This window comes from Thamnophis elegans, chromosome 2, assembly GCF_009769535.1.
Source record: "Thamnophis elegans isolate rThaEle1 chromosome 2, rThaEle1.pri, whole genome shotgun sequence".
Classification (NCBI taxonomy): domain Eukaryota; kingdom Metazoa; phylum Chordata; class Lepidosauria; order Squamata; family Colubridae; genus Thamnophis; species Thamnophis elegans.
In genome coordinates, this window is record NC_045542.1 from 91,090,712 (window position 1) to 91,233,665 (window position 142,954).

At 40.1% G+C, this 142,954-nt stretch overlaps 3 protein-coding genes across 8 annotated transcripts; 1 reads left to right on the forward strand and 2 right to left on the reverse strand.

Moving 5' to 3' along the window:
- The first annotated feature begins 28,951 nt into the window (after positions 1–28,951).
- TCOF1 (treacle ribosome biogenesis factor 1) lies at positions 28,952–76,600 on the forward strand. 4 transcript variants are annotated; one of them, XM_032209490.1, is made up of 19 exons: positions 28,952–29,228; positions 35,088–35,143; positions 35,969–36,099; positions 37,158–37,279; positions 38,836–39,181; positions 42,292–42,374; positions 43,818–44,033; positions 44,718–44,924; positions 46,600–46,806; positions 48,928–49,108; positions 51,795–51,943; positions 55,092–55,310; positions 55,770–56,058; positions 57,387–57,469; positions 61,669–61,822; positions 66,212–66,661; positions 72,153–72,223; positions 73,733–73,766; positions 76,069–76,600. In XM_032209490.1, the coding sequence occupies exons 1-18, from the start codon at positions 29,118–29,120 to the stop codon at positions 73,760–73,762; spliced, it is 3,105 nt and encodes a 1,034-aa protein (XP_032065381.1). In that variant the 5' UTR covers positions 28,952–29,117; the 3' UTR covers positions 73,763–73,766; positions 76,069–76,600. The 4 variants fall into 4 exon arrangements, with proteins under 4 accessions (XP_032065381.1, XP_032065383.1, XP_032065382.1 ...); XM_032209492.1 differs by having other exon boundaries at positions 61,705–61,822; XM_032209491.1 differs by having other exon boundaries at positions 37,167–37,279.
- A 1,326-nt stretch (positions 76,601–77,926) lies between these two features.
- Positions 77,927–105,302, reverse strand: CD74 (CD74 molecule). Of its 3 annotated transcripts, XM_032210582.1 has the most exons (10): positions 105,126–105,302; positions 99,799–99,974; positions 99,290–99,357; positions 98,421–98,483; positions 95,517–95,612; positions 95,095–95,161; positions 90,024–90,212; positions 80,558–80,635; positions 80,407–80,466; positions 77,927–79,140 (listed from the first exon to the last, which is right to left on the reverse strand). In XM_032210582.1, exons 1-9 carry the CDS (start codon positions 105,179–105,181, stop codon positions 80,420–80,422), a joined length of 840 nt encoding a protein of 279 aa, XP_032066473.1. In that variant the 5' UTR covers positions 105,182–105,302; the 3' UTR covers positions 77,927–79,140; positions 80,407–80,419. The 3 variants fall into 3 exon arrangements, with proteins under 3 accessions (XP_032066473.1, XP_032066475.1, XP_032066474.1); XM_032210584.1 differs by lacking the exon at positions 90,024–90,212; XM_032210583.1 differs by lacking the exon at positions 80,558–80,635.
- Positions 105,303–113,405: 8,103 nt separating this feature from the next.
- RPS14 (ribosomal protein S14) lies at positions 113,406–120,992 on the reverse strand. The gene is made up of 5 exons (XM_032211199.1): positions 120,893–120,992; positions 118,819–118,969; positions 118,223–118,384; positions 115,251–115,327; positions 113,406–113,531 (listed from the first exon to the last, which is right to left on the reverse strand). Exons 2-5 carry the CDS (start codon positions 118,965–118,967, stop codon positions 113,464–113,466), a joined length of 456 nt encoding a protein of 151 aa, XP_032067090.1. The 5' UTR covers positions 118,968–118,969; positions 120,893–120,992; the 3' UTR covers positions 113,406–113,463.
- Between the last annotated feature and the right edge of the window lie 21,962 nt (positions 120,993–142,954).

A 142,954-nucleotide genomic window follows, 5' to 3' on the forward strand; every position in this document is an offset into this window, starting at 1 on the left:
TTAAGAGAAGTAATGTATCAGTATTTAAATTAAAGTACAAACTTCCTTTTTTGTTGCTGAAGAGGGAACTCTTCCACTTGCCTTGGTGAATTAAACAATGATGGCAATTATTGCTAAAATATTGTGGCAGTTATATACAGTAATTATTTTTAACTATTTCAGTCTTTTTATTCTAAAGATGGAATCAGGGAATTTGGTGGTGGTCTGGTTGAAATTTGATGTGTTGTGTTAGAGAGATTTTGAAGAATAGATGAAATACCAGCAGCTGAAGAAAGACAAATCTAGCTCCAAAAAAGGAGGAATAATAGACTAGTCCATATGATACAGATAATTGGAAAGATTTTGCAGATGTTTGCATAAACAGCTTGATCTGAGTATAAGCATCTTCAAAACAATGTGTCTGCAGCATGGATTTGTCAGGAGCAAGGCCTGCCAAACTCAACTTATCTCAATTTTTTTAATTAGGTTTCCATTGATTATGGAAGTACTACAAAAAGTATCTTGATTTTAGCAAATCATGTGATGCAGCAAGATAATTAAATGTAGCCTGGATGACATGGCAATAAAGTAGATTCACATCACACTCAAGGAGAGCTCATTAGTAGAAAAAAATGGGGATGTATAGTGTTGAAAAGAAAAACCTAGAGGGGATATGACAGAACTCTTCAAATACCTGAAAGGATGGTAATTTGAAGAAGATAAAGAGGTGGTCTCTATCATCCTATAGGGCAAGGTAGTTTACAATAAATCTCTGTTTAGAGAAAGGCGGAATCTGACTGAATGAGAAGTTCAAATGCTAAAAGCTATTGAACACGTAATGAGCTCCCTTCACGGGGTGTCTTCAAGCAGTAGTAGGAAGACTTTCTGTCAGGGTTTATTTCAGCCAGATTCCCGCATTAAGCAGAGGATTGGAATTGATGTCCTCATTAATGTGTTTCAACGATATGATTCTAAAATGAGGCCAGAGATCTACAAAAAAAAAAACCACATTTGTCTGCAACAGAAACACAGGCTCTGCATTTGAATGAACCAAATTAGAGATCACTTCAAAAAATCCTGATATAATGGATATGTAATTACATTCAGTTAGATCTAAGTGGAAAATTTTTAATAATACCATGAATTCAATAGCTTAAAAAATACAAAATTGGTGATAAAGAGAATGGGAAAACAACTGGGCACTGCTGAGCTGTCTCAAAAAGTCACATATGCACCACATGTGAAACTTTATTTTCACCTAGCATTGTTTAAATTGTGTTGTTTATCATTGTTACCAGACAATATACTCTTAAGCATTCTTGGAAGAAAAAGGCCATCTGGGTTCAATTCCAAGTGGGGAGAAAGACACTGGAAACATGGAGGCAGATTGGAAAGATGGTTAAATGGTGAAGCAGAACCACCAAGCAGAGAGAGGGGGGGGAGGGAGGGAGGGGGGAGGGAGGGAGAGAGGGAGGGAGAGGGAGAGGGAGAGAGAGGGGGGTATTTTATACCCTCTCTTGGGCCTTGCCCTTGAGTTTCCAGTTCCTGTACAAGAAATGTATTCTATTGGTTGTAGTCAGACTCCCATGTGGAGTCATGTTTGTCTGAATCAAGCTTGGTGGAACCTTGGGCTGATGTCATGTCCTCAGGTGATTTCGCAATGCAGTGAGCCCTGCTGTTAGATGGGTAGATGGCTAATCCTATTATGTCCTAAGGATCATGTCTTAATCCCATCACCCTGGAGATGGAGGACTTTTGTCTTGTAGATAGGTTGGCCCAGTCTTTATGTGCACCAAATATCTGCTGTGGGCAGGGAGCTGCTTTGTCTTTAAAAGCATGTTCCTCCTTTTCTCATCCAGGGAAATACAATATTCTGCCTTTTTAATATTTCCCAGAATATTTCACTCTTCTAGGACAGGGGTGGGTGTTAACTTTCTACAGCATGTTCTTCTCTGAGCATGCACTTTTCTATTTATTTATTCAATTTCTATAACTACCCATCTCAATTACTATTTTTTCTAAATACATTGCGTTTTTCCTAATATGATTAGCATCCAATTGATGCTAGCTCTGTGTGACGGGGTTGTGTGTGAGAGCAGGCAGCAGGCTTTTTTTTCCCACAGAGGTGAGTGACCACTACTGCTCTCAATAGAAAACAGAACCCACTGAGCTACTTGAAGTCATTAGTTTTACCTCTATAGTTGTGAATTTGTATGCCTGAGTGATTCCTTCCTTCCTTCCTTCCTTCCTTCCTTTCTTTCTTTCCTTCCTTCTAAAATTGAAATGTTGCTAGAAGATGTAATTTTATGTAAAATCACAATAAATAAAATTTTACAGAGTCAAGACATTTTGCATTATTTGTGATCATTTTAGCGGGTTCAAAAAGGGATCATTTCTCTTAAAAGGCAGTAAACCCTTAGGGACAGAATTAATTCTTTATCTGTGTAAAGGAAACACTGCTGTCCCTGTAGATTTTTTTTTAAAGAAAACAATACAGAAATTATTGAAAAAAATACTTTAACATGAAGGAATTAAAATTAAATGCAAATTTAATCCTTCAATAGCAAGATTTTAAGAAAATAAATCTACCTACTCATATATATGACAGAAGTAATAAGCAAGGTCTGTATTAATTAGTTAACCATCAAAGAGAAAATAATCCAGCAATCATTTATGGTGGCGTCTCATATAATTAGCAGTCCTTTAATTTGCAGTTGCAGACAGGTAGCAAAGCCAGGGTACATCAAGTAATTGGTGGCTGGTACATTCAGCATCAGCAAACGTCACAGTCTATGCAGATTTGCCCTAAGGAGGTCATAAAATACAGCTGTAGTACTATTTTCTGTTTCTGCATGCAGTAGAATAAATGAATGCAATCAGCCATATCAATTTGCAAAAGAGCATGGAACAAAAATATCTTCCCTATGTTGGATTTTCAGTTAAACATATGCTTTTTATGTCTTCTTTAGTATAGATACAGATTTGGCGTTCAAGATGAAACATAAAATAATCCTGCAACCAACCAATGGCATTTTCAGGGTTATTAATATCTCTTGTACTAAGCCCTTACTTTTAAAAAAAGATTCTGTTGTGTTTTAATGCATAGCTCCTATTTATTTTACCTTTGTTGAACTTATTGTCAACGTCAATCCAAACCTGGCAGAAGCCATTGTCTTGTTTATCTTTGTCATACAGTGAGAGAAAAAGGGGGAAGAGGTTAGAATGCCTTACTAAACACAACACAGAGCTTTCTCCTAGGAACCAAGGTCATCTTCCCAGGTGACGGATGAAGGTGGGAAGGAGTGCCTGAGGAGCCTGCCAATTAACCTAATTGGCCAACGAGATCAGTGACACTGGGGGGAAGGGGTTATGCTGAAACCACAGGAATTATTCAGAGTTGGTTTTACCCTAAGTGTGTGCCGATATGATGTACCCAATAAATAAGTTATTTGAGGAAGACAGTGGCCTCAGAGTTCTAATTTGCTTGAGTTTGTTAGTTGAAACCTTGATACTTATTTCTTGTCTGTTTTTTTTAATCCCACTCCAATAGTTCTGCTCTCAAAGGTCTGAGCTCCAGATTCAAACCAAAATCAGGATGCCACTCACTCCAGATTCCCAACAGCTTATTAAGCCAGAATTTCAGCACACAGTGAGTTCAGTCAAAATGAAGAAAGGAATAAAGTTAGTGTTGGGAGTCTCTGCCTCCCAGTGCCCTTTACAGATCAGCTGCTCATCAGGCTCCCAGCAACCACGATCAGCTGATCATCAGCCAGCTTGCAGTCAGATGTTCATCGGCTCACCCTTGCTTGCTGCTTGCAGCAACATCTGTCGGTCTGATGGGCTTCATGATGTTCTCCCCACCACCCACGTCCTGTACTAGGGGTCCCTCCCCCAGGTATGGCAACCCTGAGTTAGCATTTGATGGTGGCACCATTTGATACTTATTCTTCTGATTATTTATTAATATTTCATATTTTAAGCCCATCTCCCTTCTTACTTTTTATAGCCACTTGATTCACCAAGTTGGATACGCAAAAAAACAAGATACCTTCAGAATTGGAAGAAATTGGATTTCTACTCAAATAAAGTTAACCTATTTTAGGTTGAGCGAACACACCAGAGCAAGAGTTTGTACATCACGCACATACAAAGGGAGGTGGAAAGTGATTTAATCAAGTATATATGTGCTTCAGGAGATACATAGTGAAGGGAGGTATTGCCTGGTACGCGGAGTCAGCACAGAGTCAAAGTTATAGAGACAAATAATAGTGTAACACAATTATTCTTGTTTCTAATACATTGAAATTCAGATCCACATACCTTGTATTATACTGTATATGCTTAACATTGACTGGAAATTATTTCAGTGCTTACGTAACTATGCAGCAGCATCTGCGCACAAAAGTTCATGTGTATCAATGCTCCAGTCAACATTCCTCTAAAAAATTTAATTTGGAGAGTGGTCCTAGTTTTTAGTTTTGTCACATATTCAAAGTGGTTTGATGTTTGTTAACTGCCCAGGATTATATTGTATAAGATGAGCAGCCATATAAATCAAATGGCAGACAGACAGATAGACAGACTGACTGACAGACAGAAAGTTAACAAAAGTATTTCTTATTCCTTTCTCTGTAAATACGTTAAGAACATGTGACATGTCCTTCGACAACACTTCAGAGAATTCAAAAGGGGGATGTGGCTGTTTTTACATAGCAGAGCTATCTATCTTAGTAGGTAGTCTTAAATCTACAAATTATTGTTACTGGTTAAAAAAGGAGTCTATTATTATACTAAACAGACATGCTAAATATCTAGCAGCCTTTTTCAAAATCTTCACTGCAGCAATGAGACAATATTTCTTTTATATGATGGCCAACATGGGCAGTCAACCTTAATGGCATCAAATTTTATTTTTATTTTTTATAAAAAGCCCTCTCAACTCAGCATTTTTTCCTAAAAATAAAGACCACATATTCCACAAAAATATACAAAATTATCAATGTTTACAGAATATGTGCATGAGGGGAAAAATGCAGAAGAAAATATATATTTACAGTATATATAATGGAATTTAGGAGAAGAAATTTAAATACAAACTGAGGTGTTTTTTTTAATAAGATATGCAATTCAGAGGTGGTATTCAGCCAGTTCGGGAGAACGGGTAGCAGAAATTTTGAGTAGTTCAGAGACCCAGCAAATAGGCTGGCCCCGCCCGCTGCCTTCCAGCCTCTCAGCTGATCTTCTTTTGCTGCCCTGAACAGGAGAACGGAGCTGGAAATCAGGTTAGTGGGGTGGGGAGAGAATGGGGATTTTGCAGTATCCTTCCCCCTGCCATGCCCACAAAGCCACGCCCACAAAGCAATGCCACACTCACAAAGCCACACCCACAGAATCGGTAGTAAAAAAAATTGAATCCCACCACTGATGCAATTATTATAAAAAAGACACCTAGCAATATTTCTGTCAGTGTGGTTATGGACCAACAGTCCTTCTGTAAAAACTAGAGAAAAGTTTGCAATCTAACCTAACAAAACCCATGAATTGAAAGTGTCCTCCAAAACACTATGATATTTTAAAGCAATAATAATTTATCATTAAGAAATCCACCCACACAGTAGAATGAAACTACAAGGCATTTTTTAGGAATTTAAGTTGCAGTGTCATGGTTAAATAAAAAGGATTTTTTAAACAAATGTAAAATAAACCAAGGCTACACATTAAGATGAAATGCCATCTAGTTTAACCAACTTTATACATGTTTGTATTCCAGCTCCCACAAAGAACCAAATGTTTTTATTCCCCTCAGTGATGATGTAAGTTTTTCCGTAGTTCTTACATAAACTGACATTTTAAACAAACTTGCTTAAAGTGCAGGTCTGGATCGGATCAGTGCCTGAGTGAGAAATTATTTGGTAACCATACTATGCTGCCTTGAATTCTGTGAAAGAAAGATGGCATGGAATAGGAACAATCAATCTGGCATCCTATCAGGCAACCCACTCACTAGGCATCCATCTTTAGGTTGCACTGAGATTTATAGGTTGCTAGCAATGATCTACTTTCATATGAACTAGAATCACTGCAAAAAAAAAAGTTTAAGCATTGAAATGAGAAGTCATACATGTCTTGCATTTAAAACTCTCTGTCTACTTCTTAGAAGTCATTTATTGTCAGTAAAATGTGTTGCTTTTTTGATTCTGCCTAAAAAGTAAAGCAGTAAATGTATATCATTCTCTGGAATATCTTGTCATTTGAAAGATATATCAAGGGCCGAGGTGGCGCAGTGGTTAAATGCAGCACTGCAGGCTACTGCTAGATCAGCAGTTCAGCGGTTCAAATCTCACCGGCTCAGGGTTGACTCAGCCTTCCATCCTTCCGAGGTGGGTAAAATGAGGACCCGGATTGTTGGGGGCAATATGCTGACTCTCTGTAAACCGCTTAGAGAGGGCTGAAAGCCCTATGAAGCGGTATATAAGTCTACTGCTATATGTTTATTCATCAAGTATGAAAACAGATTTAATCTTGAGTCTAGCTAAACATGTCGGTGTTAATGGAGTACTAAGAATCAAATCATAAATTTACCTCCATCCCTACACACACACACACACACACACAATCCCAATTTCCCCTTCCTACTCATAAACATAATTCCATTTATTCTTCCCATAGGTGGCAGCTAATTTTTAGTGCATTTCCATTTCTTTCTTCCTCCCCTCACTACACTAGTCAAGTGTTCAGATGTACTGTTTCAAGGATCCAAGAAGATGATCCTGAGGAGAAGATTATTTCTCTCTCTATCACCTTTCATGTGTTGAGGATTAACTTATTATGTTTGTACACTTATGACCGTTTCAGCATCCCCATGGTCATGTAATCAAAATTCATCTGTTTCAGATTTATGATGGTTGCAGTGTCACTTTGTGACCTTCTGACAAGCAAAGTCAATAGGCAAACCAGATTCACTTAATAACCCTGTCGCTCACTTAACAACTGTAATGATTCACTTAACAACTGGGTCTTACAATGGGGCAAAACTCACTTAACAAATGTTTCACTTAGCAACACCAATTTTGGGCTCAACTGTGGTTGTAAGTTGAGGACTACTTGTATAGGTTAAGGCCAAAAGTGGTGGTAGAAATAGCAAGCTATCGTAAAATGCTTCCAGGAAATTCCTCAAAATATCTGTACAGGTTTCTAAAACCTGGCCATTGCAATGTTCTCAAAGCACTACCCTTCCCGAAGTCAAACTGTTAATAATAGCTTGTTAACTATTACAAACCTCCCTTAAACTTTTACTTCACACTTTATTTTTTTCTAGCCCTCCTCCCTTTTCCTTTCTAATGCAATAGACGTAATGCAATTTAAGAAAGGAACCATACAAAAATGCATTTCCATGACATAACCACAACTTTATTTTCATGTCAAAACTTTTAAACTTTATAATGGTGAAAAACAGCAGAAATCTATATAAAGTCACAACTATTTAGCTATTGATGTTGGCCGACAAGATTGAGTATCATTGCCAAGCTTTATAATGAGGAACAACTTTAAAAATTAGCCCCAAGGTAAAGCTTTCATAAAAACACTTTTTAAAAGGACAATTAGTGGTAAACCGACAATAACAGTAGCGGAGAAGCAGCCTATGTTTAAATTAAATACCAGTTGAAACTAATTCTAGAATGCCAAAGTGAGTGGAGTGCATGTATATATGTGAATCTTTTTGTCTGTACGTCACAAGAATTGCAAAGTAATTAGCTTTTAATTCAGCGTATTTATAATAATACCGTTGATCTGCTTTAGGAGATGCTAGGAAATTTAGTTGCCCAAGGAGATAAACACAATGTCATCTGTCCCTAAAAATACGAATATGGCGGGGAGAAATGACAAAACAACAAATAGACCTAAAACCAGAATTGTTTCTGTTGGGAATCTTACCAGAAAATTATAATAAAGGAAATACATATTTAATTTTACGTGTTTTAACAAAAGCAAGAATTGTATATGCACAAAATTGGAAAAATGAAAATATTCCTACAGAGGAAAGTGTAATAAATAAAATATTAGAATGTGCCGAGATGGAGATATTAATGATGAAAATTAAGGATAAGGGGGAAACAGAATATTTTTTTAATATGGGAGACATTTTATCAATGGTTAGAAAATAGAAGCAGAAGTTAGAAACTTAAAATTGAAAAGAATGTTTAATTAAATAATGAAAGGTTAAATAATTTAATCAAATGTAATATTCAATTAAAGAATTAAGGATATGCAAATATTATTATTAATATGTTTGATGATAATTGTTTTAAATAGCATCATTAAATGTTGTGTTATTATTACTCAAAATCAATAACACCCAGGCAACACACTGTCGATGGGAACACTGAGTTTTTATGTATACCAGAGGAAAATGTATAAATAAAATATAAGATGTCATCTGTTCCATTTTCTTCAGAAGACAATGACTGCTGGATATGTCTGATGTCCTAGTAATAAGCTGGTCTTCTCCATCAAGCATCAGGATAACAGCCAGTATAGGGGGGGAGGGGTTGTAATCTAGTTGACCAGCATACATAGCTCTGTCTTTCCAGAGAATAAATTTGGCTGCATTAAGTGTGAGATTTTGATGCATTCTCCCACAACCTTGCTTATACTGTATTTATGTTTAATTGTTTTAACAGTTATTTAAGACTGTCTTAATCACTGGTTTTATTGTACGCCACCCAAAATCATATCTATTATAAATCAAAATAAATTTGATGGATAATTATAAATAAATAAAATTTGTGGGCACAGCCATACTTCCTGAGGTAGTTACTTCTGCCTCCTAGTAGAACATACTCATGATCTGAGCATAGTTGAGTCAAAGCTATTTTTCAGCTATTTAATTTAATAACATGTTTTATCATTTGGAAGCTCTAGAGTTAGGTTTTTATTTGCTCAAATAGTATCAGATCACATAAAGTTTTAGTCATACTTTATAGCATCTTATCCATGATGGTGCTGCTAATGCAATGGCAAGCTGGTTGCAATTACAAGTCTACGAGCAGTGTGTTTGTTCATTTAAATGATAATGAGGCCAGGCACATCTTTAATTTACAAAAATGAACAAGTCATAAAAGATGCTATAGAGCAGGATAAGCGTTTTGGGGTAATGGGCCGCACTTAGTCTTTGCTTGAGATGATGGGTACCACATTTCCAAGGGGAGGATGGGAACAGGATGAAAGGTGAGCTCAGCAAAAATAGAAACAAAGATTGACTTTTAACATAAGTAGAATTAAATTACAGCAAATGAATACGTTTGCTTTTGAAATATTTAATCATCCATAATTTATTGATCTGTCATTTTAAAAAGTTAGGAGACAATGGTAATTTTACCAGAATTTTATGGGACCATATGTATTTAATTTCATCCTGTAGGTTACTTTGCATAGGAGACATATAGGTATAAATATATAAAAATATCCACCTATGGGAAAATTATAACTATTTGTAGACCGGCTATGTAAGAGGAGAAGAATTTATCAGGGTTTTTTAAATGTCTTTTTCTCAGCATCCAGCTGGGGTGGATTCTTTATGTTCAATGTTAGATTTATTTGCTATTTGGATCATTCTTTTTCTTTTTTGCATTTTATTCTTGTTGATAAAACATATATATATATATATATATATATATATATATATATATATATATGTATATATGTATATATGTATATATGTATATATGTATATATGTATATATGTATATATGTATATATGTATATATGTATATATGTATATATGTATATATGTATATATGTATATATGTATATATGTATATATGTATATATGTATATATGTATATATGTATATATGTATATATGTATATATGTATATATGTATATATGTATATATGTATATATGTATATATGTATATATGTATATATACGCACGCACGCACGCATACATACATACATACATACATACATTAGATTTTAGGTTCAAATCCCAGTAAGGGTATGGCTAGCTGATGAGAGCTAAATAGCTTGAAATAGATCTATACTAGTCTCCCTTTATTTATTTACACACAAAAAAGTAGCCACCCATGACTTTAATGGTAATGCAAGAGAAGGGGGGGGGAATCAATTTAATAAGAAGAGCAAGGAGAACACCCAAACTACTGAAGTCAAAATAGGTAACAAGAGATGCTGTTTCTAATTCCCACTGAATATGGGAAAATTAGTTTATATATCTCATGGAACAATAGAAGAGAATATTTGTAGCTCCTAGTTGAACTATGGGGTACTTTGTTCTTTCATTTTATTTGTTTTAGATATTTCATTACCAAACTAACTAAGGTTCTACATATCTTATCTTACCTCCACCCAGAGAATATTAAAAACTCTGTATAAAGGGGAGGAACTTTTATGTTGATCTAGATATAATCCTAAGGGAAGTTCCTGAGAAATGCAGCCAAATTAGTTTGTAAATATTTAGCATTGTAAATATTTACCAAGTTAGTTTGCTAAATATTGCTAAATACCTGGCAGTGGTGTGGAAATTATGAGATTCATTTTTTTCTTTGAACAATTTACAGACAGAAAACAGAAGAAGCATAAAATTCTAAAGAACATAAAGTTCTAATATATGATTTAACACTGCAAATTTGGATAGTATCTTGATGGCATTTTCTCCTATAAACAAGTATTCTTCTCATTGAATTTATGATGGGATTATCATCTTATCCAGTGAGTTAGTGGAGTATTTACTTAGAACACAGAATGTGATGGCAAGAGGGTGGCAACATTACTTAGGTAGTGATATCTCCTTTCTATTAATTCTATTAATTCATAGACAAAATTATTTGAAACTAGGGAAGGATTCAAACCTTCCCCAAAGTTACAGGTCAGTTGCTTTTCTCTGTGTCATCTACAAATCTCTAGAAAGACTTGTGTTAAACAGGACAGCCCTAGCAATAGAATCTGTAATCCAAGTAGAACAAACTGGATTTTACTTCAGACATGGTTGTAGTGATCAAGTCCTTGTATTAACTTCCTACCTGGAGAATGGATTCCAAGGGAAAATGAAAACTGTTGCTATTTTTCTTGGCGGCCTATGGTACTGTTTGGAAAGAAAGACATCTTAAACTAACTAATGTTATACCTTGTCATAACACCATCACCTTGATTGACAATGTGTTGAATATCAGGTAATTTTAAGTTCTCTCTCTCTCTCTCTCTCTCTCTCTCTCTCACTCACTCTCACTCACACACACACACACACACACACACACACACACACACACACACACACTACACACACCAACCTCAATGCTTATCAGTCATATTGAACCTATGGTGGGAAATCTAAATGAAAGTTATGGAATGGGTCTTTATTACATTTGTGGCTAACAAAAGTCCAGCAGTGTTCAAATCACCTAACTCAGAAAGAATCCCATTGTTTTTTGTTCCCAGAGAATGCAAATAAGTTACATTTGCCAATTGGTATCTGCATTGTTGCTGCAAAGTTCCATGTAAGAAATTAATGCCCAAATAAACTAAGATGAAAATATCGACCTTCAGGCATTAAGCAGAGACACTGATTCAGTTTTCTTTACATTTTTCATTGGGGTCTGTGGACATTTTAAAATGGCATTTTCTTCTATCTCTTGGACATTTACAACCAGAAGAATGGGAGAGACTTTCCCAGTGATACTTCAGTAAAAAGCAATGCCTTTGTTCTATGCGATCACCGTGGCTTGACCTAGAAAGGTAGCACTGCTGGTTTATGGATCAAACATTCACCAGCTGTTCTCAGAAGTCCAGCCTTAGCAACCCATACCTAGACATGTTATTTAAATATATATAGCTTCTTTTTAAGAGCACAAACAACTCCAATCTCCTGAGCAACAACTGTGCTTTCTGTTTTATATCAAGCACATCAATCTGACAAATATCTGGTAAAAAAAAAAGTGCAAATAGATCTACATTGAAATGTATCAAATCATAATAGAAAAAAGCAAAATGTCTCCTTTTATTTTCTGCTCCCTATCTTTCACCCTTCTGTTCTACTGTTTCACTACTTTTACATAATGTGTTGCTATTGCTCCTTGCTTCCACTGCTTGTGTTTCCCCAAATGTGACTCTTCTGCTTTGATTTTAAAGCTCTACATCTTTTCTACTTTGTGGAAAATGAGTCACCCTCTTGCTACTTCCTGATGGATCTTAACATTACCCCAACTACCACAGGTAGCCTACACTGCTGTATTGTGATTCCTTCAAAGCCTCCTTCCTTTGTCTTGGTCCATAATACACATGTTTCTTCTTGTGGAAAGGAATGAAACTTAAGTTCCTGGCAGTAGACAGGACTGAAATACTACTGGACAACATCGCCAGGGCTCGCTGCCTTAGAAGAATGAGGAGAATCCTCAGGGGCAACTCGCACCTTGGTCAGCCCTTCTTTGTTCTCCTACCATCTGGAAGGAGATATAGAAGCATAGGCAGCCGCACAAACAGGCTGAAGAACACTTTTTAATCTGTGGGCTGTCAGGTTTGGTTTTAAGATTTTATTTGGTTTGTATGCCGCCCTATTCCCGGAAGACTCAGGGCGGCTAACAATCTGAAGGGGAGGGGGGTACAAAATAAAAATACAAACAATTTAAAATACACCAACAGTCGTAACCTCGGATGGGGCTGGAAAATTCAACAGCCCCAGGCCTGCCAGAACAGCCAGGTCTTAGTTGCTTTGCGGAAGGCCGGAATGGTGGTAAGGGTCCGGATCTCAACGGGGAGGTCATTCCAGAGGGCCGGAGCAGCCACAGAGAAGGCCCTCCCCCGGGGAGTTGCCAGCCGACATTGGCCGGCAGATGGAATTCGGAGGAGGCCTAGTCTGTGGGATCTAACAGGTCTTTGGGAGGTAATTGGCGGCTGCATTCTGGACAAGCTGAAGTCTTCGAACACTCTTCAAGGGCAGCCCTGTCAGACTCCTGAATGAAAAATAACCCTACAACAACATAGTACGATTGACTTGCAGGGCCGGCACAACATGCAATAAGTTCTCATGGTGCAATAGGACTGGGCGTTTGTTAGTGGGATACAGTGGGCTAGGGATTTTTTGTCTTTCACTGTGAAAGCTAAGGGAAGCTCAGTGTACACATGTTGTACCCCTGACAATAAAGTTTTGAATTTGAAATCCAGTTGTGGTGCTGTCCACATTTGTCCTCTCCTAAACTGACCAATCAAAGAACATTTGTATGTACAACATTATTGTTATGCCAAACTCTTTTTCTTTGGTTTTGATGTGAGCTTTGCTGTGGAGATTTCCTCAAGCAGCTTTCCCCTCTCAAAGAATGCTATACTTCCTAGATATCTGTTTCATCCTTCGATGTTTCCCATAATACTCAGCTGCTAGCTGGGCATCTGCACCTACAGACCAGTAGTAGAAGAACAGATATGTTTTTAATAGGGAAAAGACTTTGAAGTGTAGACCTGCATAAAAAATTTAAAAAATCCTGTTATTCATTTTTGAGAATAGTTAACCTGGGGAATGCTCTGCCAGCAGTTGTGTTAATGGAAAAAAAATGGGGAGGAGATTCTCAACTGAACAGTAAGCATTCTCTCCCTACATCTTTGGAACGTAGTAATTAAAATAAAACAAAACTAACTTCTCATTTCAGTTCAGATTGTGGGGAACATTTTAAATGAGGTCATTTGAGGAAAGGGGGAAGCTACTTTTTCTTCTCCTTCCTATATTCACAACAGCAGGAAAAAGGAGATCTGTGTAGATATAAATGCGATGATGAACATTATTATATCAGTGGAAGACAGGATCGATCAATGATTAGCTTAAACAAAAGGCTTTATTGAAGTAATCAAATTTCATCACTCTGCAGGTTGTGATGAGCTAAAGTTCTGGAAAGATTATGCCTGCATCTCAAGATTTTAATAGTCTCTTCTAATCAATCCAAATTCACAATACTTAGGTAAGAAAGGCTATGTCTGTTGCTCCTGGTTTTACTACTGGTTCGCTGCATACGTGTGCGAAGTTCAATGTAAATTGTTCTTCATGCATGTGCAGAACAATTTACAGTGAACTGCGCACGCAGTTCCCTGGGAATGGCAACAGTGACCAGGCAACCAGTTTAGGGGCATGGCCAGCCTGGGTCGCTGCCGATTCTGCGACCCAGGCCAAAATACCACTACTGGTTCGGCTAAACAGGGCCAAACTGGTAGTAACCCACCTCTGGTGCAAGATGCTGGGCTTGTCAGCTTCCAGCTGACAGCCCAGGTTCAAGACCCAAGTGCTGCATGACAGATGAGCTCCTGTTACTTGCCCTAGCATCTTCCATCTAGCAGTTTGAAAGCATGCAAAATGCTGGAAGATAACAGCATTACATGCGCCTCAGCATATAGTCCTGCTGTCCACATGACCATAGAAGTGTCTTTGGACAATGCTGGCTCCCTTGGCTAAGAAACGGAGATGAGCACCATTCTTTAGAGTCAGAAATGACTGGATGGGATAAACTTTACTTTACCTTTTGTATACATACATATAAATGTGCCATCACAAAAATGATTCATATCCTATCCTTCCTTTTCGACTGTGATAAAAAAAGTTAAAATAATTGGTAACTGGTTTACCTTTGAATCCTGCTTGAGTTTTGATCATAGAAGGGCTTTTCCTGCATTGGAAGAGAATTTTCCTTTTAACTTCAAGATATCATTAACAAAAATATATTTTAAAAAAAGCTTCATGACAGTATAAGTATCCCACATACAGATTTCACAAAAGTCCTTGCAACTGGATTTAATTGTGAATATTCTATGTAAACCAAGAGGTTATAATTTCACTCTATCTCTCTCAATGATCACATTTGACTGAATGAGGATGTTCATTTTTTTCAGTGAAGCTATTTTTTTTTTTAAAAAAATGCTGATTGTTCCTTCTTGGGGCAGGATAACCAATTACTGAAAGTATCATAGACCAGCTTTATGATTCTAACCTATGTTGAAAGTCTAGATGTACAACTCTTTTTCAGGCTAAGGATTTCACTTTCTTTTAAATACCGTATATTCTAGGTTTGCATTCAGAAAAATATGCAAGACCAATAGAAACACCAAATGCAATGAGTAACAATCAATGGCACTTTGATTTCAATTTAATAATATTCCTCCTCTGTTACCTTAAAATTTTCGATTCATTGAAGCTACAATTTTTGAAGGTCCCCTTGAAGCCACACTCAGGGCTGGGCAATTCTGTTATAAAATTACAGGGAATCTTGGACCCTAATTTAAAATAACCTTCTGCCTAAGACAAGGCCAAGATACTGAAAATTAAAAATATCATTGATATTGCATATATCTTCTTGAGAGAAAGAACTGTTGCCTCTAGGGTCTATTAGATAAAGACTACACAAACAGAGATGGAAGGATAGTAACTAATAGTAATTGCATGGCAGTGGTTAGTCAGAACAGTTGTGCTGGAGAAAATGGATTAAAATTCCATTTTCCTCTTCCCAATGACCACTCTTCTTATTCTGGAAAAATTACATGAATTTCAGCTAACTCAGAGAGACAATGAAGGAATAACAGAATAACAAAGTTGGAAAGTATCTTGGAGGTCTTCTAGTCCAACCCTATACCATTTCAGACAAAAGGTTGTCCAATCTCTTCTTACAAGGCGCATATGGAAGCAAATTGTTCCACTGATTAATTGTTCAAACTGTCAGGAAATGTCTCCTTAGTTCTAGGTTGTTTCTCTCCTTGTTTAGTTTCCATCCATTGCTTCTTGTCCTAACCTCAGGTGCTTGGGAGAATAGATTGACTACCCTCTTTTTTGTGGCAGCCGCTTAAATATTAGTTTGTTTGTTTGTTTGTTTGTTTATTGGATTTATATGCCGCCCTTCTCCCAAGGACTCAGGGCGGCGTACAACATTTAAAAAGACACATATTACAAAAGTTAAAAAAAAATTAGATAAGAGTATCCAAAAAACAAACCCAATTAAAATTAACAATAACATTTAAAATTCAATTAAAATTAACAATAATTAATCATTTATTTTGTTTTGTTCAGGCCAGGCTGGCTTGCTGGAAAAGCCAACTTTTTAGGGCGCATCGGAAGGACTGGAGGTCGGGGATTATTCGAAGCTCCGGGGGTAGCTCATTCCAGAGGGAAGGCGCTCCCACAGAGAAGGCTCTCCCCCTGGCGGTTGCTAGCTGACACTGTCTGGTCGACGGCACCCTGAGGGAGCCAACTCTGTGGGATCATACTGGACAGTGGGAGGCTACTGGTGGCAGTAGGTAGTCTCGCAGGTATCCTAGGCCTAAGCCATGGAGCGCTTTGAAGGTCATAATTAGTACCTTGAATCGCACCTGGAAGACAACCGGCAACCAGTGCAGGCTGCCTAAAAGGGGCGCAACATGGGAGCACTTAGGTACCCCCATAATAACCCGTGCAGCCGCATTCTGGACCAGTTGAAGCCTCCGGGTGCTCTTCAAGGGCAGCCCCATGTAGAGAGCGTTACAGTAGTCCAGGCGAGAAAGGACGAGGGCATGAGTGACTGTGCACAGAGCATCCCGATCCAGGAAGGGGCGCAACTGACGTACCAGGCGAACCTGGTTAAAGGCCCCCCTGGTCACAGCTGTCAGGTGTTCTTCTAAACTAAGCCATGTATCCAGGAGGACTCCCAGATTGCGGGCCCTCTCTGAGGGGGCTAAAATTTCTCCCCCTATCATCAAAGATGGAACAAGATACACAAATCAGGATGACAGAAACCACAGCCACTCAGTCTTGGAGGGATTGAGCTTGAGCCTGTTCCTCCCCATCCAGAACCGCATAGCCTCCAGGCATCGTGACATCACGTCGAGGGCATTGTTTGGGTGGTTTGGGGTAGGGATGAAAAGTTGGGTATCATCAGCATATTGATGATACCGTACCCCCAAACCACGGATGATCTCACCCAGTGGTTTCATATGTATGTTGAACAGGAGGGGTGAGAGAACCGACCCCTGGGGCACCCCACAAGTGATGTACCTTGGGGTCGATCCCTGCCCTCCAGTCAGTGTTCGATCAGATTCGGACCGGCTGGCCCTCCAACCACTCTCTAGACGTCTTTTCCAGTGTTTCATCTCCCGGAGCTCCTTGGTAAACCAGGGAGCTACCCGGGATCGACACCGGGTCAGAGGCTGCAAAGGCACAACACAATCCAAGGCTCCCATGGCCACCCTATCCCAGGCTTCCACTAGGGCTTCGGTCGAGTTATGAGCAAGGGATTCAGGAAAAGTCCCAAGCTCCATCAGGAACCTTTCAGGGTCCATCAGGCGCCTGGGGCAAAACCATCTAGTCGGTTCTGCCTCCCTGCGGTGAGGGGTAGCAGTATGGAAGTCAAGCCTGATGAGGAAATGATCCGACCATGACAAGGGTTGGATAGAAATATCCCCTAAATCTAGACCATTCATCCACTGCCCAGAGACAAAAATCAGGTCAAGCGTGTGTCCCCCATTATGGGTGGCATCTTGAATTAACTGAGTTAGGTCCATAGCCGTCATGGAAGCCATGAACTCCCGAGCTGACTCAGATGTCTCACCAATGGCAGGCAGATTGAAATCCCCCAGGATCATAAGCCTGGAGAAATCAACCGCCAATCCAGCTAACACATTCAGCAGCTCCGGCAGGGCCGATGAAACATAGCAGGGAGAGAGGTACGTAACAAAAAGGCCCACCTGAACTCCAAGGCCCCATTTCACAAAAAGGGACTCACATCCACCTATCTGAGGCACAGTGACCTCCTGAGGTCCGAGACTTTCCCTAATAACCACTGCTACCGCCCCCCCCCCCCGCCCCTGCCCTGGGCTCTCGGCTGATGAAACACCCAGAAGCCTGATGGGCACAATTCACTAAGGGGAACACCCCCTCATGGCCCAACCAGGTCTCTGTAATGCACGCCAGGTCCGCTATTAGAACACTGTTATGATGTCAACCCTAATCCTTTTCAAGGGAGCCTAGCCTTCTATGGTCCATGGGGTTGCAAAGAGTCGGACATGACTTAGCAACTAAACAACAACATTCTATTTCTTAGGCTAAGAAAGGGAGACTGGGATTAAGCTAATTATTAAAGAATCTACTATGAGGATTAAATGCAGTTTCACTATGTGCCTAACAGAGAACTAAGTTGAATAGTCAGAATTCAAGTTAATAAGTGGCATAAACATCTGGATGGAATCCACAGTGGATAGATGGATGTATATAGGGAAAACAATTGCTTGGCAGTTCCCTTTAAAAGCCTGAGGGAAGTCCTGGTGTGGGAATATCTCAATTTGCTGTTTTCACCCTCCCAGAGGCTCGAGGAAAGTACACACACACACACACACACACACACACACAGTAGTACAGATGAGTGACTAGGCCATGGCCACAATGACCATGCCCACAAAGCAACTTGGCAGAGAACCCCTTGCTAATATTTTTGAAGCCACTTCGAGTCTACAGGCTGATCTCTTGGTCACTGCATCTCTATCCACCAGCAAACCTGATCCACTTCCTGCTATTCCACCCCTGGGACTGAATCACTTATCTAACAATCTGAGATCTTGAAACCCCTGTACAGGGACATTTCACGCTCCTAAAAATACAGTGAACAAATAGTCTGCCTCCGGTTGAAACGACATGAATCTAAACTCTCACCTTTTGATAATTGCCCGGTGCTGTTCCTTCTGTGCCAGAGTTCCGTCATGGCAGTTTTCTTTCCTATTTATAATGATGCAAATGTTTGCTTAACTGAATAGTTCTATTTATTATTTGCCATGTTTATGAAAGCACTCAAAACGCCTTCTGTGCCTGTAACTATAAGTCAAGAAAATTCTCAGATTTGTCCATTTAAGTGGGTTCCATAACTGTAATGTCTTCCCCCCCACGCACACATATAGAATGTGCTGATGGCTATTCATTCATGAAGCTGTTCTGGGCTCAACTGGCTTTGAAATGTAGATTTGCAGAGTGCCATTTCTTTAATATGAGCTTTAGCAAAAAAGACATTTTTCACTTAACAATTTTCATGAAGACAATATATGTTTAAGTTTAAGTTTACTTTATTGTCACTGCACCTCGTATAACGAAATTAAATGCTATCTTCAGTATACATCATACCATGTTTCTCCGAAAATAAGACAGGGTCTTATTGTCTTTTGACCCCCAACATAAACAGTTGGCCTCATTTTCGAGGAAGTCTTATTATTGTTGAGGTGCAGGAAGTGGCGAGCATCGTCACCTCATGGTGCTGTTGTGTTGCAATATTTTGGGGGAGGGCTTATTTTAGCGCATGCACTCAAAAGCCCGATTGGGCTTATTATCCTGGGAGGTCTTACTTTCAGGGAAACAGAGTACATAAGAAAAGTATTTTAAAAAATAAAACAAAACACACATCTTTCACATACTACACAATTGAATTGAAAACCCTTGATACTGCATTAATATTGCACTATACAGTAGAATTCAACATAGCTACTGCTGCGGGATAGAACTGTTTTTCAGCCTATTTATCCTTGTTTTTATTGTCTTTCCTATTTGTTTTGAAAAATGAGATGCAGCAAACCTACGTATTCTCAACTCCTCAATTTCTTTTAATACACTCCCCAAAAGACATAAAATACTTCAATATTTGCTTGAGATTAGTTTAGCACTCCCCCCCCAAGCTCTAAATTGCAGCGATCTAAAATAATACATTATGAGTTTTACAACAAATCACGATAAATATTAATCACATCTATCCTGTTTAGATTAAAAATCTATAGCTCATGTAAAAATGAAGTGAAAATGTTAGCTAACAGCGATGGTGAACCTTTTTTGGCTCGCGTGCCAAAAGTGAGGGGAGCACGGGGGGCTCGTGCGCAGGCGCGCCACACCCATAATGCTATGCGCACAACCCCCGTGTGCATGCGTGCATGACCAATGCTCCCCCCCCATTTTTGGCATGCTTTTTTGTTCTCCCCAGGTTCCAGATGCTTTATAGGAGCCTGAGGAGTGCAAAAACAGCGTCCTCCGCACCCCCAAAGGCCCTCCAGAGGCTTCAGGAGATTCCCTGAAGTGACTTCCAGTTTGTTCTTAGGGTCGTTTTTTGGCCTCCTGGAAGCCCCCTGAAATCTCCGGAGGGCTAAAACCGGCCCTACGAGCAAAGCAGAAGTCCGTTCCTGAACTTCCGGTTTGTCCATAGGGCCTTTTTTCCACACGTGTGGCACGCGTGCCATAGGTTCACTATCACTGTTATATAAAGTTATAATGGAGAAAGAAAGGGAACAGTTCTTGTAAAACTCAAGTATTGTAGTGATTGTGCATCATAATGGTAGCCCAGACCAAATGAACTGATAATGTTCTATCCACTGCCTGTCTCCCATTATGCTATTATTGGAACTAGAAAAATGTAGGTATACTGTACTAAGGAAAGCAGTCAGGATATATACCGTTCTATAAGTAATTCCCATCATAGAGACTAAACAAAGAATGGGCTGTTTTCTAAGGAGACTTTCTTTTTCGTTTCATGCTTTAGCTATGGAAACAATATTATAGTACCATCTAGTGACAATTTGCAAATATTACAATACAGTAATATTCTACACACAAAGCAAATCTGACTTTGTTAATAATAAAACACCAAGTCACCATCATATATTGGAAACAAACCAAGGGTGGGTTCCTGCCGGTTCTAACTGGTTTGGTAGAAAAGGGTCCACAAATCTACCGAACCGGTTAGAACCCGTTCCTCATGGAGCGCCTACCCCACTCCCCTCGCTCTCTTCCCCCACCCATTCCGTCGATGCTGGTGGGCGGTAACTTGTGTGACCGGTCTCCTAGGACCCCCCCCCCCCAAACTTGCCTAGGAAGCATGGCTGCCAGAAAAGCATGGGGGCATTCCAGGCATCTCCCCCCAACTGGTTCCCCGCCTCCCTTCCCGGCGAAGTTTTCCAAGGTGTGGTTTCAAAAGCAGCCTCCCATCCCTTGTGCCCGGCTCCTGCTGAGCTCCAGGAAGGAGGAGAAGAGCCTTTGGGGAGTGAGGAGGAGGAGGGGGAGGAGGCACACGCGTGGGGCCATGCCGGCTGGACAACTGGCACTAAGAAAGTGCCTCACAGCTTTTGAAGGGGGGAGGGGCAAAGGAAAGTGAGAATGTGGAGTCGCCTTTCAGGGACACCAAAGTGGTGAGAAACCAGCACCACCACCAAAGTCTAAAGCTTTCAGTGGCTCCAGATAGGTGAGGTGGGGAGCAGAGACCCAGGCGGTTTCCTTCGCTCCCCTTGCAAGGGAGTAGTAGGTGTTGTTTTTGCATTCCTGCATCCACTGGACTTTGCACTCTTCTCCGCTCTCTCCTCAGCTCCTCGTGACTGCAATAGATGTCCAGAAGTGGTGGGGGCTGTCGGGTTGGAAGCCCAAGCCCCATTAGCCCCAAAAGCCGCTTCTGGACGTCTATTGAAGTAGCAAGTAGAGTGCGGAGAGGAGGCGAAGTCCAGCAGAGTAGGAACGTTCTCGGTGCTCCAGGAAGCCATGAAAGCAGCTGGGAAAGGTGCGCAGATCCAAGAAAGCTAAACCAAGCCATGCACCTCTCTCAGCCGCTTTCGCTGCTTCCCAGAGCACCGAGAATCTTCCTGCCTCCACTGGACTCCGTGCTCTCTTTGGCTTCTCCTCCATCGCTCACTCACTCTTTCGTCCGCCCAGACGGATTCTGCGCCACTTCGGCTACCTCCGGCCAGCCATACCCAGCAGCTGCAGCGACATCATCAAGAGCAAGAAGGAAGAGCCTGGCTGGGAGGGGGTCCCACCACCGCTTAGGCAGAGCACCAAGGCCCCTTCGCCTCCAAGCCACTTCGTCTTGATGATGTCGCCGCAGCTGCCGGGTGCGGCCAGATGGAGGTAGCCAGAGCAGTGCCAAGGCGGTCCAGGTGGGTGAACGAGCAAGCAAGCAATGGAGGATCAGGCAGTCTGATTCTTGTTCCCTTGCCCACTGGGCTGCCGTGGCGTGGCTCCAGCTACCTCCGTCCAGCTGCGCCTGGCAGCTGCAGCGACATCATCAAGAGTGAGAAGGAAGAGCCTGGCTGGGAGAGGACCCTACCGCCACTTAGGCAGAGCACCGAGGCCCCTTCTCCTCCAAGCCATTTTGTCTTGATGATGTTGCCACAGTACCGGTTGCAATGGGACCGGTGCAACCCACCACTGACCTGCACCTAAAGTCAGTCATGGCTAGCAGGATAAAAGCCACAGGGACATCTTTCTAGGAATCTACAAAATATTTCATATAGAAAACATTCTGTAGGCAAAACAGATAGATCATGGTGCTTCGTATCTGGACTAAAAAGAGAAATATAAGAGTTTTTCCCAACTTGGAAAGAGGATGCCTAAAAAATTCCTAGCTGTGCAATAGTTTCTTATTTTGCAAAACTTTCTTAAGGTTACAACAAAGATAAAATACAAGGAAATGGGGAAAAGGTTAAAAAGAGAAAAAGGAAGATCAGGAAGTAGCACAACTGAGGGTACATGAAAAAAGGGAAAGAAAAATATAGAAAAGAATAACTTCCAACTTTTTTGGAGGGAAACATATAAAATACAATAACCTTTTCCTCTGAAATGAACCCTTAGCATACAGTAAGTAAATAGAAATTAAAAAAATCATAGACAATTTTAATTGTCAAATTAAAATTCTATTTTAATTTCAAGCAAAAACTCCAAAAATTGTTTCAACGTAGAAACAAAGCTAGACAAAGTCATTTGTTTAATCAAAGCTGTTTTACCATATATGAAATCCCACTCCGTGAAAATTTGTGAATTTTTCCATTTCTGGCATGGGAAAGTCCTGCTGCTGAGCTTTGCAAAAGTTTCAGTTGCACCTGAACTGAAAATATATCAGCTCAGCTTATGGTCCTGATACTTCTAGAGTTACTTTCAAAGCGGAACAAAATCTTCATGGGTGAATATCTTAAATCATACCATTTGATCATCGATGGAGATTCTCAGTCATCCAGGTCATGGTTGCCCCAAAGGTGCTTTTTCAAAAGACTTTCTTGTTTTTCTTTGAAGACATTTCGCTTCTCATCCACATACCGTTTGATCCTATTGCCTAGTCATTATATTGATTGACAGCACCACTACAAAGTTTCAGGCATACTTTTTTTTTTAAATAAAGAAGAATTTGAAGTATTTTATATGATGGTGCTAAGATCTGAAAATTGTGTTCTCATGAATCATGTGCAGGAAAGGCATTTTTCTGTTAAATGGAACTATGATTCCTCTATGTGCAGTGTGCATATTCTTTGTCAGCTGTCTCAATATTACAAACCTACATAACTTTTTTAATAAACAAGGACTTCTGAAACAAAGTATTTTATAGCCCCCTCCCAAGACACATACACACATACACACACACACACACACACACACAGATATATATATTAATGTATGTACACACACACACACACACACACACACGTGTGTTGGAAACTTTGTGTGTGGTGTGTGTGTATGTATGTGTGTATATATGTATGTATGTATGTATATGTATATGTATATGCAGATACGCATAGACACACACATACACCCTGTATTTAAAGAAGCCTTCTCTGGATGTTATTAGATGCCTAAAATAGTAGCATCTTTCTTTGCCAAGATTGAACACAGTCAATATTATCCTCTAAAGTGCTAACTTTAGCACCTTCACTATCTAATTGCTCTATAGTTTGTACCTATGTATAAACTACCTGCTTGCAAAACTAACTTTATTTAGCCAGATGGTCAGATGGTCTTGTATAAGTGTTCATATATAATCAACTATTTTGAAACAAGGAAGTGCTATTAACATAGAACAATATTTACATAAAATATTGAATATTTACATGCAATGCAAATAAGGACTCAAGCTATATTTCGTTACGGAACATTTCCAAATAACAGACAGTCTACAGTACACTGCAACTCTTGAGAAACCAATGTGGTTACTTGTAAATGACTGGTTTCCTGATATCCAATAGCAATTAAGATTGAAAATTAGAAAGAGATGTTGCTTATCTATGTATAAATCTATGTGCTCTTCAGGTGAGGAGTAAAAAAAAACACATCCTGCATAATCTAATGATTGTGTGACCTGAATGTTCTCTTAGAACAGGAAAAAATTAAAATGGTATCATACATACAGAACTATTCTGCCTTCTTGGTGAACAGCTTTTACGATTTTGGCAATTCAATTCCAAAGTACTTTTCAAAATTAAAATTAAAAAACCCAAAGCATTATTTTGTTTCAAATGTGTTACAGAACAAATAATATAGAGTTTGATGATCAGAGGCAAACCCAGAAGAGGGAGGGAGAGGGGGCAAGGAGAATTAACCCTGTTCTATCCATGCTCTCTTTGTGGACTTCTCAAATAAAATGGTATATTGCAGGAACCAAATGCTGAACTAGGTAGGGGACCTTATAGTATTCCAGAGAAGTGGTTATCCAATCTTTCCTTGAAAATATCCAGAGATGGTACACTCACAACTTCTGAAAGCAATCTGTTCCACTGATTAATTGTTCTCACTGTCAAGAATTTTTTCCTTAGTTCTAGATTGGATCTCTCTTTTAATGAGCTTCCATAAATTGCTTCTTGTCCTACCCTCAGGTGCTTTGGAGAATGTGAATTACCTTTTCTCGGTGGCATTCCCTCAAGTACTGGAAGACAGCTATCTTGTCACTCCATTAGGTTAGACATCTCTAGTTCCCTTAATTGTTCATCATATGGTTTAGCATCCAGACCTCTCATGATCTTTGTTGCTCTTCCTTGCACACTTTCTAGGCTTGGTCTTAGCATCTTTCTTTATCATTGTTGCAGAAATGAGACCAAACCAGCTCTTTGTCGAAGGGAAAGGTTTATTGCTTAAGGTTCAGCAGCAATAGCTCAAGCAGAATCTGAACCCCGAAGGGCAGTTTGTTACAGGTTTTTATACTTTATCAGGCAGGATATTGATCATTCTCCTAAATACATATTCTTCCCGTATCACGTATGCCTTGTACACATTAACCCTAGTGACAGGATATCTTGATTGCCTTATGAGGATATAATCTTACCAATTTCCTGCCTAGACCTAGTTAGGCAGATAAGGTATTCAATCCCCTGTGGAATGGATAAGGCTCAGGGCATTCTTGTCCGGCTTAACTTTACATTTTATGTTAACCTTTTACTTTATCATGGTGACCAGAACTGGACACGGTATTCCATCTTGATGCTACTTCTCTGTTGATGTACAGTACTGATGAGATAGTACTCCTCGGGTACTGTCTATTCTATACTGTGTATTTTGGTTTTCTGCCTAAATACAGAATCTTACTTTTCTCCTCAAGAAGCTGCATCTTGTTGCTTAGGGCCCTATGTTCACATCTGTCAAGATCCTTTTGAATCTTGAGTCTATCTTTCAAAGTGTTAGCAATTCCCCCCCCCCCCAAGCTTGGTGTTATCTGCAGATTTAATGAGCTCTCTTTCTATCCCCTCATCTAGATAATTTATGAAGATGTTAAAGAATACTGGCCCTGAAACAGGACCCTGAAGTAGCCCAATGCATATTTCCCTCCATGTAGATGTAATTCCATTGAGGACAACATGCCAACTGTGAATCCATCTGGTGGTGGCACTATCCCACATTTTTCTATTTTACCAAGAATGGTCTACTTTGTCAAATTCATTACTGAAATCCGTGTAGATGCATGCACAGCATTACTCTAATCTGCTTTAACAAACCCATGCTGGCTCTAGTAATTGCCTTGTTCATTTCTAGATGCTCACAAATTCTCTGCTTGATTATCTTTCCCAGGATTTTACTTGGATGTTACTTTGATGCCAAGCTGATTCCTGGATCCACTTTTCCCCCCTTGTTGAAGATTGGAATCATATCAGGTCTTTTCCAATCCTCTGGCAGTTCTCTTGTGCTCCAAGAGCTCTGAAAGATTCTGGTCAGTAGATTCCGAGATCACATCTCCCAGCTCCTTCAGAACTCTGGATATAAACCATCTGATCCTGGTGATTTGAACTCATCTAAAGTAGATAGGTCTTCTCTTACCAATTTCTTGCCTATTTTGACCTGCCTTCCTGGAAATCAGATCTGATCAGATCCAATTGATTTTAATATTAATTCTTAAGAACGGATTAGTTCCTAGATTTTTTTAAAAAAATAACTCTAATTCCCATCGATGAGAGTGAATATCAAATCAAATGTTTCCCCAAACAAGTTCTTATGCATTGTTGGAAGAAATGTCCTTCTGGGTTCAGCTCCAAGTGGGGAAAAAGACACTGGAGACATGAAGGCTGCTTGGAAAGATGGTTTTAATGGTAGACAGGACCACATGGCTTGAGTCCTGAACAGAAAAGGTGATCATATGCTTCAATGTTGGTGGAGAACGGAAGGGAGAGAAGCTGAGTCCCTAGTTTTATGCCCTCTTTGGCCTTTGATCTTGAGCTTGCATTCTGATTGGTTGTCAGATTCCCATGGGCCATAGCAGGGACGTGCAGTCACTAGAGGCAGGGGAGGCGGGGCCTCACCAGTCTCCTGAGGGAAAGGAAGAATTTTAAATAATTTTTTTTAAATAATTAAAGCCAGGGTAGTTGCTACCAGATTCAAAGTCACAGCGGCTTGGTGTCTGCTCTCAGTGTTAACTATGGGAGGAGGCGAGAGAACTCGGAGCCTCTTTTGCCTAAGGAATTGTTCGCCTTTTAAAAGTTAAGGCGGAGTTAACAAGCGAACACTTTCATATGCAAAAGAGGCACTGATTCTCCCGCCTCCTGATCGGGGAGCAGCGAATCATGCCTTATGAGCTTAAGTTAGCACGCTTACGTTGGGCGGACAAGAGGAGAGTTGAGAGCTGGAAAAGGTGGATCGGACAGAGGGAGGGGGGTATTCAAATTTATTGTAATTTAATTTGTAATTTGTAATTTAATAAAAAAATTAATTTTTTATTGTGAGGTTTGTGTGTGTGTGTGTTTTTTTTCTTTCTTCACAGCGGTGGGGTCGGAGGAGGCAGGGGGGCGAGGCGGCGGAGCACGGAAGCGGCAGGGACGTTCTCGCCACTGTGTTTCAACAGGCCAGGTGTCTCGCATTTATGTCCGCCATAAACGCGAGACACCTGGCCTATTGGACACAGTGGTGGTGGGGGGAGGAATTGGCTGGGTGGGCTGGCTGGCTGGGGAGGGGAGGGGAGGCCCCTTTAAAGCCCAGCACCAAGCGGGGAGGAGGAGAGCGGTGAGTCCAGGCAGGGAGCAGGTCAGGCGGGCTGGCTGCAGGATTGTGACTGTCCGTATGAGGAGGCGGGGGTGGGGGCAAGGCGGTGGAACGCGACGGTGGCGAGAAGCATCTCAGATGGAGCCAGGACACCCGGAAGACAAGCCGGCCTTAAAGGCATGCCGAAGTGCCGGCTTGTCTTCCGGGTGTCCTGGCTCCATCTGAGATGCTTTTCGCCACCGTCGCGTTCCACCGCCTTGCCCCCGCCTCCTCCGACAAACAATCCTGATGCCCCGGCCTGCAGCCAGCCCAGCACCGAGCGGGGACGAGGAGGAGGAGGAGGAGAAGAGCGGTGAGTCCAGGCAGGGAACAGGTCAGGCGAGGGGTGGGTGGGCTGGCTGCAGGCCGAGGCAGCAGGATAGTTCATTGGAGGAGGCAGGGCGCAAGGCGGTGGAGCGCGACGGCGGCGAGAAGCAACGTCCCCGGCACTGTGTCCGACAGGCGTCTCGCGTTTAGGTCCGCCATAAATGCGAGATGCCTGCCGGACACAGTGCCGGGGATGTTGCTTCTCGCCGCTGCTGCGGTCTTGCCTCACCAACGGTAACCGTCACCGCACGTCACTGGGCCATGGAGGGGCAACTGTCTAGGCTGCGTTTTGAATCCAGGTTTGGTTGAGTTCTCAGATGCCATGTGGGGAGTTGGGTAAAGGGCCAATATTATCATGCCTTAATCCCATTACTCTGGAGCTGAAGGGGAGAACTCTTTATTATGTAAAGTGGACTAGCTCAGGCTTTAAGGGCTCATTGACAAAGGGGGATGGGCAGGAAGCTGCAGGCAGCTATTCCGTCTTTTAAAACATGTTTCTTCCTTTTCACATCCAGAGAAATATTCTGCCTTTTCAATATTTCCTAGGATATTTCATTTTTCTGGGAGAGGGCTGGGTGATACGTTCCTACAGCAGGAGGAAACAATATAATGAGGATGGGCATACATGTAGTCTCACCCACTCAAGTATTTGTTGGAGTTTGGTTCATTTACAATGTAAGTTCCCATAGCTCATTTTTATGGTACTCACAGAGATATTGAGTATACTAGTGAAATGTAGTTTTCGTGTGGTTTATGTATATTGATTCTCCCTATAACTAGCTGCATTTATTTCCACCAATCTGGTAATCAATTATATACCATTAATATGTGATTAGTTTGGTTTTCATTTTAGCAGGATGTGTAAACTCATACATTAATGTTTATTATGTGAACTTAATACTGGTGAGTTTAATATTATATTGGAGCTGATCCACTGTCAGTTGTTCCACACTTACATTACAGCATTTGTTTATTCAAATGTTCATCTGAATCTATGTTGCTAACAGTGCTGTGTGTGGCTAGTAAGATGGGCAGCATATAAATTTAATAAATAAAAGTTTTAAAATAATTTGTGCAAGCATAAAGTTATAGAAAAAAAATATTCAAACGTTAAAAATATAACATTAATATTGTAATGCAAAGTAGCAAGAGATTTATTCCAGTTAAAATTTCAGATGGGAGATAAAATATCGAGTGTTTCTCTTCCTTTTGCTCCAGAAAACAAATACCAAGTTATTTTACATCTTCCCAAATAATCCCAGTCCCGATGCTATTATTTCGATTGCTCAACACCATTGACAAGACGCGCCGAAAAGGACGCACATCGAGTAACCTTTCGCGCTCAGACTACATTTCCCAGAAGCCCGAGGACCGGTATGAGTGGAAAGAGGAAATGACGTAGCGCTGGTACATGGGCAAAGGTTAGAGGCACAGGGAGTTGGGGGCATGTGGTTAGCCCGCCGCCTGCTCTACACGCGGGGCCTGCGTTTGTAGTCATGCCTGTGGGGTAGAGGTTATTGCTTCCTACGTCTCTTTCCCTCCCCTTCACACACACGCGCGCGCGCGCGGCGAGAGCATGGCGACAACTCCGCGAGAGCAGAAAGAGCTGCTGGCTCTGATACACCAACAGCTGGTCCAGATGGGTTATATGAGCGCAGCCAAGGAGTTGCTGGAGCAGAGCGGCCAGGTAACGGCGCCGTTGGCCCACGTGGCTGGAAACATGGGGGACCGGCAGCATTGCTGCTTTGTGGAAAGGCAGCCTTTCTTGGAAGCCAGCTGCGGGGGTCAGGTTTCAAGTTGAACCGTCCCTTCCCTTCGCAAGGTTTCTCCTTTGGCCTGATAACGAGGCTTGCAAGTATCTTCTCTGGATCTTTGAAAACAGGGCACCCTGGACCTTGGGTTCGTTTATTGTGGCTTTCCCCCCTCCCCACCTTTTTTTTTAAATAATTTGGAAGCCACATGGAGGCTAAATGGAGGGATGTATGTATGTATTCATTCAAACCTAAGGCTCTCCTGTAGCTTCACTATCTGGGCTTGGAAATCATCACTAATACTTACCTGCTTTTACAGAGCTGCCTGGAAGAATTTACTCTTGTGATTAAAAACAGTCTCTCCTTTCTCTTTGGACACTTAGGGCAATGATCAGAATATGTACATTCTCTGGGTAAGGATTATATTGAAGAGGTTGGATACTTACCTCTCGTACAGATTTTAGGCACACTTACATCTTTTAAGCATTCCTGTGGCCCTGTAGCATACCTAAATAAACAGTGGTTGTTGTGGGGTGATATTATGGAATAATAAAAGTAAATTGATCTTCTAAAAGGTATAAGGCAAATTTGTACTTTACTCTAATTTTGCCTCTGAGGGATGTATTTCCAGGCATATGAATCGCCAAATGCCCTGATTCTACTGTTGGAAGAAATGTCCTTCTGGGTTTGGCTCCAAGTGGGGAAAAAGACACTGGAGACATGGAGGCTGCTTGGAAAGATGGTTTTAATGGTGGACAGGACCACATGGCTTGAGTCTTGAACAGAAAAGATGATCACATGCTTCAATGTTGGTGGAGAAGGGAAGGGAAGGGAGAGAAGCTGAGTCCCTGGTTTTATGCCCTCTCTGGCCTTTGATCTTGAGCTTGTACTCTGATTGGTTGTCAGACTCCCATGGAGCCATGCAGGGGCAACTCTCTAGGCTGCGTTTTGAATCCAGGTTTGGTTGAGTTCTCAGATGCCATGTGGGGAGTTGGGTAAAGGGCCAATATTATCATGCCTTAATCCCATCACTCTGGAGCTGAAGGGGAGAACTCTTTATTATGTAAAGTGGACTAGCTCAGGCTTTAAGGGCTCATTGACAAAGGGGGATGGGCAGGAAGCTGCAGGCAGCTATTCCGTCTTTTAAAACATGTTTCTTCCTTTTCACATCCAGAGAAATATTCTGCCTTTTCAATATTTCCTAGAATATTTCATTTTTTCTGGGAGAGGGCTGGGTGATAACTTCCTACACTACCTTACAAATACTGTCCTCCTTGAGGTTCAGAACTCACTTAGAGATGTAATACTAGCTTATGTAAAATGAACATTTCATAAAACTGCACTGTAGTGCTCATCATAAACACTTTGCTGGAAGACTCTCTTCTTCCCCTATTTTCAGTTCGGTTTCCATGTGGGAGAAGGCCATAATGGCAACTGTTGTCTAATTAAGTAGCAAATGGGTCCTCCATCTATTTGGGTATTTTGTTTATAAGTTGAGATTTATTCACTTTACTGCCATAAATCTGAGGCTGTCTCTGTTTGCAAGACAAACCATAAGGGTTGGCAAGTATGCTCTATCCTGCTATTCCCCATCACGTATGACTGAAACTGGCCATTTGCAATGCTTTCGAGAACTGAAATGAATGTCCTCTTGGATGGATTGGAAATCAATCTTGTCACAGATCTCCATATTCAATTTTCAGGATGGCATCTATTTTAATAGTAATATCAGTTAAAGAAACACATCAGAGAGAGCAAGATAGAAGTGTTAATGTGCAGGATGAACAGACCACAACCTCTTTATGGATTATAATTCATACATTTTTGCTTTTAATTGTTACTACTTGACTAATGAAACTTAAAACACTATGTTTTTCTATAAATGCTATGTCTCTGCTATGTTCTTTTTATATTCCCACTGAACATAGTTTTGTAATGATGCTCAAATGGAAAGATAAAGAGCTACATTAGAAGAGCTAAGGACTCAGGGCATTGTTATTGCTTACTATAACTTGGGCTAATATCAGGATGCTAAGAACAAGATCCATACTTAAATGTCTTGATTTTTGGGTAAGAACATGGCGGGAAACATTTATTTCTTCAGGTTTTGGAGTCCTAAATCATTTGAATATTTAAATAGCATTGCTAAAAGATTAGTGTCTGACAGGTAATGCTGGGGTACCCATGCAATTCTTTTAGGATTTGCGTTCTGCCATTTCTGAAGGACGTCTCACATAATGTAATAGCTGCCTTATTCTGCACTTTCCAAATCACCTGTCACTCATGCTTTGGTCATTTTATGGCTTGACAACTGCCATGTGCTTTACATGGGGCTGCCCTTGACCACCCAGAAGCTTCAACTAGTTCAGAATGCAAGCAGTAATGGGCATGTCTTGGTATGCCCATGTAACACTTCTGCTTTGTGGGATGCCCTGGTTGTGAGTTTGGTTCTGAATGTGTTTCAAGGTGCTGGTTTTATAGGGCCTGGTTACTTGAGGAACTTCCTGTCTCCCATAGAATTTTTCCGGAAAGCTCAAACTGGCAGGATTGGTGCACTCCAGGCTTCATTGATTAAACTATCAGGATTCTTCTCTGTAACAGAGCTTGATAGAAGTGGGCTTGACATAAAGTATCTCTCAGTTCCAAATATTAAATGCATTTAAAGCATAAAGGAAGAAAGGGATTATGGTGGGCCTCAAGCCCTGCCTCAAAATATAAAGTCTTAATAATGTAAAAATTGACTCTATATATGTGTGCACACAGCTGCAAATGCGCACATACAGCAGGCCACGGATTCTCTTTAGCCTTTTGTGAAGCCACTCTAAATTTTGTTTATAGTGAGGGTGGTTTAGGCTGCAATTTTAACTTTAGCGGGGTGATAAAGAATGGTTAGTTGCACCTGATTGAGGTAGGCATAGGAGACATTCTAGTGTTTCTTTTGAAAACGTGGTCTTTCCAATTTATATAGCTTAAATTGGTTGACAGCGTGGTATAGTAAAATACTGCTGTAATTTTAAAACCCTGTCAGCATGAGAGGTTGCTCATAGAGAATTCTGGTTAATAGTAATTTCAATAGTTTTATTGAGGTCCTCACCCTGTACGCATTTATATTTGTGTATCTTCTTGTCTATTGAAGACCTGTTGTATCTTGTCTTTATTTTGAACACTTACTGCCCAGGGTAGCATTTTCTTATCTTTATATTGTAGATGGGCTGGTCGCAGTTACCTGCTGTGCATCAGTGTCCCAACCTGCAAAAAAAGGATGTCTTAAGTGTAATGGGTCATAATTTAGTCATAATTGCTTGCTAAAGCCACTTTCTAGTAGAGTTGTCCATACTGGAAAAAAATTCAGGCTTTGTGTGAGCCAAGGTTTTAGGCTTCATGTGTGCAGTTTGATGAGTAATATCTAAAGCAGTTTTTTGAGATCATTTTTGAATTGTGCACAGTCCGGCTTTGTGGGATGAACTTAGAGAAATCAGTAAAAAATGGTGAGTGACGTCACACATTTTGCAAGCCATTGATCTCTTAAGTACTGTGTATTTTATTGAATAAGATGTAATTTACAAGATTTGCAAAGCATTTAGATTGAAGCCATGGTTACAGCAGATCTTGACCAGCAAGAAATTACTTTTGAGAAGAAATCTGAATGTTGAGATGAATTCCACTCATCAGTGGGTCCCACATCTTCTCCCTTGATGTTGGCATTGCCAACTCAGAGTTGCATGGGAGATGCGTTTATGCAAGAATAGCATTTAGCTCCTCCACAGAAGTGGGTGTTCTATGGCAAATTAAAAAAAATTGCTGTCAATTTTCTCACAGCATAATTCATGTGATCTGGTAAGGATGCTAAGATAGAGGGCCAGGGAGTTCAGAATTAGTACATAGTTTTCAGAACCTTGCAATACTCTTGGGAGTTCTTTTAATAGAAACTTTTGTTCTAATTGCAGTTAAGTGGAACAACATGAACTTGGATTCAGTTATGGGGTCTTTGACAATTTATTAGATTTTAAATTCTTTTATTGATGTTTAAAATAGTGACAAAAATGAGAAAATCAAACACAAAGATAAAAATACATTGTCAAAGAAAAAAAAAGACACATAGGAAATGCTTTTTAGAAAGTTGGACAAGATGTAAAATTCCAGGAATAGATAAGCTCCTATAGAGCGGTATAAAGCATTTATAGGTCTTTTGATGTCAAAACTTTGTCAAATATATGATAGCATTCTGTTTGAAAATGTAATAAGGATAATGCTTCTATAAAACAAATATTAGGTTTGGGGAGAAAGTACTAAATTATATAAATAAGATTGTAATAAAAGCTAAAATTTTCAGATGCTAGTATTCTTTTTTGAACTGCATATCTAATATTTGGAATTTGGAAACCAGACAACATAAATAGATTCTTCATATCCTTATTGCCAACTATTAAAGCACTAGAAAGATAAATGTATGGCCCTTTTCATTCCATGGATTTACATTTGTTACTTATGAGGATATTGCCTATAGATGTAGATTTTATATGGACAAGTATAATGGTATATAGAGTTCATTTATACATGGCTAAAAATGGTAGTGATATGTACTTGAATAATAAGTGATTTGCTAACCATGCAGAAAATTGTAACTACTGCTAAAAAACTATTATAAAATCAAGAAGAATAAAAATGCTAAAAATATTATCATTTCCTGCAATCATGAGATTAGCAGTTATCAGGAATTTGTAGAAAGATATTTATTATTGTCCTAGCTAATAGTCATCAACTATTAAATTAATTTATCAGTGCTGTTAATTTGTATTTATTGTTGCTCTACTTAACATTTATTAGTCATTTTGAGCTATCAATTAGCAATGACATTACAGTAAGCATGGTATTAGAGTCTTTGATTTTCTAAGATATGCAGGCCTTTTTCCCCTTATTTTAATTTTGTGTCAACTAAGAAAATTGAGAGTTTGGGAACCACTGAAAGAAATACATGTGTAAAATATCTTGGAATTAGTAAAATGTTCTTTAACACAAATATACTCATTTTTAAACAAAATAAAAAGAAAAGAATTTGAAGCAATTCCCATCAGCTTTCCGCAATTTAGGGTAGAATTATTTTAACTTCTACCATACCAAGAACATGAACAACAACCATATTCAAACATCTGAGGACACAAGATTGGAGAAGTTTTCATTTTCCAGGTGTATTGTATTCCAACTTCTTAAATAGGTTTGGGATTATTTAAATTGTGATTCTTAACATGGAGACAACTATTGCCTACCCCTACGTTAGAAGGATATAAAGAAGTACATTTAAACCCCGCAAATTTAATACATTTTGTTCCTAGAAAAAGGAAGATTGTTGTTGACTTTTATAAGAGCCATACATATAACCTTGTTTCATTCAGATTTTTCTAGTTGAGTCTTTGGTGGCAAATACCCTTTTACTATTGTCCTTTTAATCTGTTTCCTCCCTATTGATTGGCCTTTTCACTTGACCCATCAAACTACAGATTAGGAAGCCAACAACCATTTACAGTTTTGTTTAAAAGTAAAAGATGGGAAATGAAGATGTTCTAGTCTGAATATTAAAACTTATTAGATATTAAAGTGGCAGTGGCAATCCTCCACAACAGTTCCAGTTTCCTACATGGCCTTTGGGGAAATTACCCACCTCTATTTTAAGGTCTAACGTTCTCCTTATTAGATGAATGTTTAGAATTGTAACTTTAATCCAGAATTTTTGTACTAAAGATTCTATAATAAAATGATTTAATCGTATTGGTCCAATATTTTTTCTTCCTGTACAGAAGTCTTTGCCATCATCTCATGTTTCTTTGAAAGAGATCATCACTCAGTGGAAACAGTAAGCTTTTCTGTTTATTATTGGAGAGTGGTTAGAGATGTTTTGCCTCTTGCTATTTTATAGGTATACTTAAGTATTAAATTGTTTTTGCACTTGGTTTAACAGTCCTGATGTTGTGAATAATGTACCAGAGATCCAGTACTGAGTTTTAGACTAGTTTCAAACAACAGTGTAAGAAGAGAATTTGTTCGTTGTCAATAATTTACTCAAAAAGCTGCTTATAGTTGCAACTATATTAAGACAGATACTTAAATTAGCTTTCTTACTTCAGAATATCACTGTTTTGAGCTTTTTTGAACTATTGGTACCCGAATTATCCCTTTTACACAATAAATTAGTACAAAGCCCAGTAATCTCCTGGGGCACTGAATTACAATAGAAGTATGAATATAAAACTATGATGCATTTAGCTGCGCCATTTTGTCGTTTGTTCACTTGTATATGATATGGCTTAAACATTTACATGAGTGTAGAAATACTTCAAGAAAATCCTAGGACCATGTTCTTGCAGCTTAGATTATTACTGGACTTAATTAAGTTTTGCATTGTAATTTTATGGTCATGCATAGGATGTCTATAGCTCTAATTATATTTTTAACATTAAATTTAAGGTTTGCTGGCCTTATATTTTCTTGAGAAAATGATCAAACTGTATCAAGTCAGATCAAGTTTGTGTGTGTGTGTGTGTGTGTGTAAGGCAAAGAAATGCCAGCTTTTATTTCTGCCACAATAAGTGCTTCTGAAGAGGGGCACACAATTGAATACATTTTGAAAATCTTAGCAAGCCTTATTAACTCCAGCATCCTTATAAAATCTGTTTAACAGGACTTACTCACAAATTCCAAAACAAAAGACCATAGAAACCAAGAGAGGCACTCCAGGAAAGCTCAGAATTCCTGACCCCAAGAGCAGCTCTGAGAGCTCAGAGGAGGAAGAAGCAACACAAACCATAAAAAGTAAGAACCAGTGGGAATGAACCATTCAGACAAGTATTCAAATGATTGACTTTGAGAATATAGGTGCATGAAAAGGGGAGATATACATGCCTAAATCTTAAAACCTGCTGATTTATGATTTCTTAGTGGAGAACAAAGAAAGTTGGAAGGCTGGGACATTAATGGCATGGGTATCGTTTAAGAACATTGTACCTCATTCCCTATAAGCTCCAAAAATGGTTAAAAAGTGTGAAATAAGCCCCTACCCATATTAATGGAATACAGAAGGAAATGAGATTGGGAACAAGAGGGAAATTTTAGGATTTATATATTGCATATATAATGCATTTATATATTATTCTGGCAACATTACAAGTTCACAATATTTGGAATACTACTTTACCACACCTTAGTTCTATATAGTGTTAGCATTCCAGATTAATTAGAATTGTGATTTGACACTTTAGGTATTTAAAATTCAAATTGCATCTATGACTTTTTTTAACCTTATCTATAGAACTTACCTTTGAACAACATGTTTTAATCATTGTCTAAAAGCTTCCATTGTTAAGGTACAGGTTTGGCAATTTATAAAGCAACATATTTTTAATTTTGGAGATCAGCAATTCTAGTTAATCTTTTTCTTGCAATACTTGGTTGAAAGTCGGTTGTATTTCTTTACAACTTCCCATATCTGAAATAAAACTCAGAATTCAAGAATAAAAAATAATTAACTTTGAGAAGATTTAAATCAGGACAACCTCAGTACACTTTCATGTATTATTGCTATTTGACATAGCTTGTGCAGAGTAGCTTATATTGGGTCTGTGTCCATTTGCACTAGCATAGACAAAATCATTTCAACCAGATGCTTAAAAGAAACTTTTAATCAGCATATTTTATTTCCTACCTATCACTTAGTGGTCATTTATCCTTCGATAGAAAAGGTAGAGAGCAGAGCCCTCTTCAGTGGTTCAGTTTGGCATCTCCTTTTCTAGAATCTTTTCCATTCTAGTTGGTTGTAATATAAGTTGAAAAAAATTACATTCAGTTTTTCAAAATGTTGTGCTTTTATATGGGTGTGCCAGCTAATCTGCGTGGGAATAACAGCACCAAGCCAACAGTAGCTAAAGAAAAGAGTAGCAGCGAAGATTCATCTTCAGATTCATCTTCAGAAGAGGAAGCAGTTGCCAAGAAGACTGTAAGCAAAAAGACTTTGATCATTGCTATTCTGCTGGAAAATATTTGGAGTGTATCTAGGATGGTTGATTAGGACTGTACCCAGGTGTCTGTTATTTTAAAAATTATCATCATCTTCATTTAACGATCCCATAATCCCTTACGGGGTGGAGTCTGGGCAAATGAACATAGCAGAGTGTTTTAATGGCTGGATGCTCTTCCTATCGCCAATGCGGAGTTTTGTTCAGAAGATATATTCTCAGTGTGTCCAAAGAGAGAAATATCCGCCTCTGCCTAGGATGAAACTCATAGCCTCCTGAGTGTGAGATGAGAGCTCCACCTCTGGGCCCTGCACCACTCATTATTTTAAACATTATGTCCTAGAAAATATTTAAAATCTGCAGTCAGATGCAAGTGACTGTCTTGACTAAAAACTTACCTGCATTTCAAAAACAGAGTCCATAGGTTGTATTGTCACCGCTGGTTTTTTGTTTTTTTTTACAGATAAATTCCTCAGTAGCAAACTATATTGTTTATCTTAGTGTTAACTAAGAGAAAAAAGTAAACATGTAAATTTACTTGGGAAAAGTTGCCTTCAATATTGCTTCAAAATGATGTCTTTAATTCAGTTCTATAACATATCAAAACATACCAAAGACACATACACAGAGGAAAAAAGTTCATAATTTTAAAGTATACCATTGACTAGGTGTCTTCAGCCATTGCAAGGTTTAAGGTATAGAATTTGTTTCTTAATTCCCCCACTTAAGTGGGAGGGATGAAACAGCCTCCTCTGGTAACCACAAAGGGAATGCTTGTATTGGCCAGATCCCACTTTTATACCCCTGAACTAGGGTCAACCTCTGTAGAGATTCTCAGTCATCCAGGTCATGGTTGTCCCAAATGTGCTTTTGTCAGGAGGCCACTGGACTTTCTTGTTTTTTCTTTGAGGAAGTTTTGCTTCCCATCCAAGAAGCTTCTTCAGCTTTAACCGGATAGTGGGGAGTGGAAGGATTTATATTCCTTGCAGACAGCTGGTCATTTGCATCCTTTTAGAGGGTCGTTGAAGCACTTGGAGGTTTATCTGTATCCTCAGAGTCACCTGAGTAGTGCTCCTGATTCCTTTAATCTGCATTTTTTTTTCTCGGAGAAATATAAATCCTTCCATTCCCAAAGCACCTTTGGGATGGGGTCAAGCTCATTTTAGCATACCGAAAATCTCTATCACTATTGATGGGAAAGCACTCATTACACAAGCCACTAAGTCTGCTGGTGACAAGCTGTCTCCCCCAGCGCTTGACTGCCACACCCTGTTTCAGGTAGCCGCTTTGTGCTCTGTTGAGGTTATCATTCCTGAATGGGAGAAGAAGAGATGTGTTAATCAATTTAGAACTGGAAGTGAGGAGTGTGAGGTCAGCCCCAAGTACATATTAAGCAGGCAATTGTTGTTATGAAATCTGTGGGGAACCTTGAGTCAGAAAGTTTCTTTGAACGTAGGATATGCTGAAGTATCTATAAAAATGCTTTGACAAATATCATGGAATGCCTTTCTTTTCTAACCAACTTTTTTTCTTGTAGGAGAAAACCCCTGTGGCTGGAAAAAAACCTGAATTACTGAAATTGGCTGTTCAAAATACTAATTCTGTCCCAGGAAAGGGGGTGACTGTTGCTGCTGCCCAAGCAAAAGGAGAGCAGAACAAATCTGTTTCAAATAGGGCCTTGCCTCCTGCTGCGAGAAAAGCAGGGCCAAATAAAGCCCTTTCTAGTAAAGCAGGGACTCCTTCACAGTCCTTGATTTCAGGAGGACAAAAAACAACACAGACCACAAAGACAGCAGAGAGCTCTGAAAGCAGCAGCAGCACCTCATCTGAGAGTGAGGAAGAAACAACTTTGACCACAGTAAAAGTCCCACCTTCCAAACCAAGTAAGTATATGGCTTAAGATGCTTGTTGCTGTGTTGCATAGATAGCTCTCTAAATTTACAGAAGGGTCTTTATTATCCTACCGATAACAGTGAAGAGCTGCTACAGTAGTTTTACGTCTCTCCCTCACTTAGGTAATCTCAAAGTTCTTACTCAAAGCCGAAAGAACATTCTCCAGTGTGCTGAGGAGAATCCAAGGAATGAGTTACCTCTGCCTTCCTGCTCATTAGACTGAGTCAATCAGGTCTTTGTAGTCCGGGTCCCACCAAAAATCCTCCAGTCTTTCCAGTGAAATATGTCCCTAGCCACAGCCAAGGGATGCACATTCAAGGAGCCAAACCATCTCACAATCACTACAGGCGCCAGTTGTTCTGCTGGGGAGCTTATGTGCAGACCCAGATGGCACAAGGCCCGTGGTCACAGGAGCACTTGCGAGACTGGCTAGAGCTCAAAGCAACCCACTTAGACCTACGACAGTTCCAGACCATCATCTCTGTCCACCACGTACTTATCCTAACTGACAACATAGCCACCAGGGCCCATATCAACCGCCAAGGGGGCATCCACTCCGTGTCCCTCATGTGAGAAGCCAGGCACTGGGCGGAACAGCATCTTCTACCCTTGCAAGCAGAACATATCTCAGGAACATCCAATGTACAGGTGGACTGGGTCAGCCGAGCCACAGTCGACCATGCAGAATGGCGCCTGCACCCCGACTTGTTCAGGACATGACAGTGTTCGGCTCTCCAGTCTTGGACCTGTTCATCACCCCATCAAACAGTTAGCTACCCAAGTTTTATGCCCAGTTCACGACACCAGGGGTGGAAGAGGTCAACACACTCCGCATTCCATGGCCCCGGGGGCTGCTATACACCTTTCCTCTGATTCCCCTCATCCCAGGGGTATTCAGGAAAGTACTGGCGGAGACAGTGGAGATCCTACAGTTGGCTCCCCATTGGCCCAGAAAGCCATGGTTTGCCGATCTAGTCAACCTGTTGGAGGTCCAGACCCTGGAGGATCCTACCAGACAAAATCTCCCTCAGTCATGGAATTCTCCTCCACCCAGACCCACAATGGCTCCAACTAACCATTTGGCATTTGAGCAGAGGGCTCTGAGGCTGGACAATTTCTTTGGCTGGGTGATACAGACCATTCAAGCCTCTAGGAGCAACCAACAGGATTTACAATTCCACCTGGAAAAAGTTCTGTGCCTGGTGCTCCAAAACATCTATTGATCTCCTCTCAGCATTGGTGGCCCGAATCCTGGACTTCCTACAGATTGGGCTAGACTTGGGCCTATCACCCAATACGATAGACAGACAAATGGCTGCCTGTTTTATCTTGTGGGGAATTAAAGAATTAACCTCAGGATGGAACGAAGGTCCAAGCACAGAATAAATGTGTTGGGATGAAAAACGCATAGATCCTTCCTTATTGAGAGGGCTGCTAGCTCGGAGATGCGTCTCGCCAAGGAGAAAGGAGACCTTGCAGGTGAGAGAACGAAGGCTGGCGGAGTGCAAAGATTTAAAGAGAGAGAGAGAGAGACTGGAAGACAGTAGGCAGTTTCCAGGTGGGATATCGGGGTACCCTCAGAGGCTTTAAGTTACTTGCACATCTGATAAAGCTGTGCACAATAGAGTGCCTGATTTTATCGGATTTCTGCCCTGGTCCGACCCATGCCCTAGAGAGGGAAATGGCATACCTTGGCCATCAGGAGAGCTCTCAGCATCTATATCAAGAAGAGAGCTTCCTTTCAAAGATCGGAGTCCCTGTTTGTGTCATTTCAACCCTCCACATTGAGTAACAAAGTCACTGCATCAACAGTAGGCCATTGGATACGAGTATGCATCACCAAATAATAGGAACTTCAGGCTCTTCTGTTATCTTGGTGAGTGACAGTCCACTCTACTAGAAGCAGAGCTACTACAGCATCATGGGTCACACAGGCCTCCATTGAGATATGCAGAGCAGCGACATGGTCTTCTTCAACACCGTTTATATGGCATTATAAGCTTATAAGCTGAAGCGGCTTGCGGCAGACAAGTTCTCCAGAAGGTGTACATAGACTCGGGAACTCTGGACCAGAGTGCTGCCCATCCTTAGGACGTGCCGGCTTTGGTATGTCCCATTCCTTGGATTCTCCTCAGCACACTGGAGAAGGGGAGTTTCTCTTACCTGACATGCTCCTCGGTGTGCTAAGAGAATCCAACCTCACCCTGGCAGCCATTGGACCAGAGTCCACAGGTGGTCAAGTCAAGCATCATGTTCAAGTCAATCATCACGCCTTTGTTGAAAACTGGGGAAGTAGACATGCGAGGCGTGACTACAAATACTTGATTGACTCAGTCTAATGAGCAGGAAGGCAGAGTTAACCCATTCCTTGGATTTTCTTTCTCAGCACACTGAGCAGGAGCGTGTCAGGTAAAATTCTAAATTCACTGTCAAAGAGAACATTCCTATTGCCAGATACGAAAGCATCTTAAGATACCCTTGCCCAAACTATCTTTCAGAAAGGCTTGATGGGCTTACTGTAATTTTTGAAAATTCCAGAGAGAGAGTCTACCTTAAATGACCTATAGGATGGGTGTTTATCTCTATACTGAGCTGGCAAAAATAAGTTTCTTAGATGCCAATCCGAATGCTCTCTATAAAGACTGCACTTCAAGAAAAACAGATGTTAGAGTTTTTCTACAAATTTGGGACTCAAACAATTTTTGAGCCAAAACGAAGCTTGTCATGATATAATTGTGTGACGTCTAACATGTAATGATTGTGTTCTGAATATACAAGGATTGAAGGGTATCTTTGCAGTGTCACAGAAACATGATTTTTATTTTATTTTATTTGCATCCACATCTTTCCCAGAGATAGCATACCTGTTATAATGCAAGAACCTTAGATGCTGAATCTACTTCGGGTTACTGTATTTGGTGATAGTAGGAATGGCCTCACTTCAAAATTTCTACTAATATTTTTAAACTTGATATGTGGAGCAACAAAGATGACTATAGGCTAAAGGGATATCTTATAATTTAGTATTGGTAGCTATAAATGCTAAATATTTTTAAAAAGTGATCTCTTTTGGCATCAAATCTTCTTTTCTATATTTTAGCTTTAAAGAGGGCGAGGAGCACAAGCAAAGGCTCGAGTGATGATTCTGACTCTGAGGACGAGACAAAAGCACCAACAGTCCAGGTAACTAGTTAACAGTTTTCTAAATTAGTGGAAGGGTGTGTCCTTTTTGTCTGTGCCTGCAAGCTATCTAAATAATTCCCTCACTTGACAAAGGCAGAGCAGGGAAAGTCCCTTTGAGAAAAAATACCCTTTGCTTCTCCCCATTTGGCTATTTCCAAAGGGGAGGATATATTAAGGAAAATTTATAGGATTCGTACTTCAGCTCCATAGCATCAACCTCCAGACACTGCTCATTTGTTTAATGAGCGTTTCTGTCTCCAGAAGATGCTCAAAGAAGACATTACAAATCCAATGAAATAGAGATGGGGAAATAGATTGGTCCTCTAATGACCAGTAAACACTGTAGTGTTAATTAAAATATGCACTCAAGTTTGACGGGGTTCTAAATTGAATGAACCTTTCCCCATTATTTGAATCTCTTGCCACATCACTACATTTTTGTCTTAAGAAAACCTGAGATGTTGGAATGGCGTTTTCCAACCTCTGCTCTTGTGCCAGACACTAGCTTTTAAGGCTATCAGGACATTCTTATGCTTGGATACTTTTAGAGGGATTGTTTGTCCCATTTCTCCCATGTGCATTTTTTTTAATCAACAGCAACTTTGTCTCCAGTGCTAAAGTCTGAATTTGCACATGAGGAGTTTGTTCCAAGAATGGGGAAGGGAATAATTATAAGCTATTCTCCTACTTCTGTGGAGGGGGAAAGTAGACCCCAGGATGGTTATGAGAATATGAAATTGAAATTGTGAGCAGAATATAATTCCTATTCCAATAATGGGAGAGCAGGCAAACTAGCATTGATTATTATAGTCAAATTTAGCATCCCATTTTGAAGAGAAATTCCTCTGTGGTGTGGTTTTGTTTGACCGAGGAGGAAATAGGATTGATTTATCTCTCTAACTCTGACATGTGAGTCCTGGGCAGGTTCAGATTTCCTTTTCTACCTCCCGCCCCAATCATAATTATTTTTACATTTTCCTTTTCCCTCACTCCAGGCTCCAAATTGCTTTTCTCAAGAGGCTCTCTCCCTAAGGTGACCCTCTTCTTCATTTCCTGCTCCTAGTGGGAAATAAAGAAAACTTCTCTTGCCCGAAGAGGTTCCAAGAAATGCAAGAGAAAACCATACCAATCTTTTGCTTCCTTTGTCCTAAACCTCCATAAGCAACTTTCCTGGGTTTTGTCAATACCAAAGAATAACACTGGAATATGAGTGGATATATTGTCCTCTATTTTATCTTCTTCAAGTTAGAACAATAGATCAGACTTGATAGAATGAATTTACTCAATGGATCAAATATGGTTCAGATATTAACTGGTTTTATCCTTCTCCTGTCCCAACTTGACTATTCCAATGCATTAGCTAGAGTATGCATCTTTAGTAGCCAATACCTAGGTTGTTCACCCTGCAATACAAGGAACATTTTTTTTTATCTTTCCTTCTAGATTAAAACAGCTGTGAAAAATTCCCCAATCACTAGTCCACTGCTGAGCAAGTCACCAGTCACTCCTGGCACTTGTGCAAGAAATACTGTAAAGGTAACCGCAGCAAAGCCAGCCAGTGCAAAATCTGGAAATGCAAACGGAAGCCCAGAATCAACAGACACTTCAGAAACTGACTCATCAGCTAGTGAGACTAAAGCACCTGCTTCAGCATCACAGGTGAGATGCATTGGTAAAGTTGGTCAAGACACTGATTTCACCATCTGAAGCTAATAGGTAGAAAATGTAGTAAAGGAAAACAGCTTGAAACTGGTCCAAGAAAGTCTCTGGAAATCTGCTATATAGGAATTATTGAGCAAATACTATCTCATTGCCAACTATTCCTGTGGAATCTAAAGAGCTGTGAGAACTGATTTATAATTTGGAGAGATAAGAATGTCATTGTGACAACTAGGGTCTCACTTGGATATGATAGATTGAAATTGGAATATAAAGTAACCAAGTGTGTAGTTAACATAATCTTCTGTAAATTTCACCAGATTTTAAGATTACAGGCAATGCCCTCAAAGATAATCTTTTTCACTTGCTGTTGAACAAAGATTTCACCCTTTTAGCTGTTTTCAGGCTGCGAATTTACCAGATTATCTTTTACACATAGAGCATGTGTATTCTGCAGGTATATATTTACACAAACAAGTTATATTTTTATTTAAATTTTTATATTGCTCTGTGTTGAAAAATAAAATTCAGGGAAAAGAAGTTGATCTAGCTTTCAGAACAATTTAACTTGCTTCCCAAGATCTATTACACCAGGATGTCTTAGTCACGTTCAGGAACTCTGACTTTATACCATTTCTCTAATCTCTTAACAATAGTTAAAATTATCCCCCCAAAAATCTTCAGGCCTCCAAAGCACCAGGGAAAAATGCAGCATCAAGTCCATCAAAGAAGGCAGTTTCTGCTTCTATTCCATCAAAATCCACTCCGAAGGCCACTGCAACCCACTTATCAAAACCACAGCCTCCTTCAAAAGAAGCCGAGAGCTCAGGCAGTAGTGAATCATCATCTGAGAGTGACAGTGAGACTCCGCCAGTTCCCATAAGTCAGAAGGTTGGTGCTCTTCAAAACTCTACTGTGTTTCCCGGAAAATAAGACAAGACAAGATATTGATTTGGTCTTATTATCGGGGGGGGGGGGGTATTGTTTTGGGGTTGCCAGGTGGCTGCTCTCTTGCAAGTGGGCGCCCAAAGAGCCAGGCACAGCCTCAAGGACAAATGGCTGTGTTGCGCTGTCGCAGCAGCGCAATATACCAGCCACGAGGTGACCCACGCTCTTGAACAGCCACCCGGCAACCCCCCTTTCCAGCTGGGCAGAGCACCACTCACGGACCCAGTGATATCCCAAAGGTGCTAAGCCGCGTGGTGCTCTGCCCTCCCCCAGCTCCCGCGGCTTGACGCATTAGGGATACCCTTCGATCAGTGCCTAAGCTGGAAAGGGAGGTTGTACGAGCGCCTGTTCCGTCCCCAGCTGGTGTGCCTCCCAACCTCACCATGTCCTGGCCCAACTCTCCCTGCAGAGTGGCAACTTCCGAAAGACTCAGCATCCTACCTCCGTGCTTTGGAAGCTGCAGAAAAAGCCATGCGGCGATGGGTGGCAGCGGAGATGCTCTGCCTCTGCAGGGAGAGTTAGGCAAGGGCATCGTGAGGCTGGGAGGTACATGAGCAAGGAGTGGAAAAGCTGCTTGCGCAACCCCCCCTCTCCAGCCAGGTAGAGCCCCATTCACTGACCTAGGGACATTCCGAAAGCGCCAAGCCGCGGGAGCCGGAGGGTGGCGAACAGACGCTCACGCAGCTTGGCGATACCCCTAGGTCAGTGAATGGCGCTGTGCCTGGTTGGAAAGGGTGGTTGCCGGGCGGCTGCTCATGAGTATGGTCATCAAATGGCTGCTGTGTAGTACTGCTGTGACAGTGCAACACGACCCTGAGGCTATGCCCGGCTCTTCGGGAACCCACTCGCAAGAGAGCAACTGCCCAGCAACCCCCCTCTCCAGTTGGGCACAGTACCGCTCACTGACCTAGCAGTATCCCGAAAGCACCAAGCAACGCGAGCCTTTGCCCGCCCCCCCAACCCTGTTCCTATGGCTTGACGCCTTCGGGATATCTAGGTCGATGAGTGGCGCTCTGCCTGGCTGGAAGGGGGGGTTGTCCAGGGGGCTTATTTTTGGGGGAGGGCTTACATTTTTGCCTGCCCGAAAAATGTGGCATGGCCTTATTATCAGGACATGTTGTATTTTCGGGGAAACACTGTCGGAACTGTGGTCTTTGTTTTTTCATGAACCAGCCATTTGTAAGATGATTTGCTTATTTTTAATAAGACATTTACTGTCCTCCAGGGTAGCATTTCTGGATATGAATGCTAAACAGGTAATACAGGATCACTTTTAAATACCAGTTCTGTTTGGTACCCTTTACTATGCATGTACAGTATATATAGTATAATTCTATTCTTACCCTGGAACTGCTTGAAGCATTTGGAAAATTCTGTAGGTATATACACACAAAATAGTTATATTTTTTTCTTTGTTTAAATTGTCATAGCGCTCTGTACTTACAAATAAAGTTCAGGGGAACGAAATTGATGTAGTTTCAGAACAGTTTAACCTATTTCCCAAGCCTTTGTTCTGATTTATTACACCAGAATGTCTTACTCAAGTTCATGAACTCTGATTTATACCATTTTTCTAAACCTAACCATAATTAAAATTATCCCCCCAAAAAATCTTCAGGCCTCCACAGCACCAGGGAAAAATGCAGCATCAAGTCCATCAAAGAAGGCAGTTTCTGCTTCTATTCCATCAAAATCCACTCCGAAGGCCCCTGCAACCCGCTTATCAAAACCACCGCCTCCTTCAAAAAAAGCCGAGAGCTCAGGCAGCAGCGAATCATCATCTGAGAGTGACAGTGAGACTCCGCCAGTTCCCATAAGTCAGAAGGTTGGTGTTTTTCCTCTAGCAATGGTGGTCTTTGTTTTTGCATGAGCCAGCCATTTGTAAGATGATTTGCTTATTTTTAATAAGATATTTACAGCCTGCCAGGGAGCTTCTTTGGATGGTGTAAAAAAAAACATGAAGATTAACCTGCTAAAATATACTAACAAGTCAAAAATGTTATAATTCAGATAAAATGGTCATCCCATCTTTCCACAATTAGACATCGGAATCATCAGGTTTTGAATGATTTCCTAAAAAGATAAAAAAGGGGTGAAGACAACTTTGGGAGTGCATATTCCATAAAGTATGACAAAAAATGACAGCCTTCTGGGCCATAGCCTTTTAGCTCTCATGTTAGTGATCTTAAGCTGGCTTCCTCTAGAGCAGAGGTGAGGAACGATGGCCCTTTAATAACTTGGAATTCTGGGAGTTGAAGCCCACAAGTCATAAAGGTTCCATCGTTCTCCACCTCTGCTCTAGATGATCAGACAGAATAATTTCACACACGATGGTCCTTTCTTTGCCAATGTATGTACTTCACCTCTTAAAGCAATATAATTAATTCTAGCATCTCGGAAGCCTAGTATACGGTACACTTATTATCTGCCACATCTTCCATCTATAAAATTTGGTCTCTGCCTCTTGCTGCAACTTTTTGACTTTTCCCTCCATCGAGATAAGTCCGTCATTCTCCATAGCACTGCTTTTGTAGACTTCTCAGTAGAAGGTGAATGGATATGTTCCTTTCCGAATGTTTCACATCCGTCTCCTTTGGTTGCTCCATTCTGAGCGCCATGGGATTTGGCAGAGCCAGGTCTTCAAATTCTTTTGACAAGCCAGGAGAAAATACGTATTATGAATGAAAGATTTGCATAAAAGCAGGCACGGTTGTCATCCAACATATCCGTTCAGTTAGCACAGTTAGGATAGTTACATTGATTTTGCAAAAAATAGGCCAAAAATGACAAAATTGTGCGTATCACTTGACTAGTAATAAACCCAAACATCCAAATTATTGGACTTACAAAGAGGGAAGAAAGAAAGAAATATATCCATTTACATAACTCCTTTCCCCTTTTTAGAGTACAGGCCTTTTCTCGCCAGCGATTGTCAAGTGTGTTTGCACCACATTTTACACTGTCTTACTATATTCATTGTTGTCACACAGAGGAATAAGAAAGAAAGAACTGCTGTTAGAGACCTAGCAGCCTCAGCATTGCCCTGTTTAACAGATGAAAGCTGCTCAGAAAATGATTTCTTTTCTTGCCTCATTTTTTGTTGTTCTCCCCAGAGTTCTTAAAAATACAGCAGACCAGATGCTGAGTTTCTTGAAAAGACAGCTTTGATTTAGCTTCCTTTGTGGGGCTTTGAAGTCTGGTGTAATTCAGGCAACTATAGCTTGTATCACTCACCACTGTGTGGCTTCCTTTTAGAGCAATTGAATGGCTGGCTGTCTTTTGTAAAAGTAGTGCTTTATCCTTCTTCTTCTTTCCAAAATAAACTCAATTGCAAATACATCTCCATGGGGCTGTAATGTTTATACCAGTGACATGATCCACTTTTAAGAGCAAGACCAAAGAATTTCAAATCATGTATTTGTTGTGTGTCATTCAAGAAGCAGTTAATCTGACAAATTAACCAATTTAAATATTAATCATTCATTTGTTTGTTTATTAAATTTATTGGCTGCCCATATTACCACAAAGTAACTCTGGGCAGCTTACAATCTTTACAAAATAAAAACTATGCAAAGCTAAAAGATATTCATAAAATACTGTGAAATGTATTTTATTGTAAATAAAATGTTACGCACAAAAAATCTGATATTTAAAGATATTTAAGAAGCTTGGCAGGCAGATTAAGTTTTTGTATCTGTTTCAGGCTATACAGGTAATCCTCGGGTTACAACTCTTAATTGGGACCAGAATTTCTATCACTAAGTGAAGCTGTTGTTAAGCAAAGCATCATACTTAGCCACAGCAATCCCAGTTGTGATCATTGCTGTTTTTAATGGTGGGAATACATCATTTTGATTCTGTTGGAAATTGAAGAAGGAAGGAAAGATATATGAGAAATCATTGAGTTTTACATGTATGTATGTCTGTTTTCTCCCTCATGGTGCAGAGATTGTCAACTCCAAGCGCTTCTGTGAGGACCAAACAAAATCAGGCCAATCAGCCTGGGGTCCTACCCAAAGCTTCACCAGGTGCTTTGAAGGAGAAGGAAGCACAGAATGAAAGCAGTAGTTCCTCTGACAGTGAGGATGAATCTGACGTTACACCAAGCAAATTGCCAGCACTATCTAGTAAGAAGGCTCCAGCCTTTTTGACGCTCAGGAGGAAAAAAAAATTCTATTTTCAATGGCTCTACTAATTTCTTTGCTTAGCAGCTTGACAAAGGACACAAATAACAAGGGATGCACAAAACACATTCCAAAGTATCAGCACTGATGCCAGTTATTTCAAAACTGACATGAGAGATGTGTTAGCATCTTCAATTTTGCCTTCAGCCTATAATTTCAGCGTGTCTCACCAATTAGCTGATGCTCCCTTTATTTTGAAGGAAATTGGATGTTCTCCTTTGTGGTGTTGCCAATCCCAGATTAATTTCTGAATGGTGAATTTTTTTCTAAAGATGAAAGAAAACCAGTACTAAACTGATTCATGATTCTGTATTATTCACAACTGAAAGCAGTTGATATATTTTAATATGACTAATTTTAATGGTTCCTTTTCTTATGAAGAAGCCCTAGCAAGGCCAAACATGGCTGTTTTGTGATTTAAACCATCACATTCTTTCAGTAAATAATGATGTCAGATAATGGAGCATGGAGGATCTTGTTAATTGAATAGTAGTATAAATAAGAATCTGCTAAGTGTCTATGTTATTTTTGGCTTATTTTCCTCCATCATCTGTAGGCAGTATTTTCATGTGTTAGAGTGAAAGGGTATAGATTTTTTTCAGCTGCATTAAAGATAAGTTTCCACTTTTATTTGCAACTTTCCCTACCTTATTGTACATAGATTTTGTACAAAATGTCCCTTTGTTAATATAAACTCCTTCAGAAATATTTTCAACTTTTAACTGTTCTCATTATTACTTCTCTGTGCAAATTCTTCTTATAAACCTGTACCCTATTTTACAAACATCTGAAAACTCATCCTTTCTCAAATGTATCTCAGAAATAGTTTATTGTGTGGTTTTGCCTATAGAGAGATTAGCAAATTGTGTTCAGTGTTTCTATCAGTGCTACAGCAGTTGATAGATCTCATAAATTTGTTCTTGCAGAAATCTATGAAAAATATGTTACAGCTGTAACGAGTGTTCAGTTGTTAATAACAATGAGAGATGATGTCACATGGTGATTTAAAACGATTGATATTCTTTAGAATATTTTTTTGAACAAATCTGATTTTCCTGGAGTTTAAAGTCTATCATCTCTTCACCAGTTCCTTGGTATAGTAGGTTTGGCACACAGCTTTAGAACTCTAGCAGTTTTTAGTGGTGTGTATTTTGAAATTTTAAACTAAAGGCATCTTCCTGAAGTTAGATTTTATTATTATTATAGTGCTATGTACTTACAGCCCAAAACTGAGCCCCAAATTTCCGCTTCTGAGCAAGGCAGTTGTAAAATGTATCCCATTTTTTACAACCTTTTTGCTGCAGTTGTTAAATGAATCATTGCCGTTGTTAAGTGAATCAGACTGTTCATCAAATTTGGCTTCTCCGGTTGACTGCTTGTTGGAAGCCCATTGAGAAATTAAAAGGGATGATCATGTGACCCTGATACCCATACACCTTTCATAAGTAAATGCCAGTTGCCAAGCACTGAAATGTTGATTATGTAACCATGGAGATGCTGCAACGGTGTAAATGCGAAGTCCTTACTTCAGTGCCATCTGAATGGTCACTAAACGAATGGTTGTAAGTCTAGGACCACCTCAATTTGTTTATAGAAAAACTTGCAGTATCCATAGTTAGCCCCGCTGTTACAGTGACTGGCTTCACAGTGAGGAAAATACCTTGTCGGTCATAAGCAGGTAACTGCTAGTGAGATCTATTAAATTTCAATGCTGTAAATTGAAATTGCACCCAGTTCTCCTAGTCTTTTTGTTCCAAAGCTGCCTTGGGGAAAAAATCAGCATGACTGGTTTTCTTTTTTTCGGTATCAGGAAATTGTGGATAGTTTCACAAAATAACTTTTTGAAGAACACAGTGGCTGTTTCTAAGATGTGTTTGGTTTTTGGGCATAAGGCAAAGGGGAGAGACTCTTCAACATTGAGTCTTCCCTCCATCCCATTAACCTTTTTTCTGATACAGGTAATCCTTGACTTACAAACTGTTCATTAGTGACAGTTTGAAGTTACAACAGCACTGAGAAAAGTGACTTAAGACCATTTTTCACACTTGCAACCATTGTAATATCCCCATAGTTACATGATCAAAATTCGGATGCATGGTAACTGGCTTGTGTTTATGACCATTGCAGTATCCCAGGGTCATGTGAACACCTTTTGTAACCTTCTGACAGAAAGTCAATGGGGAAGCCAGCTTCACTTAACGACTTTGTTACTAACTTAGCAACGGCTGTGATTCACTTAACAACTGTGGCAAGAAAGATCATAAAATAAGGCAAAATTCGCTTAACAAATGTGTTACTTAGCAACACAAATTTGTGGTGGTAAAGCCGAGGATCACCTTCACATATTTAAACATATTTCTAAGCTGCCTGTGATATAAAAATGTATTTCAAAAAGGAAGTTCATAATATGCCAACTAAATGCAGATATCAGAATGTATCTCGTTTTGAAATCATATTGGTTGAGCTGCTTCATCAAACATTTTAAGAAAACCACTGAGAATCGATGCATCTTCGGGGTTCTTGGCGAAAGTCAGGAAAGACGAAGAAGGAAGTGAGGCTGTGTGTTCTAATTGTACAGTCTTTTGGAACTGGCCGAGCTATCACTTTTCTGTCTCTTGATTGCTTTCAGCCCCCAAAGCAACTCCTGCAGCTCAAAGTGTATGTACAGTGAAGCCTCAGCCTCCAAAGGGACCACATCAGAAAGCCGAGCAGAGTGAAGATAGCAGTGAAGATTCAAGTGATGACTCTGACTCAGAGGAAGATGGAGCAGCCACTCAGGTAACCATAGAGAAGTCTCTGGAAGGGGAAACACTGTACGCTACCATTATTATTTTTTTACAAAACCCAATGGAGGGGGTTGGGGTTTTTGGTTTTCTTAGACTGTGAACGTTCTAGCATTGTTTGTAATTGGTTGTTTTATCAGTAAGGAGGAGAAAAGGGGCTTGAAAGGGGGCTTCTACTTCAGGAACAAAGCTGTGAATGAATAAAGACACAGATAGAGTATTTGGTTAATTTTATCATTGCATCATCGTTCAATCCCTAATATGAGTTCTTGAGCAGAACTGCCAATTGCTGCAGTTGTTCTCAAAATAAGAAATGGGGTGAGGACTAGAATAAAATCATTGCAGGAAAATTGCTTAGAGAGTTCTTGATGGTTGATTGGGGGAGAGGTTAATATGCTATTTGATCTGGCTGTTGGAATGAGAGAGAGAACAGTGCTTTGTTACTTAGAAAACATGTCTATTTAAAAAAAATATGTTGGATATGTAAATTTATATATTGTTGCCCCATGTGATGAATATGAAGGGTACATGGGAGTGCACACACAAAAATCTGATGTTTAGAATTGATCAGGAGAAGTAAATTTGAAAGACTATTTTGGGTGATGATTTAAAAAAGAGAGGCAGGACATTGTAGTAGAAGTATAACATTAGACTGTAAAAACAACCCGGTGCACTTTTACTTTGAAATGAGCCCCATTGAGTTTAATGAGGGTGCCATCTGGGGAAAGCAAATGCAGTTGGTGACTAATTGCTACTGATTGTGAATACCTTAAAAAATAGGAAATGGATGGTTGACAAAACTCTCAGTTGCATGGAGTTCAGGAAGAAGCTATAGGTTTGTAGTCTGAGAATCTCTTCTTTCTCTGTTTTGACACACTAAGATGACTGTATGTACTCAGGGCCAAAAACTGACATTTATTAGGTTTTTGCTTTGGGTTTTTGAAAGGGACGTGGGTCTGAAATACGTCACGCAAATTCTATTCCATCACTTGAATTTACTTTTGTAATTCTGACTCTGTGAAGATTTGGAAAGTCTCAGTAAAGGGGATATGGGCAGCTGGAACTATTTGTATACAATTAGATATGCTCTAAATCAGTGGTTCCCAAAGTGGTTGGTACCACCCCCTGGGGGGCAGTGGGATGACTTAGGGGGCGCTAAGAGGCAAGTGGGGTGGCAAGGGGCGCTGAGAGGCAAGGGAGGTGGCAGAGGAGTGCTGGAGGTGGCCCCCTCGCAGGGCACAATTCTGCCTGGGGCTCTGTTGGCCGCCAGTCAGCTGAGCACTTTCAGCAGGGGTGAAATTCAGCCAGTTCTGAACAGTGGGACAAATTATGGGCAGTTCGGAGAATAGTAAAATGCACCACTGACTGGCTCCGCCCTCACCTCCTGCCCCTCCCACTCACTCGCCTGCCTAGAGGCACAGGTGCTGCTGCTGCTGCTCCCTGGTTCCCTTGCTTATCTCAACCACGCAGCCCAGCAGATCTCTGCCCGATGAGTCTTCCTTTGCTTCTATTCTAGCTACCTCCCCCACGCCCCAGCCAAGGTATCTATTCTTTTCCCAAGCTATTTCCCTCCATCTGGGCTCTCCCTTGCACAGCTGAGCCTAGCATTCAGTTTAAAATCCAGGGCAGGGGAGGGGGGCAACAGAGCAGCCAGGAGGAGGGAGAAACGTTTTTCTTTTTTGCCAAGCTTTTTTTTTTTTCACAAGGTCCCTTCCAACTCTGCTATTGTATTCTTGTAAGTCCTATTCTGTTGTGCATTTCTTGTCCGCTTGCTCCTTTATTGGCTGATCTTAAAAGGTGGAAGCTGTCCACCACTTCAATATGTTCATTGCCAATTCTAAGGTGCCTATTCTCCATGTTCAGACAACTGAATTACTGATTTCATTCCCTTGAATAGGGAATTACTCTGTCAATACTGACAAAAATACATACATGGTTGGAAAAGATGATTAAGCAGCATATAGATTTAAAGCCAGAAATATTTCTGTTGGGCATAATACCGGAAAGCTATGATAAAGGGTCTATATACTTAATGCTACATGTATTGACAGCAGCGAGAGTTGTATTTGTACAATCTTGGAAAAATAACACCCTATCAGATGAAAGCGTAATTCGGAAAATATTGGATTGTGCAGAGATGGATTGACTGACATTGAAAATAAAAGATAAAGGAGAGACAGAGTACTACTCAACATGGGATAGGTTTATCAATGGTTAGACATAAGAGATAGTGGTTAGATGAAGAAAGATTATTGTTATGTGCGCGTAAAAGATGAATGTTGTCTATGACTATAAGTATGCTAGTATAATGAATATGACTATAAATAAGCTAATATAACTATTAATATTGCTATAATTACTATTTTATTGTTCTTTTATTATATTATTATTATTTCTTTTAGTCATTAAACATGAAACTCAGTCAACTGAACATTTAAAAATGCATCACAAATAGCATTGACTGGTACTGGTGGTTGATACAGGTTGCTGCCAGCGTCCTAGGTATCAACCAAGTACCTTCTTAAAATATATGATGTTCCTAGTAGCAGTTTTTTGCAGTTCTGGTAGTGTTATTGCAGGAAGCTGCAATTTCTTTATGTGTTTTGTAAAATAATAATAATGATGATGATGATGATGTTGTGGTTAATCTTTGGTGAGATTCACAGCCTTTGGGGCTGGCTGGTAGCTCAACAGCTCGAGTCCTAACCAAGGACCTAGAAACTGTTAACTGTAACGTCGGAGGATATAAGCTGTTCCAAGTCGGGTGGTTTTTTGTAGAATCAGAATGTTCAAGTCTGATAAATTTAAAATTTCCAAATAGCAAGGTAGCCCTTTAGATATTGCTCCAAGGGCTCCAATTACAATCGGGACAACACTCGATTTCTTTTTCCACAGTCGCTCAACTTCAATTTGCAAGTCATAGTACTTTGTGATTTTTTTCTTGCTGCTTATCTTCTATTGTTGTTGTTGTTATTATTACTAATATTATTAATAGTAGTATTACTATATTTAATTGTTTTTATGAAATGCCTGGGAAATATACTGTTTTCAAAATATTTATATATAAATAAAATATTTTTTTTAAAAAAAGGAATTACTCTGTCTTCGCCACAGTCTAATTCTGCAACATTTTATTTCCATAGAAACCAGCTCAGGTAACAGGTCAACCTGCTACCAGTCCTGTGAAAAGCATGACAGCCAAGAATGCAGGGCTCACATCAAGCAAACCTCAGCCAGCAGGAAAAGCGGGGACAACCTCAACAAAACCAGGAACTGTCCCTGTTTCAAAAGCTTCTGAGAGCTCGGAGAGCAGCAGCTCTGATTCTTCAGATGGCAAAGAAGCTGAGAAGTCAGCAAAGCAGGTAAAAGGAGAGGTCATTCTTCCATACAAGAAGCCACTCTTCAAGAAAGTTGTTCTCGGAGCAGATAAGATACTATAAGCGAAGCCACACAGGTCAGGCTAATCTTGCAGGTTCTCTTATTGGAACCAGGGAGGGTATCAACATCTTGACTTTGGTGGAGTTGTCAATCTAGTACTTTTTTTTTTCTGCAGTGCAGATAATGTAGAAATTCTTTATGTAAGTTTTGGAATGGCTAAATGCATTAAAGATAAAGCCGTTTTATCTCCAAGGGTATTTTGTGTATGTATTGAACTTCTGTGAAACAGTCAGCAATAGAACCTTGGGCCTCCTGAGCAGATTTGCAGAATCTATGATTGATGGCAATTCAGTATTGGTTTTATTTCAGACGCAAATGTCAGTTGTTTCTGAGAAAATACACATTTTAAAATGCATAACCGATGTTTTTTTCCCCTTCTACAGCCTCCTATTCACCCCTTTTTTAAACTGGTGGCTGGCAAAGTAGCCGTTTCTTCAGGAAAGAGTGTACAGGCTAACTTAAGTACATCCAGTGGTGCTTCCGACAAACCCCAGGGATCTGCCACAAAAGCAACAGGGAAGAAAGAACAAATCCCCTCCTCAAAGGTTAAACCGAGCCAGGGACAGGCTCTGACTGCTAAGCCCTCTGGAATCACCGTATCTGAGAGCTCCTCAGACAGCAGTGAAGAAGAAGAAGAAGCTTCGACAACAGCCAAGCCTCCGACACAGCCTGGTAAGAGAAGCCAGATTCCACCAGGAGTGGGTGGCAGGAGGATCTCTTCAGAAACACTTGGAGATTTGGAAGCCTGGTGAAGTGTAGATATTTGGAAGCACAGCTTGTTATGCACATAAGATGGCATTACCCACACAATGGGTAATGAAAAATGTTGCCCACTTGAGACATGTTTATGTGAAAATCACACCTCTGCACTTGCTTTTAGTTTAAAAAAAAAAAGTGGCTGAGCTCCTGAAATTAATCTTTCTTTCTTTGAAGTGTTCCTCCACTTCAGCCTCCCCCAGTCTTGGGATATTTTTGGTGCAAACAGTTGGGCATAACAGTTTATCATTTTTTTTTAAAAAAAAAGTTATTGAAAGTTTTAAAAACAATAGTAAAAGAAATTGCAAGCTAAACTCAGAAAAAATAAAAATAAAAGGTGTACAGAAAAAAGAAAGAAAAAGGGGGGGAAAAGAATATAAAGAGGCAGCTTTTGATCTTTCATCACAAGTACAAACTTAATAATTCATCATCCCCTATAATATGATATGCAAGTATCTTTTCTTCCCATAACCCATCCCTTAACCAGACACAAATACATAAATGATTAACATTTCAGTCGTTGTGTTAGCAAAAAGCCCATAAAGGGATCCCAGATTTAAACAGACATGTCTTATTTTAACCTTGGTCAGTGCCCTTTAAAAGGCTCTGCAGTTGAGAGCATGGTGGGTCTCTTTGTCTCCCAATCCTCAAACTTGGGGGAAATCACTGTTTTGGTTTTCTTGTGAAGAGCAGTCATCTGGAACACAAGTGGGCGATCTTCTATTCTCTCCTGATCCAGAGAGGTTCCATGAAACCGGTTTCCCTATTGATCCTTGGGTCTTAGCTGCAGTTGTCATCTCAGCTCATTCACAGATGTCTTAGCTCATGATTCCTCACCCAAAAGAAGCCCACCGATTCCACAAATAGAGTCCCACGATAGTTCAAGTATCTGAATATTTAAATCACCAGTATCGACAAGTCTGGTACAGACTAACATTTCAGTTCTCCATTGTTGACATTTGTTGCTGTAATTGTTCTCATTAAAGACATGACAGTGTGATTGATACAGGAATAGAACTGCTGCAAGGACCTCCTTCATTGCATAAGCTAAAGGTACCTCTGCAATTCCCGTCTCGTGACGGGAATAATAAGCAAAGTTAAAAATGTTAAAGAGTCACACTATGTAACTGGACAACAAACATAAACTTTAATTTGACTTGATCTTCCATGTTCCCGCATTATGTCACGTCACAGCAGCTTTTAGTTTTTCGAGGACTCTGAGGTCACTGTTTGCTTTTTTGCAGCCACCCAGCAGAAAGAAGAGGCAAAAAAAGAATCAGAGAGCTCATCTGAGGAGTCCAGTGATGACGAACAAGAAGCTTCTCAGGTATTTTTTCATGATCTCGGGTACAAGTTCACTTAGTATCATTGGATATTTTGTCTTGTCTTACAGAGAGGGAGGGGAGGGAGAAAGCAAGCAAACTAGGCACCTGAAGATGGAGGAAGTAGTCCTGCATAGGAAAGAGTATGATTCAAGTTGTCAGGAGGATCTGCTGTGCTGGTGAATCCAAACCTGGACAACCAGTGGGCTTGAGATTCAGCTGAACAGCCTGGCCCAGTGGACAAAGTCAGGATTTTGTACTAGTGTTGGGCCTCGGATATGAACAAGTAGCCAGGTATTATTCCTGGAAAAAGGCAATCCTGAAAGGCCTGGCAATCAGATCAGGACTGGGGCATGGCAAGTGGCTTAACTAAGTTGAAGAACTGCACTTACTGGGGCTGCTGGGGAAAGCAGCAGCTGGTCACATATGGATGGAGGGCCAAGTGTGATGGCAAAGCCAAGAGCAGGGACCATCTCAGAGTGAACAAAGATCAAGGAAAGGGCAACTTGCAAGGAAGAATGTCAGAGCATCCAGAAGGGAGTTGAGATGGATTCCTAGCAGGAAAGGAAAGAGCTGAGAGATACAGAGATATCAAGTAGTGGCTGAGTAGGCTCAAATTGAGGCATCACAAGGCCTAGAAAACTCTGTCCCAGTGCTAATAGGAAACACTAAAAGCAGTGCCCCAACCAGCAGAGACCTCATCCATGGAGAGCTGGTTGATGGGACTGATATCAATAGTACTAAGACAGAACGGGCAAACTAGAATAGGAGGCATAGAAAGAAAGTCTAAAGGAAAGAAAATAATGTAAGGGAAGGATATTTAGGATCTACAGGTAAGGGGATAAGAATGGAGGAAATCAGAACTTAACTAAAGCAGAATAGCATAATAATAACAATAGTAGAAAATAGAACAGAAATTGTAGAAGACAGGGGAACGGCCATGAAGGACAGGAGGAAGAGCTGCTGCAAAGACAACAGTCAGATAAAAGTGGCCTGAAAATAACTAGGGAAAGCAACTTAGACAGGCTTCTCCCTGGTTCACATGGGGATGGAGGGAGAAGCACATTGAGACTTTATTCTGTTACTATAGAGTCTACCTGGTAAAGCTGACAAAAATAGAAATTGAAACAGAGCTAATTAAGGACAATAGAATAGAGTTTAAGAAAGGTCTTAGAATGGTAAGATGAAAGATAAAGAAACGTAAATAAAAAAAGTGATGGGTGGTCTTTTACGGTAAAATCATCTTTCCCTTGGGAGTCATCAAGTGTCCCTTGTCTGCACAATCCATGAACCTATAATATGAACAAAGGATTATACAATCAGATGAACCTCCATAGTTACCATATTGCTTTCATGCTTTCTGAACTTGTACTAATCAGGGTGGATTGATGTAATGAAAATGAAAAATACAGAGCATTAAATAGGTACAGGAGGAGCTGTACTATGCATGCAGCAGCAGCAGCAGCTTTCTGTTGCAATTTAAGCCATGCCTTAGCTATAAAAGTTGTCTTTATGAGCAATGTGTGGTACCAACTGTAGATCTGTGGAACATTAGACTTGCATGCAACCATGGGACTGTAGTAATCGCCAGCAACCTCCTGTATGCATATTTAAGAAGGAATGAACAGAGAAGCAAATTTATCCTGCAGGTTATAAATCCATACAACATATAAATACTTCCCCTCCTTTTCTAGAAAATTGAAGCATTTAACAGTCCCCACTCTGTTTGCCTTTTTTCAACAACTGTGCTGACAGCCTACACATTTTTTCATGGCTTAGCCTACATGTTATACAAGCTCGTTAGAGGAAGAAAGCAAACGTTTTGAAGGAATTTAGATTTGCATAGCCACATGTGTGCAGCTTGAGCCTTGCATTGTGTGTCTTTCCTGCCCCCCAAGAACTTAAGTTTGACAGCCCTCTCCCTTCAATTTGTAGCCAGAATGTCACCCCTTAAACACATGTATTCAAGTAACCTATTGGGGGAGGCACACTTAGAAATGATACAGGGGAACTTGATTCCCATGGGAATGAAAACTGACTAAATTTAGGCTTCCTCCTCTCTATTGCAATTACCCTGCCCACCAGGACAGGAAGGCAGGGCATGTTACAGGTTCCATCAATTAGGGTTCGTCATCTGATGAAACCACAAAAAAAGGGCCTTCTCAAGTCTTTGGCTTGGTGCCTTGCTGGCATCCTGCCATCAAAGTCTAGGAAGGAGGAACATGGGAAGGAACAAATGGGAAATCAACCTGTTTGTGTACGTGATGAAAAATTGGGAGGGTGGGGGAATGACAGCTTGATTAAAAAAGCAAGAGAGCTTGGAATCAGTTTATGCCACCACACAAGGTGATCCAAAGGATGTGAATTACCCTAAACATCTCAGCATCCCAGGAGTCCCCAACCCCCAGTTGGGCCCCACTACTGGGCCGTCACTTATTCAAAACTAGGTCATGTGAGGCAGCAGGCCAGTTCCCCTCCCTCCCAACCAAACTGCCACACCTCAAAGGTTGGGCCCACTGACCTAGGCAGACTCTTATTGGCAGAGTACAGACTGGTCATGGGGGAAGGCTGGAATGGGGGAAAACTTTCTATATCTTTTGAGCACAGGAAATTTAGTTCTGGCCTGACTTTACTGCAACCAACATCTTTTAGTAACCAATGGAGTTGAGGGTCTTTCTTTCCTAAGAGATCAGACTGGGGCAGGTCTGACAGGTGATGCCTTCCTGTGGGAACAATATTAACCCCCATCCTGCTGCTTTTCCAAAAGGCCCTAAAAGTGGCGATATCAGTGGAACCAGGGCTACGAATGGAAATGGAGCTGATCGAGTAGCTAACCTAATTGTGTTGTTGCTACAATGGGGGATGGGGTAGGATTTTTAAATGGTTTTATTATATGATCGATTTTTTTACATTTTTAAATATAAGCCTCCAAGACTCAGCTATGTATGAGTTGAGCAGCTAGATAAATTTGTTTAATAAATAATATATCTAAAACAGCCTTCCTCATCCAGATCTTTCCTACAGTATCAAAAGTAGAGCTCTTTCCAAAATGTCCAGTCAGAATAATGGACATCAGATTTGGAAGGCTATAATAAAAGCTCTGGTAGATCGTTGTTTCATGCCATTTCTCTAATGTGTCAGCACAGCTATAAAGTGAAAAGTATTGAACTAAACAGATACTGATAAATTTTGCTAATTGAAGAGATTGGAACCATGAAGGCAACCTATGGTGTTAGGTAAGCTCCCCGTTGGAAGAACAAGTACATTCAGTGAAGCGTTGTGAGAGTTGTGTTGGAGAACACACAAACCAGCATACAGACACATTGCAGTTTAAATAGGCTTTTACTTTCGTGGAAATAGAGGTATCAGAGTCCATCAAACAGTCCAAGTCATACATGGATAAGACAGTCAATGTCTTTCAGTTAAGGGATAATCCAAATAACATAGTCCATAATCATACAAACAGTCCAGTACTCTGCAAGCTCATGGCACTTTCTAACAGCCAGCTTCCAAAACACTCAGATCAGATCAGCCCAACATCTAACACAACAGAGAACTAACAGTCATTCTGGCTCCCTCTTATGGCCGATTGAGGAAAACAGCAACATTGTTACATGATTTATATATTGCCAACCCAATTGTTAGATTATATTCCTAACATATGGCATGCGTGCCACAGATGGCATGCGGAGCCATTTGTTAGGGCACGTGAGGCATTGCCTTGTCAGCTCCAGCGAGCATGTGCGCGCTGCCAGCTAACTTTGGCCTTCTTTTAAAGCTGTTTTTTGGCCTCCGGATACTTCCCTGACGCCTCCAGAGTGCAAAAAACAACCCAACGCCCAAACCAGAAGTTAGGGAACGGTCTTCCAGTTTGCACGTCGGGCTGTTTTTCATGCTTTAGGGAACCCTCGTGAAGCCTCCAGGGGCGCAGGGGAGGCTGTTTTTGCCCTCCCTGGGCTCCTAGAAAGCCTCTGGAGCCTGGGGAAGGTGAAAAATGGGTCCATCGCACACCAGAAGCCCGGGCAGGGGGGTCGGATGCATAGCATTATGAGTGTGGGCACGACCCCCCTGCACTCCCCTCTCTTTTGGCACGCAATGTGGAAAAGGTGAGCCATCACTGGATTGGGATATATCACTCTGGTAACTGCCCTTGCTATTAATCACATGTTCATAAATTATTTCTCTCTCTTCTCTTCACTCCTAGTCTCTCTTAACAGCAAGCCCTCTGGTCTCCAAACAGGGTTCTGTCAGTGCTCAAGCAAAGTCATCTGGGATGCCAGCTCCTGCTGACAGAGCATCATCAACTGACAGCTCTTCAAGTGATAGCGACGATGGGGAAACTCTCACACCAAAAAAAGGTGGGCTTTGAAGGAACTGTTGGTACAGAAGTCTAAAAGGAAAGCACTTTTTAGGGAGTCTGACAATTCGCCACAACCAACTCGCTGCAGGACTAATATTAAAGAAATAGAATGGAATTATTCTAGGATGGAATTATTAAAGGAAAGGATGCAAAAGGAGGGACAGAATGAAATGTGAACGGCAAAAATGGGGAAAAAATTAAATAATTAAATAGAATTGTTAAATTGTCCTACAGCGAGTTGGCCGCAGCAAGTTGACTGTGGCAAGTTGTCCCATTTCCCTTTTTAGGAATTCAGGAACTTATCTTTATAGTCCCCACCCTCGAACACATTCATTTTCCAGAGGCAACTGGACTCTTAAATCTCCCCTTTTTTCCAAAGCCAAGTTTATACACTTATTTCAACTGGGTGAATATTTTCTGGATCCAGAAAGGATCTTGCTACATTTGTTTTTCACGAAATCTCACTACGTTTTGAAGGATTCTCTGCGATTTGTCCTATGCAGAGACATTTAATGGTTGGGTTACAGTTGAAAATGTGTGGTCTTATTGTGGGCTTAATTATTCTTTCTAAATGAAGATAAATTTTCTCTAATTGGCCAGCTTGGCTTATTATTATTATTATTATTATTATTATTATTATTATTATTATTATTATTATTATTATTATTATTATTATACAATTGTATCACAGCGGCCAGTTGTTTCACCGGATTTGGCATTGGTTACTAGTCGGGCCCCACCCAGGGGCCTAGGACGTCGTAACGTATTTTCTTAATATGCGTGCAGATCCAAGCAGTGCGGCTTTTTGCATTTGACTGATGGTGATTTTGTCAATTTTTAACTGTTTTAAATGTAATTCCAGTGCTTTTGGAATAGCACCCAGTGTGCCAATTACCACTGGAATTACCACTGCTGGTTTGTGCCATAGTCGTTGAATTTCGATTTTTAAGTCCTGGTATCTTGCGATTTTTTCATGTTCCTTCTCGGCGACCCTGCTATCACCTGGTATTGCGATGTCTATGATTGTGACCTTATTTTTCTCAACCAGTGTGATGTCTGGTGTATTATGCACCAGTATTTTGTCGGTTTGTATACGGAAATCCCACAAGATCTTGACCATCTGATTTTCGGTGACTTTTTCAGGCTGATGTTCCCACCAGTTTGTTGCTGTTTTAATATTATAATTTTTGCACAAATTCCAATGGATCATTTGTGCTACTGAATTGTGCCGCAATTTATAATCAGTCTGCGCGATTTTTTTACAGCAGCTGAGTATGTGATCAACAGTTTCATCAGCTTCTTTGCAAAGTCTGCATTTGGCATCATCAGAGGATTTTTTGATTTTGGCCTTAATGGCATTTATTTATTTATTATTATTATTATTATTATTATTATTATTATTATTATTATTATTATTGATGTATTATTTTTATTTATTGGTATCCCACCTTTATTATTTTCACAAATAACTCATAGTGGCACAACTATTGAACACTTTCCTCTTCCTATTTTCCCCACAACAACCACCACCCTGTGAGGTGAGTTGGGCTGAAAGAGAGTGGTTTGGCCAAAGTCACCTAGCTGGCTTTCATGGATGGGGAGGCAGGTCTCATGATCCGTGGCACGACAAAAGCGCGCCCGATTAAACCGCGTCGCTGACGTTATCAACAGGGTGACAACAGCGAGCGCGGAGAAAGAAGGGCGCTTTAAATAGCGCTTTGAAAGCAAGCCGATTCAAGTTAAGGTAAGGGTTAGGTTTAGGGTTAGGTTAAGGGTTAGGGTTAGGTTAAAGGTTAGGGTTAGGGTTAGGTTAAGAGTTAGGATTAGGTTTAGCGTTAGGTTAAGGGTTAGGTTTAGGGTTAGGTTAAGGGTTAGGATTAGGTTTAGGGGGGTTAGGTTTAGGTTTAGGGGTTAATTTTAGGTTTAGCGTTTACAACGTGCTTTTTTCTCCGCGCTGTTGTCGCGCTGTGATGACGTCAGCTACGCGGTTTCGTCGAGCGCCCTTTAGTCGAACGCGGTTTTGTGGTGGAACCCTCATGATCTGCTTTCTAGCCTGGTGCCTTCATCACTAGACCAGACTGTTTAGTGGCAGACTGGAGAATGTTTAATTCTTAATGTAATGCAACTTTTTTTTTCATATTGTTAAAGACTAAATTTTAAGCCAAAAATCTGAGGTAAAAGCTCTTTTGTTGTGCAGGAGAAAGTTGCCCTAATAAAATGTATTTTTCTTTTAATTGGACAGATCAGAATAGAAATACATCTAGCTAGGTATAACTGTAAAACAGTTCTGTAAATTAGGAAATGTCTGTTTAAAAAATTAATTAGGCCAAGCCTTTCCCCCAGCTTTTCTTCCAAATGTGTGTCATCTGCAACTTCTGGAATTCCCAAGTGGCCTTAACAAGGGCTTTAGATTGTTTTCCTTGAATAGAGCTTAGAACCTTGCTGGCTGAGGAATTCTGGGAATTGAAGTCTACACATCTTAAAGCTGCCAAGGATGAAAAATATTGTCCTAAAAAAACTTCTTCGGTTGCCCAATACTGTTCTTTATTGCTGAATTTATTTAATACAATATTGCGCTTCGATGGTGTTGTGTGAGGCAATTGTGTTAGAACTATATTCCTTATAGTCCAAATAAATTGGCAAGGTTCCAAGTTGCATAAGATTGAGATCCAAAAGATGTCCCATATCTGCACTAAAATGTCTAATGTGGGCAACCTCCACCCAGTCAATAAACAACTTGGGGGCTTGACCATGGGGTGATGAGGGTGAGTTAGGTGTGTGATGCGGTGGAGTTAAATTTGGGGCCATTGAGGGGTGTTTAGAGTAGTGTTTTACTACTCAAATTACTGTTAACCTGCTAAAAATCTAATGCATCTATTTTGAGCCTCTGATCTTTTTCTTTAATGCCTAGTGCTCAAAATCACCAATTTGCCACCCAGTATTGGTGCAGCCATTTATGGACAGGAAGTTCTGGAAAAACTAATCCAGGGGACCTGCATTCCTCCATGGGGCACAAACTATCAATCCCTGATCTAATTCCATGATGGGTATCCTAAATGATGGTGTAGGATGTAGTCCAAATTCATTTGGTCATCCCTATTTAGAGTCAATAGATGTGTTCTATGTGTGTGTGTATGTAGTGTATATAAATTATATACAGAGAGAGAGAAAGAGAGAGAGAATGGTTGTGTGTGTGTATTTATGTGTATTTATGTACACACAAACACACCAGCCTGAACAAAAAGCTTTAAATGGTTCATCACAACCCTAATATCTAAAATGAGGATTTTGGTTCTGCTGACCATATCATTCATTCATGTCTGGAGAAAAGGAAAAAGCCTATTCTCCAGACAAATGATTAAAATAAAGGCCTGCTGACAACATCACTGAAAGTCTTTGGGTGCTGTGTATTGGATAGCAGTAGATAGTAACCTTAGAAACACACCAAATTCTTTTTCTATTGTGTACTCAAAGAAGGCCTGAAGAGAATAAGATTTTACAGATTAGTCCCAGGAGTGGTGGCAGATAGAATAGTTATCATATTTATATATCAGGTTTCTCTTTCCTTTTCTGCTGGCTTCTTAAATTATTCCCTAGCTTGTAAATAGAGGTGGCTGTGAAAGCTTGACCAAAAAAAAAAACCCTCTCACAATCCAAGTATCTATTTTATGTGAAGAGACAAAGATCAAGGGGCTGTCTAAAAGTGTTGTTGAACTGGGTCCCTTTTTGGTTTTCTGGCAGAACTGGGGAAACATGTTAATGCTGAGTTGAATTCTGTCCTGGTTCTGGGACTGTTCGACTTATCAGCAGTAAAGAGTCTTGTGAAAGCTTAAAAGCTAATCATCAAAAGGCTAACAATTTGAAACATGAAGCACAACATATACTTTTACATGTGATATACTTTGAACATGTGCATAATTACACTACAGAAATCTTCTGTTTAAGATAACCTTGACTTGATTCCCTCTTGGGAAAAAAAGCTAATATCAGAGCCCATACTTCCCAGCCGTTAGCCAGATTGCCTAGTAATTGTAAGACAAACATATCTGAAGAGCGTGGAGTGATAAAATGGCATTTAAAATAATTGTACGACGAGAAGATAGAATCTTGTATCTGAGAATTTCCTGGGGCAAGCACAAACGGGAATATAGCCATGACCGAATAAACTTGTGGGTTGAAGCATGCTCAGTCAGCATCTAGAAAGCAGCAAAGCACAGGGAAGCAAAAAAGCTTTTATAGCTTATGCCAGTTCTTTAAGTAACATTTATTCATATTACATCGTAGGTTTTGATGCTGAGTTGGAATGATTTACCCACAAATTAGCAGGTTTTTTTTATAATGATCTGGTTCTTAATAGTTGCTAAATTGTAAACATTTCTTTCTACAGAGATCACTTCATTGCCTTCTTCTGGAAAGGAAGCAGCAGCTGCTAAGGGAAAGGAGGCAAAGAAACAGGGCCTGAAGAGCACCAGCTCCAAGAAAGCTGCAGCAAAGGCTCAGAGCAATGGCCAAGCCCAAGAGACCTCTGCCGTACAGTTGCCAGAATCACTTGCCCCATTGTTCAAAGCTCCCGTTGGGAACAAAGAAAAGGACACGGAACAAGGAAACCCAGAAGGTGCCCAGGCAAAGTCCAGGACCTCGAAAAATGTAAAGAAAGAGAAGCCATCCAAGAAACGGAAACTGACAGATGGGGATACTGGCCCTTCAAAGGGCAAGAAGCGAAAAATGCAGAGTGCGGAAGAGTTAAAGTTAAAAAAGAAGAAAAAGAAAGCCAAGTCTTCAGACAGCATCAAATCAACAAAGAAAAAAGACAGCAAAGAAAAGAAGTCTGATAAAAGTGAGAACGCCATCCCTATCCCATGGGGGCATATCAAAGCTGGGTGCTAATTAATGTTCCTGGTCCTTCCCCCCCCCCCAATTATTTAATGCATTCTGCTGCCCCCGTGTGGTAAAGAGACATTGTTTACCAATTGTTACCAATTCTTTTGTGTTGGTAAAGGGAGTAATATGTGGGGAAAGGTTTATTCAGTATATGCAACCTTAGCACTCTGATGTCCCCCCTCCTTATATGTGTGTAAAGAAACTATCCTAACATACTTCTTTTCTAAAGAAAAGTGAAATGGGTAGGCAAGAAGGCTTTTCGGAAGATATATTTAGGTCTGTTCTTTAACACTCTTCTGCTTCCTGTTTTTTTTTTTCCCAGCAGCTTCTTCCTTCCTCGTTGTATGGGCTTGTTCTGCTTTAACTACTTCCCCTTTTCTATGATGCTCCCAGTCCTTTTATGAGCCCAATAATCGAATAGAACACAACAGAATAGAATAGGAACTGGAATGGACCTTGGAGGTCTTCTAGTCCAGCCCCTTGCTCAAGCAGGAGAACCTATACCATTTCAGACAAGAGACTATCTAGTCTCTTTAAAAACCTCCAGTGATGGAGCACCTATGATTTCTGAAGCAAGCTGTTCTACTGGTTAATTGTCCTCACTGTTGGGAAGTTTTTCCTTCATTCCAGATTGCTTCTCTCTTTGATTAGTTTCCAACAATTGTTTCTTGTCCTGCCCTCTGGTGCTTTGGAGAATAATTTTACCCCCTCTTCTTTGTAGCAGCCCCCCAAATACTGGACTACTGCTATCATGTCACCTCTAATTCTTTTCTTTAGACTAGACAGACCCAAAACCTGCAGCCATTCTTCATATGGTTTAGTTTCCAGGTCATTGATCATCTTAGTCACTCTTCTCTGAACTTTTTCCAAAGTCTGAACATCTTTTTTCTATATGGTGACCAAAATTGGTTGCAGTATTCCAGGTATGGTCTTACCAGGATTTTATTCAGTGGCACTAATACTTCACATGATGTTGACTCTATGCCTCTGTTTATACAACCCAGTATTATATTATTTTTTTTGGCTACTGCTGCATATTGCTGGCTCGTATTCAGGTGATCATCTGAACTGATTACCAGTTATTTGATCCCACTGTGATCCTTCCTTTTTTTGTTCTTCTGTCCAGGGTTGGTCCAAAACATTTGGATGCACCAACTTAATAGTTTTCCTTAAATTGTGATGTAACTCTTACCTACTTTGTGTTTGCTCTGTAATGTCCCTTATTTTTATCATAGGCGCTTTTGTGTGAGCAGGTGTCTTCAAGTCAATTCAACTAGTTGACCTAGTTCAGGGGTGTCAAACTGAAGGCCCAGAGGCAGGATCCGGCCCACAGGATAGTTAGATCTGGCCCAGATCTAACTACGAGGCTTAGCAATAGCAATAACAATAGCAGTTAGACTTATATACCGCTTCATAGGGCTTTCAGCCCTCTCTAAGTGATTTACAGAGTCAGCATATTGCCCCCACAGTCTGGGTCCTCATTTCACCTACCTCGGAAGGATGGAAGGCTGAGTCAACCTTGAGCCGGTGAGATTTGAACCACTGAACTGCAGATAACAGTCAGCTGAAGTGGCCTGCAGTACTGCACCCTAACCACTGTGCCACCTCGGCTCCTCAAAACAGGGAAGGACCAGCCTGTAGTGCCTCTGCCAGCGAAAACGGAGCTCAGGGAGACCACATGCTTTGTTTTCACTGACAAAGGGCTGCAGGAGGCCATCGCGGTTGAAAAATGAACCTTGATGAGTGACATCAAGCTGGCCACACCTACCCTGGTCATGCCCCTGACAGGTATTTAAAAACAGATATTTAACCTGTTCTGCTACATGATTACTCATGATTTCTTTCTGATTTTCTGGTAAGAACAGATGGAGGAGGCTGAACAGCCTAGGTAGGAGACGTTTTAGGAAATGGCTTCCTTTGCCACATGGCTTTAAAACTGAAATGGAGGCAACTTTCCCAGCTCAGGCATATGCTCACAGTTTTCACAGAGAGAGCCGAAAAGGATGCTTTAGCTTCAAAGTCTGATGAGTGGTCATATTCAGCAGTACCTGTATACATTGTGAATATCGGTACAGATGAGTTGATCTTAAGAAGGCTGCATTTAGAGAGCCGCTGTAAGCACTAGGAGAGGGAGTTGCTGGGGCACTATTAATTTTGCTATTCAAAAAAGCAGCTCCAGCCAATTCAGTCATTCCTGATGAGGCAATTGAGTTGCCTGCCGGATTCTCAAACTTAAATGGTCACAGGCTTCCGCTAGGAAAGGGAGAACAAGAAGGAAAGAGGCTCTTGTATGGAGACTCAGATTTTACTGATCTTGATATAAGTCACCCTCTTTACTGGGGGGGGGGGGGGGGAACCCATTTATTTCCGTACTCTGCTTCACTTGACTAATGTATACAAAATAGGCTGTAATGCTATAAAAAAGTACACGTAAAAAAGTGAGGTGGAAATTTTTTGTCATGTTTAAAAAAAAACCAGATATTATGTTCTGTGTACATATTTGTCCTCTTTTAGATTTCCTGGTTTTTATCCTATTTTTGCCAGGGTCTCCTGTGAATCTGAGTAAACAGGTAGACTATATTAATATCGGTATAAACATATAAAAAGACCAAGTGCAGAAATAGTGTTGACATTTGACATAAATGACAGATTTCATTTACTATACTTCAGAAACAAAATAACCCAACCTACAAATAATTGCTATCTTAGATTCAGTAACTATTTTACTCTTTTTGCAATTGGCAGCATGTCTTTAACGTTGTTGTGTAAGAATTCTGGCCTATTCATCCATGGTATATTGCTCTTTCCATAATCCTACACAACGTGTCCCTGGGTGTTAGATCTGGAGTTTGCCTTGACCATTCCAAAATATTGAATTTGCCCTCCTTCATCCATTTTGTTGTAAACTTCCTTGTAAGTTTGTACCTTTGAGTGCCAAAGTTGTACTAGAAAAATCTAGTGCTAAGACAGTTGTTTTTCTACAAACATCCATATTTTGAGACCATTGCTTTGATTTATGAATTTCAGCTTCAGCTAATGATGGCACATCATCCAGGTCCTGAGACAGAAAAACATTTGCCAACACATGGCATTGTTATCTCCATACTTAATAGCTGAATCAAGATTCTTTGTCCAAACTAACATCGCTGTGTCTTTCAAGAAGACTCCAGTCTAAATCAACAGTCTTTGTTTCCCCTATCAGCGAATTCTCCAGAAAAACTCACTGATAGTAACAGTCAGAATATATCTGTAGAAGTGGGAACCTAATCATGAGTTAATAATGTTATTTTCCTCTCCAGAGTTCCTTGTTTTTACTCCCCTAACACTGTCTCTATAAGCCTATCTTGCTTTTGGAGGCTTTCATCTTTCATTGTCTGTAACAGGATTTATAAAATCTCACCATCAATCAGAGAGGAGAAAGGCACACATTTTATGGCAATCATAGCAACCGGCCTTTGACCACACTGGCAAGGACTTTAGGGAGCTAGGTTCAACATATTCAGAGGATGACAGTTTAGGAAATGGTGAATTAGGATTTTTATTCAGGGTTTCAGAAAATCATACCATCTCTTCTATTTGAAGTCACTCCAGAACGAGTGTATAATACATAATGAACTCAACTACAAATACATTGTTAAATCAGATTATAGATGCTGAAAATATTAAATTTTCAGAGGAATGCCATCTTATTTCCATAAATGGAGCAATCTTGTCTCCTAGGAAGAAAAGCCAGGGAGCTGCAAATGATCAGCTGTCTTGTTTATGTGTCCAGATAGTGAAGCAGATTTGGTTTCACTCTGGATACGCTTTAGAATGGTGTTACGCTTGAGTTTTAACGATTCTCTTAACCAAGTTCAAAGTTGAACAACTATGATGGTGTAGATTATTATTATTGGGATTTGCTGTGTGGTGCCATGTATGTGAAGCTTGAACATTAACATGGTACAAGCCAACCTTAAGAGTTATCTTTGTGCCCAAGAAAGACTTGGGAATTATCCTCCTAGGAATTCATAGAAAATAACAGCACACGGCTGCAGATACATTTACAAGTGTGTCCATCTGTTCAGGAAAAAAAGAGGAGGTGTGTTGGATGGTGGCGGTAATAGCATTGTAGTAACAAAAGGGAATGAGAAGGAGCATTAACACCAATTAGCCTCCTAGTAAATGGCTATTTTATAACCCCAATCCCCCAGAGCAGCTGTTCTTGTGACATTATCCCAGATATACTGTTAACATTCCAAATATGCCTGAATTGAAAGTTTGCAGTGTGAAATGAAACGGGGTGACAAGCATAAAAATAAACTGCCCAGTGCTTGCCCCTGCCAACTAACAACCACAATGGAGCCCAAAATTTATGTTGTTCAGTGCGAAATTTGTTGAGTGAGAGTTTTGCCTCATTTTACGACATTTCTTGCCACAGTTGTTAAGTGAATCACTGCAGTTGTTAAATTAGTAACATGGTTGTTAAGTGAACCTGGCTTCCCTGTTGGCTTTGCTTGTCAGAGGGTTGCAAAAGGTGATCACATGACCCCGGGACACTGCAACTGGCATAAATATGAGTCAATTGCAAGCATCTGAAATTTGATCGTGTGACTGGGGATGCTGCAGTGGTCGTAAGTGTGAAAAATGATAAATCACTCTTTTCAGTGCCGTTGTAACTTCGAACAATCATTAAGCAAACTGTTGTAAGTTGAGGACTACCTGCATTAAAATTTCTTGTGGGCTGACTTCAATTGCTTAATCCTGTCTAATTTTTCTGCCTTCACCGGACTTCCTTATTCTATCACCTCTTTTGCTATCCTAGTTAGTGAGAAAATAAATACCTGAGACCTCATGCCTGGATTAGATTAGCAACAACACAGTGAAACCTCGTTTTAATGGTCCATTTGAGGAGAGGGTTTTGAAGTACATTACTGAGGCAGTTTATAGGCAAATGGTATAAATTGCGCTCTAATGATTAAATGAAGAAAAATTAATTTAACCGTGTCATCTGGAATATTCACTTGCAATGCATTTATCCCTTATTGAGGTAGAAGAAGGATCTGTGGATGGTAAATTGATCCATTGCCCTTGGAATCTGCTAAATCCAGATTTGTTCAAATCACGGTATCTTTGCATATAATTTTAGCAAAAAAACCCATCCAATTGCAATAAATAGGAGATTCTGGTGCAAATATGGGTGTTTGTAGAAAAACAACTGTCTTAGCACTAGATTTTTCTAGTACAACTTTGGCACTCATTCACAATATGCAGGTCCTTGACATGTTGTAGTAATCATTTCCTTAAATGGCATTGGAATCCAAGAAATAAAGTATCTTGGGGAATTTGGGACAACTGGCACTTAAAATCATTCAAAGTTGGGAATGTGCTTTTATGTGACCCCAAAACATTTTTTTTTTAAAGATGCAATCTGTATTGTTTACCCTGTACTGTTAAATGTCTTACAGAGAAAAAGAAGAGCAAAAATGTGGAGAGACTTGATGCAGATGGGTCACAGAAGAAAAAGAAGAAAAAGAAGGTAGGAAATAATATTCTTGTTTTCAATTTTCTATGAAGATTCTCAGTTATCCAGGTCATGGTTGTCCCAAAGGTGCTTTTTCTTGAGACAACTAGACTTGCTGGTTTTTCTTTGAACACATTTCCACTTCTCATCCAAGAAGCTTCTTCAACTCTGACTGGATGGTGGAGAATGGAAGGATTTATATTCCTTGCAGACAGCTGGTCATTTGCATTCTTTTAGAGAGTCATTGAGGCCACTTGGTGGTTTATCTATGTTGCACCTGAGTGGTGCAAATTGGTATAGAGCAGGGGTTTCAAACTCTCAGCTATGGGCTGGATGAATCATGCGCTGGCCACACCCACCCCTATTTTAGTGAAGTGGGAAAGTCGCCATATGTCACATGACGACACGAGTTTTGACACCTGGTATAGAACCTTCTTGGAACTGTTGAAAGGATTGTGTTGTAAACTGGAGCAGATGGTGTCGTGTCCCTCCCCTTCTGTTGAGGGAGCGCTGTTCAATTTTGACACAGATGGCCTCTTTGACCCCTCTTTCAAACCAGTGGTCCTCTCTGTCCGAAATGTGGACTTTGCTGTCTACAAAAGAGTAACCTTTGTCTTTTAAATGAAGATGGACTGCTGAATCGTGTCCTGGTTGCTTTGTTCTCCTACGTTGTGCCATGCGTTTATGAAGTGGTTGTTTTGTTTCCCCAATGTAGAGATCTGTTCACTGAGAAAAGTTTTCAAAGAAAAAACAGAAAACCCAGTTGTCTCTTGAAAAAGCACCTTTGAGATTTTTTTTAAACTGTTTTGTATGATATATGTATCTGGTACAAATTAAACTTTTCTTATCAACCAGTACAACAAGGGATGCTAAGTGGCTAAGACACTGAGCTTGTCGATCAGAAAGGTTGGCAGAATCCCTAGCGCCGCGTAACAGAGTGAGCTCCCATTTCTTGTCCCAGCCTCTGCCAACCTATAAATTCGAAAGCATGTAAAAATGCAAATAGAAAAATAGGAACCACCTTTGGTGGGAAGGTAACAGCACTGAAAAACATCTCTCATTTCGAAATTCAGACAATGCCATAAATAACTCTTAATATAAACTAAAAGGCTTGCTTCCTCTAGTGTTAAGTATTGGAAGGGATTAAACCCAACCAAAAAGGAAGTGACAGATTTTATTGTTTTTATTATTTTAGAGGCCAAGGATTCTTCAGTATGAAATGTTCCATCTGTTCTTTTGCACGCATGTTGAATAGGGCAGATTACGCTTGTTTAGTTTGCTTTGCTTAGCTTTTACCTCTCCTCCGGAACATATTTACTCAAAAGATAGTCTTTATCTTTCCCCAGAAATGTATCTTTTTTCAACACAAATGAAAACCAAACTGAGCTTTTTTCCATTAAAAAATTGAGAAGTCTCTATGTGTATTTCTCCCCAACATAGTCTGTATTTCTTAGCACATGATGATCTCTCTGTGTTATGTGTGAAAAGAACAAATTGAAATCATTTGCTTTGTGATTCTTGTAGAAAACGGATAGCCTTCCAGAAGAGGCATGAACATGTAAGTATGCTGAGCCATCCCTGCAAATTATATGTTAAATGAGCACTTCTTAATCTATTGCCATCATCCTTGATCCTTTCCTGTGCTCAGATGGAACAAGAGGAGATGTAGGTATGTCAGGAGGGTATCAGACATAGAAAGGCAATAAGGTGACTCTGAGTTCAAAGTGGGTGAATGGGAAAGAACCTTTTTTTCCCTTCTAGAATTTAACAGTGATTTTCAGTTGTCTGCCGGCAGTGCTTAGAAGAGAACAAATAGAAATAAAACTCTTGCAGAGTAATTTTTCAAGTTGTAATAAAGTCAGCAGAATAATGGAAGTCTTCTAGTTCAACTCCCTGCTCAAGCAAGAAACCCTATATCTGTAACCCTATAGACAAATGGTTGTCCAATTTCTTTTTAAAAATCTCCAGTGCTGGAACACCCACAACTTCTGGAGACAAATCGTTCCACTGATTAATTGTTCAAACTGTCAGGAAATTTCTCTTCAGTTCTAGTTTGCTTCTCTCCTTGCTTAGTTTCAATTCATTATTTCTTGTCCTGCCTTCAGGTGCCTTGAAGAATAGGTTGACCCACTGGGCTTTTTGGTGGCAGCTCTTTAGATATTGGAACACCGATCATATCACTATTAGTCCTTGTGAAATGTGGGAATGCATTTAATGTATGGTGGAAGGGCTATGGATGCAGTGAAAGGGGCAAAGAAAAAGTAAGATGAGGTCACGATTTGGATTTTTTAATAGTCTGTTTTAGGACGTACACAAATGTTTTCTGTTTTTTTCCCCCACCTGTAAATATCAAGGAACTGCATAACTAAAATTTGTGGACACAATCAAGGGGGGTTCTGAGAGAGAAACAAAGGGATTGGGGTCCATCTCCTGGAGATATATTCAAAATTAAGCAAGATGGGCTTGGTTAATATTTTGATGAGAAATCGTAGAAATCCATTGGCATTTACAATAATAGAGTATCTAAGTAGGTGCCATCAGTGCCAGTGAATGTGGAGTTTGCTCCCTATTAATATACAGTACCTTACTCTCCCAGTTTTAGTGGAGGGTGTGGTTTTCTCCTTGATAGTTCCTTGATTAAGGATTTTGTTTCCTGCTTGATTGTTTACCCAGTGTTTAATCCCTGCTTATCTGGATATTGGCTGCTGTGGAGAGGCTGTGTTACATTTTTCTTAGGGGTTTTTATTGTCTCCTTTGAATGGTGTGTAAATAAGGTTTATTTCTGTGTGACTGTTCATGGTTGATTTGTGTGAGTGCCAGGCTTCCAGGAATTCTCCAGCATTTTTCAACTTGACTAGACCTAGGATCCTCACAGTTTCCCAGTTGAAACTATGGTCGAGTCTGTCTATGTTTTGTGATATTAATAAGTTTTCATTGTGTCTTCTGACTGCTAGTTGATGTTCATGGATGTACTCTGCTATTAGTCTGCCTGCCTGCCTACCTGCCTGCCCTACATAATGTGACTATTGTATTTAAGATGTTTTGGAGGGCTTTAGCTGGTTTGTGTTGGCCAAACTGGGCAACAAAAGAAGGCAGTGTCTAACTTTCTTTTTCATTCCCCAAAGATTGTATCAGGTATATGAAACCACCTTGATTGAAAGGAGAAGCAGCAATGGCAAATTGTGATGTTGTCAGGAAATCTGCATAACTAATTATATGGAGTTGGGCTGGGGCTGATCTCAGTTTTACCTTGTCTTTATTAGTTATGTTTACTAATGTATGGTTGTAATGTAGTAGAGTTGTAATTAATTTAATCAATGTCTTAGCATTGTAGACATCCTGTTTACATTAGATATTTATAAATTAGATCTCTTCCTAGTCAGCTGACCTCCAGATATTTTTGACTTCTAATGCCCCATTAATGCCCAACTTTGATTCCATACATGAAGGGCATTGAGCTGTTGTAGGTTGTGTTACAGAAATTCTCTGTACTCTGATCACCATAGCTTTGAACTTGAGAACCTACTGATTTCATCAAGTTCTGCTTCTTGTTATTTTTAGGGTTTTTTTAAAAAGGTTTTCCGGTACTTTCCATTTTAGGTAACTTCAATCAGAGATGAAAAAGAGAAATGTTCTTTTCTGGATTTGCTGAATATCCAAATCTGTTTGAAACACTTCTTTTAATTACCTTTTTTTTTTTAGAAGACCTGTCAAACTCTCATTTCAGGGCAAAATGATTGCCAGAATCTAAAGTAGAGCAATTAAGAGTTTTTAAAAGAATTTCAAGAATACTATTTATTTTCTCTCACCTCCCCACCACAGTGCTTTTCCTAATTTTATCTTTTGTCTCCTCTCTGCAGTGGCTTTATCATTCAACCTGAAGAATGGAAGTACATTAATTAGAAAATAATTATTCATTTATATTTTTAAACAACAAAACCAAATGTCAGAGATTGAATTTAATTTATAACTATTTTTACTGATGACTTTTAAAGCTAAGAAACTGTGAGCTTCAAGTAACCGGGATATGGGCTTGATAGAAGAATTCAGCTTGTATCATTAAATGAAATGATCTGGATGTCTGAAGAGGTCGCTCAGAAGAGTCAAAGACAAAAAGTTGGCTTTGTTTACTGAAAATTTTTTACATTGCTGTTTCTCCTTCGTTTCTTCTCTTCCTCGACACTTAAGAGTTATATTTTTAAAGGAACACCCTCATCCCTTCCCTCCTGCTATTTTTTTTAAAATCAACTTTTTATTTTCATTTTCAAGAAGGGGCATCCTTTGTCTCTCTTTATGTCCAGCACGTTCAAAATTGTGTTGTCTCTGGATTGGCTTTCTGTCTCATCCTTCCTCTTTTTATTAATAAAAGATAAAAGGTTTCGACTGGAAAAATTTTGATTTCGATTTTATTCTATGCCGCCCTATTCCCAGAGGGACTCAGGGCGGCTCACAACCAAGTCGGGGGGGGGGGGGTTACAAACGGGGAAAAAAGAAAGACAACGGACAACACAACACCACAATTTTAAAAACAATCAACAGCCACACCATTCGAGGGGGGACAGGAACTCATCAGCCCCAGGCCTGTCGGAACAGCCAGGTTTTTAAGGCTTTGCGGAAAGCCTGGAGGGTGGTGAGGGTCCGAATCTCCACGGGGAGCTCGTTCCAGAGGGCCGGAGCAGCCACAGAGAAGGCCCTCCTCCAGGTGGTAGCCAATCGGCATTGGCCAGTGGATAGAATTCGGAGGAGGCTTAATCTGTGGGATCTAATCGGTCTGTTGGAGGTGATTGGCAGCAGGCGGTCTCTCAAAAGCAGATTTGTGTGTTTAAAAACAAGTGCACAATTTCTCCACCACACCTGCATATTGCTGATAATTTGGCAAAGTTCTGATCTCATATGGATTATGCTCATGCATTCATGTAAGAGTGGAATACAGGAAGTCAAGGGATATCTATTCAAAAGAGCATCTACATTCTGCATAAGAAGCAACTAGATTCTGCAATTTCTATAAAATAAAGTCCTGTGTGTGTGTGTGTGTTTTTGCTACCCAACTCTTCTTTTATTCAATCCTGTCTTGTACTAGAAGCGAGACTTGACAGCATTGTAGGAATTCTGGTAGGAAATTCCAACTTGATTATTCCAAGTAAAGGAGATTACTCTATTGCAGCCTAATCAAGAAAATCACTGAAAAGGTTCTTCCTGCCCCATTACCTTTAACATGGCAACACATAACTTTGCGGTGTTGGGGCAAGTTATAATTAACTGACCTTGAAAACTGTTATTATTTTGAGCTCATGACTTTGTAGGGTCTCAACATCTTTTTTACATCGTGGCAACCAAAACTGGATGCGGTATTCCAAGTGTGGCCTTACCAAGGCATTATAAAGTGGTATTAACACTGTTATTATGGAAGGATGCAGCTTGTTCCTGAACTCATGTATGGGACGTTTTGTGAAAGCTGTTCTTTGTGTAGATCCCTCTTCTCTGATGTCTGCAGTGGTCAAAAAGAAAGACAGCATCTCCATCACACTTGCCTAATGATTGTATGCACAATCAAATGAAAGCATGTCAGGAATAATAACATCATTAGCAATTACTGAGCAAAATACTGCAGCAGCATCTTTCTGCAACTGCACTTTGTTCAAAGGAGAGGATATTCTGGCAGCCTGTGCGTTGCTAGAATGTGAAAGGGTCAAATCATTCACTTCAGCAGAAGAGTGCTTCATTAATTGGTTACTTTTTTATTTTGCAAAAGCTTACAATTAAAATCATCTTAGTTTGTTATCAGTGATTATATATTCAGTGTGCATCATTAACAGACCATAGACTATGATTGGTATATAAACGTGAGAGCCTATCATCAATTAGAAGTATGTTTTAAAGACTTCTTTGCTTATCTTAACTTGCTCAATAACTATTCTAAAGATTATGTTAAGGATATTCTTAAAGAAAGCATGAATACACGTCAGCAGGCCAAAATCTAATACTCTACTAAGCTTTTCTTGGGGGAAAAAAACATGCTACCTATGCCATCCAGTTAGTAAAGTTGGTCTTTCTGGAAGTAAGGATGTCTCCCCTGTAAAATACTGTGCCCCATCCTGATGTCTGCCAGATGACTGCAACTCCCAGAATCCCCAGAACATTTCTCCACCTTAGTAATTCTTGGCTCAGTTGAAGCCCAAACATCTTAGATTGCCATGATTAAGAAAAACTGTTTTAAAGAGTAACATCAAATATGCTGGCCTAGATCTCTGACCTTGTGATAATACATCTGGAAGACGCCAATTCAGGAATGTTGTTTTAGAGATTTTGTTCTAATCATTCACATAAAATATAGTAAATTGGCGCATATCAACTTTGTTAGCTTCAAGATGGGTGGACTTCAAATTCTAGGAGTTGAAGTCCTTCCTTGAAGCTGCCAAGGTTGAGAAAATAATGAAGTAAATAATGATATGAATGGGTGGGCTTTGTAAAATCAGGAGAGGCAATCTGAGGGAAATAAACCTTGCAAAGAAAGCGTTTTGGAGAAATGGCATCTTTGTCGTATTTTAAATTCCTATTTGATGGTAAGTGGACATGTGGAACAGGATTGATGTTGAAATATTTGCACAGTGATCTTAACTGATTAACCATCAGAATGGGAGGAGGGTGGGCATGAACTGATTATACAGGGAAATACCTAATTTCTTATTTGTTGTCCTTGATAAGCATAGGTCACTTTTCTAAAAGAATAATTCTGTACTGAGCATTGTTGACAGTAATAATTAAGCTACCTTCCTTTTCATTTAAGGATAATTCTTAAACTGAAAAATTTAGAAGCAGATTCCTTTTACAGTAATCCTTGAAATCAGCATCCAAGCAGAGCAAAAGTGAAAAAAGCCCAAGACAATTTGGCTTTCTTAGGCCAATGTGCTGGCTTCCTTGTTTCATATTTTCTAAGGAGAAAAAAAGAAGAAGAAATGAGAATGGTAACCACACTAGTTAAAGAAAACAAAACTATTATTTAGAAGTCTGAGTCTAGCTTGGTCTCTAAAGTGGGAAAGTCCACATCATATTTTCAAGATACCAAACCAATCATATGTTTTAACCATATCCTATGGATTACTGTAGCATTATTCAACTTACCCATGTATTTGCCACAAGCTCCTTTTATTCTGACCTTTTCCCCTTCAAGTTATTCTACACGACATTTATTTAATGCACAGTTCTAAATATTTAAGGTGCCAGTTCAATAAATTTGATGAAACCAATTCAAGGAAGCTGCTTGTTTAGCTTTTATATCTGTACATCTGTTCTTCACACATGCATATAGTTTAAAAAACTGTTGTTCCAGCATTATGAAGCATAAAGACATTTATATGTTCTGCAATCTAGTTGGACATGCATCTAAAACATAAGCATGGAATCTGTGAAACTTACACATCCAGCAGTGTATTAGACCAACTGGATGTAACCAAGATATTTTTCCCTCTTCAGAATAACATTTGAACTGCAGTTCTTTATTGCATGGTAGATATTTGTAGATAATGTAAGATGCAAATTGCTACTACTAGCCTTGATATTGGTACACTTTTTCTGAATCAGGTGGGCAGCATTAGCTGAGAAATGAATATGGTTAAAGAGTTATGGAACTTACAGCATGCCCTTTTTAGCTATGGAGCTTATGTCCTTTAGAGGGGTGTGCATAAGTAGGTGCATGCATAAGTGCAGCAGCGTGCCTAGCATCCCTGCCCTAATGTCCCCATTTATTTGCACCCATTTCCTGTGTTCTTATTCATGTTTATTCTTATCCTGTTATCTTGTACATGAGTGACAAACTAAATAAATAAATAAATAAAATAGACCTTTATAGCCCTAAGCCAAGCCCTACTTAACCTGGTCTCTCCATATAGCTGGGATTTCAAGACAGTTCCTAGCCAGCAAGCCAAAGAGCGTGCAAACAGAACATCCAGCCATCTAAAGGATATTAAGTTGGGGTAGGCTGCCATGGCTATCTGTAGCTAAGCATTTTGGGAAGCAGGATATTGCCCTAAAGTAGGGGTCTCCAACCTTGGCAACTTTTAAGACTTGTGGACTTCAACTCCCAGAGTTCCTCAGCAGAGTTCCCAACTAGTTCCACAAGTCTTAAAAGTTGCCAAGGTTGGAGACCCCTGCCCTACAGAGCCCTCTGCACAGATTGAACAGGGTTCTCCTCAAGTCACCTGAAAAGATCCATCAGTATTGGTCTCCAGAATAGGTCGCATTCTCAGGATCCAAAATGCCTGCAAAGACAAAATATTCACACATTTAAAGAGACTAAAAACTTCTATTTCTTAATTTGAAAGAATCGATCAGTGCAACAAATGTTACCACCTTGGGGGGCTTTTGTTGCATTTATTGCAGGGAGGCGGCGAGTGGGGCGGGCTGGTGGTCCACTCTGATTAGTTATCCCTATAAATAAATAAATAAATAAATAAATAAATAAATAAATAAATAAATAAATAAATAATAAATAAATAAATAAATGTTTTACAAAGTGAAAAAACAGTACAAATTTTAAAAAGAAAAGGAATACAAGAGAAAAGATAAAAGAAAAAAGATATAAAGAAGTGGCTTCTGATCTTTACTGTTGTTATAAATGCGTTTATATGTTTTTAATATTCAACTTTTTTATTTTTCTTTAAAAAAAAAAAAAAACACAAATATGTCATCATTTGTCAATCATTAAGACATTAAAGTACAATTTTTTTTTGTTGTGTGTATCCCTCCCTCCCTCCACCCCCCCACCCCCCCTCCTCCTTCCCCCCCCCCCCGACTTCCCAGAACCCGTACACGGTATGGATTTTTAACTAACACAGTCTAAAATCTATTGAGAAAAAAGAAATAAAGAAATTAATGACATTCTAGATTGACCTTAGCTTCTTCTTACTGAACTGACTTTTAACAGTTTAAATCATTTCTGATCTTAAGCATAGGCTAACTGGAATTTCTTAGTCCCGTATTTATTTTGTATATAGTCAATCCATTTTTTCCAGTCTCGTTTATATCTCTCATTTGAATTTTCCTTCTTTTAAAAACATTTTGCAAGACCCACCATATTTTTATCCAAAATGCCTTAACCTTTTGGCAGGTCCACCATATATGATAATATGTAGCATCGAGAGAACCACACCTCCAACATTTAGGCTGTACATTCGGATACATAGAAGCCAACTTTTTAGGATCTAAATGCCATCTATAGAACATCTTGTAAAAATTTTCTCTCAGATTTTGAGCTTGTGTAAATTTCACATTTCTTACCCAGATTCTTTCCCATGTATCCAACATTATTGGTTCCTCAATATTTTGAGCCCATTTTATCATACAATCTTTAACTAATTCTGTTTCCGAATCCATCTGTATTAATACATTATATATCCTCTTTATATGCATTAAGCTTTGATCTCTTATTTGTTTAAACAGATTATCCTCAACTTGAATAAAACCAATTTTTTGATCTATTTTCCACCTAGCCTGTAATTGCCCATACTGGAACCATGTTTGAACTACCTTCTCCTCTTTTAATACCTCTAAACATTTTAATTGTAATACCCCCCTTTCCGAGGTAAGAAGCTGTCTGTAAGTAATTCTGTCCTGTCTTTGTGCTGTATTCATATTTTCAATTGCGTGTCTAGGAATTGCCCACATGGGTATCTTGTCATTTAATTTATATTGATATTTCTTCCAGACCCGCAATAAAGCATTTCTTAAAATATGACTTTTAAAGGTCTTATCCAATTTTTTGTTGAATAACAGGTAAGCATGCCAACCAAATACCAGATCGTGTCCCTCAATGTTCAATATTCTATCATTGGTTAAATGAATCCAATCACTAATTGCAGATAATGCCACTGCATCATAATATAGTTTTAAATTAGGTAGTTTCAATCCTCCTCTCTCACGTACATCTTGCATTATTTTCATCTTTACCCTCGGCTTCTTTCCTGCCCACACAAATTTGTTGATACCCTTCTGCCATTCTAAAAGGTTCGCATCTTTTTTAAGTATAGGTAACATTTGGAAGAGAAATAAAAATTTTGGTAAAATGTTCATTTTCACTGCCGCTATCCTACCCAGCAAAGATAAGTGCAATTTCTCCCATTTTTTCATCTCTGTCTGTATGCTATGCCAAAGTGGTTCATAATTATGCTTATATAATTTCCCATTTGAAGTTAAAATGTTAACTCCAAGATATTTGACTTTTTTAACTACCTCACATCCTAGCATCACTCCTAATTCTTCCTTTTGTTTAATATTCATATTTATAGCTAATATTTTGGTTTTTCCTAAGTTTATTTTAAAGCCCGACACTTGACCATATTGATTAATCATATTCATTAAAACCATACTGGATTCCTGCGGTTGTTCCAATATTATGACCAAATCATCCGCAAAAGCGCGGACTCTATATTCTTGCTGCCTAATCTTGATCCCTTTTAAACCATCCAAGCCCCGTATTTTATTCAACAATACTTCCAAAGTTATAATAAACAATAATGGGGACAAAGGACAGCCCTGTCTTGTACCTTTTCCAATTTGAAAAGAGTCTGTTAGACTTCCATTGACTATGATTTGTGCTGTTTGCTGTTGGTATATTGCTTTAATTGACTGTAAAAAATTATCTCCTATCTGCATTTTTTGCAGTATCTTCAACAGAAATTGCCAATTAACTCGATCAAAGGCCTTCTCAGCATCCAAAAATATAAACGCAGCAGGGATCTGGTTGTTCTTTCCCAAATATTCTAATGCATTAATAATTAATCTAACATTACTTTTCATCTGTCTCCCTTGTATAAAACCTGTTTGGTCCGTATGTATCAATTGTTGAATGACCAACATTAACCTATTTGCTAATATTTTAGTAAAAATTTTATAATCTACATTCAGTAATGAAATGGGTCTATAATTTTTGGGTTGAGTAGTATCTTGATCTTCTTTGGGTATCAAAGATATAAACGCTGTCTTCCAAGATGGAGGGACTTTACCTTCCGTTTGAATCATATTAAATAATTCTCTAAGAGGTTCTACCATTTCTAACTGTAAGTTTTTGTAGTAAACCGCTGTCAAGCCATCTGTACCTGGTGCTTTCCCTGGCTTTAATTGCTTAATTACCTGCAGGATTTCCCCCGAGGTTATTGGTTGATTCAATTTTTGCCTGTGTTCTTCTCTAACTGAAGGTATTTTCTCCTTGTCTAAATATTTGTCTATGTCTAAACCATTAATTTTATCCCCTTTATACAGTTCTGTAAAAAATTCCCAGAAAGCCTTTTGAATCTCTTCCTGTTGGAACACCTCCTTCCCTCTGTAAATCAGTTTAGATATATTTCGAGTTTTCCTTTTTTTCCTAATCTGATAAGCTAACCATCTGCCAGGTTTGTTTGCATTACAAAAAGTATTGTGTTTTGCATATAATAAATTAGTAGCTACCTGGTCAGAGATCAACATGTCAAATTGAGATTTTAATATGTTAATAGCTTCCTTAACCTTTGTATCGTCTGGTTTCCTTGTTAACTCCAGCTCTTTTCTCTTAATTTCCTCTTCCAGTTCTGTTCGTTTTAACCCTTGCTTATTTCTATGTGTTTTATTTATATTCATCAAAACTCCTCTCATATACGCTTTGCTTGCATCCCATACAAATTCCATAGATGTACCCTTATTCATATTCAAAACAAAATATTCAGATAGTAATTTTTTACAATCATTAATATAGTTTTCATATCTAAATAAATTTTCATTCAGTCTCCAAAACCTTCTTGCCTGCACTACCCTTCCCAACTCCATCCAAACTGGGTTATGGTCCGAAAGGACTCTAGCTGCAATCTTTGTTTTCTTGACCCTAGAAAGCAAATCATTAGTGATTAGAATAAAATCAATCCTTGAAAGGGATTGATGCCTGTCCGAGAAGAAAGTGAAGTCATATTCCTCTGCATTTCTTTCTCGCCAGATATCTCTCAATTCAAAATCATCCATAATGTCAAAGAAAGATTTGGGTAACTTTGCTCGCATCTTGGTATTTAAGCGGGAAATCTTCTTATCTCTCTTAGTGTCTATCACTCCATTCCAGTCACCCAATAGTATACAGGAACTATAGTCCCACTGTACTAATTTAGCATGAAGATTTCTATAGAATCTATCTTGCTGTTGATTGGGAGCATAAATTCCCAAAAGTAATGTCTTTTTCCCTTCTAAGATTAAGTCTAAAGCAATATATCTTCCGAAGGGATCTGCTTCTATTAATTCAGCTTTCATATCTTTTCTTAAGTATACAACTATACCATTCTTCTTTTCCATAGCAGAAGCTGCAAAATGTTGACCAAGTTTTGAGTTGATCAGATATTTTTGATCAGTTGACTTAATATGAGTTTCTTGCAAACAAATTACATCGTTCTTAAACTGTTTAAGATAATGAAATATTTTCTTCCTCTTCTGTGGAGAGTTCAGTCCGTTGACATTCCATGTTAAGATCTTAGTTGTCATCTTTGGTTGGTTGAAGCATTTTTAGAGCTTCCTGCATGGCCTGTTTGACCTTAGGTCTAGCTCCTCCCACTGCTTCCAGATTTGTTGTTGTAGTTCCTTGATCGATGGCCGGTGATTGTTGACGCTGTTGCTTCTTAGCTTGTTTCTCCATACGTCTAGTAGTCATGCGGCTAGGTCTTGGTTCCATAGCACCTTGCACTTCTAGAGAAGAGAGATGCTCCATCTTGTCTGGTGGTTGTATAGTTTGCTGTCTATCCTGTCCTTCTTGTGGTCTTTCTCTAGGTCCAGATGGTGCAGGGTGTCCGGCCTTCAATATATTATAATAAAAATCTCGGGCTTTCCATACAGAGTTGAGGCGGTACCTTTGCTTATCAAATGTAAATATGATGCCGAATGGTGCATCCCATCTATACTGTATCTGACGATTTCTGAGTTCTTCGACCAAAAAAGCGTAATCTCTTCTGGCTCTTAACATTTGAGGTGGTATCTCTTTCAAAACAGCCAGGTCTTTACCGCCAATTTGAAGCTTAGTGTTATAAGACGCTTGCAGTACCATATTTCTGAACTCTCTTGTAGTAAAATATATAACGATGTCTCGAGGAAGCTGCTTCTGCTTTGCCAGCCAGGAGTTAACGCGGTAAGCTTTGTCAATTTGCCAGCCTTGGTTGGTCCCTGGTCTTCCCATCAGGCGGTCAAAAGCTTCCGATAGGATCTGTTTCAGGTTCTCCTGTTTCTCCTCACGCAGCCCCCTTACTCTTAATGCGAACTCCATTTGTCGGTACTGTATCATAATAATTTCTTTTTCAGCATTTTCCACTTTTTGTTCCACCACCTCTGTTTTCAATGTCAAGTTAGCATTGGCATCATTAAGAACCTCTAGAGTATCTTCCACTCCAGAAATATGTTCTGTTAATACAGTTACAAGACTCAGCATGTCATCTCTAATTTTATCAACCTTAGCCTCAAATTTCTCATACAACTCCTGTTTAAGTCCTTTTATTTCACTTTTAATTTCACTTTTAATTTCTTCTTTCATTTCTTTTATTTCCTCTTTTCTCTCCTCTCTATTATCTCTAAATTTATCTTCCATTTTAATTGTCTGTGCATTAAGAGCCTCGCTTAGATTACTCAGAAAAAATTCTTTCGTTAACACATCCCCAGCAGGGGGCGTAGGAAGCGGAGGCTGCAGCTTTGTACCAGGCACTGAGGATGTGCCCCTGGAAGTAGAGGGTGACGACTTCAAGTTAATATTTGGTTTTGAGGCCATTTCAAAATTTGTCTGCCTGCAGTTAATAAAACTCTATTGCCAAATATGCAGCTTTAAGTAAGGAGGCTTTTATTTTGAAGTTTAAGGCTTGGCAAAAATTTCAGTGAGTAAACATTGTAACAAGACCGTTCAACAGATTCATCACCATTTAACTTCCAAATAAGCAAAGTTAATGAAGGAGTAAAATTCTTCTATTGTGAAACCAAAACATGTGATAAGCTATCTCTTTTGTTTTGAATTCTTTTCAAGAATTCTTTTCAATTCTTTTGAAGTCTTGTGAGAATTAGCAAAAAGTGTTCGTTATTACCGGAGAAACCAGCCTGCTCGGCGCCATTTTAAAAGCCTCTGAGTAAATAATTTTTCGGAGGAGAAAAAGAGAAGAAGCTAAAATGTTGATAAGCAATTATTGTCCTCGCAGTAAACGGATTCTGCTCGTGATAAGATTAAATCAAACAAAACTTAGAGCAGAGTGGGAGAGACCTACTTTGTCCTGCACAAGGCAGTTTGAAATTCCCAGCACGGACAGCCGTTCTGCCATGGGCTAGCCCCCCTTTCCTTGCAAGCACAAAAGCTGCAAAAATCGAAGAGCATTTGCCAGCAAAACAGTTTCTTCTTTCCCTCTTGCCTGAAGGATAAGAAAACCTGATAAGACGTCAGATGGAAGATCCTCTAAACAGGTACGTAGCCAGGAATTCGGAGGCAGCTGATTTTTTGCTGCCTTCACCAGTAGGCTCCTCCCAGGAAGTCCAAATGCGTTTATATGTTGTCCTCCATCTCTATATAGTTCTATCATCGCTTCCTTCTTTCCATATTCTATTTTTTTCTAATCCCATAAATCCCAAATTACATATTTTTCCATTTTCAGGAAAAAAAATAATATTAAAGGGTGTCTAGTCATTAACAAATGTAGCTGTCTTTTTCCTAATCAAATCCCTATATCTGCAAATGTTCTCATCTTTACCAACATTCCTTTATTGTGTGTATTTCAGAATCTTCAGCTATTCCTTTTCAAGGAACTCTGCAACTATCTCATTGTTTAAACCTGGGAGGAAGCTGTCTTGGCTTTAAAAAAAGCCTCCTGATCCTCTAGAAGCAAAGCCCCCTGATCTTTTATTGGCACACAAATACTAGCTTTTCTCTGATCAGGATATACCTATAATCCTAATTTAGCTTGTCTATTAACCAACAACCCCTCCCTTTGGTCCAACAAAATAACAGAGTCGGATGGGACCTTGTAGGTCATCTAGTCCAATCTGCCCAAGCAGGAGACCCTATACCATTTCTGACAGATGGCAGTCCAGTCTCTTCTTGAAAGCTTCTAATGATAAAGCTCTCACAACTTCTGAAGGCAAGCTGTTCCATTGATCGAGTGTTCTCCCAGTCAGAAATTTTCTCCTTATTTCTTGGTTGAATCTCTCCTTAATTAGCTTCCATCCATTATTCCTTCTCTGGCCTTCAGATGCTTTGGAAAATAGGTTGATCACCTCCTCTCTGGGGCAGCCCCTCAAGTATTGGAACACTCCTATCATGGTCTAGATCAGGCATGTCCAACCTACGGCTCATATACAACCCTGAACAGCTAGTAATGCAGCCCCAAGATGTACACTTTTAACATTACATGATTTTTAGCTATATTTTTCATGACTCAATTGCACAGTAGTCAAGTATGGACTACGTAGGGAACAATCGAACACTGTGTACAGGAGGGCACTGAGCTGTGTTATCTTCACCTCCTGTGCCCACCACACATAGTCGAATAGAAATCCACGTGTGTCAGACATTACATTTGTTTGTGCAGCTTGGCAAGTAAAGTGCAGTGGTAACAAATTATATGTGTGTGATAATGTGTCTGTGCCTGTGAAGACAGACATTTATTAATCCAGAAAAAAAAAAATTCTTAAGATTTTTGTTGGGAAGCATACATGTAAGTTTTCTGATTTAATTATTACACTTGGGTTTACTGCATTAATTCGTAAAATAATAAGTTAAAATAGCTTTTTAGCAACTGTGGTAGAGTGGTGCAAAAATTAATTAAATAGTTCTTTGCTCATGATATTGATATAATTACATATGCTCCATCACTATTTAGGAAAATAAATGGTTACTTTTTTTATGAAAGCACAGCTTCAACATCCTGTCAAAAAAACCCAGAAGCATAAAAAAATAAAATTGAGAAAGAGTTTTCAATGAAAAATGGAGAGTTGAATACTTTTTTGTCAAAACAAATAATAAGGCACTATGCTTAATTTGCAGGGAATTGTGTCTGTTTTAAAGATTACAAATTAGAAAGACATGTAAAACACGCTGCCAAATTCGATACATATCAAGGGATGTTTTGTAAAAACAAAATAGCGGAACTGAAAAAAGCATGTCATCTAACCATTTTTAAAACAAATTTACGACTAATTTGATAGTTATGTGGTAGAAAATCTGATCGCAAAAAAATTGAAACCATTTACTAATGGTGAGTTTATTAAGCAATTTATGGCAAGTATGGCAGAAATAATTTATCTTAGGGGTTTTTTTTAAATGGATTTTTCTAAAATCAGTTTGTCTCACTATACTATAGCCAGGCAAATTGCAAAAAATAGAAAATTCTATCTTTCTCTATCGAAAGAGATTTGGAGAGTAAAGTTAGTAATTTCAAATTTTATGCTTTGGAAGTAGATAAAGTAGTAATGCTACAAATATGACTCAATTTGCCATTTTTATTAGGGGTGTTGATAACAAATATAATCTCACTGAAGAAAAATGGCTTTAGTACCATTAAAAAACACAACTAAACGTGATTTACCTCAAGCAACAGAAATTACGTTCCCAAGTCTACAAATCTGGTATAGCTACTGATAGTGGCCTGGCTATGGTTGGTTTTTTAAAAAAAAGCATTTATAAAACTAATAGAAGACAATGCAATTTCTGCCAGCAACTCATATTTGATAAAACATCATTGCATTGTGCATCAAGAAAATGTATGCACAAAAGCTTTAAAAATGGATGGGGCCATTCATTCAAGTGATGATGGGTATGGGGCATATAGATGGAAGCCAAAGGGCAGGCCTTTGCAGGGGAAGATGCCACCTATGCTTAAGACCAGTGGCGTGTTCCAGCCCTCTGAACTCACTCCCAGACCGCCTCAGAGATGTACCCTGGGGGAGTTTGGCACCAACCAAGGCCACAGGGGACAGGGGGAGTGGCAGTTGTCATTCGAGAATCTCTCTTGGCCTTCAGGGACCATGCTCCCCACGTTTCCAGATGGGAGACCCTGTTTCTGAGACTAGGCTGCCAGGATCAAATGGGAGTGTTTCTGCTGTACCAGCCTCCCTGGTGTGTAGCAACCTCCTTGCCTCAGCTACTGGAGGCCAATCTGCTTCCAGGTGCAATTCAAGGTGTTGGTTATTATCTTTAAAGCAGGGCTGTCAATTATATTTCTAATTGTCAAACTCCAGGCCCCGAGGCCAGATGCATCATGTGCTGGCCACGCCCATGTCCAGTTTAGCGAGGGGAGGGGAATTCTGATATGTCACGTGACGCCCTCATGACAATGTGAGTTTGACATCCCTGCTCTAAAGCATGAATCCAGGATATCTGTGGAACTACCTTTTCCCAGTGGGATCCCATTTGTGCTGCAAAGGGGCCTACTGCAGATCCCATCAGCCTCTTGGTAAGATCCAAGAGAAGGGCTTTTTCTGCCATGGCCCTCTTCTTTGGAATATCTTGCACAGGAGGTAAAATCTGCCTTCTCTTTTTTTTTCAGCCTTCAGAAAATACCTTAAAACGTGGCTATGAGGCCCTGAAGGAAAAGCTGTTGGCTGGAGGTGGTTAGTAGTGCATGAGCAGAGAAGGCGCTCCCACTTCTCCACGCCAAACCTATGGATTTTTAGTTTAATTTTTATATGTTCTTATATTTCTAATTGTCTGGATATTTGTATCGCACAGTAAGCAACTCAGAGTTGCTTCAGACTGCAAGATGGGTGGCAAACAAATTTAATATTCATAAGCATAACCATCACATGAGTAACTCTCCTCATTGATAGCAAGCAGAAAGAAGCTCTTTACCAGTACAGTTTGGACGTCCTCTGATTTTAGTGCCCTCAATTTCGGTACCATCTTTGTAGACACACCAGCAATAGCCGGTGCTGGAATGGCACTGCATAGGCAGATAGTTCCCCTTTTTATCACAATGGGCACATAATTTTCCTATATGGACACCTTTAACACACTCTTCCTTCTGGCACTTGGTTTTCCCTTTAAAAAAAAGTGGGGGGGGGAGAACCAAGGAAATGTTAATATTTATAGCTGATTGCCAGGACTCTTTCTATTTTTTTAAAGCACTTGTAAATCACAATAATCACATCCTTTGCCTTCAGAAGAGCATATATGATGATACAGAATGTATGGCCTTTAGTGCAGATTGTGGTGCAAACTCCCCTCAGCCTCACCCAGCAAGGACATAACAGAACAACAAGAGTTGGAAGGGATCTTGGAGATCTTCTAGTCCAACCCCCTACTCAAGCAGGAAACCCTATACTATTTCAGAAAAATGGCTGTCCACGAAGGGCCAGGAATGGTTGGAGTTGTCAAATATCTAGGACAAGGCTGTCAAACTCATGGGCCACGGGCCAGATGTGTCACGCACTTGATCACACCCGGTTTTAGCGAAGGGGGAAAAGTCATGATACATCATGTGACAATGCCATGACAACGCGTGTTTGACACCCCTGATCTAGGATACGTGATCCTGGACAAATCAGAGTTAATGACTGCAGTGGTGTATGATAGATTAGAAGTCATTGTGGACTTTCTGTGAGTTAATTATAACATTTGATTGTTAACAGCCTGGCCTGAACAAAACAAATCAAAGTATTGATTATTGTTAATTTTAATTTGAATTCTTTTAAAAAAATGTGTCATTGTTAATTTTAATTGGGTTTGGGGATATCCTATTTAATTTCTTTTTAACTTTTGTAGTATGTGTTTCTTTTACGCCGCCCTGAGTCCTTGGGAGAAGGGCGGCATATAAATCGAATAAACCTCAAACCTCAACAGAGGACTTTAAAGTTTACCTTTGCTGTTGAGTTTACCTGTTAAGGGTTCTTTTTTTTACAGTAGATAGATGTCACATTGCTTGGGTAAATAGAGTTGTGGAAGTTCATAAACTGTGGGCCTGTTTTGCAAGGGGGAGAACTATTGTTGAAATATATTTATCATATTCAGCTAGGGGGGAACAATATGTGTGTATGTTTTTGGTTGTTGTTTTATGTCAATTTTTGTCTTGTTTATCATTTTGCCTTGTCCTTTTTTTTTTCTTTTGGAGTTTGTATTTTAACTTGGGATGTAAATTAAAAAAAAAATGAGGAGTGGTGGCAGTTGTACTTCAACTCTGTCTGAAGAGATGCCATTCTCCAATGCTGGTGTAATTAAACATGATAAATTTATATATTGAGCATAATTCAGAAATGAAGTGTTTCTCGGAATGTGGCACAACTCCATGCCAGAAAGCCAGTCCCTCGGGGAGAAGCATTCAATAGTCCTTTTCCAAGGACAGTGGGGCTTTTGCATACACAATGCACATTGGAAGGGAAGGGAGCAAGCAAGTCTACTGCATAGCCATCGCATCACACATAAGCAGCCTGGAAGCTACAAGTAAAGTTTTAACTTATGGCTGACTGTGTCGGCTACTCCTTAATCATCAAAACATGTTCCATTGTAGCTACAGCAAAGGGAAGGGAAGGGTAAGGAAATAATGCTTTTTGTAACAATATGCCACTTTAATTATGACAGCTATTTCATTGGGATGGCTCCCAAGGAAGCCATTTAGCCTAATGAGAGCAAACACTAATGAGTAGTCTAATGGAGGTAGTATTAATATAAATCCTGCTAATGGGGGCAGTAGTTGATGACTGCTGGGCGGCTAATTGATCTGAAAACCTCAGCCACTGGGTTTGGTTTCAAAAACTGCAGAAATCACAGAAGGAAGAATTCTTCTTAAACACAAGATTGGTGCTCAAGTTAGTTGCATAAAGTTACTGAACTTACTGAAGCATTATTATTGAATCATTTATGGAGGGGAATTGCTGAAACGCCTAAGATGTTCCCGTGGGTTTTAAATTATATTGAAGGGGCTCTTAATTTGCATCTTGGGTCTTCCTTCCTCCAGATGCAACTTCTAGTTTGTAACTGAAGTATTAAATGAATCATTTATTGCTGTGTGTGTATGTATGTGTGTGAAAGAGAGAGGGAGAAGGAGGGAGGGGAAACACATTCTTCTGCTTGGTGACTTCCAGTGCTTTCTCTTCTCTTTCCATCTAAGTTCTGGGCTCTACAGCATGTAAAGCTCATCAACCAAGCAGGCTCAATAAGTTAACAGGTAGTCCTCGACTTAAGACCACAAGTGAAGCCAAATGTATATTGTTAAGCAAGTTTGCCCCATTTTACAACCTTTCTTGCCACAGTGGTCAAGTGAACCACTACAATAGTTAAATTAGTCAAACGTTTGCCAGGTGAAACTGGCTTCTTCATTGACTTGGCTCATCAGAAGGCTGCAAAAGGCGATCACGTGACACCACCACCACCCCCAGGACGCTGCAAGCATCATAAATATGAGTCAGTTCTGATCACAGGACCGTGGGGCTGCTACGACAGTCGTAAGTGTGCAACCTGGTGATCAGTCATTTTTTTCAGTGCCGTTGTAACTTTGAATGGTCACTAAACAAACTGTTGTAAATCGAGGACTACCTGTACGGTGTACATTCTGCCCATTGCCTCTTCCTTGTAGAAAGGCAAGGAGCTTCAGCTACAAAAGATTTCCAAGTCAAACACCCTGTAGTAGTAAAACAATAAGTACTGCATAAATAGTCTGTTCCAAAATTAATTTGTATTAATTGATCCAGAAAGACAACCCCCCGCCCTTCCCCAAATGATGTCCAATGGGTACAAAGCGGTTCCTTCAATGGATGTTAGGGAGCCCTGACAAAGAAGATGGGATGACAAGAGAAAACGGTGGCTTGGCCACTGTTTCCATGTTATAGAATAGAATAACAGAGTTGGTAAGGACCTTGGAGGTCTTCTAGTCCAACCCCCTGCCTAGGTAGTAAACCCTATACCGTTTCAGACAAATGGCTATCCAGCATCTTCTTAAAGACTTCCAGTGTTGGGGCATTCACAACTTCTGGAGGCAAGCTGTTCCACTGATTAATTGTTCTAACTGTCAGGAAATTTCTCCTCAGTTCTAAGTGGCTTCTCTCCTTGATTAGTTTCCACCCATTGCTTCTTGTTCTACCCTTATGATCCTTCTTACCCTTGTGATCCTTCTTGTTCTCTCGCTCACTGGGATCAGCCCTAATCTGCTATTGACATGGACTCTTGATAAATGTAGGTATCTAATAAAGACTGACATTTTCATCCCAGCTTAAGACACCGGCCAATTTACATCAAGAAGGGATTTGAATATTTTACACAATGAGTTATATCCAAACGGCAATATTCCTTGGCACATCGTTCAGTAACCCCCCTGGATAGCTTGCTCTCAGAAATGCATTGTTGAAGGGCCAAAGGCAAATGGTTTATTTTGTGCAAAAAGGAACCGAAAAGGACAGAATAAGGCACTGATATAATTTTACAGCTGGCAATAAGAATACTGAATTCAACCAACATTGGCAAGAAGAGAGGAGCAGTACCCTTGGCATCAATTTAAAACATGTTTGCATCTTTAAAAGCCATTGGCTTCCAGTGAAGGGCCTGCCTTGGCTTGTTTGAGAATAGAACCAAGCTTTCATCTAGTTCCGACACATTGGTCTGTCTGGGAAGGAAGCTTCTCCTCTTCCAACTCTCCATCCCAGCTACTTTGGAAGATGGGAGGACCGCGTAGGATGGAGAGCTGCAACTTGAGAAGGAATTTGTGGAAATGGCAAAATCCCCTTTGCAACAGAACAAGAAATTTTCATTTACAAGATCATTTTCTGTTAATGACCCTATAACCCCTTGCGGGGTGGAGTCTGGGCAACTGAATGGAGCTAAGTGTTTAGTAGCCGGATGCCCTTCCTGTTGCCAATGTGGAGTTTTGTTCAGCAGATACATTCTCATTGTGCCCAGAGAGAGAAATATCTGCCTCTACCGAGGATCAAACTCACAGCCTCCTGGTTGTGAGGCGAGAGCTCCACCTCTAGGCCACCACACCACTCATTTGCATTTACAAGATGGTGCCTTTGAATTCTTTCATAGAACGTGGGGCTTCCTTCGAGTAAAAAAAAAGCAGCTCAAGGTTGACTCAGCCTTCCATCCTTCCAAGGTTGGTAAAATGAGGACCCAGATTGTTGAGGAAAATAGGCTGACTCTGTAAACTGCTTAGAGAAGGCTGTAAAGCACTGTGAAGCGGTATATAAGTCTAACTGCTTTTGCTATTGCTGATTGGACGCACCAAAGGCATCTTCCTGCAATTGGCTTTCTTCATTACTATAATGCTATGTACGGGTAGTCCTCAACTTACAACCACAGCTGAGCCCCAAATTTCCGTTGCTAAGCAAACCAGTTGTTAGTGAATCACTGCAGTTGTTAAGTGAACCATGTGGTTGTTAAGTGAGTCTGGCTTTTCCCATTGACTTTGCTTGTTAGAAGCCAGTTGAGAAGGTTGCAAATCACACGACCCCAGGACAATGCAATTGTCATAGACACAGGCTAGTTGCCAAGGGCCCAAATGTTGATCACAATGGTTGTAACGGTGAAAAATGATCATAAGTCAGTTTCCTCAGTGCTATTGTAACTTCAGATGGTCACTAAGCAAATGGTTGTAAGTCGAGGACTACCTGTACGGCACTGATCCTAAACTATGAAATAAGCAAAGCTACATAGAATGGGACATGGGGGAGACAAACCCTCTGACCTTTCTGCATATACCTCAGTATTTAACTTTCCTCACAAAGCTTGGTAACATCACGACACTTGGGAATGCCTTCTAGAATATTGTTGCTGTTCCTACTCATTTCCTACACTTCTTTAGGATGGTAAGCACAAGTAGAACATGACACTTTGATCTGCTCTGAGGTGAACGGATTCATTCTTTGCTTCTAAGAATTTCATGCTTACTTCACGCTTAAAACCTGTTTGTTTCCTACAAGTCTAGCATGCATACCTTTTTCGTTATCCGCTTTTTGGGCCAATTGGAAGATCAGCCACTTGTGCATCCAGGTTTCAAACTCCTGAAAACAGACCAGATATCGTTACTGAAGGTTAATTATATTAAATTAAGGCCACCATTGTTCTGCCCCTCCTTGGTAACTCCTTGGAGAACAATCCGTATCTCCTAAAGAGGGCTATTGAAGATCCATAGGAAGATGCAGGTGTTTCTTATGTAAGTAGAGAGGAAGGTAGAAAAGCAGAGGATTTCTGGTAGGACTATACTTGGCCCTCCTGTAGCAGTGGAAATCAGAATAAGGCAGTCCAAGGTCTTGGTAAGAAAATGAGAGAATCACAGAAGAGGGATGAAGGTTCAGGAAAGAAAATTAGTAGCATCCAAGGAGGAGGAACAGGACTTTAGGAATGATAGAGACTTACCTTCCAGTCATTGTAACCCATGTGGATCTTCAGGTGTCCCAAATTTTCCATGAAGTTGCTTTTTAATTCAGGAAAATTTCTGGTTGGGTTTTCTCGCTAAAGAAAGAGACATATTTTCAGTACAAGAAGGGCTGTTATTCAAGAGTACCAGGGTCAGGTTCGTATGCTGATTATTATTTTTTTCTTTTCATTTTGGCTTAGGATGTGGTTAAGCCTATGCAGCTATGTTTAATATGTTTAGGTTTAGGATTATGCATGAATTCACATGCTCTGCTAAACTACCGAGTTCCCCCCCCCAAATAAGACAGGGTCTTATTTTCTTTTGACCCCCGAAATAAGCGCTTGGCCTTATTTTTGGGGAGGTCTTATTATTTTTGAGGTGCAGGAGGCCCCTTAACCTCAGCCTGCAGCCCACAGATCAGCTGATCCAGAGAGGGCCAGAAGTTCTGTCTTTGTTTCTGGCACGCTCTTGCCAGCCCTAGCGTCATTGGGTTTACTGGTCTTTTTACAACCGCCACTAAGAGAAGGGGCGCAGTAGCTAAGGTTTACGGGAGCGGCCTCCACAAGGCTGTTCCGCATGGATGGCAAGTGCATGTGAGGCGCGTGGAGCATATTCCCCCCTCCTCCCAGGAATTGGTGGGGACCGGCTGCATATGCATTTAAATGTTTTAGGGGAGGGCTTATTTTTGGGGGGGAGGGTTTATTTTATCGCATGCGGTCAAAAGCCCGATTAGGCTTATTCTCCAGGGAGGTTTTTATTTTCGGGAAAACAGGGTATGATTTGTTTAACTATGACATATTAAAACAACTGGTATCAGTTTCATGCAACATGCTTAGCCCAAATGAAGCAACAAAGTGTGTGATGACTTTGCATGTTGTGTGAACCAGGTGTGAAGACTAGGCTTAGTTTACACATTATGAGCAACTTGGTTTCAGCAGTTTAATGAAGTGCCCTAATCTGTGAGATCATGTAGACATGACTGCAACAGTTCTGTACGTTGGGACTGGATCGCCACTTCATCCCTCTGAATGGTAATTTAAAACAGAAAAGGAGTTGATGGGATAGGGGTTGCTGGCATCCCTAACCCATAGTTCTCCTCCCTCCAGTTTACTTCCTAAATTCTCTTCCTTGTAAAGAGCAAGGAAGCTGACCTTGATGGAGATATGCAGCTGCTACCTAGACAAAAGAAGCTGAAACATTTTTAAAGTCCAGGAAGAGATGACATTAGGAAGAGGCTTAGGCATAGACCTCCCTAATTCACTGAATTATAGGAAGAGAGGGACAGTGTAGCACAATGAGACTGTGGCAAGAGACTGTTATTACATCCAACCTCAGAGTAGATTTCACCTTCCTAGCTAAAGGGAGGCTAAAGCTAATTGTAGAGTTTATTTCCTAGCCTGGTCTACTCAATGGCGCTGGCAATCTGTCTCAGTGGGATTCCAAAATCTGAATGTAACTCTCATCCCAAGAAAAGCAGATAGGCCAAAGAGGTTTTGAAAATATCCATTTCACTCAACTAGCACAATTAACTTTGAATACATTGGAATACCTAGGCTGGGGAGTGGTGCTAAAGCACACAGATCAAGCAAAAGAGGAACTTGAAATAAAAAGTACAGCTCTCTTTGCAGAGTTAAAGTGAAAGCACTTGGCAAGAGGAACTCTTTGGTCAAGGTCCAAAGCAGTTACACGCCTGACTGTGAAAAACCAGCACAGAATTACAGTTTGTGCTTTGTTGTTTAAAGAGAAAAATAAATACTAATCAACTTATCCGGAACAAACTGGTGCACCAAAAGTTTGCTTCCATCGGCAGCTTCCTTAGATCTTGGCAGAAGCTACTGCTAGGTTCTGTAAGATTCACTAAAGAAGGCCCTTCCCTCTCCCATTTTTCTTTTGAGTTTCAGTTACTCCACAGATTGTATGTATCTGCAGTCAAGGATCGTTGCTGATTCTCATGTCTGGAGAAAACATTCACCAATTAATTCACCAAAAGTCGATTAATGAGGTTTATATAAGTAATGAAGTCTCAGATCTGATTCTAACAAGGAAGAAGGACAGATTTTCTGCGGAAAATAGTTTAACACAGTGATGGCGAATGTTTTTGTCCTTGCGTGCCAAAATTGTGTGCACGTGTTCAATAGCATGAGCATGCATGCCCCACACCCATAATGCAATGCGCCCCACCCACCTGTGCATACGAACGAGACCACCCCCACGCATGCACGCACTGCCTCCCCCTCCCCATGCGTGCACTACCCATGTGAGGAGGAGGGAGTTTTCACCCTCCCCAGGCTCCAGAGGCTTTGCTCAAGCCTCTGGGAGGACGAAAATGGCCTCCCCCAGACTCTGGAGGCTCTCCGGAGGCTAGAAACATGCTCTGTTTTTGGTACCAGGAAGCTTCAGGAAAGCCTCCGGAGCCTGGGAAGGGTGAAAAGCGGGCCAACTGGAAGTTGAAAAATGAATTTCTGGTAGGCCCGTTGGGCCTTTTTTTCACCCTCCCCAGGCTCCAGAGGCTTTCCTGAAGCCTGAAGAGGGTGAAAACAGCTTTCTCCGCCTCCCTCTCGCCCCCCCCCCAAAAGGCCAAAAATTAGCTGGCCAGTGTGCACATGCACACTGGAGCGAATGGCTTGTGTGCCGGCAGATATGGCTCCACATGCCACCTGTGGCACGCGTGCCATAGGTTCGCCATCACAGACAATGAATATTAGATGCTGAGTGGAAGGTAGAGGCTCAAGGAGGAGCCACAACCTTGAGAGAGAGAGTTTGAATACAGCAACGTGTGGTGTACGCTGTGCCTTTTCTCTCAAGCTTTCATGCATCACCGGATGCAGATTTGCTGGTGTATCCACAATCGGGACACAATGCTTTGTCACAAACCGCAAAAGTAACAAGACGAGACCCCTTACCAAGAGCATGCGTTTGACTTGATCCTCGGTGCTATTAGTCAGCTTCTTTTCCATCTGCAAAAACTGTAAAAAAGAAAATAGGGATTTATACCAGGAAAAGAGAAAATTAGAAGGAGTTCCCTTGACCCTGGAATTACAGTAGCGGTGGCGGGGGGGGGGGGGTCTATTCTTGTGATCCTAAGAGAAGAAGGGAGGGACTAAGATAATTTAAACATAATGGTTGCCTCACTTTGTGTGTATCAATTCTAAATACACTTTGTGGGCAAAGTTCTAAACAATTCTAAATTGTGTGTAACCATGATCCATGAAAGTTTGTGCAAAAACAAACGTGTTGCCTTGAGAGTACTACATAACCCTTGGTTGAAGTGCTGTGAAAGGTGAACTTTTAAAACTAGGCAGTTTTTCACAAGTTGCAGAACTGCCCATTGAAATAGTTCAAGAGGAACTATTGGGAATTCAACCAGTGATGGGATTCAAATAATTTAACAACCAGTTCTCTGCCCCAATGACCAACTGTGAGGGGGGTGGGTGGCTCAGTGGTCATGTGACTGTGTGGGTGTCGCCAATTCAACATCCCTCAGGTCAATGGGCGCTTCGCCTTACTTATTGCAATGTAACTGGAGAGGCAGTTTCTGTAAACAGGGCAATAAAGATTAGGCTAGAAACAATACCAGAATGTTTCTTTCCTGCCTTACAGGAGTAGCCCTGTAAAGTGGAAAAAACCAAAATGAGATGTCTTCTTCTGCTTAGAAAGTTAACAACCGCTTCTCCCGAATAGGTGTGAATTGGCTGAATCCCACCACTGAATCCAGCACAGATAGACAACAATAAGTCATGGAACGGAAAGGATCAGTGTCTGTTCTCTTTACCTCATGTTCATTCAGGGCCAAAGGCATCACATTGGCTATTGCCATCTTTGGGCCTGATCTTTGGACATCTGTGGGAAGAAAGAGAGTTTTAATATGCATATCGAAAAGGGTAAACATAAGAGCATTCACAAATGCCTTCTACTCTTATACGTGTGTCAAACCAGGGACATAAGAATTTGAGTCCCTGGTTGTAATCAAGACAAATCTCTGAAGCATGACAAAGGCATGTTTACCTTTGTGCATGTGTGAGTGTGCCCAACAGAAATTTTGACTAGCTTTCTTTGAGTCGGAAAGCCTGTCCTTCATACCCAACCACAAATTACTTTCAAAAATCCCTTTTCCTACCAGATAGCTTTTTTCCAAGCAGGATTAAATAAAGAGATCACAAGGAGCTTGTGCAACTGCAAACAAGATGTCACAAGTAAACCTTGTCTAAGGCCCATCCATCATCTTTGCGCTCTGCAGCTGAAAGTGAAAGGAAGGGGTGGGTTGGGGGGTAGCTGACTAACTTTTAGAGATGCTGCCGGTCAGGGAGTCCAGTTTCAGTTGCTGAGTGTTCTTGTTCAGCTTGGTGATCTGGTTGTCATGCTGATACACAAAGTAGACGGTCACAGCCTGGCCAGCGAGGAGCAAGACCCCCAGGAGAGAAAAGATAGTGTAGGCAGTCCCCTTGCTGCAAGAATTGCTGCCAAATATAAGAGGTGTGTGTCAGTACTCACCCAGCCATCCTAATGTCTGTCCCTCCCTCTCTAACCGGAGGTCCTTTACCAAAACATCTGCATTTAAGTGGTGATGAATGCACATCTGCAGGATTCTGCTAGAGATACACGTTGCTTTGACATTTCTGCTATTTATAATGCAGAGCTCTGCCTGTTGCAGGAATTACCAAGTTAGTTGTGATAGCAGATGACTCGGTGATCCAGCCCCTTATGATTTTGTTAAAAATTAGAAAGAATTATAGAGAAAGAGCAAATGAAGTCATTACAGGTAGTCCTTGACTTACAACAGTTCGTTTAGTGACTGTTCAAAGTTACAAAAAGTGACTTATGACTGTTTTTCACACTTACAACCATTGCAGGATCCCCATGGTCACGTGATCAAAATTCAGGAGCTTGACAGCTGACTCATATTTATGATGGTTGCAGTGTCATGGGATCCCCTTTTTCGACCTTGGGACAAGCATAGGATATTTGATTTCCTTATTGATAGGTCCCAGTTCGTGCGAGTTGGAAGAAAAGTTTCCATCTCCATCTCCTTGAGTAGGGGTTCCCCACAGGGTTATGTCTTGAGTCTGCTACTGTTCACCTGGATGTCTGACGACTGCTGTGGCAAATCTGCTACGAATCATATTGTGAAGTATGCGGATGACATGGCAGTGGTGGGTCTTATCCAGCTGACAATAGGGAAGAGGTGAAAATTCTGGTGGACTGGTGCAATAAAAGTAACCTGGTTCTAAATGTTAATAAAACAAAGGAGATCACTGTAGATTTTAGAAAGAGCTGACATAGTCATACTTCCCTCAGTATCAAGGATGCAGCTGTAGAGGTGGTCAACCGTATTGAATATCTGGGGGTGCAGATAACTAACAATCTGAAATAATCTCTCCACACATCATCCTTAGTGAAGCGTGCAAACCAGCATCTGCATTTCCTGCATCGGCTGAGGAGAGCACATCTTTCTTCTTCTGTCCTGGCCACTTTTTACAGAGACACGATTGACAGCATTTCAACAAACTGCAACACTGTTTGGTTTGGTGGCTGCAGTGCCTCAGAGAGAAAGTTCATACAGAGAGTGGTAAGGACAGCTGAGATGATTGTAGGAAACTTGCTTCCCATTATTCAGGATACTGCTTATAAGCTATGTGCTTAGAACTGAAAGCATTGTCAGAGACCTGCACACCCACTTCACGGTCTGTTTCTGTTGCTCCCCTCTTGGGGGAGGTTTTGAAGTATTTCCAGGAGGACTACCAGATTCTGTAACAGCTTTGTTCCCTACGCCATCTATCTGGTATAAACTCACAAGATTCTTTTCTCCCCCACTATTTATATGTACACATTTGAACTAGACTATGATGTTTTTCTGTGTTATATGTGTGTGTGTGTGTATATGTTATAATGGTTATCTTTTGAGAGCTGAATTCAACAAAAAATCATTTTAATGAATGCTGATTAGCATACATTTAAAGTGACAACAAAGTTCTATTCTGTTCCATTCTCTCAGATGATTCCCTTTTGCGACAAGCAAAATCAATGAGGAAGCCTGATTCACTTAACAATCGTATCACTAATTTAACAACTGCAGCGATTCACTTAACAAATGTGGCAAGGAAGGTCATAAAATGGGGAAAATTCACTTAACAAATGGCTCACTTAGCAACAGAAATATTGTGATGGTCAATTGTAGTTGTAAGTCAAAGATTATCTGTATTTTTCCCCTTTCACCAAAGGATTAATTTCCCTCATGGAAATCCCTCCCTTCCCTCCCTTTGGAAGCCTAGCATAGAGGCAATTAAGTAAACAATCTACCAACACCCTCCTGAACAAACATTGCAAGATAAAGGTGTGGTTTTTGTTTTTATATGTATAACACAGACCAAAATGGAAACAGTGGAATAGGCAGAAAATCACACATGGCCAATAAAAAAGTCCCCTATCAAATTACAGAAAACCCCTATCTTCCCCTGTATCTTACCTCTCGCATAGCTCACAAAATAATCTAGTCCAAAAACAAACTTGAGAAATTCCCAAGAGACCTTTATATGATTCATTAATTTGGATTTGTTGCTTGCAAAATAGAAGTTGAAAGCGAAAGCGAAGAAATGTTTGCCAGCACAACACAAGGAGTGTAACAAATCAAGGTTTTTATTCTGGCTAGCTCCCTTGTAGGTTTGCACTTTGTAACTGCTCCAACGAAGTCCACAGAATGTGATTTTTTTTTAAAAAAAAAAATCAAGATGTGCGACATATAAAAAACAGGTGGAGTTTTGAACAATCAGTATACATATATTCACTGATTATAGAGGCAGCTACAGGCGACAGAAGAAGAACTTTTGGAATGAAAAGTCACTGTTTTTTTAAAAAAGATGGATATGTTTGACAACACTATCCTAGAAGAGCCTTTTCCACATGCCAAGTTTTATATGCAGGTATTTTTTTTAAAAAAAAGCAATCAAGAAGAACTTTCAGTCTAAGGTTTCCGAACTAGCAGGTTAGTTTAACCTTGTAAAATATTATTAGGTCTGCTGGCTGCTAAGGTGGTCATGTTGTTTCCAGACAATTCTGGAAAAGAGGCGAAAAAATTACTTGAAATACATAAATTGAAGCCACAGACATAACAACTGGGGGAAGAGTTCTTCTGCAGGTTAAAGAATTCCACTTATGATTTAAATAATTATCATAAAAACACACTGTCTAATTGTTCAAGATTTATTTCCATCAATATCAGTAAGTTTTTAAAGGTGACAACGCCCTCAGCTAACTGCATTTCCGGTGACTGCATACTTGGCAGCATTACTGGTGTGGTTCGCTTTCTTCCAGAATGTTCTTTCAATTTCCTAATCTAGAAATACCAGGTGGTTCTCCCCAGTGGTGGGTTTCAAAACTTTTTAGAACCTCTTCTGTAGGTGTGACCTGCTTTGTGGGAGTGGTTTGCCAGCCATGTAACCAGGTGGGAGTGGCTTGCCAGCCATGTGACTGGGTGGGCGTGGCCAACTTGTAAAATGTGGTGAAACTCACTTAACAACGCTCTTGCTTAGCAACCAAAATGTTGGCTCAGCAACTCTGGTATTTGAAGCACGAAAATCTTAAAGCTGTCAAGTTACAAGACCCTTGCAGCCCTAACCCTTTAGAAAAAAAAATCCCAGGGGTGTTCAAACTTGACAGCTTTAAGACTTGTAGACTTCAACTCCCAGAATTCCTCCTCTCGCTCTTTATCTTGATGATATGCGGATGGGCGGGGAGAGGGAGCTGTAACCGGTTCTAAACGACACTGTACATTTGTGGAACCTCTTCTATAGAAGAGGTTAGAACTGGCAGGAACCCACCCAACTTCTCCCCCACCTAAGTACTACCCAGGACAGACCCTCCTTCTGAGGACAGAGTATCCTGGTATACTCTGGGCAGTCTTCCATTTTAAATTAAGTTAGAGTGGATTCAAAAGCAGAATATACTGTGGTGTGTTACCTTGGAGAAAAAAAATGTGGAGAGTTTAGCATTTTAACTGCAAGTTATACCAGCATGCACTCAGTGGGAGTTAGAAAATGTGCTCATAACTAGATGAGAGGTTTTTGAACACATTTCACCCTAGCAACAGCTAATCATCTGGAATCTATTAAATGATTGCTTTGATTATTGGCTTGTCTTATAGTGTCTGTGGCCAGCTTTACCGCGGTATAATTCCCTAAAAATGGTCTCCTTTATTAAGAATTATTTTTCACCATGTAAAACTGTACAGCATCTGAGGACATAATATACAACTTTAGGCACTGTAAAAAAATACAAATGTGCTTTGGGACTATGAGAACTCAGATTCACATTTCTGCTGCTTTACGAAGCTTTGAACATTTTACAGGACTGTTATGAAAGTAATATAGTCGAATTTTAGCTTTTCTTAAAGAAGTGGTAAGATGCCTATGTAATGAATTTTGGGGAGCAAAACTAAAAATGATATTGTCCTTTATTTAAAAAAAATGTACAAAGTAGTTCTACTGGGCAGAATAAATAATAATGAAAAGCAAAGGGCAATTCGTGGCTACAAATATGTTTTAAAATGACACTTTTAATGCAAAAATTGTGAACATTTTTACTGCTTAGAAAGGAACAAAAAGGACAGGAAAAGAGAATATTTCCAAAGCACTATTGTAAAACAAAATTGAAAATGGTGATATACCAGAGAAAATGTATAATTCATTGCCAGTGATTAAAAAATAGCTCCAGTACTTATTTGGTTTTAGCGCATAACTTAATATATTGTTAAACTGATAACTAATACTATGGCTTCCTTATAATCTGACTGGTTTTCTTAAGCACCAAACACAGTGTCTAAACTTTTCGGTAAGATTGAAAGATTGCCCTAGAGTGATTGTGCTAATGAAGCAAGCCCAGCATGAAAAGATTCAAGGTTAGAAATATGCCTACACTTGAACAAGGTTTATAATCTTGTGCTAAGAATGGAATGGAATTGTGCTAAGGCAAAATATGGTTGAGTTAGCATATAGCGTGAACTATATTGTGATTTATAAAACATAGTTTACGACTCGGCATGAGTGTAAAGCCAATTATACGTCATTCAATAAATCATAGTTGAAGACAAAAATAAGAGCAATCTAAGCAATGTAATCCCACCCATGTTTATTCACCCAACCCCGTGAATACAAAATGGGCTTATTTCCATGTAAATTTTCATAATGTTACATCTTCAGACCTTCCCACGATTCCTGTTCTTCCGTTTTGAAAATCCATATAACCCAGCCTGTGACTTTTGCCACCAGATTTCCTCCAGTTGGAACAGGCTACCACCCATTTAGCACCACCACCGGCATATAGGGTTAGATGCTAGGAATTGTTAACCAACCCAGGTGGAGGGCATTGTGCATGGAAAACTGCCACTAGCCTTTGGCCAATGCACTGAGGGTCTACTTAAATGCTTGTCTTAATTCCTTCTTATATCAGCATAGACATTTCTAGAGACATTGGGGGGTTTACAGAAGGACACCCCCCACATTATTATGTTTCTCACCTACATCAAATGTCCCCTATTTTTCATTACGATGGAGGTTGCAATACTGGACACTCAAAACTCAGCCCAAGGAAATGGGCTGAGTGGTAGCTACAAATACCTTGCTTGTTGTCTTGCAGAACCAGTTGGTGGGAGAAGAATATGGTCGTCCTCCATGGTCTTTATTGCCTCAGGAGCCGAGTTGCGGCAATGTGGTTGATGGCTGGGAAATGAGAATTTTAAAAAGTTTGCTGGACTTTTCAAGTGTTTCTTCAAAGGCAAATGAGGGAAGTGAAAATAGAAAGTCCTAGGTAGCTGGAAATACCCTTCGATAGTCTGCCCACATTATTATCATAAAGGAATCTAATTGGGCATTTTTATTCTAGATTTAATTTCTAAGAGATGTCATTGGGTACTCAAATGACATCACCTGTTGGCAGGCAACCTGTTGCTGTTCTGTGTTCCATCCAACTGTTAGCGTGCAGTAGCTTTCTCAAACCAGTTCTTATCATAGTTAATGATTTTGTAGCTATTTTACTAAAGAATAAAATAGCCTGGGAACAAAGGTTTCTGAGGTGTTAGGAACTTTCCTTTAAATTCAGGTCAAATAACCGTCTGAATAGATTGTAGTTTATAGTCAATTCGCACAGCTTTCATTCAAGTTGATATTGCCTCCCTATTGCAACTATTTTGACTTTCTCCATACTCAAAATGGTGTTTCTTCCTGAGAGTACTTTTGCATGTGTTTTAATAAGTGCCGATTGACAGGAAGCTAGCATCTAGCTCAGGATCCATTCCATCCTTCAAGGAGAAAGGTTTCATAGGTAAAATTCTCACAGAAACTTCAACCCCAGAACAAGGATGTGGAATTCTGAACTTTGGAAATCCTCAACTAGTTCTTGTTGGGAAATGATTAAGAGAAATTTCCAGTTTAGTTTGTACCCAACAAATTCCTAGTCAATTCTTATATTCAGATCAGAGCAAGAATATACCAGTCAGTTCAAAATCAGTCTTGGTACCTATGTCATTTTATTATTTATTAAGTATCAGGAAATATAAAAACATTACTATTAACTAGTAATGTTGTGGCCCACCAGTGGAGATGGTGGCTGATTCAGACAATGAGGAGATTGGGGAGGAACATGGGCCAGTCCTGAAGTCTGGGGGAGGCTCTGATGAGTGCTCTGCAGTAGAGACAGAGATGGGACCAGGGCCATATGACAGTTATCAGCTGCCTTTAGAGTCGGATATCAGTGGGGCAGAAGAACAGCTGGAACCTGTTCCCGATGTGCGCATGTGCAGAACTGCCAAGAGAAGGGAACAGCTAAGGAACAAGGGCTGACTTGGGAGTAAAAGCACAGATGAACGGTAAATGGCCCTTCCCCTAGGGAATAAAGAGGAGCAAAAGGGGAGGGGAGTTTGTAGGAGACAATTATTTCAATTCATTAGAGTGAAGATCTGTTCCTGACTTCTTGCCACATAATTGCTGCTACAACATGGTGTTTGGAAGATATTGGTCTGGCAACTCTCCAAGCCTGATAAAGGCCTGTAGTTGTGAAATCTCATGAAAGACTGTTTGCCAGGACTTTGCTGGAGAGGAATTCCCTTTAACCTAAATAAAAGAGGTTTTACCAGGATGAGGAACCTTCTTCATGGTCTTGGGAAGCCTAGGTCAGAACAGGTAAAAACAATTAAAGGGCAGAAAAAAAGGGCAGGGAAGAGACCAGTGGTGGGTTTCTCACCCCGTTCCAACCGGTTCGATGTGCGATGCTCCAGCTGCTCCTGGAGGATCGCGCAGGCGCTGTATGTGGCCTGCGCATGCGTGGAAGCGCAGAACTCGTCAAAACCGGGTAAGGAGCGCGGGCGGGCAGGTGGGCCCTTCGCCGTTCCCGGAAGTTACTTACTTCCGGGACCGCCGCGAACCGGTTGAAACCCACCCCTGGAAGAGACATTAACAGGCAAGAATTTATATTATCTATAACATTATTTATGAAAACTTCCACTCCAAAGAATATTTGAGAGCCACTAAATCAATACATTAAACAATTAGCAGAGACATTTTAAAAAGAGTCATTTTTGGTTAGTCCAGCTATAACCCTGTTTTGTACTATACATAATGGCAGAGGAATAGAGATGGGAAGTAGGATGTTAGGTGATAGATCCTCCATTTTGCATTGTAGAAATAACTGTTTCTGGATAGGGATAACACACTATTTCTCAATTTGAGAGTAAGAAACATTGGAATTATGTACCCAACCGTTCTTATCAGCACCTTAGCAGTGCTGAAACAAATAGCAGTATGGCCGTTATTTCATTCATTTTAAAATAAAATTTTGAGCTAGATCAGTTTTAATGCACTCATTTTATCCAGTGGCTTATGTTAGGCAGAAATTTAAATTTAGTCTGGAATTTGTAGTAGACTAAAATGCAAAGAGATGATTGGAGAATCTGGACAGTTTCCTAATCTGTAGTATCACAGTAGAAGATAAAATTCGGCATCATGAATAGACTTTACTGGTCAATTGTGCTTTCCACTCATCTTCTTTCCTTTGAAGCTCTTTTTAATCTAAGATCTACTTGAGAGGGGTTCTAATCCTCAGGAGCAGTTTAAATATTCAAATCATGATTTAAATAAATATAGCCTTTTGACAATTTTTCCCAACCAGCCAGTAGGCATACTTTAACTTATATGTTTTCTTTAATATTGATAGGGAATATATTTCCAATGGCTACCGGATCAGTACGTTCAGTTGATAGATTAAACCGGACCAGCAATATTCCTCTACTAAAAGTATCAGAAAATCAGCTGATCACTGGGAAAGACATGGCAAAAGAGATGGATACATGCTCCCATTCTGTAGCTATTATACATCATGACCCGTCAAAACCGCGCTCGACTAAACCGCGCCCGATTAAACCGCGTCGCTGACGTCATCAACAGGGTGACAACAGCCAGCGCGGAGAAAGAAGGGCGTTTTAAATAGCGCTTTGAAAGCAAGCCGATTCAACTTAAGGTAAGGGTTAGGGTTAGGGTTAGGTTTAGGGTTAGGTTAAGGATTAGGGTTAGGGTTAGGTTAAGGGTTAGGGTTAGGTTTAGGGTTAGGTTAAGGGTTAGGTTTAGGTTTAGGGTTAGGGTTAGGTTTAGCGTTAGGTTAAGGGTTAGGTTTAGGGTTAGGTTTAGGATTAGGTTTAGGGGGGTTAGGTTTAGGTGTTAATTTTAGGTTTAGGGTTTACAACATGCTTCTGTCTCCGCGCTGTTGTCGCCCTGTTGATGACGTCAGCGACGCGGTTTAGTCGGGTGCGGTTTAGTCGAGCACGGTTTTGTGAGTGAACCATTATACATCACATAGTGCACGCCGATCCACTAAGGCTGCCAGACATCTGAGGACAGAAGAACAACCATAGCACAAGAGAAGCGAGCACTCTGCAAAGCCAGAGCTTCAAATGCTGGAACGACATGTGGCAGAACATTTTGTGCCCGTATAGGCCTTACCAGCCACCTACAGATACATTGTGGACAGTCCACAACCTGATAGATGTCAAGATCCTCTTTGAACACGATGGACAAACATCATCATGTTACTCAGTTCTTTGTGGCCAGATTTTCTACCAATGCTCAACAGCCTTGAAGAAGACCTGGGGGTAACTGATAGGCTGCTTCCGAGCAAAATAGGTGTTATAAAAAGTAACTTTTCACAGTTCAGAAGATAAACTTCACAAACGTGAGTGTCTTCCATTCAGACCTTAAAAAGGCATGTCCCCAAATCAGATATATTTGCTGGTGTTCCAAGGAAATACTCAGATCGTTCAGAGTTTTGAGTCCCAGTATCATTGTTGAGGCTGGTTGTTATTCTTGCCTCTGGGTGGCATTTTTAGGTCAAAGGATTGAGCCAGAGGGGTGAGAGGTTGGGAGCATTTTTCAGGAGCTGCTGATTTGGGCCATCTTGGCTCCTACTGATTTAATATTTTTTTTAACTTTCTTTAAAAAAATACAATACAATAGCAAAGTTGGAAGGGGCCTTGGAGGTCTTCTAGTCCAACCCCCTGCCTAGGCAGGAAACCCTATACCGTTCTAGACAAATGGCTATCCAACATCTTCTTAAAGACTTCCAGTGTTGGGGCATTCACAACTTCTGGAGGCAAGCTGTTCCACTGATTAATTGTTCTAACTGTCAGGAAATTTCTGCTCAGTTCTAAGTTGCTTCTCTCCTTGATTAGTTTTCATCCATTGCTTCTTGTTCTACCCTCAGGTGCCTTGGAAAATAGTTTGACTCCCTCTCCTTTGTGGCAACTCCTGAGATATTGGAACACTGCTATCATGTCTCCCCTAGTCCTTCTTTCTATTAAACTAGACATACCCAGTTCCTGCAACCGTTCTTCATATGTTTTAGTCTGCAGTCCCCTAATCATCTTTGTTGCTCTTCTCTGCACTCTTTCTAGAGTCTCCACATCGTTTCTACATCGTGGCAATCAAAACTGAATGCAGTATTCCAAGTGTGGCCTTACCAAGGCATTATAAAGCGGTATTAACACTTCACGTGATCTTGATTCTATCCCTCTTTTTATGTAGCCTAGAACTGTGTTGGATTTTTGGCAGCTGCTGCACACTGCTGGCTCATATTTAAATAGTTGTCCACTAGGACTCCAAGGTCCCTCTCACAGTTACTACTATTGAGCAAGGTACCACCTATACTGTACCTGAGCATTTCGTTTTTCTTGCCTAAATGTAGAACCTTACTCTTTTCAACATTGAATTTCATTTTATTAGATAGTGCCCAATGTTCAAGTTTGTCAAGATCCTTCTGACACTTAAGCTTGTCTTCTGGAGGGTTGGCTATTCCTGCCAGCTTGGTGTCATCTGCATATTTGATGAGTTCCCCATTTATTCCCTCATCCAAATCATTGATGAAGATATTGAAGAGTACTGGGCCTAAAACAGAGCCTTGGGGTACTCCATTGCATACTTCCCTCCATGTAGATGCACTTCCATTGAGGACTACACGTTGAGTGCGGTTGGTCAGCCAGTTACGAATCCATCTGGTGATTATGCTGTCCAACCCATTCTTCTACTTTATCTAACAGTAGGTTATGGTCTACCTTATCAAATGCCTTACTGAAGTCCAAGTAAACTATATCGACAGCATTCCTCTGGTCCACTAATTTTGTCACTTTGTCAAAGAATGCAATAAGATTAGTCTGGCATGATCTGTTTTTGACAAACCCATGTTGGCTTTTGGCTATTACTTTGTTTACTTCTAGGTGTTCCTTAATTCGTTGCTTGATTATCTTTTCCAGAATCTTTCCTGGTATTGAGGTCAGGCTGATAGGTCTATAGTTTCCTGGATCTATTCCCCCCCCCCCACTTTTTTGAAGATGGGAACCACATCAGCTCTTTTCCAGTCCTCTGGCAGTTCCCCAGTGCTCCAGGATCTCTGAAATGACAGTTGGTCTTACGTGAACTGTTGTTTTAGGAGGTTTTGCAGGATTAGCCAGGTTTGGGTATTGTGATGTCCGAATTCTGGCTAATCTTGCAAAATTCCTCTGGAAAAGATATAGTTCAGAGGTTCTGAGATCTCATCTGCCAGTTCCTTCAGAACCCTGGGGTGTAATCCGTCCGGTCTTGGTGATTTGAACTTGTCTAGGGTAGACAATATTGTTTGTATCCCACTCTTCTTATGTTGGTCTATGACTTGATTGATATGCATATAATTTTAAACAACAGAAGTACTTTTATCACCTTTTCCCCCCCAATCTATTGTACAGAGGCTGGAATTCAGTGATGGCCTCTCATCCAAATACCAACTAGGCCCAACCTAGGGCCTAGTTGGTATTTGGTATCTCTTTTTTCAGAGAGCCATTGTTAGTACTGCCACCTAGTGATTATGTTAAGGGAAAATGTCTTTAAATTAGAATATTAAACATCTTATTAAAGAAAAATGTCTTGAAGAGTATGGACCATGTAGGATGTCTTGCTACTTCTGAGATAGGAAATGCAGGCTTCTTTTCATTACATTCTACTGATTAGTTTAATACTAAAGTTTACTAAAGATTAGTTTAATACTAAAATAGAATTTTATTAGCAATAGTGGCAATAGCCAATATCAACCTCCTGTTGAGGTGAAACTGAGCATCTCAATAGACATTGTGTTTTCTTATTTCAGTTAGGAAACAGATCAACTGGTTTTGAAGATGTTAAAAGGAGAACTCATTTATAGAAGAACCATAGAACAATTTAGAACAAAACCTTGTTAGCTTACTTTGCAATGTGCTATATTCTCAAAAGCTTTACGTAATTACAGCATTCTGTTGTGAATGTCGGCTTAGTAACTCTACATTGTGAAACGGCAGATTTCTTAACAGCTACCTGGTCATCTTGTCCTTACATTTTGGTTTTTACTAGCAAATTCATGGATTAGTTTTCAAATGAGTCACTTCTACAGTACATTAATAATATGCACACAAGAGGATTTTTTTCCCCAAGATGCCACTTTCACAGAATCAGACTACAAAGAAATCATGGGATTGCTTCTCTATTTTCAGAAGGGGAAGCAGTCTTGTTAGTGGGCTCCAAAATAAGACAGCCAACAGAACATAGCTCCCTTGGCAACACACAAGCATTCACAGGCCTTTATTCACTGCTCACTATCTCACTCTTCCCCCACTGGTACACCTCCTCCTACTGCTCCTTCCAACTATTACTAATAGGACAATAGTCCTATTGCTGGAGGACAAGATCTCTATCTGCTCTATGCTTTATTTCTACACACAACTATCAGTTGCGTCCCTGAATAGCTTTTAGTTAATGTTTCTGTGGTGGCTGGGGAGAAGGCTTAAAGCAAGAAAGAGGTGCTGGCCATTTTCTAGGCAGGCTTGCCTTCTCACGGAAGCAAAATAGTTTACATATAATTCCTCCAGAAGGCAAAAATGGTACCAAAAAAGATGGTAGCTGGGGAAAATGGTTTCTATGGCACACACCTCACCGCCAGGGAAAGTAGTAGATAGAAAGGTATGAATTTGCACTTAAGGTTGCACCCCATTAAAAAAAATACTTAACCTCTATTGTGAAGTGTATATTGGATTTACCAGTGAGCAGTTAATCTGATTTTCAGTGAGATTAAGCCCCATTTCTGCCTTATATTTTTGGCAGTTATTTAGATTTAAAAGATCTCCTATGAAATGCATCAATTAATTTATACTACCTTTGTTTAAGTTTCAAGTGTCCATCAGAAAAAAATTAAGCTTCAAAATAATGCAATTTTCAAAACTTGATTCCAGATGTTGACTGGAGCCATTATCTTCAACAGAGCTAAAGTTGGGGAAAGATTTGCCTACCATCCGCAATGGACTAGATGTTGAAAATAAAAGTTCACCGTTTTCCATTCTGGTTATCTCCCAGTTGAACTAGGCTATAATTTATATCCCAACACTACAAACTTGAATTTATCTTGGAATTTACGTATCTGAAGTGTTACACAAAAATCTATTATCTATTAAATAATCCTGCTGTAAAAATGATTCAAGAGCACTAGGCCTGATGGTCAGTTAAAAGAAGAAAAAAGTCTTTTAAGATTCTCATGGACATTTTTTAATGGTGAAACACAGTACAATAGCTTGAATTAAGGAGTGTGGCATTAACAAGCGAACTAACTGTGGTTATTTATACAGCGTACTGCAATTATAGTATTGGGTCACCATACGACGGATGGGTAAATGTTTCTTGTACAGAAATTCTATGGTTGTTTTTCCCTCCAATTTTAAACCAAGACTATTTCCGTAACACCATACATACTTACATGTCAATCAATTCCACTGCATACAGTCAGCAATATTTCTGGGTGGTCTTTGAATATTGTTGCCCAATGATGTATATGCAGATTTTTTAAAAAATGATAAACTAAATCTTAGTCAGGAATGAGGGTCAAAAGATTTGAGGCAAACTGCTGCTTTTCAAAACAACTTCGAGAGAACTTTAGAAATTCAACACAGGTCAATTTTGTATAGCAGCCTTCCAGATTGGAGGCTGAGCTCCTCATTTGAGGAAGCAGTCATCCAAGAAGACAAAGCTCAATCTATACTAAGAATGCAGCCGTTCTCCGTCTCTACTTTTAACTACCAACATTATGCATTACCTCCAAATTCTACTCAACCGATAAGAGTCTTCGTTTGCAATACTTTTATTGCTTTAGGGTTTTATTTTGCACTAAGCAGCTTCATAGTAAAACAACTTTTAAGTGAAAAGAAATACACCCAAGTGCCCGTGGCAGCTAATAGGAGGAAAAATAACCCTCCAGACAGGGAGGATGTTTTTCATGTCAATAATTATTGAGAACAGACTTAAAAGGCAAGTCAAAGATACAGTTCGCAGAGCTGCAGTGGTGACTAAATTTATAGAAGAGGAAAACAAATGAGAACACAGATTTATTGGAAAGCTTTAATGATGAAACAAAACAGCTCCTATTTTACAGACGACGACCACGGCGACCGCCCTTTCTGCGAGTGCTGTCTGAAGGAATGGGGGTAACATCCTCTGTGGAGAGAAAAATGTTATTTTCGTTTATTATTTTCACTCTTTGTGTATATCAAAAAATCAGAAGAGGAACATGGAAAATAATAGTTTTAAGAGAGAAGAGAGCAGCATTCAGAACACAACACTAAGATCACAAAGTTTCGTGAGACAGATTATATTTCCCAATTTAAGTTTCTGAAATTTCAGGATGTGAAAGTCCAAGAAAAGGCAAGTCTGCACAGGCTTCAAAAAACAGCTACTAGGAAAAGCTAGGTCTATGCACAAAAGAAAGCATTTATTTCCAATGTGAAGGAGACTCATTTTGTTTCAAAACTTCTGTTGAACTTTTTTGAACGAGTTGCAGATTAAGAGAAGTGAAGCTTGGAATATTTTGATTGTTCCATGTTTGGGCTGAAACAAAGTTTAGAGTTATTCTTTTCCCCTGTTCTGCACGGCTTAAGTTCCAAACTACTTTCTCAAGTCTTCCCAGCATGTGATCCTCTGAAATCCTTGTTTTTAGAACAATATATCCAACCAGCACTTCCAGTAATCCCCTGACCTTTCCAGAGTCTTATCAGTCTCTCCTCTTTGCTGCCACCAGAATTCTTGCTTCAAGCACAGCATATCCTCTGTCTAATTCCCACCCCAATCTTCCAACGTATTTTTCTTTCCCCCATTCCAACATATTATCTCTACCTGAAGGCCCTTATTACCTGGATCGGGGGTGTCAAACTAGATTTCTTGAAGGGCTGGATCAGCATTGTAGTTCTCCTCCATGGGCTGGTAGGGGTGGTGGCAGCAGGGGGGAATGCAGCACCATGCCGGCCAAAATGGGGTATGCCTCATTTTCACCCTCCATGGTATTCTGCAGTACTCTGCTGACTGAAAACAGGCTGTACGGGGTCCCCATGCAGTCCATTTTCAGTTGGCAGAGGCAAGGCGAGCTGGTCCTTTAATATTTCCAGGCCAGCCCCATGGGCCGGATTTAAGCACCAGATTTAAGGCTTGAGTTTGATACTCCTGAACTGGGTCATCTTTTTCTAATGTCTCGTTTCAGTATAGATAAAATAATTTTATCTAGCAAGGACTTTTTCAAACGATCTAATGCAAGATAAATGGTTTGTTGAGATAAAGTAATGGGATAAAGAAACAGCTATATTCTCTGTTGTGGCCCAACAGGAGCCGTTGGAGCTGCCACCAGACTCCAACAGTGAGGGGCCCTATGAGTTGGCTTTGGAGGATGTGGAGGACCCTGGACAGGGTTCCGACTCCGAGCAGGGCGCAGAGAGGCTGGTTGGCCACCAGGAGGCGTCTGAGCTTTGGACCAGTGCGGAGACAAGGGAGTTGTTCCTAGATGCCCGGCATCGGAGTAAGGAACAATTATGCAATTACAGGAGGTAATTGCACTCAGCTGGTGGTAATTAGGCTCCTCTCCAGACTATAAAAGGAATGCTTGTGCACACGCCCCTTTTGTAGAAGTCAACGCAGGAACTAATGTTGGAGAACATTATTGTGAGCTTGGCAGGCTGGATTGCTGCCACGGTTTATCTCTGCTGGATTGCTGCCCAAGTTGGTCTGTGCCGGTTTGCTGCTAAGGACCTGTCTGTCTGTTAATTAAATGCTGTAACTTATCTTTGGCTCGGAGTGTGTTGATGTGGGACGAGTGGGGTCAGAACAATTCTCTATGAAAATGACTGCAGGAGGCACATTATTGAAAATACCCTTCATCAGAAAACTTACCAATGCGCCCAATCTTCATGCCAGACCGAGCCAGAGCCCGAAGAGCTGACTGAGCTCCAGGTCCAGGAGTTTTTGTTCTGCAAAAAAAGTAAATCATACATTAATAAAAACTGAAACTTGACTTTAGGATTTATTTCATTTGGAGGAATGGAGAAGTATCGGGGCAGCATCAGTGTAGCAATTATTTTTTTGTTGTAGATTTATAGCAGTCAGAATACTAATAAAGGTGCAATATGACTTCAAGCTTTCTAGTTAATTACTCTTAGTAGCAGAGTGCCACACTAGATAGATGGTTGGCCTAATATAGCATGGCTCCTTTTTGCCAAAAGAACTGCTATAAATTGTAAAGGTAAAATAAAATCGAAAGAAATGGAAATCACTGAAAAGTTCTTCAGAACACCTATTTAGAATGTCTTTAAGTGCAAGTGCCTTTTGTAGATTTGTTCTGTATTTAGTTTAGTAAAATGCTTGCCCCTTTATTACTTGTTTTTGCTAAGCCAGTTCTAATTAATTACTAGAACTTCTAACCCACTCCAATCTCAACTGGGTGACATGGCAAGAGAAGTTACAAGCAGTCCTCATTTAGTGACAACTGGGACCAGCAATTTGAAAATAAAGTGGTTTCCAAGTGAAACCGTTTATTATCTTGTTTCAGCTTCCCTTTGCTAACAGGCATGTGAAGGTTGTAAGTGGGAGGACAGGTTATAAGGTTTCTTTTTCATTACCACTGTAACTGCAAATGGCTGCTAAATGAGGTAGTCGCTAAACAAGGTCTACCTGTACATAAGAAACCAAAAAAACCAAATGCAATTATATTCCTATCAAAGCAGTGCTCAGAGGAACAGAACTGTTTCATTTGCTTCTGAAAAGCGAAGACATTAAGGCTGGCCTTATTTTTTGAGAAGAAAATGCTATAAAGTGGGTGCTATAGAAAAGGCCTATCATCCTTTCTGTGTGTATCACAAAGAATGGGGATACTTAACAGACCTTCTTGTGATGAGTGGACTGAAATGGACTGGACATATTCATTTTTTGTAAGATACCACCTTTTTCTTAATACTACACTGTATAAAGTGTAGACGGCTTTGAATTGGGCCTAGAAGCCTACTCACTACCAGTTCAACAACCTCGAAGTATTCTTCTACACAGGCACTGATGTCCTACAATAGTCTAGTCAATTTGGTAGCAGCTGCAGCTCCTAAAACCAGCCCTTCAAGGAGTAAACTGCAATAATTCAGCCTTGTGTTGATCAAAGGACAAATGTCTGGGCACCCTAATGCAAGTAAGGCTGTTACTGGCTGAACTGAAGCTGAGCAAAGCCATCTCATTGGCCACATTTTCTAACTGTTGCTTGAGTAGGAGTGAGAATCCAAGTGGACAAGTCACACCTCCTTTGGGAAACTGTTGTTTCACTCACAGTAACCACTTGGATCATTGTTATTGGGGTGTCCAGATATTTATTGGCATCTGTACACTAAATCTTGATACTTGCTCAGGACTTCAATAGTATTTCTAGCCTGGACCAAGATAGCAATGTATACCCAATGATGATACATCACCCTAAATTTGTGAATGATCTCTGCTAATGGTTCCACATAAACATGGGATAAAATGCCAAATTCCCAAGGGCTTGAGCACTTGTCACCCACCAGCATCAACTCTAATTACTCATTCCAGTAAAAGCAGAATTAGTGTCCCAATGTTCTGACCCAGCTTCCCAAACATCACAAACCCTCCGATATGAATCAAAAGATTCAGCCCCGGTAAAAGGTTTCTCTCGCTGGCTAACAAGTCTGTCCAGCGGAAGAGGAATAGTTGTCTGCCACACCTACTCATCTTGCCTTTTATCCCCAGAGCTAGGGTGGGGCCTCGCTAGCAGCGGTGGCTCTTCCTTCCCCAGGATGAGCCCATGGCTTTCCATTGCTCTCATCTCTGTCTTCTTTGCAGCTGCGCGTCAGGCACTGGACCCAGCTTTTCCTCTTCTTCTTCAACTACCTCCAGACCTGGGGGCTGTTGACTCTCCATCTGAGGGCTGACCGATGGCCCAGGCTCTGCCTCTGTCTCTCTCTCTACCAGCTCCATTGCCTCTTCCCCCTTTGAGCTCCCAGATTGCCTTGATGCTGACCCTGACTTCCACACCTCCCCCTCATCCTCTGATTCGTTTGCTGGAAGGGCCGGTGGCCAATAGGCCACAACACCCAATCCCTGCATTTCCAGAAGGGTACTGTGGTCAATAGTTTCAAATCTGTCTGAGAGATCTAATAGGACCAATCCCTTCCCCAATATTCCAACAAAGGCAATCCATCAGAACAATCAACACCATTCCTGTCTCATAGGCAAAGCTGAAACCTGACTGAAAAGGATCCAGTTAATGCATTTCCTCTAGGATCTTCCTACCACCTTCTCAACTTTCCCTAAGAAGAGAAGGTGGAAGATCAGGACAAGTTATAAAGGGTGATTTGATCCATGGAAGCCTTTTTTGGGAGAGGTTTCCGTTCCACTAGCTTCATTTCCCTCACAGACACTTTGAACCAGCTGCTCACATGATGCCTGGCTGCCCAAAGGAGCCAATCATGGCACAGCTCAAGCCAAAGTAGTAAACTGAAACTACAAGAAAGTATTCCACTGCAGTAAAACTAGTTAAAACTCCAGGGTATTTTTTAAACAAGGATAGAGTATAACCAATAATGTAACATCAAACCAATGAAATATCCACTAATATCCCCTATATTACGGATAGATATTTACATTCAGATTAACAGGACATTCTACAACAGCTGCAGCTACATCTCCAAATACAATTCCACAGAATAATATTTTCCATTTTAAAGCCTCTCAGTAATACAAAATAATACTAGAGAGGAGTTAAATGACTATTATTTAAATCAAAGTATTCTAAAGTATTGAAAAGTAGTACATGTAAAAATGTATGTGGAAGAGAGAGATAAATGAAGCACTTGCTCCCCCCTTACCTATTTCCACCTGTAGCCCGCAGTTTGATATGAAGGGCAGTGATTCCCAGTTCCTTGCACCTTTGTGCTACGTCTTGAGCAGCCAGCATAGCAGCATAAGGAGAAGACTCATCCCTGTCGGCCTTCACTTTCATGCCACCAGTTACTCGGCAGATAGTTTCCCTGAGAAAATAAGTGCATTAGAGATGAACTTAATCCCAGCCTTTCCTTCACCAGAGACAGCATACAGTTAAACGTAACTTCTTTGCCAATTTATCTTTAAAATGTAGTGTGAATAAAACAATTCCCAGAATTAGGGTTAGAGTTTCAGCTTGATTGCAATACCATTACATCTCTTAGCAAAAACAATAGTTTCTATACAAAGAGTTTCCAAGAGTAGATACTTAATCTAGGATTCAGCTATGGTAATAAAACATAATATTCTGCTCCATGAAAGTTACAGTGCTAAGTATGTATATGCCCGAGGAGACAGAGTTTCAAGTTTAGGCTATGTGAATATTATAGGCCTTTTGACAGAAGTCAGTCGTGACATCTATTGCCAACATCTTCTATTACAATCTTGTAAATATTATTCTTTCACTAGTAGAGATACTCACTTGCCAGACAGGTCAGTTACATGGACAAACGTATCGTTGAAGGAAGCAAAGATGTGGCAAACTCCAAACACATTTTCTCCTTCAGCAACCTGTGGTCCCAAACTTATAACCTGCTCTTCCTTCTTTTCCTTACCCTTACGGGGAGCCATTTCTGCATAAAACAACAACAAATTATTGAATAGACAGAATATTATATAGTACTTTCTGTTGAAGTAGACAAATTATAAAAATCTAAATACCAAGTCAAGAAAAGAACCCCCTCTCTCCCCCACCATGTATAATAAAGCTGATTCACAACTTCTAATCAGATACTTAAACATAACTACAGTGGGGATTATTTCCCACTCTGATCTCCAGTAAAGTAGCAGACACTCTTTCCTGAACTGGGAATATGCTTTCTGTCCCGAGAACTGCATGGGGCATGAGTATTATGGTATCAGTATGGGCAGGGCAACATCATCAAACCCTTTGGGAAAATGGTCTACCACTGATATGAAGTTTAAATGCTTAGCTTTATACTTAAGGGGCCCACTTTCCCCTCGAATCCATGCAAATTATCCAAGAGGTCCCAAAATGTTATCCTCAAAACATAAACAGTCCACAAATTATATATCCTCACAATAAGAGACATCCATTTCAGAAGAAATATATTTAGTTGGCTCTTTGTGTCACACTTCAAGCAACTTGTTGGTGGCTTTAAAAAGGAAGCAAGAGATGATGGAGACTTTTAGGTTATCACATCAGTGAATTATAGCTTCTTCAACATAAGAGTACTTAAATGTTAATGCTTTTAGTATTTAAGTATTTAAATGTTAGTGTTCCCCAGTTCCCTCTTGTTGTTACATAAAAATATACCTACAAAGTTAGAACAATGATCTGGGCATTTCTATACCATCACTTCAATATTTAGCATTTTACTTATGAATTATGCTACCTTTGTATTAATTTATGCAGCTGAAAAGTAAAGTTTTATTAATTTTGGAGGCTATATTGTCACATGAGGTCAGTAGTCAAATAGTGTTCAGTGAAAAAAAAATACTGAAGTTTTAAACAAAAAGGCTGTATTGTGATTAGGGAGAACTTACAACACCAATGGTTGCTCCCTCTAATTACCCACTGAATAATTAAAGTAAAGAACAAGAAATTTTATATGCAAAAATGTATGGATATGCAAGTGTATGCAATTTCAATATTTACTGTGTTGTACATTAGGTTCCCTGTTCATAGAATTTCTGATAATTTTTCTGATAATCACTAATTTGGATGAGAACTTTCCATACCAAAGATTTTAAAAAAAGATGTGACTTGACCATTACTTTTAGCAGTAGGGTATACTGCTATAGTTAAGATTAATTAAATCTCACTGCTTCCAAAAACTTATATTGCCTCTTTTGCTGCAAATGCATTACAAATGTATAAGATACATGATATTTTTAAATAAACTAGGGTGAACTTAAGTGAAATAGCCTACCAGACAGACTTGAATCCCACACTTTTTGCAAAGCAGAAACAGTTCCAGGATTAAACCCACGTGTTACAGGATTAGAAATATTTTTTTTTAAGTTAATACAACAATCTTCCCTGCTCAAAACTCCTCTGCCCTCAAAAGAAGGGAGAACAGCTAGCGCATAAAAAGGCAGCCACATACACGTTTAAATAGATGGTTTTGGCCACACTTTTCAGACCCAGCTCTTTATGGATGATGAAAGTAAAGACCATGTACGTTTCCTCTGAAAGGTTTGTCTCCGAGGGAAAAGATACACAGCTTAGAGAGACCATTCGCGAAGTTGGGGGAAAGCCTGCTAATAAGGCCCAAACCTAAAATAAATAAATAAACTATCCCGGGAACCGGGTGACACGGGGTTTCAAGAGGCCTGTCCAACCACCCCAACGCCCGGGCTTCTTTAAAACAACGCATCCCTGTGCAGAAACAAAAGGCCCTCCAATCTCGGCCTCCCTTGCCTTCCCAGCGCAGTTAGGGATGAGGAGCCGGCTGACACAGCGGAGGGGAGCGGAGAGGACCGGATCCGCGAGGATGGAAGTGGATAGAAAAAGGGCCCCACCAACCACTTACTCGAGCGTCTCTGCAGGCGGCAGCCAGCACCGGAAAGGAGAGAGCAACGTCACGAGGGCAGAGGTCACGGTCTTCCACCCGGAAATACTACCAGAGAGGCACTACCGGCGAGGGGGGGAAGGGTCACTCCAACGAAGAGGGATGCGGCTTCGTGGGAGTAAATAAGCACGCGGCTAGGGGAGCGTTTGTTGTGCGGAAACGGCGACCGGGGTCCTAAAAATTTCTTACTCTGCTTAAGAGGAAAATAAAGCTTGCATCCTCGCTTCCGTTGACCGGGCGGAAGCTTTTCTGCCAGACGTTGGGTGTCTCTTGTGACGTCAGCCGGTCTTAAAGAGTTGATTTGAATAATCGTGTTGCGCCCGCACGCGCGGGTGGAATGAACCAATAGAAACGGCCCTTTGCTGTACGCAGGATTCTCTATCTTGTATCCGTGAAGCAGGAGCGCCATAAGACAACGTGGGAGAATTCTGTCACCACCAATTGATGTGGGGTATAAAGTTAAGAGGTCTATTTGGAATGGCTGCCCTTCATTTTAAAAGAAGCATCTCTTCTGGCGATTTACCCTAAGGGTTCAGAAGATACCAGGCGAAGCAAATGCCTTTGGGTTCTCTGCCTAGCTCAGTGTTTTCTCAACTTTGACAACTTTCAAGATGTGTGCACTTCAACACAAAAGAGTTCCCCAGGCAGCATGCTTGATGGCTGAGGAATTCTGGGAGTTGAAGTCCATACATCCTGAAAGTTGTCCAAAGGCCTGGCACATGAAATGTATAAATTTGAAATGTTCCAAAAAAACATTACAAAATGTTCAGTCGCTTTCACATGTTGTTAACATTTTTGTGATGTCAATCATAAAGATTGTAAAATGTAGTTATGGGTCTACAATCCACTTTTTAAGGATTCTGATAAAATTACAAGTAGCAAAAATATAAATAAATACTGTATGTCAGCAAAGAAATACAGAAATAGGTTTTTGCAACCTGGGTTTGGTGCTTTTTCCCTGGCTAACTCTATTATTATTATTTGAAAGTAGTAATACATTATTAATCTAAGTGCTATTGCTATTACATTATGGTTTTGCACTGTACATTAATACTTTGATATGAATAGGGATAGTTATATTTTAAAATTGAACATCAGTTATGAGAAAGCAAAATTTTGGATGAGATTAAAAGATATTTAGAAAAGAATTGGAAGAGAAACATACCATATAACAATATGAAACAGAAAAATCATGTATTTGACAAAATGTTTTAAACTAACTTTTTAAGCAGAACAAAGCCATGTTCACATGATTAAAATGTTTCAGAGTTTTGCAAAATCCTCTCCCACACAAATACATAGGGTAGTTATAGACAGCATAACATCTTTGCACCTATAAGACTGTTTTTGACCACCAAGGCAATTGGTGACAGATAAAGGAAAGAATCTTTTGTCTGTTTCTCATTTGACCTATTGTTACTCTTCACTTCAAATACAATAAATGTTTGTTATTATTCACTGATAACTGGATTAAGATCATAATCTCCACCCAAGGCAACTGTGTGGTGAATGTTTTACTTTTTTTAATGGATCATTCTGCAACTTTAAATTCTTTTAGTTAGACAGTTGGTAAGTGAATTTTACCCTATTTTGTGACTTTTCTTGTTTCATTTGTTAAACGAATCCCTGTAGTTATTGTTAGTAACATGGTTATTAAATGAATTGCAGCACAAAAGGTGGTCACATGACTCTAGGACACTGCAATCATCATAATTTGCCAAGCGTCTGGATTTGGGTCATATGACTATGGAGGATTCTGCATGGTAGTATGAAAAACAGCCATAAGTCACTTTTTTCAGTGCTGTTGTAACTTTGAATAGTTACCAAATGGTTGTAAGTCAAGGACTACCTGTACTTGAATCTGTTAGAGGGAGTTATCCAGTTTGGGACTAAATATCAATACAGTATACATCATTATGACACGTTGTTTGGGAGATATAGTGGAGCTCACAACACAGTATTGTGGGCTGCAGGGGATAAATAGTTTAAAACTTGGTTCCAGCAAGGTACTGCCTCAACTTTGCCTATAGCTAGGGATGTGCTTCCCCAGGAGCTGAGGTACTCCTGGATTATTGTAATAGCAAGTGAAAACTGAGAACAGGAGGTCTTTGTCTTTTCTGCAATGAGCCAGGTGCAAACATTCTTGGTGGCACAGTGGTTAGAATGCAGTACTACAGGGCTAACTGACTGCTCACTCCAGCCTTCCAGCCTTTTGAGGTCGGTAAAATGAGGAACCAGATTGTTGGGACCAAGATGCTGACTCTGTAAACTGCTTAGAGAGGGCTGTAAAGCACTATGATGCAGTGTATAAATCTAAGTGCTATTGTTAATGTTGAAGTAGAAGGCACTGGCTATACTTGCTTATCACTAAATGAGTTTCAATACTGTAATGCATTCTAGATGGGCTACCTGCAAAGACCTCCTGGAAATTATAGTTGAGTTGATACACAATGCATTAGGCTGCATATTAATCAGGCGAACACTATTTAAGGGAGTTTGTCTCCAAGTGTAATTCAAAGTCCTGGTGAGGGCCGCTAAAATGTCAAGTGGCTTAGGACCAGGTTTCATGCCTGCCTGCTCAGTGTTCCCGTGCAGAGTTGATGAAAGAAATGTCCTTCTGGGTTCGGCTCCAAGCGGGGAAAAAGACATTGGAGACATGGAGGCTGCTTGGAAAGATGGTTTATTATTGGACAGGGCCACATGGCTTGAGCCCTGAACAGAAAAGGTGATCACATGCTTCAGTGTTGATGGAGAAGAAGAGAAGGGCTGAGGGAGGGGTTGCTAGGCTTTTTATAACCTGTTCAGTCCCACCTCTCTGTTTCCTGTTCCTGTGTAAGAAATGTATTCTGATTGGTTGTCAGACTCCCATGGGGCCATGCAGGGGCAACTCTCTAGGCTGTGTTTTGAATCCAGGTATGAATGAGTTCTCAGATGCCATGTGGTGAGTTGAGTAAAGGGCCAATATTATCATGCTTTTAATCCCATCCCCCCTGGAGCTGAAGTGGAGAAATCTTTTTTATGTAAAAGGGACTAGCTTGGCCGCCTTAATAGCCCATTAACAGTGGGGATGGGCAGGAAGCTGCAGGCAACTATTCTGTCTTTTAAAACATGCTTCTTTCTTTTCATATCCAGATAAATATTCTGCCTTTTCAATATTTCCTAGGATATTTCATTTTTCTGGGAGAGGGCTGGATGGTAACTTCCCACAGAGTGTTTATGGAAAGTCTCTGCCAGCCCTGAGGTACGTTAATATTCTTTCTCTTTTGAATACCCTACTTTCTTTCTCCTGTTGAATACCCTACCCCTGTATCATCTCTTCTCATACTCAGAAAACATTTAAATATGGGTTTTTAGATGAGCATTTGGGTACTTAAGTGAGATATTCCCAAATTAAGATGAACCCAGCAATTTGTGTTATTTTATGGTTTTATGATGCTACAATTGTAGTTATGTTAAATCTATATTGATAGTATATATTTGTAACATACACATGTCTAATACATTTGAATTTTTAAAATATATATTATGCTACAGACCAGGGGTGTCAAACCCTTCCCACCCTCGCCGGTAGTGCCTCTCCGGTAGTATTTCCGGGTGGTAGAGCGTGACCTCTGCCCTCGTGACGTTGCTCTCTCCTTTCCGGTGCTGGCTGCCGCCTGCAGAGATGCTCGAGTAAGTGGTTGGTGGGGCCCTTTTTCTATCCAGTTCCATCCTCGCGGATCCGGTCCTCTCCGCTCCCCTCGGCTGTCCTGGGGCTGGATCCGGCCTGTGGGGTGCTTAGATCTGGCCCATGGAAACGGTGAAAGACCAGCCTGCAGTGACTATTCTAGCAAAAAGTGAGCTCGGAAAGGTCACATGCGCCCCTACCAAGTTCTGTTTTCACTGGCAGAGGGTTGCAGGAGGCCATCGCAACCAAAAATGGAGGTCGGGAGCCTGTTTTCACTGGCAGAGTGATCGGGCCACCACAGGCACCCCAGACACGAGTGACATTGAGTTGGCGATGCCCATCCTGGCTTCCCAAGGTCAAACACAACCTGATGCGGCCCTCAATGAAATCGAGTTTTACACCTCTGCTATAGGCTGATTACAGTTGTATTGGTATAATTGAAGTGACATGGATGAAATAAATAGATAAATACATGAAATATGTATTTATTTCAATGCCTTTATTTATTTTAACACTTTTAACACCTCTGGCGTATGAGAGACAGTGAGGGCAACAGGATTAAACCGTGTACATAAGAAATGTATCCAGTGTATGAATTGACATTTAGCTTTTCTAGATAAACTACATACTTTCATAAAATTTCAAAAGTATTCATCAAACATCATATTCATCAAATTTCAAAAACTATTCTTTATGAAATGGGCATTTGAAAGCCGAATTTGACTTCTGAATACACTTCAGTTCTGTAGACTGGAGCATGAGTTATGCTGTTTTTGCTCTTTTCTTCCATCATACATAGATACATTGGCTATATGAGCAGGCTAAAAAAATACTGAAAATAAAAGTCTTAAATTGTATCTCAGGAGAAGTCAATGGAAATCTTATTAAGTATGTCTATAGCACTGTCATGACAGGCATAATAATGTATCAATCATTTCTGCCCCCCTTAAAAGTGCATACCACATAATTCACTGAATGGCCCCAAATGTAAGAAACAGAACAATCTGGGGTTTTGGCCAAATAGAAAACATGTTGTAGAAGAACTATGCAGTCCTTGGCATTCCATTTAGTATCCTTTTCCATGTCAAGTATTCAAAGAACATTTTACATCTCATTTATTTTTCAAGGCAGTGCACTTAATGAGTTTACAAGAGGATGGTTCTGCTGTCTCTCAGTCATCTAGAACAAATCTTTATTTCCATGCCTTGGTTATAAGAGACAAATATTTCAAAAGGTTTTTCAACTATAACTGGTCAGTCTGAGCTTTCTTTTTTAAAAAAGATTTATTTTTATTCTTGTTTCACAGGCCTGGATGGATTTACACAGGATAGAGTGAAAGGTTGTAAAAAAAAATGCTTCATGAAGTTGAATAGGGTCTCTTTATAGGGCTGTCATATCTGCACTACGAAAGTCCAGAGAACATTTAGATGTTATCAAAGAGATATAAAAAGCTCTATCTCATCTAATTGTCATTGGAGGTTTGCTGCTAGGAGTATTATTTTTTCATCCTCTGTTTCATTGATGATTAAGCAGAAACATTTTATACAACCTATTTTTCCTGTCATTCTAGAAGCTGGCTGAAAACTCACGAGTGTTCGAAAATGCTGGAAGGAAAAAGATTTAGAGAGTTTGTGTGTCAGTAAGCTCTGTCAGCTGTCACCCACAGAGAGTCACAGGCAGGGGTCGGCTGCTGGGGGTTTGCAGGGTTTCTGGAGAACATCCAGCTAAGATGCTGTGGAGTTCGGAGAACCTCCAAATTCCACTCCTGGCTGGCCCCTCCCCTCCTAGGAGTCCTCACGCGGCCCGTTTTGGATGCAGGTAAGTGCAGGATGCACATGGAGGCTCGGGGAGGGTGAAAAATGGGCCTACCAGAAGTTCAGGTAGGCCAGAAACAGGCCCATTTTCAGCCTCCGGAGCCTGAGGAGGCCATTTTCTCCTTCCTGGAGGTTCAAGGAAAGCCCCCAGAGCCTTGGGAGGGCAACCCCCGCTGCCGTGGGGTAGAAGGCCAACTAGGCCACGCCCACCATGGCCACGTCCACTGAGAGAAATGGGGTTATTCTTGTAAAAGAAAAAAATCTGAGTGACTCCATATTCATACTTTTCATAACTCAAGCAGCACCTTTGTAACACGTTAAAATAAGACCTTATGTAAAGGGTTCATTTAGGGGAAAAACAAGGCTATAAAGTTGATTGAGAAATTCCAGGCCAGGTCAGCCTGACATTACTGGAATCAGCCAGTGTCCGTTCCAGGAAACTGCCATAATGGGATTGATTGTCTTGGTATGGTCGTACTATGTCCTCTTATGGTGAAAGAGGATGAGGTGAATCCCACAAGGAGATTTTTGGTCTGGAAATTGTTTGCCTAGTAGCCAAAAGGTTATATAACATGGATCTGTGAGGGGGTTGGACTATTACTCCAAAATGTATTTAAGCCATGTATTCAGATCTATCTGACATTCTCTTTCTATCTTTCATGATTGAGAATCCTTTTGCAAAAGCCTAATGTTAGATATCCCCCCGCCCCCGCTGACAGATTGGCAGAGGTTTCCACCAAGGTCCTCTGTTCCAGTGGGAACAGAGGTGGAATCCCATTGGTTAAGAAGTCTGACAGATTCCTTTAAAAGAGGATGCGGCCCAACCATTCCCCAGCCAGATGTTTACTTGACTTGCAATAAAGAGCTGTTGTTACTGAAGCTTTTGTGTACCCAATCTAACACTGGCGATGAAAGTGGGATTGGAAGGCAACTAGGCTAACTAAAAGAGCAAACGAAGCCTTACAAGTACATCCAGGTCGGAGCATCCTGTGCGGCATCGAGCAAACCATCACGGAACAATCAGATAGAATCAGAATGGCTATGTATGCTCCACCAACTCCGTATGATCCAGCCACCGAACACTGGGAATCATACATAAGTGTTCAAAATGGCGGAAAACCTCTCGGAAACGACCCCACTCCAAGCAGTGTCCTGGTCTGCACTACAACAAGCGCTGAAGACCCACTATGCGCCCAAGCTGTCCAAATATATCCGCCGGCATCAATTCAACATTCGGAACCAGATGGAGGGCGAATCGATCAATGAGTATGTGGCGGCGCTCCGAAAAGCCGCAGCCTACTGTGAGTTCTGTGAGCTGGACGAGCTGATTCTGGATCACGTAATTTGCGGTGTGCGAGACATCACTCTGCAGAGGAGGCTACTCCCTAAATCCAACCTCTCTTTGCAGATTGTACTAGACGAAGCTAGAGCATCCGAATCAGCCGTCAAGTCGACGGAAACACTCCAGCGCCACAGTGCACCTCTGGACATGCGGAAAAGTATCCGTGTACATCGCGAGACTACAGAACCCAAGAGCTCTGGAAGTGAGGAGGAAGACAGCTACCACATGCATAGTAGCCACACAAAGCCAGCGCAAAAATTCAACTCACAAGTTCCGCCCTGCGTCAGCTGTGGAGGAGACCATGTCTGATTATCCTGCCGTTTCCTCAAAGCAACTTGTCAGCAATGCGAGCGGAAGGGGGAGATCGCCAAGGTGTGCCGCAGTGATTTTCCTACTGCGACAAGACAGCCCAAGGGGTCACAAAACCGCAAACAGTGACCCAAACCAGGGGCTTGGCAGAAGTACCCACGGGAATCAGAAGGTGATGATAGAATCACCAACCTCATGTCTGCCACAAAAATCGCCCCGCGAGCCCAAAAAAGCTGAATGTCACTATTCCAGTTAGACAAATCCGCACCAGGCGCCCCAAAAAGCTGAAAGCCACTGTCCTCATCGAGGACTCTCCATGCGAAATGGAGATCGACACTGGGTCATCACTAACCATAATCCCATGGACAATCCTAAAGCAAGCAATCCCCAAACTACAAAAAAGACACCTCAGAAGCCCTGACATCCGCCTGCGCAACTACCAGGGGAACCAGGTCCCCATCGTGGGCCAAGGCACTTTCCGGGTAAACTACAAATAATTTTGCGAAAACCTCCCCGTGACGGTGGTCAGCGGAAACCTTCAGAGCCTACTGGGGCTTGATTGGTTCCAAGTCTTGGGGATGGAAGTGACCGGAGAGAACTCCGTGGGGGAGGACACCACTGGAGCCATCTTTAAGGAGTTCGAGGACATCTTCGGCACCAGTCTGGGTAAGTACAAAGGAACTCCAATTTCCTTTAGTTTAGACCCCATAATAGCCCCAATTAGGCTAAAACCCAGGAGAGTACCTTTCGCTCTCTGCCCAAAAATTAACAAAGAAATTGATAAACAGGAGATTCCATCGGGCAGATCTGCGGAACCAACAGGTCCGTCCAACTTGTTCGAAGGAAACACCAACACTGAATTGTGCAGGTCAGACAGAGCTACGCAAAGGCCCGCCTACCTACGTGACTAAATCACCAGTTAAATTGTTCCATCCTAGAGGGGAGGGATGTTAGATATCCCCCCCCCCCCCGCTGACAGACTGGCAGAGGTTTCCACCAAGGTCCTCTGTTCCGGCAGGAACAGAGGTGGAATCCCATTGGTTAAGAGGTCTGACAGATCCCTTAAAAGGGGATACTGCCCGACCATTCCCCAGCTGGATGTTTACTTGACTTGCAATAAAGAGCTGTTGTTACTGAAGCCTTTGTGTGCCTCCTTTACCCGATCTAACACCTACCGTATTTTTTGGCGTATAAGATGTATTTTTTTCCCTCAAAAAAGAGGCTGAAAATCTGGGTGCATCTTATACACTGAATACAGCATTTTTGCCTTCCAAAACTCCGCGCCCTTCACCAAAATAGCCGTGCATAGCCTTTAGGAGGCTTTCAGAGTTCTCCTGGGGGCTGCGGAAGGCAGAAATGAGCAAAAAATGGGCCATTTTTTGCTCAATTTTGCCCCAGCCCCCAGGAGCACTCTATAAGCCTTCTAAAGGATATGCATGCTCTCTTTTTTTTGGACAGAAAACAGTCCCATTTTTGTAAAAACAGGCCTCCCCCCCCCAGCATTCTACAAGCCTCCTAAAGGCTATCCATGTCCTTTTGGGGGGGGGGGTGAAAAAAACGGGCCCATTTTGGGGAGATCTGCAGAGTGCAAAAACTTTTTTTAAAAATTTGCCTCTTCAAAATCTTGGTGCGTGTCATACTCTGGTGCATCTTATACTCTGAAAAATATGGTATATACAATTGTATTTTAAATAAATAAGCTTTTTATTGTTCTCCTTGTTTCTATATGCAAGTTTTTCATTTCTCACACCCATCCAGCAACCAGGCAGAGAACCCCTTGCTAAAAATTTTGAAGCCCACCCCTGGTCACAGGTTTGCTTTTGTTGAACTTGCTTAATTTTTGCTATTTACTTAAGAAGTTTGAATACAAACTGTTTTACTTGGTATAGGGTTAATTCTAAATTTTGCTCTCATATTAAAAAAATTAGTGCACTGTAATGATCCTCACAGGAGGTTCAAAGCTAGTTTGAATATTAGACATAGCAGGATTGAATAAATGATATAACTGACCCCTATGCCATCATTATATTTTAAAATGATAAACACACTGGAATGGTGAATGTTATGCTTCAACTGACTTGTACAATCAGGCCAGACATGATATAATCATGTAATTTATGTAATAATCCTAGGATATGTATTTTGCCATTTGACATCATCCTGGCTTGTTATGATTGCTTCTCTGCTGCTATGGTTTTTTTTAAAAAAAACTTATTTCCCAGTGCAAAAGATCATATATAATTGCTTTATTATAAAATCTAATGGCCATTCAGCTGGGAAGTTAATCCTCATGTAGTGACTGACCCATTCACAGTTGCAGTGGTGATGAAAAAAATAATCTTACAATCCATCCTTTCATTTACATCCTGTAAAATAAAGGAAAACTGAAGTAAGATTGTTAGCGCAGTTGTAGTTTCACTTTTGACTGCTTTGCTTAAAGACCAAGTTGCTGGTCCCAATTGTGATTGCTAAATGTTTATGGTGAGGCTGTTCCCAACAGAAACGCTGAGAAACTATAATTGAGTAATGTCTCAGTGCTAGGATTAACCGTTCAAAGAATTTGGGATGCTTCATTTCAAATTAGCCAATAAAGAAGAATATTTGTAGCTCAATGTTGAAAAAAAGGGAGCCCTTGTGCTCTCTGAGCTTGTTTGTTTTCTTGCAGATGTTTCATTACCCAAACTAGATAACATACTAGTAACATAGCACTGATGTTATTACCTAATTTGGGTAATGAAACATCTGTAAGAAAACTAAATGTGACCATTTCAAATTAGGTCACATTGCAGTCTGTTCTCCATTTTTTAGATCTGTTAAACTTGCTCTGGCAGAAGCAGTATAGGCAACACGTAGATATCACATATAGTATGTTTGCAAAGTTCAACAGAATTTCTATTTGGGTTTAATAGTTAAAAGAAAAGAAAGCAGCCTTTTCAATTCCTACCTAACTCCTTTAACTCAATAAACAGCTCACACTTAGGTAAGCAAGTTCACAAAATTCTTAGGTATCCCTAATCTTTGTACAGGCCTAAGATATATATATATTCTCTGCAAAAGGAAGTGGTTCAGGTAGGTCATGATGAATTTAAATAGGGCAATATTTGATTTAGTGCGAATTATAAATTGATATCAGGTTGCACTTAATGTGATACATAGCTTGTGTGAGAGTAATTCAGGCTAGGGCATGCACAGTTGTAGTTGGGGCTTTTGACACGGATAATATTTGTGTGCACAAAATAGGAGAAAAGGAAGATTCCATCAGAAGAAAACAGTATAAGTTTAAGAAAAAAGGTGAGGCTTTTTATTGTATTAGAGCAAAGGTTTAATTTAATTGAACAACATGAATATGGTCATAGCAACACTAAAAAGGGATGAGATATTGAAATGCCTGAATTTACAGTAGATTATTTTTTGTTTTTATATTAATTTCTATACCTACTCTGTGACTTTGTTCACTATTTAAAATATATGCAATTTAAATATATAAGTAATATTCTCTACAACTTTTACTGTAGTATCTCATTAAAAATTACTTAAAAATTTTCATTGCCAAGCTAGAACCAATAATCTTTTCCATAGTGCACATTCAAATAATGCAACAATTTCATGGGATTCATTAAGCACATTAATCAAGACCTACCTGAATATCTCTCCCATCCCTACCCCATCCTATCAATAGATCCTTCTCCATTCAAACTCAACCCAGCCATTTGCACAGCAAATTGGCACGTGATTTCTTTCACCTCATTTGAAGCAAACAAAACATTTCAGCTAACATGGTCTTGAAATAGTAACATATTTTAAAATGAGATGCCAGCAAAACAGATTGAGTTAATAACACTTAGAAATCTCTTAGACAGCAGTCTTTACAGTTAATCTTTCCCACTGGTGCACATCTTTGAATTAAAGCAATTTCTCTTAAAAAGTAAGTTAAAATTCATGCAATTAATATCAAATGACATCCCTAGAAGACAAGCCCATAACACAACTATACACTTCCTGTGAAAATCTACCATGAAGTAAAGATTGGTTGTCAAGAAAACTGAAGCTGTATGTAGAGATTTTAATGTATGTAATAATACCCTGAAATGTTTTCACTTAAGGAATTAATTGGTGGTGATTTTAATCCACGTCTTTCTTGCAGAGATGTAACACTACTGCAGCGAATAGCACAGTTTTGACAGAATGGGGACTACTATTTTATGTCTTGCTGAGGATATCACCACAAAAATCTCTGTGCCTCCAATGCAATCAATTCTATATTTGCAGATTTTATACCAAGACAACTTAAGAACCTCTTGTTGTTCTGAGAGGTCTTTGGTTAAAGAAAAGTTGGATCTAGAGTCAGTTTGGATGAATCTCATGACTGGTGTTGAGAATTGATGGTAACTAGTATTAACTGGATTCTAAAGAAAATAATTGCTGAGAAAGTCATTGGTCAGTTAAGACTAGCATCTTTCCCATCTATCATTGGGTGTATATTTGGACTACAGTTTCCTTATGGAATACAATTATTTTTTTTCATCCCTTTTATATAATGGAAGGGATTTATTTTCAGCAACATTTTAATTGCATTTCCTGCAAGGCACATATGAAATAAGTTGGAGGGAAATAATGTTATCTCTTATTTACTTGATAAACTTACACTTTGGGATAGTCTCAATTTGAAAGTGTTAGATAACTTTTGTTTGAGGCTTGGGTAAATACAAGTATTAATGCTTTGGATCAAGATCTTGCTAGTCCAGTGTTCACATTATTTTAGTTACTGTAAAAGGAATCTGTATTGCCCAAAATAATAAATGGCAGTGGTACACTCAATTTAAATAACTCTGATTTCATTATTTGGTCCAGATAAATAAAACTCATGGAGTATTGTTGATATAATAATCTGTTTTAATGATTCTGCATCTACATTACAATTAATAAACAGCTAAAGAGAATTGGTAAAGTAGATATTATTTGCAGAAATTCTGGAATGAATTATTGCAATACATTGTATAAGTAATCATTTTAATGATTAAGAGTTCTAATGAATACAGAGAATAATCAGTTAAAATTTTGCTCTTGCCAAAGTTCAAACAAAATATGAAATGTATTTCTTAAAATTATTTATTCTTCAATACTGGATAAACATTGTGACCACCTGATTACAACCTTAAAAAAAAAAGAAACCAATTATTTCCTTGGGTATAAGATGTAATTTTGTATCAGTGTACCAGAGAGACTGTATTGTGTACCATCATCAACAGTATTGATGATGAAAACTGTTCACTGTCTGTGGGTTTAAATACTGGATTTTTACATAAAGACTGCAACTTTTGTTTCTGTGTGCAATTCTGTTTATTATTCTGGCACTGTGTTAACAATTAAGATAGAATAACCAATCTATATGGCTTGGCGCTGGCTTTTTCTCAACTTACACTTAGTTCCAGGGTGATCATGAACATGCCTGCCATAGCAGCCTCTTTATTCTGGCATGTTTTCATGATCCTGCTTATATCTTGTTCCCAACTAAAGTTTTCCTTTACTCTTCTGATGTTCAAGTAGTACTTTCTCTTTTAAGCAGGCAACAAGCAGTGGCAGTTTTGCTGCAAGTGTAACCTCACACATGTACACATAGAGATAGAATGTAAGTGCATGGACTTTATGGTATAACTCTTTGTGAATAGCTGTGATCCATTTGAACAAACCACTCAATATATGTGCCAAATACAAGTAAGTTTTAATATGTCTAATGCGGTTGGTCTATCCATTTGTCAAAACTTGCTTCCTTCCCCAGCCTCTTCCTATCCCATTTCATTCTAAAGACAATGATTGGCAGGTATTTTGTCAATTGGTGAGAAGGGAGAGGTCACAGCCAAAGAATCTATCAAACCTAATCCTTAATGTGCTTGTACACCATAAATAAGGATAGGACCATTTCTGACATGGAGTTTGTGAAAGGATAAGGATTACCAATGGAGCAACTAATTCTAGGCTGGTATAATTTTCTCTTGGCTCAAGAACTGATGGATGGTACTTCAACTTGCTCTAGACTAGAGGAAGAGACTTCCAGGTAGTTTTGTGAAATAATTTATGGTACAATTCCAATTACTGCCACTGGAGGGAGCAAGAGAAATTAAAAGAAAATAATACAAAACTTTTTAATGGTGGACTGGCATCAATCTATTTATTAATAACAACTTAATAATAATGAATAAATGGGCAGTTGCAAGAAGAAGCCACAGAATTAGAATTTGTTAACATTTCTTATAGCGTAGGGTGCGTTGCTGTTTAGGAGTACCTTGGTACTCAAATAGCAATAGCAATAGCACTATCCGTTTCACAGTGTCTTACAGCCCTCTCTAAGCTTATGGAGTCAGCATATTGCCCCCAACAATCTGGGCCCTCGTTTTACCCACCTTGGAAGGATGGAAGGCTGAGTTAACCTTGAGCTGGTGAGATTCAAATTGTCAAACTGCTGGCAGCGTGCAGTCAATAGAAGTAGCCTGCAATACTGCATTCTAACCACCGCGCCACCACATCTCTTCAAATGCTTTGAAAATCATAAAATTTGGTACACAACGCATTTTGATGTGAAAATGTTGTCCTGGTATTCATCATTTGTATGGTATTCAAACACAAGCTAGAACCTGTCGATGTCGGCTGGTTTGTGACTCACTACATTATTCCTTATAAGAAAAGTTTGGTATTCAGCATTTTTGGTATCCATCATGCCTCCTGGGATCAATTAACAATGAGTACAGAAGTACCACTGTATTTTTCTGAACATAAAGTCTAGTTTAATAGCAGTGGTTCAATTTTCATGATTTCTACGGTAATGGTTCACATTTCAACTATTTCAAAATGCATTAAATGAATATTTTACTTTTCAAGGTACCCACTTGGTTACTATTATGGTTCCATTACTTTTTGTGTGTGGTCTAAGGGAAAGCACACTGCCCCCAATACTATCAACAAACTGTGACCAAGGGAAAAATTGTGGACAAGACAGGAATTGACCATATGGTATGAATCCATAAAAAAGTTAGAGAAACTGTCTGATCCAGCAGTGAATGTGTTAAACTGGAATTTAACTTAGGACATGCGATTAGAACCCAAGTGATTTCATAAAATGGTTGCCACTTCTCCATTTTAGTTCTCCATCAGCAACCAAGAACTAGGAGTCCACAAAATAGCTGAGATAAAGAAATCATAAAGAAGCTAAATGATGTAAAACATTTCATTACTGTAATTGAAAGCTGCCATTGAAATGAGATATATAAAAACAAAACAGATCTTTGTAGGAATTTCCCAATCCATTAACTGAGTCTTCACTGTGCAAGCAGGAATCTGGTTTGAATAGCTTAATTGCTGTGACAACCTGTGGAGATATAAGGTGAAGTCTGTATTTACATATATTAATGAATTCACATTCATTTTTGAATTCACAGTCTATTTGAATGAATTCACAGTCTATTTGAATGGGTCAATTTCCTACTATCAGAGGTATGCAAAGAAAAGGAGGCAGAGAGAAATGAAAATGTCCATCTAATTGTTTTGAAAATAATTTAGCAGTTTGAAACTTAAACCCCACTAATACAATTCAGATTCCAATAGCAGGTCTAAAAATGAGAGTTTCATCCAGCAACAAAAAATATTAGATTCCTTGAATTAAATGAAACCTAGAAGCATGGAAACTTGCCCTTTGTAATTCTGAGAACCACTTACAGATAGTAATGGCCTATTATTATTAAGATTCTGGAAGGTTTTTTATTATTATGTATTTTGCTGTATTGCTTGCTGGGCAACTATCAAAAGATTCCCCAAACTGGTGCATATAAAATAGTCAACTCTTTTTACTCTAATACAATATTTGAAATAACGAGAATCATAATTCAAACTCTCCAAGCTACATTGGCATCAATTTGCTTCCAGTTTCTTTGTTTGTTTAATGTATATGCTGCTTGTCTCACTGTTCCAAGTCGTGGCACGACAAAACCGCGCTCGTCAAAATAGCGGTGATAAAATCGCGTTGCTAAAGCCGCGACGTCATCACCGCGCGTCATCACCGCTGCGACAACAGCGCGGCAACAGAAGGGCGCTTTAAAACGGCGCCGCGGCAGAAAGCCAATTTCAATTAAGGTAAGGGTTAGGATTAGGTTTAGGGGTTTGTTTTAGGGTTTGTTTTAGGATTAGGTTTAGGGTTAGGTTTAGGTTTAGGTTTAGGGTTAGGTTTAGCGTTAGGTTTAGCGTTAGGTTTAGGGTTAGGTTTAGGGTACTGAGTGCTTGGGAATGCATGGATTTGCCCTCCGCGATTATGTCATCACGGTAGGGTCGCGTTTTTCCTTAGCGCTTTGAACAGCGCAAATTAGTCTTCGCTCTTATGTCTCCACGGATAAGGCTTCGCGGATTTGTGGTGGAACCGTTCCAAGTGACTGGGTGGCTTTACAATGGCATAAAAGCATAGATATCAAAACCTTAAAAGCATTAAGATTAGCAACAAACAACTATTTATTAATTGTATATGCTGTCCATCTCACTGTCCCAAGTGAACCTGTTCCAGATATAATTCAAGGTGCTGGTGGTTACCTTTAAACTTCTTCATGGATTGGTACCATCTTCTCCCATGGTATCTACCCATCTCATTAGATCTGGCAGAAGAGGCACACTTTGAGTCCTCTCTGTAAGGGACTGCCATCTGGCAGGATTCAGGATAAAAGCTTTTTCTGTTATGGTACCTGCCATCTGGAACATCTCCTCCCTGGAGATCAGACTTGCCCAACCCTGCTGACCTTTCGAAGGCCTCAAAGGCCTAGTTTTGCATCATGCCTGGAGCCTGATGGTGTTGGCGAGCCTGTTTCTTGGCGTTGTTAATTGGGATGATCGTTTAGTGCTATTGCTTGGCTGCTATTTTATTTTATTATTGTTGTTGTTCTGTGTTTTTTTTAAATTGTTGACTTCTCAGAATCTGGGGCCTGAGATGGTGGCTATCTAAATTTAATAAATAAATAAATACTACAACATGGCCACCATCTTGATTTATTTGGCTACACCTCCCAGATATCCCTGCCATCTACAATTGGATTGCATTTTATTGTCATTGTTTACAGTTATTTTAGATCCCTTCATTTGCTACTTCAGTGCCACCTCTGTTGTAGCTTTCTGCAGTGGGTTATATTACACAGCAGCATCGCACAGTAGATCTGGCTTGACTAGGTTAAAAAGTCCCTCAGCAAAAGCAACGCCTTGCATTGTCCTGACGATACAATAGTGTAGTTATTGTGCTTTATGAAGTTCCTGTACGCTGCCCTGAATTAATTATTTTAATTGAAGGATAATTACATTCCCTCTCTCAATCTTCTTTTGTCAAAGCAATCAGCATCATACTTTCTGCCTTGCTATGCTACAGTGATTTTATTGGTCTTGCCGTTTTTTGTATAGCACAACAGGAAAATATCGGCTTGATTGTCCTGACAACTGGGTGATAATTTTTCCCCCTGCTATCTAAAAAGAAGAAATGCCATGAAAATATATTCATTTATCTTCTTGTCTTGAATTGCCGGAGGATGAATTTTCAATACTCTTCGTGAAAAGAACCTTGCTGTTAGGTTTAGCCTCATTTCCAAGCAGAACATTGGATGGGCTTCTCCCTGCTATTCACCTATGTATTTGTTTTCTAAAAACCTGCACCAACAATACCTCATTCACCCTACTCCCGTATTTTTAAAATCATTTTCCATTCTGAAAAGAGTTCCAAATGTGTAACTTATTTAACATTCTGCGTTATTTTTACTATATTCATATGAGGCATAATAGAAAATTGTGTCTTTGGGCAGGAGAAGAACCCTCCGGTTCCCCATTGGCAGTCTGAGTCTCCAGCTCCTTAAGCACGAATTAGCAGTTCAGCAGCCCTACAGGGCATTAGGCAAGACACACTTCTAAGTAAGTAGAACCAGGCACCCTCATTATATTGTGAATATTTTCCAGAGGGATAAGTCATTTTAATATTGCAATGAAAACAGCAGAAGCTTGTGTCGCCTAGAAGACCAGATTTATTATGGGAAAGCCTTTTACAAAGTACCGTTCATGGTGATTTCATTAATTTTTCGGGTGCCACACAATTCTTTACTGTTGATGGTGGGGCTTTGTAACCACTTCCATATAGCAGATGTTCAGGATTCTTTTAACTTCCCCAAGAAATGATTTACAAAATGCTTTTTTTTTATTAGGCTTGGTTCCTCCCACTTCCTTCAGTCCATTAACACCAGCAGGAGCATCCTATAAATCACCCTTTCTATGTGCTTTCTTCCCACACAATTATATATCAGCTAATTTGAAATCTTCCAGCTACAGAGTTTCTGCCAGCAATCTACATTCATCAGAGGGCTAGTAGAGTTCAGATGTTACCACAGTTCTTTGATTTTCTCTGTGGTTAGGGCTGGATCTCAATGTGGGTGGCCCATCTCGGTTAGATTAGAAGTATAGGTAAATGAAATGGGATATTAATTCATCCCGGAAGTGCTACATGAGAGAAAGAACCAGATGTACATGGAAAGCTAGGGTGGGCAGATTACAAACAGAATCAGCATTCAAGAGGATACGGCTAATCTGAAAGCATATTTGGAAGCAGATGCAAGCGGCAAGGAAGCAGCACTTTTATTTCATCGAATTCAGACTAAAATGGGCTAGGCTGCCAGTTGAGTTTCTTGAAAGTGGAAATCACATTGCTTATTAAGAAAGAAGGTTTCCACCCCATTAGTCATTCCTTTCATCCCCTTTGTCCATATCAAAAAGAAGATGCTTGGTGGCGTTGATGAAAGGAGAAGGAACCATCTTGATACTCATTTTGCCCAATCCCTCTGTAGTTCTGATAAACATTACAGAGTTTCAGCAGTTCCAAGAAGGCTCCACATCCGTTTGCATTACTCAGGTGACCCTGAGGACACAGATAAACCTCCAAGTGGCCTCAACAAAAACTGAAGGGCAGGCAGAATAGCCATCCTTCTTGTCCTCCAGCTTTTTCTTGGTCTGTTTATTATTTATTCATAGAATAAATTTCATGCAAGCCATTCAATGTTTGTTCCCTTACTTCTTGTGGTCACTGTAGGAGCAATTCAAGAATCTCTACAATTTGACGCTGTCAAACAAGCCAAAATATTGCTTAAATTCTTCCAGGAAGTCAAACTGGAAGAACTTAACAGATGAACCATCATTTTATCTCCAAAGTAAAATCCCTCAAAGCTAGTTTCCATGGCTGAAGATTGATTTCTACCAGGATCCCTCCAGTTCTAGCCTGACAGTTATTACTCCTGTGTATGACTCTTTCCCAGAATAGACAGATGGTAACTGGGACTGAGGATTTCATTGCTAAGCAACATAAAAGCACGAAGTCACATGACCACAGAGACATTTATTGGCAGTTCTGGCACTTAAAGTTGCCATCCTTAGGTGAATCCTGCATGGTCACAACTCTACATGGTCAAGTGATTGTCATTTGTGATTTCCTGCTGACTTCCACACCTTTGGCGATGAAGATCATGTGACTGTGAGACCTTCAACTTTGTAATTGTAAAATGGTTGCTAAGTACTCGAACTCTGATCACATGACCATGGGGATGCTGAGATAGTTGTAATTACAAGGGGCCATTCTAAGTACTCCTAATTCACCATTGTTGTAACTTTGAACAGTCATTTGACAAATGGATATTAAACACGAACAATGGGGAGTAATAGGGAGTAATTAGAATATCTGTTAACTGCAGAAATCTTCTTGTTATTGACAGGAAAAAAATATGTTGAAGCGGGTTCATTGGCTTTCAGTATATCAGTATAGTCGAGACTATGATTTTCCCAGTTGCAATGTATGGCTGTGAAAGTTGGACCTTAAGAAAGGCTGAGCGCCAAAGAATTGAGGCCTTTGAACTATAGTGCTAGAGAAGACTCCTGCGAGTCCTTTGAACTGCAAGACGATCAAACCGGTCAGTCCTAGAGGAGATCAACTTCTCTTTAGAAGGTCAGATCCTGATGATGAAACTCAAATACTTTGGCCACCTAATGAGAAGGAAGGAGAAGAGCCTAATGATGGGAAAGATTGAGGGCAAAAGAAGAAGGGGACGACAGAGAATGAAGTGGCTAGATGGAGTCACTGAAGCAGTAGGTGTGAGCTTAAATGGACTCCAGAGGATGGTAGAAGACAGGAAGGCCTGGAGGAACGTTGTCCATGGGGTCACGATGGGTCGGACATGACTTTGCAACTAACAACAACAATATATCAGTATTGCAATATCTCAATGACAAGAAAGAATTTTCAAACAACCTAGAGAATGAATGTTTAAAAACTAAGTAGCAGCATCTTTAAGAATCACTTTGAAAAGTTTTGATATTAGTTAGAAAAGATAATATATACATTATTCTCACAATCACAGTTTAAGTGTTGTCCTTTGTTCAAATGTCAATACCAGTGCAACTTTATCTTCTTTATTAAAATTGGTTTAAACCCCAAATGTTATTGGGCTATCATTTTGCTGCTTCATCTATGACAATATTATTCCCAAAGATTTACATCCAAAAACTTTATATTCAATTTTATAACATCACTAGCCAGGCAGGGCAGGAAAATACAATTGCAATATATATTGATAGATTAAGATCTTTTTATTTATACCTCTAATCCGTTCTTTTTCAACCCCATAACGTTTAAGATGTGTAGACTTCAACTCCCAAAAATCCCTAGCCAGCATAAATAGCTGGAGAATTCTGAAAGATGAAGTTCATGCATCTTAAAATTGCTGACATTAAGAAACATGGTTCTACTCTATAACCTCCTTCCTCTGAAGAAGTGCCACTGATTTCCAGGGGTTATTCTAGATGGATAATTCCCACCCACCCTTCATATTCCCCCTAGTGTCAATTAAAACAAAAATCATGACAAATTATTTGCTTTACTGTTGATCCGTTTCTTCCTGTGTGGTCTACCAGTGTCCACTAAGAAAAGTTTATGAAAGTGCATACTTTGTTTTGAAATCTGATCTCTTTTTCCTCTTTTTTAGTCTTGACAAAGATTGGCCAAATGGACCAATTTACTTATGAACCCTTTTAACAGTTACGTTCTTACTGTGTGGGCAGAAGGATGTTTGTAAATGCCAGGCTGAATATTTAGCAAATTCCTGTCCTTACACATCATTAATCAATGGTGAAAAAGTTGCTGTTTGGCTACTGAACTTTAGCTCCCAGACATGTTATTACTCATACTTTCTTTCTTTTCTTGGCATTATTTCTGTGTGAATTCCCTTTGAAAATTCTCATAAAGGTTTATATGTATTAAAATGCAGAGTTTGTTTTGGAAGTGTTTTAGCCAAGCTTGCAAACAATATTAACAGTCTCAACAAAAGTATTCATTTTGCTTTCATGACGACAACTCATAGTTGAAAATAGCCTCTTCCCAGATAGTAAAAAGGATTTCAGGATGTAACATTTAAGAAGAAAAGAGGACCTTTCAAAGTAATGCATGTACAAAGCTATCAAAACTGCCTTCAGTTCATAATAGGAATTTGGTTTCAGATCTACGTAATGAATATACAGCTTTCTGTTTGTTTTTATTTCTTTTTTTCTCTGTTACTCATTCAGTCAAGGAGGGAAGCTAGTTGTTTTGAGTTAAATCATTTCTTTTCCATTGTTAAAGGGAAATTATTCCAGAAAATTCTGCCTTAGGCCAGATTCCATAGCTCAAAGTCTACTTCATCATATCAGATGTGGCAGACCAAAAACACTATCTACTTTTCTCTCCAGCATTATATATTCCCATTTGAGTGTGTATGAAAATCACAGACTAATAAAACACAAGCTGGAGGTGGAACTGTAGCAGAGTCAGAAGATGAAACTGTTTAGTATGATCATATTTTTCAAAGAAGACAACTCACAGTCACACATGCCCTAGGCACTTCCCGTCTTGACTATTGCAACGTGCTCTACAGGGGGCTGCTCTTGAAGAGCATCTGGAAGCTCCAGTTGGTGCAAAATGGAGCGGCCCGTATCGTTTTGTGCAGATCCCGGTGTGCACATGTATCACCTCTCCTGCATGAGCTGCATTGGCTGCCGATTTGGCTCCAGGTGCAATTCAAAGTGCTGGTTGTCACCTTTAAAGCCCTTCATGTCTTGGGACCGGGTTATCTGAGGGGCTGTCTCTTGCTGGTCACATCTACCCCACTGTTATATCTCTAGCCGAGACAATAACCACGATGTGATTGCTTGAAACAAGAACGATTTATTAACGCAGAACTGGAACAACAAGAACACCTCAGGAGCCCGTCTGACAGGCATTTATACAGTAGCTGTCAGATGGGTAACCAATTAGAAGTTTGCATTTCTCCCGCCGAGTGACAGGGCCGCTGGAGCGAATAGGACCAACTTCCGCAGTTCTTGACTGGAGTTGGCATGAGTCCGAGAATGTAACACCCACCTATCAGAGTGGAGAGGCAGGGTCCCATCCCCGAGGGAGATACACCTGGTGGGGCCAGAAGAAGGGTCTTCTCCATCATGGCTCCCTCTCTCTAGAACAGTGGTAGTCAACCTGGTCTCTACCGCCCACTAGTGGGCGTTCCAGCTTTCATGGTGGGCGGTAGGGGTTTTGTCCGATACTGAAGGAAAGGACTTTCCTTTATTTTAAATTTAATTGACTTTTTAAAAAAAATTCATAGCATTATTTTAAAACATTTTCATTAGGTTTTCATAAAATCACCATTACTGTGGAATCGGTGGGCGGTTAGAAAATTTTACTACTAATAGAGATACAAAAGCGGGCGGTAGGTATGAAAAGGTTGACTACCCCTGCTCTAGAACATCATTCCCACAGAGATTAGAATGGCCCTCACTCTAATACTCTTCTGGAAGGCACTGAAGATCTGGTTTTA

Excerpts from the sequence above, each read along its gene's own strand:
- TCOF1 (XM_032209490.1), top strand. The coding sequence starts at position 29,118 with ATGGCGACAACTCCGCGAGAGCAGAAAGAGCTGCTGGCTCTGATACAC. Across the intron at positions 44,034-44,717 it reads CACCTGCTTCAGCATCACAG|GCCTCCAAAGCACCAGGGAA; the intron begins GTGAGATGCATT and ends AAAAATCTTCAG. Across the intron at positions 56,059-57,386 it reads CAAGCCTCCGACACAGCCTG|CCACCCAGCAGAAAGAAGAG; the intron begins GTAAGAGAAGCC and ends GCTTTTTTGCAG.
- CD74 (XM_032210582.1), bottom strand. The coding sequence starts at position 105,181 with ATGGAGGACGACCATATTCTTCTCCCACCAACTGGTTCTGCAAGACAA. Across the intron at positions 80,636-90,023 it reads AGGACGTCCAAACTGTACTG|GGATAACTAATCAGAGTGGA; the intron begins GTAAAGAGCTTC and ends ATTTATTTATAG. Across the intron at positions 80,467-80,557 it reads TGCAACAAAAGCCCCCCAAG|GCATTTTGGATCCTGAGAAT; the intron begins GTGGTAACATTT and ends TTGTCTTTGCAG.
- RPS14 (XM_032211199.1), bottom strand. The coding sequence starts at position 118,967 with ATGGCTCCCCGTAAGGGTAAGGAAAAGAAGGAAGAGCAGGTTATAAGT. Across the intron at positions 118,385-118,818 it reads GTAACTGACCTGTCTGGCAA|GGAAACTATCTGCCGAGTAA; the intron begins GTGAGTATCTCT and ends TTATTTTCTCAG. Across the intron at positions 113,532-115,250 it reads CATGAAGATTGGGCGCATTG|AGGATGTTACCCCCATTCCT; the intron begins GTAAGTTTTCTG and ends TTCTCTCCACAG.